General features: G+C 48.7%; 5 protein-coding genes across 17 annotated transcripts in view; 2 read left to right on the top strand and 3 right to left on the bottom strand.

Moving 5' to 3' along the window:
- The window catches only part of HCFC1 (host cell factor C1), a 22,996-nt gene extending 17,231 nt beyond the window's left edge, over positions 1 to 5,765 (bottom strand). For all 9 annotated transcript variants that reach the window (XM_040265459.1, XM_040265456.1, XM_040265455.1 and 6 more), the window contains exon 1: positions 4,263 to 5,765. In XM_040265459.1, coding sequence (XP_040121393.1) covers positions 4,263 to 4,455 — 193 coding nt within the window. In that variant the 5' untranslated portion in view covers positions 4,456 to 5,765. The remainder of the gene's footprint in view (positions 1 to 4,262) is intronic.
- Positions 5,766 to 6,305: 540 nt separating this feature from the next.
- On the top strand, positions 6,306 to 11,015 carry TMEM187 (transmembrane protein 187). Of its 4 annotated transcripts, none has more exons than XM_040265553.1 (2): positions 6,306 to 6,504; positions 9,605 to 11,015. In XM_040265553.1, the coding sequence occupies exon 2, from the start codon at positions 9,864 to 9,866 to the stop codon at positions 10,686 to 10,688; it is 825 nt and encodes a 274-aa protein (XP_040121487.1). In that variant the 5' UTR covers positions 6,306 to 6,504; positions 9,605 to 9,863; the 3' UTR covers positions 10,689 to 11,015. The 4 variants fall into 4 exon arrangements, with proteins under 4 accessions (XP_040121487.1, XP_040121488.1, XP_040121489.1 ...); XM_040265554.1 differs by having other exon boundaries at positions 9,609 to 11,015; XM_040265555.1 differs by having other exon boundaries at positions 6,306 to 6,478.
- Positions 11,016 to 34,999: 23,984 nt separating this feature from the next.
- On the bottom strand, positions 35,000 to 43,013 carry IRAK1 (interleukin 1 receptor associated kinase 1). The gene is made up of 14 exons (XM_040265483.1): positions 42,814 to 43,013; positions 42,554 to 42,721; positions 42,300 to 42,431; positions 42,081 to 42,184; positions 41,737 to 41,925; positions 41,428 to 41,492; positions 41,107 to 41,221; positions 40,606 to 40,724; positions 39,937 to 40,144; positions 39,623 to 39,688; positions 38,243 to 38,479; positions 37,260 to 37,671; positions 36,700 to 36,843; positions 35,000 to 36,416 (listed from the first exon to the last, which is right to left on the bottom strand). The coding sequence occupies exons 1-14, from the start codon at positions 42,947 to 42,949 to the stop codon at positions 36,355 to 36,357; spliced, it is 2,157 nt and encodes a 718-aa protein (XP_040121417.1). The 5' UTR covers positions 42,950 to 43,013; the 3' UTR covers positions 35,000 to 36,354.
- A 2,139-nt stretch (positions 43,014 to 45,152) lies between these two features.
- On the bottom strand, positions 45,153 to 103,973 carry MECP2 (methyl-CpG binding protein 2). 2 transcript variants are annotated; one of them, XM_040265507.1, is made up of 4 exons: positions 103,804 to 103,958; positions 98,591 to 98,714; positions 55,894 to 56,244; positions 45,153 to 54,802 (listed from the first exon to the last, which is right to left on the bottom strand). In XM_040265507.1, exons 2-4 carry the CDS (start codon positions 98,614 to 98,616, stop codon positions 53,719 to 53,721), a joined length of 1,461 nt encoding a protein of 486 aa, XP_040121441.1. In that variant the 5' UTR covers positions 98,617 to 98,714; positions 103,804 to 103,958; the 3' UTR covers positions 45,153 to 53,718. The 2 variants fall into 2 exon arrangements, with proteins under 2 accessions (XP_040121441.1, XP_040121440.1); XM_040265506.1 differs by lacking the exon at positions 98,591 to 98,714 and having other exon boundaries at positions 103,804 to 103,973.
- Positions 103,974 to 139,917: 35,944 nt separating this feature from the next.
- The window catches only part of LOC120881595 (medium-wave-sensitive opsin 1), an 18,262-nt gene continuing 15,736 nt past the window's right edge, over positions 139,918 to 142,443 (top strand). Inside the window, exons 1-2 of the mRNA XM_040265306.1 lie at positions 139,918 to 139,989; positions 141,518 to 141,533. Coding sequence (XP_040121240.1) covers positions 139,918 to 139,989; positions 141,518 to 141,533 — 88 coding nt within the window. The remainder of the gene's footprint in view (positions 139,990 to 141,517; positions 141,534 to 142,443) is intronic.

A 142,443-nucleotide genomic window follows, 5' to 3' on the forward strand; every position in this document is an offset into this window, starting at 1 on the left:
ACCTAACTCCATGCCCCTCCATCAGTTTTGGTCAAACACGGGCGAGCAAATCAGGACTAAGGAGACGGTGGACAGCACAAGGATCTGAGCGCCAATGGAGCCCCTCCCAGGGCATGACAGGGACCGGTCCCTACCACCCTCTCCATGCTGGGTAACCGGACTCCCACGGCGTCACCCTCAAGGGGAGAGAGTGCTGCTCCCGCACCCCAAAGCACATTCCACCTCCCGGCATAAAGGCTCCCTGGCTGGCCACTTCCCAGGTAGACACATCCTTGGAACAGGCTGTGGGTCCCACCCTCGGTTCAGGGGAGTCACTAGGCCTCAGGGACGCCCAGCACTCCCCTCCGTCTCCCCTGCCTGCAACGTGCACCCTGGCCCCAGAGTCCGGAGGTCTGCCTTACCCTTTCTAGAGGCGCAAAAACAAACCGAGAAGAGCAGCAGCTTTCCAGGCTTGAGCCCTCAGCCCTACACAAACTGGGGGGAGATGGCTCATGCAGTGCCCGAAGGAGCTACATCCAAGTTCCCAGGATAAATGCTGACACAGATCTCTGAACCTCCCTCCATGGACACGGGAAAGAAAAGAAAGTGAAGTCGCTCAGTAGCGTCCGACTCTTTGTGACCCCATGGACTGTAGCCTACCAGGCTCCTCTATCCATGAGATTTTCCAGGCAAGGGTACTAGAGTAGGTTGCCATTTCCTTCTCCAGGGGAATCTTCCCAACCCAGGGATCGAACCCTGGTCTCTCGCATGGCAAGCAGATGCTTGACCATCTGAGCCACCAAACTTTTAAAAACTGGACACAGGAACAGAGGCTGAAAGGGGAAGTAACTGACCAGAGGTCACAGGGTCAAACAAACACATGAGACGAGAACCCTGTCCCTTTGTAAAAGGGACCGCCAGGTGCTTCCCTGAGGGCCGGGGGAGGCTACACGGGAAAGGGACAGGCCCACAGGTGTCGGGTCACCTGCCACCTGATTCAAGGACTGGGCAAGAGGGACTGGTGACATCCCAAGAGCTCATTCTGCAGCACCCAGGAGGGGCTGACCTCGATCTAGAACACTCCAGGCAGAAGGCTGTCAGGCAGCACAGTTTCTGGGCCGAAGCCTCGTTCTGCCCTGAGATGGCAGCTGTCCCCTAATCCTATCACCCCTCACTCACTTATCTAGGGGGGTGGGTGGTGCACGACCCCTGCGGGTCCCTCCTCCCCCCAGTTCTGGCTTGTCACCACTCTCGGATGGGAGGGGGGCTAGGAAGAGAGGCCTATACCCCGGAAGAGGTGGCCCAGCGCCCCCAACCCCCCCGCCCCGCTTCCTGCACAGTGGAGGCGGTGGCAGGTGCTAGGAGGCACAGAGTGGGGGAGAAGATTCTCAGAAGAGGTGACGCGGGACCCAGAGCCTTGAAGGCTGAAGAGGACTTCCCAACAAGTGAAACCGGTGGGGTCGGGCAGGAAGTGCCTGTGAGAATGCGAAAGGCCCAGAACAGAGGGTGAACAGGTTGGAGATAGCTCAACTTAGTAACCAATTAGCTCCAGGGAGAGCACGCCCGGGAGGTGTCCCCAAAGTGGGGGCCTGCGCCTGATAACCGAACCGAAGGCCGAGACAGCCAACAGGGTGACCCTGGACCCAGCACGTCCCGCCTGAGACCCCAGGGTCCATGTGTGCAAAAACAAGGAAGTTTCACTAGCCGCTTTCCAAGGCTCCTTCCGGCGTCATCAGCTGAGGACATTGGAGAACCACTGAGGCAGACCCGCCTTGACTGCTGCTTTGCCCAAGAGCCACAGCCTCCCCACACCAGGGCGCACCCCACCGTGTCAGGGCCAGGGCCCCTGGGTGATCCACTTTTGTGTTGCCAGCAATTTCCCTGAGGTCAGGATGGGTCTCCCAAAAGCCAGGGAAGTGTTCCACAGCCACTGGGGAGGAAGGACACACACTTCCTCATGCACCCCCTTCCAGTTCAGTGCACACCTGCCACCCCTAGCCCTGTCACCCCCGATCTCTGAGCTGCCTGAGATAGCAAAGCAGGCACGTGCCCCCTAGGGTCTTTTGTCTTAGCAACAGGGAACTCTCTCTGAACGATGAGTCTCTCTGAGCATTCCTCTTACAGAAGGAGAAGCTAGAGAATATGCTCTGACTTCATTTAAGACACAAGACACAAGGTAAGCAGGAGGCCAGCTGTCAAGGCAGCACTAAAGATGCCCTAAGAAGGATGCTGGGCATCTGTGCCTCGGCTGGTGGGAGATAGGCCACACCAAGCCCGGCTCTCTGAGAACAGCAGAAGCTCGAGGCTCCATCAAACAGGAAACACTAACACGCGGTGAGGACCGGGGAACCGCGTCCACTAGCAGTGAGAAGTCGCCAAAGGAGTTTCTGGGGCACTTTCCGAACTGGTACCCTGGAGGAATCCAGGGCTGTGGCCCTTTGGAAGGCTGGCTCCCACTACTACACAACGTACTCTTCCAGAAAGGGAACAAGTAAATGCCGAAATGGTCAACTCAGTTTAATACACACATGTTGACACGGAGGCCCCAGGAAGCAGTGGCCTTTGGAGCTGATGGTAATTAGGCCCCTGGCCTACTTTCTAAAATTGGCATTCCCTGCCAAGGAACCTGCTCCAGGCCTTACAAGAAGGAAGGTGGTCCAAGGGGTTGAGGAGGTTCTGCTGAGCGCACCGGCCTCTCTAAAAACAACCCTGCTCCTCAGCCTTCCCTTACTGGGCTAATTGCTGCCGCTGCAGCTGTCCAAGCTGGCACCGAGCTCCAGCAGCCAGCCCAGCCTCAGCAGCCAGCCCAGCCTCCCCAGAAGCAACAGGTGCTCCGACCCAGAATGTGAAGGGTCACCAGCAACCCACCAGTCTCGGAAAGTCAACTTTGTAGGGGATCAACCACTTATAAGACGCGAGCATATTGAACTCTGTGCCTCAGGGGAGGCGCGGGCCGGGAGCACTCAACTGAGAGAAAGCTCCGCTCCAACCCTCAGTGCACGGACCAACAGCCTAGCTCAGGGCAACCACGGAGCTGGGGGCAGTGGCGGGGGGGGGGTGGACACGGGGTGCCCAGACCCGAGGGCCTCGGCCCACCAGAACCCTGGGACAGGACAGCTTGGGGGTCAAAGGCATTTGGCAGATGAGCTGGCGTTGGGGGAAAGGGTTAGAAGCCAGCCCCTGGCCGCGGCTGACCCCAAAGCGACCTGGAACTGCAGAGAAGAGCTTCCTAAAAGCACACTATGAGCCGGGAGGGGGTTTGCAGCAGCTCCACCTCCGCCTCTCAGGCTCTGGAATGGAACGCGCCCAGGCCCATTGCACCCAGTGAGAACGCTCAGTCCCTCTCCCCAGGCCAGCCTCCATTCAACAGGCAGCTGGGGCCCACGAAGGCACCAGGTGTACCAACTGGCCACCATGGGGGAGGGGGCCACAGGAGGATGCAGCGAAGCTCTAGAGACTGAGCAGGGGTACCAGACAACAGGCCCAAGGCGACTGCACCTCACTCCTCCTGAAGAACCCAGCCTCGGGTTTAGGGGTGGCCTGGGACTGGGCAGAGTAACCTCCTCGGTCCCCTGTGGGATAACTGCAACTAATCCTTCTCTCTTCCAGCCAAAGGCCCCAGATCCAGACCACGGGCCATGGGAAGGGAAACACTGCAGAAGTCGACGCTGCAAGTGGGGAACAGCAGCGTCGTCGGATTTATGGGGCCCCAGGACGACAGTTTCCCAGCGTGGCACACCGCCCGCCCACCCCGTCCCTGGGGCAGGATTGAGGCCGCTCAACTCTGCCCCTTTTCTCAAGACGGCCAGCTCATCTGTCATCAAAAAGTTGTCACTGCTCCCCAGAGCGCACCAGAGATGAGGAAGAGCCTAGCAGGAATTGGGGGGGGGGGGGGACTCTGCGCCAAAGGGACGCATCCGCCCGCCTAGTTGGCGGGGGTAACGGTGTCTTATCTGAAGTCACCACCGCGGGCGCCGCCCCCGCTCCCTCACCAGCCGGCCTAGAGGGTTCCTCTCCAATACTGAAAGGCACCCCCTTCGGAGGCAGGAGAAGCAGGGGTGTCAGGATGGGGACAAGAGCAGGGCAGAACAGACAAGCCATGCAGAGCAAAGGGTCTCGGAGGGGAGTCCCGTGCGGCTGGAGGAAGGAATGGGAGGAGGGGGGAAGAAGGCAGCCGGGGAAGGGAGGAGAGGAAGGAGGGAGAGAAAGGGAGGAGGGAGAAGAGGGAAGGAGGGAGATGGAGGGAGGGAAAGATCCAAGGACCCAGCGGGCTTTGCACTCACCCGTGTTGTACACGTGCAGCTCGTCCACTATCCCCTCGTTGCCACCGCCAAACACCACGATGAGCTCCTTGATGGCCACGGCCCGGTGGCCGTGGCGGGGCCGGGGCACTGGACCCGACCAGCCCACCACTCGCTTCCAGCGGGGCTGTAAGAGCACTGCTGGCGAGTTGGCGGGTGACACGGCCGAAGCCATAGTTCCGGTAAAGGGCGCGGTGGAGAAAAGTCGCCAAGTGGGAAGGGAGCCCCCCAATTCCGCTCACACACACCCCTCTTCGTCTAAGGTGGCTCTCACTGAGAAACTGATCCTCACACAGCGGTGGACGGCTCCATGGAGGCCGCCATCTTAACTATTTTCTCCTTCCCTTCTCCTCTTCCCCTTCTTCTCGCTTACCGCGTCTTGTCGAGAGCCTCTTGAAACTGTCAGGCGCCTGGACCCGAGAAGCTGGAGGCCGTCGAGTCCCGCCGCCCTGACTACTTGCCTGGGAGCTCCCACTTACAAGCTCGAGCGGGAGGCCCTGGGAGCCGCCATCTTGAGCCGCCTCTCTCTCCTCCCTTCCTCAGTCGTAGCCCTCCCCTGCCGGAAATGGCGGAGCCCCGGCCCGGTTCCCACACCCCCCGAGTCCCCTGTACTGGCCGGCTTCCGGGGCGGGTGGAAAGGAGCCACAAGCACAGCGGTTGTCTCAGCCCCGCCGGCGCTCAGACCACAATTGTGGGAGCCGCCATCTTGAGACCGTCCCGCTTCCCCGCCCAGCGCTTAGTGTAGAGGCCGCTCCCTTAACAGCCTCGACACTCGTAAGGAATAGAGGCGCGCCAGAGGCCAGTGAAACGAGCTTGAGTTTTTGAGGGCTGCTCAGAGACTCGCCCCGTATGGCTCGTGAGGTCTCGAGCGTCTACCCTTAGTCCGCCTCTGCTGCTCAGGCTGCGCCTGCCACCCTGGGAGCCGCCATCTTGAGACTAGCTCCCCCTTCCCCCCTATTCTCTTCCTCCCGGGTCAGTTCTTCCACTGCAAACCAAACGCAAGGCAGCGTCCGATCCTCGCTTTCCTCTTTATGACTCCTTTCCACAGGAGCCGCTTCAAAAAGGCAGAGTTAGGCCCCGAAGTGGCAACTGTACGGCAGGAGGAGCGGTAACGGCAGGGCGCTCATGCCTCCTCCCTGGGAGCCGCCATCTTGTGTGAAGAAGTAACAACTAAACATGGCGGCAGCGGTGGTCGGGCGAGGGGGCGGAGTCGGACTACGTCACTGTTTTTCACCCCCCCCACCCCGCCCTCGCAGGATTCTCCTCCCGTCCGAGGCCCGTTAAAGGTACTCCGCGCTGCTTCGCGGTAAGAGACCGGGGCCGCTGCACGCTCGGCCTGAGGTCAGGCTGCGCTCGGGTCAGGCACCGGCGTGCCCAGCTCTGTTGCTGCCGAAGCGCGCCTCCACGCCTCCGTCCTGGGAGCCGCCATCTTGCCACTTCCCCCTCGCCCGGCCGTCCGCGGGCGTCAATAGCGACTTTCAGCACAAAACAAAGATGGCGGCTGCGGCATCTGGGGAATGCCCGGATGAGGAGGCCTCAGACGCGGTTGGCCCCGCCCTCTTTGGAACTGCCCCCCGGGTCGCTGACGGGACACTCGCCAGAGGAATCGTTTTAACCAGCAGTGGGGCAGGGCACAGGTTGCAGAGAGTGGCTGACAGGAGACACTAAAATCAGGCTTCGGATCAGGGAGCAGACACTTTCCCTCTCCCACACGCAGCTGGCTCCGGGGAAGCAGCCCGAAGCCCGCCACGGGGGAGCCGGGGGCGGGGGAGCCGGGGGCGGGGCGAGCGTGAGCGATAACGCGGCCTGGCGCGCGACGCCGGGGGCGGAGCCCTCCCAGGCTCCCAGGCCTCACGCCCCGCCCCCAGGTGGGGGCGCCGCCGAGACCCCGCCGGCGCCCCAGGGAAACTAGCCGGGCTGTCGCGCGCCGGGCCGGCCCCTGCCCCTTTGCCCGCCGGGCGAGCGGCCGGGCTGGCGGTGTTTGAGACGAGCGGGCGGGCGCGGGAAAGGTCCGTGTCGCCCCGCGTCACCTCGCGTCACCCCGCCCCGCCTGCTTCCCAGAGCCCTGGGCCCAGCCCCTCGCGCAGGCGCACAACCACCTTTAGGGTCCGCCCTTTTTCAAGATTTGAATTTCCCCCAGCAAAGAAAGACAGGCAAAATACCCGGATGGTGATCGCTGGCCTTTTCGCGCCAATACTGTAAGTTCTCACGACAATCTTGAGAGGTGGGTACATCATCCTGATGTTCCAAATCTTGCAGGAGTCTGTCTGGTCGCTGCTCCAAGCTCACGCCCAGACGATGCAGGCTGCAATGCGCTGCTGTCCAGGATCTTGGAATGGCAACAGACGGTTTTTCCAGTTTCTCTCATTTTTATTTGATCTTTACATTCATTAGCCTCTAGCCAAAATTTGGCCTTTCCCGCAACTAAAGTGTAGGTAACAAAGCACAGAGCGTTAACCTGGTGATTGTGTCACCAAGGGAAATGACATCATTTGAGATTATATAGCTTTTCTTTTAGATATCCTGAAAGTTAACTAAACTGCAAGTTACTACAGAATAACTCGTTTGAAATTACTGTAGTTATTCAACCTGCCCATAGATCCTGTAATTTAACATGTTAGTAAGGAAGCACACTTATTACTATATCATACATTATAAAAAATATTTTAATAACTATCTTTAAACATATTAAGTTTGTGTTTTAATTCTGTTTTAGTTTATGGACTTGGAAGCATTTGTTTGAGGAGAGGCCAAAGAGTCCTGTGACACAGTCAAGGGACAAGAACCCTCACCTGTGTTTCTGTGCCACCAGCTGCCCTAAGTGACCTTGGCCATTCATGTCACCTCTCTGGCCAAGTCCTTCCCCTCTCAAATAAGGAAACTGAGCTGCGGGTTCTCAGCAGCCTTGCCCACATGCAGGGATTCTGTTCTCAGAGTTCAAGAATTGCTGTGGTAGCTCCTTTGGTATCCAGGTGTCTTAGATTGAGCTCTCCTGCTAGTGTCCCATGGTACAGCCTTCAGACTGGCATCCCCTTAACTGCAGAAAGGGAACAATGGTGGTCAGGGTAGTCCTGGGCACAACAAGCAGTTGTTGTAAGGGATACAGGTTAAAGAAGCCACCACTGTGACAGGCGACAGTAGCTCTTGCATACAGACTGAGAAAGCAGAAGAGTTTAAGGAACACATCTTAACCCCTTAGCCTGGGGATTGTCGGGTTTTGCAGGACTTCCCCCCGCAGCGAGCCCAGAACCAGAGCAGGGGAAAGGGTGATGCTAGTGAGCCCTCGGACCTTCATGTGCCAAGCAGGGGAAACTGGGAAGAACTTTGAGAGTCACATCACAAGGGTCACAGCAGCTTAGGACTTAGGCCATAAGAGACCTGCCCTGGTCTTTCTAGTGGACTTGGGAAGTTAGTTAGGTAACATGTCGCTTTCAGCTTGCGCAAGGGCTCTAGCAACCTCTGCCCAGCGGCCAGAGAGGAGTCCCTTTCTACGCCCTTCCTGGACCTCCTCCTCTAGCAAGTGGACAGTGTCGGACTGCCTGTCCACAGCTCTTCTCCATGCTTGGCTGGTAGACAGGAGGGTCAGGCTAGCACTGGCGGCCTGGGGCCCCGGAAGCCTGGCTCTTCACACCAGGGCGTCAGACCCTGGGTGGGGTCAGGGAAGGACCTGGAGACACCAGGTGAGGCCTCAGCTGGTGTCCCCGCCAGACTCGGAGCTGAGTGGGGAAGTGCTGGTGCTGGAGAGGAAGTGATAGCTGATTTGAGAGCTTCAGCAGGCCAGGCAGAGGAGGGCAGGAAGACAGACTATGCCTGGGAACTCACAGGACTGCATGAGCATGGCACTTTGGTGTCTGGCCAAAAGGCTGGGGCATGATCATGTGTGAGCAGAGAACCAGCCACTGAAGGGTGTTAAACAGGGGCAGTCCTCGAGGGGGCTGCTGGGGGCTGCTGTGTGCAGACCACGTGAGCGGTGGCGAGCCTGAAAGTGGGAACCCTGGGGGAGGGACAGCCCCTAACTTAAAGACTCTTCCTTCACCAGAGGCTGCAATGGGGAGGTGCACGACAGTGGCACGGGCTGAGATGAGGGTCAGGACAAGGGCTTCAGTTCCTTCAGGGAAATGCTGCTCCCCTTAACAACAGGCTCCCTGGAGGCGGGAGGGGATTGAGAGGGTCACCATGAGGCCCAGCCAGCCATTTTCTGGATCTTACAGGTGGGCCCTAGGGCCAGTCAGAGCAATGAAATGGCAAACAGGATGACAACAGAGGAGAGATGCTAACTTTGTGCTTGAACCAAAATTAGCAGGTCTTTGCTAAGCATGGGGGGGAGGGGCCAGGATCAGACCGGGCCCTGCCCTTTCAGGGCCTAAACTGCAGCAGGGGACAAGGGGCCTCAAAAATAAACAGTGGTCTGCATACCTAAGAACTCATGTAGGTCACATAACAACTCTGCTAGGATGTACATCCCCATTCTACAGGTATGCAAACTGAGGCCTGGAAGGGTTAAGGCCCAAGATCACAGGGTTAGTAGGTGGGGGAGCTTGGATTTGACCACAGACAGTTCTTCTCATCCCCACGCCCGTGTGCTTGCCTGCCAGCTTGGCTTTGAGTCATCTTCAGGGCACCGAACCTCTTCTCTTGTTAATATTAATACATTTCTTGGCAATGAGGCCCACTCACACCACAGCTGGCCCCGGAACAGCTGACAATCCATGAAAAGTCCACATTGTTTTTAAATTATCTGTCTGCTTCTGTGACTTCAGGAAATGGAAGGTTTTCCTGTGAGCCAAGGACAGAAGGTGATTTTGGAAGGTGTGGCACTTCAGGGGAGGGCAGAGGAGGGGGTGACTCAGGTTGGCAGGCCTGGGGGGATGGCTCCCTCTGCTACCTGCCCTCACACCCACAAAGCAGCTGAGCCCTTCCTTCCTCTCTGCCCACCCCCAACCCACCCCACCATTCCCTTGCCTTAGATTCCAGAATCTGGACCACAGCTAATGTCTCTAATTTAACTGGGAATTTAGTTCAAAGGGCTTTGGGACTGGCTTGGAAAACTCCACATTTGTAGTACCATGGAGGTGAGAAAGCATATCCTGAGTTTTAACAACAGACCTAGGAAAGATTTAAGTCTCTAAATGCAGTGACTCTAGGGGAACGGAGACGAGGAGCAGGATTTTTTATAATACGCAGATGAAAGAAGAACAGCATAGGTGTCAGGAGAGAGGGTCATGATAAAAACTTTGGCAGAGCCTGAGGCTGAGAATCGGGAAGATGGAGGCGCTTTTTTGGATGGTTTTCTTTCTACCCACACTCTTTTTGTAACCACAAAGGAAGAAGGCAGAACGGGCCTCCACTGGTGCCAACCAATCAGCAGAACCGCTGCCTTCCTCAGAGCCGCTACCTCCACTGGGGCAAGGTCGCAGCATCTGCGTCGGAAATCACGGGGACTTCTTCCTGCTGGCTCAGCTGGGAGGCTGAGGAGTGTTTTGCAAAAAAGAAAAAAAAAAACGTTTATCCGAATTCTGAAATAATAGCCGAGGCGGCTGCTCTGTGGAGCTCCCCATCCTGGGGCCACACGTAAGGTTCCAGATGAAGCCTGAGTCGGGGCAGGCCCTCTTCCATGTGGCCCTGGCCAGCTGCTTCTGCGTGGCCACTGTCCACACTGGTATTTTCAAATGTGTCTCTGTCCAAGTGGGCTATGAGCACTATGCGGAAGCCCCGGTCACCAGCCTCCCTGCCTTTCTGGCCATGCCCTTCAACTCCCTTGTTAACATGGCCTACGTGTTTCTGGGGGTGTACTGGCTGCGGAGCCAGGCCCATGCCCCAGGAGGCCCTGCAGAGAAGTGGAGGGCTTGCTACCTGAAGGACGTCTTCGCAGGCATGGCCCTGGTCTATGGCCCAGTCCAGTGGCTGCGCATTGGGATGCAGACGCGGCCCACTGCCGTGCTGGACCAGTGGCTCACCTTACCCATCTTCGCGTGGCCAGTGGCCTGGTGCCTCTGCCTGGACAGGGGCTGGAAGCCCTGGCTCTTCCTGGCTGTCGAGGGCTTCTCCCTGTGCAGTTACAGCCTGGCCCTGCTGCACCCCCGTGGGTTTGAGCTGGCGCTGGGCCTGCACATTGCAGCTGCCGTGGGCCAGGCCCTGCGCACCCAGGTGCGCCACGGTAACGCTTCCTCGGGAATGTACTTGGCTCTGGGCGTGCTCTCCTGCCTGGGCTTTGTGGTCCTCAAGCTATGTGACCATGAGCTCGCACAGTGGCATCTCTTCCAGCAGCTCACGGGCCACTTCTGGTCCAAAGTCTGTGATGTTCTTCAGTTCCACTTTGCCTTCCTGTTCCTGACCAGCTTACATACCTGCCAAAGGTGCCCACCTGCAGAGAAGATGCGTTCAAATGTGGGAAGAAGGGGCTTATGACCACCAACCCTCTCCCCAGCATCTACATGCACTAACTGATGGCATTCTGTCATCAGTGCTCAGTGTCCTTGGTGTGATGACATAGGGTGATGACACGGAAGACTATCCCTGCCTTCAAAGTTATAGGCTTCAGTATTATGAACATGAGTATTCAATTTTGTGAAATGTTATGCTTTCTGCAACTTACTTTCAAAGGCTTAGAGCAAATATCTAGGGGCTGGGGATGTGGGGGTCATTGTACTAGTCTTGTAATTTTTCTGTGGTTTGAAACTATTCAAAATAAAGTGTTGGGGGGAAGTGATCCCCAAGAAATCCATCACACTCACAGTTGGCCGGAGAATGGTTGTCTGCTTTGGGATGTTGGCTCCAAGCATGGGTGGGCGACTGGGGGTAAGGGCAAGCTTCTGCCCAGTGTGCCGGGCAAGGCACTGGGGTTACCAGTGAGTGTCCTCAGAGGTAGCTGGCTTCAGGGAGACAGAGTCATTAAACACACACCTAGCAGACTGATGGGGAAATCCAAAGGCCAGAGCACTAATTCACCGTGACATCTGTGACTGCCAGGCTGACAGCAGGTCACATGGAAGCCACACCCCTTCAGATCCTCTGTGGAACAAGGCAGGGTGTGTCTAGATGATGAAACACCCACAAGAAACACAAAAGTTGAGTTCTCAACAGAATGTTGTTTGGTGGCTCTTCCCTCAGAGCCAGGGGATGGCTTAGATGTCCTTAGCAGCTAGGGTTACTGAAGTGTCAAGTGTCTGTCACCCATGGGTAAACCCGGGGCCTTTAGGAACCATGATTCCCTTGATGGCATCTCAGGTTCACGGACCCTGGAGTTGGCCTCTTTTATTACTTTGCCAACTAAGGTTTGTCTAGTCAATGCTATGGTTTTTCCTGTGGTCACGTATGGATGTGAGAGTTGGACTATGAAGAAGGCTGAGCGCCGAAGAATTGATGCTTTTAAACTGTGGTGTTGGAGAAGACTCTTGAGAGTCCCTTGGACTGCAAGGAGATCCAACCAGTCCATTCTGAAGGAGATCAGCCCTGGGATTTCTTTGCAAGGAATGATGCTAAAGCTGAAACTCCAGTACTTTGGCCACCTCATGCGAAGAGTTGACTCATTGGAAAAGACTCTGATGCTGGGAGGGATTGGGGGCAGGAGGAGAAGGGGACGACAGAGGATGAGATGGGTGGATGGCATCACTGACTTGATGGACGTGAGTCTGAGTGAACTCCGGGAGTTGGTGATGGACAGGGAGGCCTGGCGTGCTGCGATTCATGGGGTCTCAAAGAGTCGGACACAACTGAGCGACTGAACTGAACTGAACTGAACCCTGAAACATGCTTTTCGTGCAGATGATGATGTCTGAACCAGCGGGCCCACCCAGGGGTGGGCGACCCTGACAGATGCTGAGGACTCTGCTTTGGGCTTGCCCTGTGGAGACCAACTCTCTCTGCACTCTCTCCTGCTTGTTAACATGTTCCTTAGACACCAGTTTCATTCCCTTGTCACCTGAAAGGCATCTAGTCTTTAAAGACACTGGTGAAGGTGGAGAGGAGAGGACACCCTGTCCCTGCCAAATGGCTCCTTGGGATGGCCAGCCCACGTGCATCTGTTCAGTGTCCCCTGAGTGTCCCTAGAGCCTCAAGGGTTGGCCGGTGGACCGTTGCCATGACTACCGAGGTCCTTTTGAAACCAGATACCTGGTGCTGGATTTTCTGTCCCAGCTGGCACATCCCCAGTGGGTGGTGGGTCTCAACCAAGTCATTACCAGAAGGATCCAGCCAAGAACCATCACCTCTGCCCCTCTCCCCAGGAATGGGGCCCGAGGCGGGGCCTACTGAGCAGCATTTGCCTCAGGAAGCAACTTTGTTCTGCAACGATTATCTCGAAGGCTCTGTATGTCCTACAAGAGCACAGTGGCCAGGACATCTCCTTGAAGAGGCCAGAGGGGAACATGTGATTTCTCGGATGGCTTGGTTAGAGATGGAGGTGGGAGGGTGGAGGGCCGGGGTAGGACCAGGGTCTGATTGGGGTGGGGGAGGGCGCTCTGACTCCCCTCTGCTCTGCTATCTCTCTCAGAGTTGCCGTTTCCTTCCTTGACAGTGTGAGTCCCCTGAGAACGGGGCTTTGCATAGCCTCATTCATTCCATACCTTTGAGCTGCAAGTACCCATAACGTATTTAGTTGTTTTTTTATTTTTATTCTTTTTTTTTAACCAATTCCCATTTAATAAATAACCTGAGAACCTTCTGGGTGTCGTTCCACTCCTGTGTCAAGCTGGGTCCCCACAGGAAACAGGTGGCACACTGAGACCAGGAGAACTACACACGCCACTGTGTGTGGGTGGGGAGAATAAGTGGGGAGACCTTGGGCAGGGTGCACTCCGCCCAAAGCAGAGACTCGTGTGGAAGGGACACTTCAGGGGGCCCAAAACCCTCAGAAGCCCAAAGCCACTGCCTTCTGGCAGGCCTCTCACCTAACACGGTCCAATGAAATACAGGATGACAAATGATATTTCAGGACCACTGTGTCTCCGGTGTCGCACAACACGTGCTTATACTAAGAAAATGTTCATTGCTTATCTCAGATTCAGGTTTAATAGGGTGTTCTGACTTCATTTGCCCAATCAGATGACCCCGCATTGAGCCAATCCAACCAAAGCCAGAGGCCTGGAACCTTCCTTCTCTGGCCTGTGTATTTGATCAGCGTTTCTCAAAGGGTGGCCAGCATCAGCCACGCAGCTTCCTGTATCCCCTCTAGCCCTGGTGAGTCCTGCCTTTTGGGGCTGGACCCAGCCCAGCCCCAGCCCCGTCTGAGATGCCAGAGGACAACAGAGAGGCCAGTGGTTGGCAGATGGGCCCACTCCCCACATCTGGCCTGATTTAGAGGTTCCCTAGCTGAGTGGGATCTCAGAAAGCATCTGTGCCAAACCTCCTCGTTCCGCAGAAACTGAAACTCTTAGATGTTCGACTGGGCTGCAAATTTCATCACTGAGCATCAGAAAGGCAGGTGGCCAGCCTCCAGGCCCAAAGCCTCGTCCACAGTGCGGCCTCACCTCTCCCAGGAGGCGGTGACCGTGGCATGGCCACCTGGCCCCTTCCTGCCCCTGCCAAAAGTAGTGGTAACGGTTTCACTCTGATCACGCAGGTATCCAGGCTCACAGCAGGGAAGACGAGGGTTGTAGTGGCCCTGACATCAGACTCACCACACCCCGCCCCCACACCTGTCTTTCCCAGTCGGTGCTGGGCATGGCTGCAGCCACATCTATGCGTGCTGCCCTCACCTGACCTCCTGCATTTGTGCCCTGGAGCTTGCCTTCCTCTGAGTCAGCCTCAGGGGGCGACTCAGAGGACACTCGCGTTACCTTTCCCACTGACACTTGTATTTCCCACAAAAATACTATGTCTTTAACGGTGGTCAGAGAGGCCTCCCAGGGTCCCCAGCCACAGGCAAGGTGTCGCAGGCTTTTTCATTTTGTGCCAATCTGATGGGGGCGAGGCAAGATCTTGCTGTGACTTTAACTCGTGCCCCTCTACACACACACACACACACACACACGCACACATGCACACACATGCACGCACACACATGCACGCACACACACACATACACACTTGTGCACAACTCGTGCTTATGCTTTCTATTGAAAATTAGGATTTGTTCTTCCATAAATTGTTTATATCCTTTTCTCAGTTTGGACTTTTTCTTCCAAAAGTTTGCAGAAGCTTGTTTTATATTAGTCATTCACCTGTCATATGGATGATACATGTTTTCTTATTCTCATTTGCCTTTTGCTTTTGTGGGCCTCTTAAAGGAAGGTGGTTGCAGGTTTTCCCTAATCATGGATTTCTATATGTCTGTCTTTTTCCTTGTAGCTTTTGGGGTTCTTGTGCACATATCAGATACCTTTGTCAAATCTTAACATCTCCAATAGCTACTTCAGATATTTTGCCTTATAAACATGTATTCTAAAAGTATTCAGAATAAAAATTAAAATAGTTGAAATGTACATTCAGAAACCAAGCAGTGCAGCTGTCATCACTGTTCACAGGAAGTTCACCGAACTGAACTTGACCAAAGCCATTCACAGTCACAATACATGGCTGAGAGGAAATGCCCAAACCTCGCGAAATGCATTTCATCAAAGGCTGGAGGACAAAGGAGGTTTTGTCTCTCGGCACTTAAAATTGGCCCCATCCCACAGGTAAGCATTTCCCTCTTGCCTGTGAAGGCCTCCATGAGGGGAAATCTTTGGGTAAATAGAAATGAGGCAATTCTAGTTCCTAAGCGAGCCCCCAGACAGCCACATAACTAGCCCCTTATCAGCAGGGCTTAGGTTCCTGGTGTTTGCAGATCCACGTGCCCCTCGAGCCGTGGATGCCTCTCTTCTAAATGACCTGGAGGCTGCCCGCTGCCGCCTGGGCTGAACGATGGGGCCCAGGGTCCTTCTAACCATTTTCATGCATTTCTAGTATTTTCTTCCATTTCCTACTTTTCACTTGGATCCTTGCCCTCCATTGTACTTCAGAACTGCTGACTTCTGGTTTTCCTTCTGCCTCATCTTTCTCGATCCTGCCCGCCTTCCACTTGGGGCATCTTCCATGGGGTTTGCACTGCCACTATCTCGGCCATCCCGTGCAGCCTCACAGATCACATTGGGGTCCTGACCCTACCCTACTCTCTCACCCCAGAGGCAGCCGCCCTCGGGAGTTCAGTGTAACCCACTCCCTGGCACATTCTGAGACCTTTCCTGGGGGTGGAGGGAGATGAGCAGCCATGCCCACTGCCCACTGTCACATGCTCTAAACTTCTCTAGATGCACCACGTGGTCCAGAGCCATCTCCCACCAGCTGCAGGACCCAATCTGTGGACGTTTGCCCCCAGGGCTCCTGGGTACCCAGCTGGGGAGTTCCTCCTTTGGTGCTGCTCTCTGGGACTCCCTGCCTACATGTGAGCACATCGCTAGAGGATCTGCCTGCATGCAGCATGCCTGCGCTCCAGCCACAGTGGTTGCTGAAATGACTGCCTGCCAGAGTCTCTGTGCGCCAAGCATCACCAGCACATGGTGCTGGGAGAAGGGTTGCTGTCTGCTATGTGGATGGCAGCCAACTAGAACTGCACGGCTTTCTTGCTTGCCTTTCCTGGCTTAAAATTGAAGTTGCCTGGAAAAATCAAACATACAACTACCATAGGATCCCGGAATCCTACTTGAAGGGGATCTCCCCACCAGAAGGGAAAGCAGGGCCTTGAAGCAATACTTGTCCCGCTGTGTTCACAGCAGCCTTATTCGCAATAACTGAAACATTTAAAACAACCCAAGTGTCCACCGATCCATGCCTGGATGAACAGAATATGGTCCAGCCCCATAAAGGAGTGTGATTCAGCCTTCAAAAGACAGCCGCTACAACACCACTGGACCAACAAGATGTGATGGTTAGTGAGAGAAGCCAGACACAAGGACAGACACAGTATGACTCCACTTGTATGAGGCGCCTAGAGTCATCAGACCCTAGACAGAGAGAGGAGGAAGGGGAGGGGGCAGAGGCTGGGGAGGGGGATTTAGAGTCTAATGAGGACAGAGTTTCCATTGGGGAAGATGGGCAGTTCTGGGGATGGACACACACCCACATGAACATACTTAGTGCCGCCAACCTGGACACTTAAAAATGGTCAAGATGCTACATTTGATGTTTGTTGTTGTTTACTTGCTAAGTCGTGTCCGAGTCTTTGCGACCCCATGGACTGTAGCTCATCAGACTCCTCTGTCCATAGGATTTCCCAGGCCAGAATACCAGAGTGGGTTGCCATTGCCTTTCTCCAGGGGATCTTCCAAACCCAGGGATCAAACCTGGGTCTCCTGTATTGGCAGATGGATTCCTTACCAGGGAAGGTACCAGGGAAGCCACCAGAGAAGCCCAAATTTGATGTTATCAGTACTTAATTAGTTTCAAAATCCACATTGATGTCTGCAGTTCAGGAGCTGGGACACCTTGCATACATTTGGTCAGCCTTCTGTGCCTCAGTTTCACCTCTCATATGAGCACTGGACAAGGTCACATAAAAGCAGGTCACAGGCTGCCCAGCAAGTCCAGTTGTTCAGAATCTGCCTAGCAATGCAGGGAACATGGGTTTCATCCCTGGTCAGGGAAGATCCCACATGCCACAGAGCAACTAAGCCTGTGAGCCGAAACTTCTGGAGCCTACACACTCTAGAGCTTATGACCCACAACGAGAGAAGCCACCACACTGCAATCAGAGAAAGCCTATGCAGCAACAAAGACCCAGTGCAGCCAAAAATAATAAATAAATCTTAAGAAAACCAACAAACCCAGCAGATCAGGAAAGTGTATGCACAGAACCGGGTGGTGTCCTGGCCACCCTTCCCGACCAGGGCTGCATCTCTCGGCGGCATTGTAGATGAGGAAACACATATCATTCCAGGGAGGATGGAGGCCTTACTGTCAAGAACAGTAAGTTTAGAGGAGGTGAATGACCTTCAGGTCCGAGGGGGTAGGAAGTGGCGAAGGTGAGGCTTGCCCTGCTCTCGGCTGCTACGTTGGTCTTTGTAACTGGAGCCCTTGCTACCATGGCTTGGGAGCCAAATTTCATTTGGAAAATACATTGAAAAATTCGGATCTGAATGACATACCATATAATTCATGTTCTTTCGTGTTACTTTTGATAACTTTTTTTTGGGCCATGTGACTTGTGGGATCCTAGTTCTGTGACCAGGGATCGAACCTGAGACCCCCCTGCTGCATTGGAAGTGTGGAGTCTTAACCCCTGGACCACCAGAGAATGCCCCAATTCACGCTGTTAATGTGTATGTTTCAGTGTTTTTAGTACATTCACAGGGCTGTGCTGGGACAGGGGCTGATTTTCTGTTGAATTGTTGGAGGACTGGACACACCATTCCTACCACAGTGCACAAGGTTTTCGATTTCTCAACATCCTCACCACCACTTGTTACTGATTTTTTTTTTAATGATTTTTGACTGTAAGCCTCCTAGTGGGCGTGATACAGGGTCTATTGTGGTTTGAACATACATGCTTAATTTCAAAGCCCTCTAATCAGTGCTCTACTGTGTCATGGGGCACCTCAGCTTTTCTGGAGAGCACTCTGACCTTGCCAGGCAGCCATCTGAAATGTTTATCATTTGCAACTCTTTGTCCTTGCCATTCAGATGGGCTTTCTTTCCAGATTGTTCTTCATAGTGTACAACCCAAACAGGTGGGAGAGTTGAGAGCGTGACATCCACAATGAGCTGAGCCAGCCCCACAGGGCTGAGGAGGGGGGGTTGCTTCTGTGGTGGCCGACACAACAAACAACAGATGTCAACTCTGAGAGGACTTCAGATAGCGGGACTGTCAGAGATTACAGACATTGTCACACTGCATCCAAACCACAACTTCCAGGCATATGCTGTTTACTAGACACTCACCTAAAACATATGTCTGTGGAAAGATCACATGTGAGGGAAGGAGAAAAACAAGATCTACTTGGCACCTAAGAACCAAGAGGGAGCTGGTGTAGTTATATTAATATCAGACAAACCTACAACATTTTATGAAGATGTTAAAACAGTTTCAAAATATATAAAGCACAAATGGACAGAACTCCATGGAGAAATAGACACATCTGGCACCTTACAGGGAGGTTTCCATGGGCTTTCCTTGAAGGTGTTGCAGGAAGGCAGACCCCTTCCAGGGCCCGAAACTGGGCTCTTGTCTAACACTCAGAAATGAATTGTCCGAGGAGACACATGTGCTGACAAAGCAAGAGATTTTATTGGGAAAGGGCACCCGGGTGGAGAGCAGTAGGATAAGGGAACCCAGAAGTGCTTTGCCACATGGCTTGCAGTCTCGGGTTTTATGGTGATGGGATTAGTTTCCGGGTGGTCTTTGGCCAATCATTCTAATTCATAGTCTTTCCTAGTGGTGCACGCACTGCTCAGCCAAGATGGATGCTAGCAAGAGGGATTCTGGGAAGTGGATGGACACGTGGTGTCTCCTTTCGACCTTTCCCAAACTCTTCCGGTTGGTGGTGGCTTATTAGTTCCCTATTCCTTATCAGAATCTCCTGTCATAAAACAACTCCTGCAAATGTTTACTATGGTGCCTGGCCAGGGTGGGCAGTTTCAATCAGTGTGCTTCCCCTAACAATTCCCCCCTGAGAGACTCCATACTCAAGGTACTTCTTGGGAATTGGGGCAGAGGTCTCTTTCTTCTGTAACTTCTTCCTGCTGTGCATGGGTGTAGGCCTGCCTAGCAGAGCAGAAGTCTCTCTCTACCAGATCTAAATCAAGGTATTTTTGGCCTGAAACCAGCATTCACCCTTGTAATAACAGCAATTTAGTTTGAAACTGTTGGCCCCTCTCAGAGATGAAATAGACAGGGGCCAAACAGGAGACATAATAGGATGGTCATCTATGGTCTCCGGAAACAGAAGGCAACATTTGGGGTGAGGGTTGCAGGGTTTGTGACCCTTTTTGATTGGTTGGTGGTGAGGCAATAGAGCTGTGCCCCCCACCCCGAATCTTTTCAGTCTGAAGTTACCATCCTCCACCTGGGTGGGGGCTCAAAGATATTGTTATGCATATTTCTTTGAGTAGGAACCAGGACTCTGTCTGGAGGCTGCCTGGTCCAGGAACTAAGATCCCCCAAGATGCCTGGTGCAGCCAAAAAGAAAAAGACTTAGAACTACAGTAATAGAAAGAAGGAAATAATAAAACTGGTGGCTAACAGTGAAAGTGGTATTTAAAATAAAATTTACAACTTTATGAGCTTACGTATCTACATTATTTTTATTGAGCCAAAACATACTAAGTGTAACCACTGGAACTTTCCATACACACAGCAGAGGCGCCATCAAACTCAGCTCCAAAGCAAACTCTCCAGATTCCTTTTGCAGTTCTAGACGTTGGTATGAAAGGAAGCTCGCAGTGACATCCATACCTGTATCAGCATGTCCATTCCTTTTTATCACTGAGCAGCAGTCTGTGATATGGAGGTCCTGCAGCTCTGTCGATGGGCACTTATTCAGTTTGTTTCCAGCTGGGGGATCATAGAATAGCTGCAGTGGACATGCAGTCACAAGTCTTTTATAGACTTGTGCATTCCTTGCTTTTTGCTACACACCTAGAAGGGGAATGGGCTTCCCTGGTAGCTCAGTTTGTAAAGAATCATCCTGCAATGCAGGAGACTCCGGTTTGATTCCTGGGTCAGGAAGATCAACTGGAGAGGGGATAGGCTACCCACTCCAGTATTCTTGGGCTTCCCCTGTGGGTCAGCAGGTAAAGAATCCGCCTGCAATGTGGGAGACCTGGGTTTGATCCCTGGACTGGGAAGACTCCCTGGAGAAGGGAATGGCTACCCACTCCAGTATTCTGGCCTGGAGAATTCCATGGACTATACAGTCCATGGGGTCTCAAAGACGACTGAGCGACTTGCACTGCACTTAGAAGGGGAATGGCTGGCTGAGGGGGGCTGGGTAGGTGAAGTTCAAGTTCGTAAGAAAAGTGGCTGGCCAAGGTTGCACGGCGGTTGGCTCCACTCCCTTGCCGACACTTGGTATGACCAGTCTTTTTAGTGTTAGTCATCTTGGTGTGTGTGCACAGCCATGTCCTTGAAGTCTTCTCAGGCGTTTCCCGGCGACCGACGAGGCTCAGCAGAAGGCGGGGGCGGGGCTGTGCAAGGAAGGGGTAGGGGTAGGGCGGAGGCGGGGAGGGGCCCGCAGGGAGGAGCGCCGGCCCGCTGACCCCAACCGCCGGACCCCGCCAGGCGGCGCGGGGTGTCTTCCGCTTCTGAGCGGTGGCCTCGCCCATCCTCTCTGCCAACTTGGCTGCGGACACCTCCGACACTGTCCCCAGAAGAAAGACAGCAAAAGGGGAGAGTTGTCAAATGCATCCTTTCTGGCTTTTCAGAAACGGGTCGTGCCACTGTATTCCAGAAAGTAAAGACAAGCTTCCAAGTGCGTCTAATGAAACCGAAAGAACCTTCTTGAGAGTGGCACACAGGCTGACTCCCTGTGGTTCTCCCTCCCGGGCTCAGTTCCAAGAGTCCAAGCGGGGCGGGGTGCTCCGTGGATACTTCTGGCCTGACTGACAGTCTGACCTGGTTTCCAGACTTGACAAAGAATCCCTACCCACCTCCCCAAAAAACAAACACACCACAAAGAAAACTGCAGATTCTTTGCACTGAAATATTGGTGCACAGTTCAAAAATTAAAAATTAGCTAAGACAATCCAAAAGCAGATTAAGAAATGAATATACCATAACCCGGGGCTTCCCTGGTGGTTCAGCAGTAAGGAATCTGCCTGCCAATGCAGGACACGTGGGTTCGATCCCTGGGTTGGGAAGATCCCCTGGAGAAGGAAATGGCAACCCACTCCAGTATTCTTGCCTGGAGAATCCCATAGACAGAGGAGCCTGGCGGGATACGGTCCATAGGGTCGCAAAGAGCTGGACACGACTCAGCGACTACTTGACTACACAATGCCATAACCAAGTGGAGTTCATTCCAAGAGTGCAGAGGTGATTCAACTACAAATGATGTTACTATAATTAGCAATATTAGTACATCCAAGGAGGAAAACATGACATCAGAAGATCTCAAAAGGGTATTTGAAACAATTCTACCCAAAAGAATTGAAAGTGGGGATTGGGACAGGTACTTATACATCAGTGTTCACAGATGAGTGGACAAAGTGTGGTAGAGACACACAGTGGAGTGTCCTTCAGCCTTAAAAAAGAAAGAAATTCTGATACATATTTCAACATGGACAAACCTTGAAAACATTATGCTAAGTGAAATAACCCAAGACACAACTGGACAAAGAGTGTATTATCGGTGGTATGGTGTCCCCAGAGCAGCCCAGCACACAGACACAGAAGGTAGGAGATTGGGTGCCAGGGCCTGGGCACAGAGATGGAAAGAGCTCTGGGGATGGATGGTGGTGATGGCTGCACAGGAGTATGAATGATCTGAACTTAAAATACCACTGACCTGGACAGTTCAAAGTGGTCAAAATGGTAATCATTAAAAAAAAAATCAGTTCCCTTAATAACACAGGAATTGGAATAGATGGCGTTCCAGTTCACTATCCACCCCAGAACAGTGGCTTAAATCAACACCAAAGGTCCATTTGGCTGGTGGGTCCAAATCATAGGCAGGGCTCATCTCTGTTCTATGTGGTGTCAGCTGGGGCCAGCCCACTGAGGGCTGGGCATCTTTGCCAAGATGCCACATGGGCAAGTGGGTGCTGGATGGTCCCTCTGCACACGTGCTCCTCTGGGTTACCTCCCTAACAGTGTGGGGCCTGTGAGGGTGAGCCTCTCAAGAGATGGATTTCGCCTTGGATGTTACTAATTTCTTCTGCCAGACTCCATCTAGTCAAGGCAGTCATAAAGGCCCGCCCAGGGCCAAGGGGACTCTACCTTCTGATGAGGGAGTGGAAATGTTCTGGAAAAGCAAATGGTGTGGGGGATATCACTCCAGCCATTGTTGGAAAGTGAAATCTGTGATAGACGCTAGCTTCAAAACCTGATATATGATATATATGTGTGCGTGCCAAGTCACTTCCATCATGTCTGACTCCGTGCGACTCTATGGGCTGTATAGCCAGCCAGGCTCCTCAGTCCATGGGATTCTCCAGGCAAGAACACTGGAGTGGGTTGCCATGCCCTCCTCATGATATATATATCTTAAGCCAAAAGGCTAGATGAGTTACTGTCTGGATCCTTCACTCTAGGGAATAATTTTGAGGATTAATCTGGGTTGTTTTGTTGTTCAAGTCGTGTCTGGCTCTTTGTGACCCCATGGACTGCAGCATGCCAGGCTCCTCTGTCCTCCACATCCATCCAGGAATCCATCCACCTTGCATTTGCCTTCTTTCTCACCTCTCAGCCCTGCTGACCCCACAGCCCTTGCTGCTGGGGGTCCCTCAGTAGGACATACTTTTGGGTAGAAGTCAGCAAGAAAGCCCACCTGACACCCACCATCTCGTAACTTTCAGTCCCAGGGGGATGCGGCTTCCCCCACACTGCAGCAGCTTTTGACCTGCTCAGGCAAGAACCACAACTACAGTCACCCAGCCTCTTAGCTCCCGGTGCCTCTGCTATGCCAGGAAATTCTTGTCTAGGATGTAGAAGTTGTATATAACTTTATTGCTGATTTCAGGAGCTTCCTCAAAATCCATTTATCCAAACATGACCTTCTTTAACCAGCCCTCATCAGGGTGACGGCCTCCAACTGAGCATAACAGCCCCGGCTTTGCAGAGGGCCCTTTGTTCTTGCAGTTACCTTCAAAGCCCTGGCTCAGCAGAGTCCACCAATCCTGAGTCAGGTTGGCTCCATCCCCATCAGATCCCATCAAAAAGTCCAGCCTTACAGCAGACTCAAAAAATCTAATTAAAAATATCTCACCCCTGACCTGGCCCTTCTAAGAAGTCTCTAAGGCTCTGACAAGGTCGTGGTCTCTCTTAGTGCAGGCCGAAGTAATTTGGGCCTGGCTTGACCAAGAATCATCATGGTGACCTCACAGGGGAGTGAGTGGGCACCAACAGGGGCCTAAGGGTCTTGTGAAATCTGACACCAGCATCCTTTCCTAGTCCTGTGTTACATCACACTGGGAACAAACAGACCATCCTGTCCCCAAGACAAACAATTCTGGGACTGGGCATCCTTTCCCACTGCGTTGTCAAACTGGGAACAGAGCAGAGTACATGAGCTTCTGGCTCCAGGACAAACTTAGTCCAGGAAGGTAAGACTGTAACCCAACCCTAGGTGAAGACCCAATCCTAGGCTGTGTCCACCAATCAATCCACAGTGACCATGTCATACCCTTGCTTGCCCCCAGATTCCCACCTGGATATCACTGTGCACTTTCCTGGCTCTGAGTCTTTTTTCTAGGTTCCTCAGTCGAGGTGGTGTCCTTCCTCATCGCCTTTGCACTGAGTCCAGTAAACTCAGCTTTGCCAGATCAAAAGGTTTTGCCTGTGGTCTTTGAGGAGTCTGCTGCCAACAGCTGCAATTGGGAAAAGGTGGGAAGGGGCTCCCATGGTCACCCCGAGTGGCTGCACACAGGTAGCAAGGGACCACACACACACACATGTATCCCCAACTTAGGTTGTGTTAGATTCCCAAGTTAATTAGGCAAAGAGGCAGAATTGTGTTTAAAGACAGATGGTGGCACCAGGTTGGGGGAGATGTGGCCCTAGCCCCCAGCAGGCCTCAGCCAGGCAGGGTCCCCCAAGTCTCATTCCTTCTTACACTCCCTGGGCTCACCCCACTGTGAGAATGCCTCTGTGAAAGGTAAGAACAGTTTGCTGAATACAAACTTTGCATATCATTCCATATCATGTGTGGTTCTTGTTGGATGCGGTTTTTCTACTTTTTGAGACTATTTTGACATATACCCAGGAATGGAATTGCTGGGTCCTGTGGTAGTTCTATTTTTACTTTTTAAAGGAACCTCCATACTGTTCTCCATAGTGGCTGTACCAACTTATCCATTTCACCAATGGCGTATGAGGGTTCCATTTTCTCCATGTCTTTGCCAACATTTGTTATTTATTTGTAGTCTTTTTGATGCTAGCCGTTCTGACAGGTGAAGATTTGTACAGTTTTGCATGGCAAGTACCAGGAACAAAGTTAAAAACGTGTCCCAAATGAGGATAGACTACCTGGAACACAGATCATCCTAGATATGGAAAGAACTCTCTGTTCCCAATAAGAAAAAGCTGTAACTAGGTCGCTCACATGGAAAGAAACTCCAAAGGGCCCATGAAGAACATCCAACACCACTCAAACTGAAAGAAATGCACATAAAAAGCAAGCTATGCTTTTTCACCAGTGAATTGGCAAAGGTGAAACTTTGGCCAATACCTGGTGTCTTGGAGGCCACGTAGGCTATGTCTACGAAAATGAGCTAGTGATCCAGCTCCTGAGGGTCTCGCCTAAAAAATATCATTGCCTCAGTGTGTAAAAATACACGTGCAAGGAAGCAGGATTGTTTGTAGTGGCAAAAGCACAAAGAGAAGAACTGGAAACAACCTAAGTGACTCCCCAACAGAGGACCACGTACATCACTTGACAGCGTATCCAGACAGTGTCTGCTCCACAGTTCCGCAGAGGACCAAAAGTGGGGGCCCACCTGCGAGCAGGCTTTGGGCACCCAGCTGGACGCGGGGAGGGCTGGGGGAGCACCATTTTGAGCAGTGGCTGGTGGACCATGGAGGCTGGCATGGTTGCTCTCTGCTCTTGGGGAGGAGATGATGCAGGAAGGGAAATTCAGAAGGGCTTTGTCTTCATATACTATACTCCTAGGCTGTTTGGGATTCTCCATGAGAAGCAGGTATTTTTAAAAGGCAAGGTTTGTTCTTTTGAAAAAAAAAAAAGGACTCTAAAAATGTTCCGGCTAGGAAAAAAACTGACCACATGGTGGCCAGGAATGGGACTACTGATCCCAAGTTGGCTTTGCTCCCAGCCTGCTCACTTGTTGCCTTAGAAACAGGCTAAGAGACGGGGAGCCAGTTATCTCGGGGAGCCATTAAGGCAATGACTCAGCAGAAAACCTAGCCCAGGAGGGAGGTCTCCATTCACTGTTTGTGCCTGCTGACTTTCATTCTCTTCTAGAAAAACAACAGTGAGGGAGGATTTCTGATGTCACATCTGCAATCTGGCAAGAGGATAAAAAAAATAAAGGTTTTAGGATGCGTCGACCCTCTCTTCTAAATTGTCACTAGCAGAGTGATGTCTCTTCTGTCCCTAGGAGACCATGGGTCCCCTGCCCTCTGCCAGCCGTTCCTTTGGCACTACTGAATCTGCAGCTTCTACTTGTGGCCCGGCATCCCAGAGCCTCCTGCTGATGGTGTAAAGCAAGCTTCCTTTTGCAACTGGTGGCTCCTAGAGCACAAGCAAGCCGAAAACACCACCCAGCATTAGCTGGAGAGCTTAGTGTGGTTCATCCCTTCAACAGAGAGAAAAGCAAAGGGACATAGCTTTGCTTGGATTTGGTTCTGGCTTGCTGGGGCACAGATCTGTCTTGACCAACCTTATAATGTCTGAGTTTTATGAAGAGACCCAAGTGGCAGGAAAGGAGGCAGAGGGGAGAGATATACAGTGTGGAAGAAGATAAGATGTGTTGGCTAGCTATGTTGGGAGTATGAGTGAGGGAATGGGAGGTGTCAAGAATAACTTGTGGTGACTTTTCATTCTGGTCACAATTGATAAGAGTATATCAGAATTAACTCTCCCTGGAAACACCTTGGGAAGTTGGTAAAAATGTATATTTTTCAAGAACAATTTGTAGTCACCAGAGTCACCAGAGAACAAGGCACACTCAAGCGGCTACAGAGGAAAGAGGACAGAAGCAATATTTGAAGAGATAGTGGCGAGGAACTTTCCAGAAGTGACAAAAAGACATCAGATCCTAGGTTCAAGGATGTTACAAACATTGACCAACATAGATACAAAGAAAATCACAGCTAGGCACCAGGTGCCTCATACAGTCAAACTGTTGAAAACCCAAGACAGAGAAGAACTATCAGAAGCAGCTAGGATGAAATGAAACATTCCCTGCAGAAGCATTATAATAAGACTGGTAGTGGGCTTTTGTGGAGAAGGAAATGGCAACCCACTCTAGTATTCTTGCCTGGAGAATCCCAGGGACGGGAGAGCCTGGTGGGCTGCCGTCTATGGGGTCGCACAGAATCAGACACAACTGAAGCGACTTAGCAGCAGCAGCAGCAGCAGTGGACTTTTCAACAGAAATAATGAAAGGTGATAGGATGATACCTGAAACAGTGCCAAAAAGGAAAAGTTGCCAACCTGGAGTTCTATACCCAGAAAAATAACCTTTAAAGATGAAAGTAAAATAAATACATTTCAGGCAAAGGTTGGGGAAACTCAATGCCAACCTACCTATCTTGTAAGAAATATTGCAGGTAGTTCTTCAGGCTGAAGGGAAATGCCCCTGACATGAAAAGGTGTTCGACACCATTAACCATTAAGGAAGTAGAAACCTGCAAACTACAATAAGCTGGCCCTTCACACCTACTAGAATGGTGCTCGTCAAAAGGACAGACAGTAACTTGGGGCCCTCACACATTGCTGGCAGGGCTGTAAAATGGTGCAGCCCTTGTGGAAATAGAACCTCAAAATGTTCTATGTAAGTTACCATACCACCTAGCAATTCCACTCCCAGAGAAATGAAACACAACCACAGGAAAGCATACACAAATGTTCATAGTGGCACTATTCACAGGCACCCCAAAGTGGAAACAACCCACATTTCCATCTATGGAAGAATGGATTAACAAAGTGTGTTCTCTCTGTATGATGGCATATTATCCAGCCATCAACAGGAATGGAGGTCTGACACAGGCTGCAATGTGGCTGAACCTGAAAGTCATGCTACTCAGGGAAAGAAGTCAGACACAACAGATCACATTTATGTGGAATGTCCAGAATAGCTAAAACCATAGAGAGAGCAAATAAGTTAATAATTGCCTTGGGTTGGGGCTTCCCAGGTGGAGCTAGTGGTAAAGAATCTGCCTGGCAATGCAGGAGACTCTGGTTTGATCCCTGGGTTGGGAAGATCCCCTGGAGGAGGACATGGCAACCCACTCCAGTATTCTTGCTGGGAAAATCCCATGGACATAGGAACCTGGAGGGCTACAGTCCATGGGACCGCAGTCGGACATTACTGAGTGACTAAGTGTAGCCTTGGGCTGGAAGGGGGACAGGGAAACACAGGCAGTGACTGCTGATGGGCATGCCATTTCCTTTTGCAGCTTGGAACAAGTGAACGCTATGGTATGTGAGTTATAGCCAAGAAAGACTGTCACAGACCCCAGCATAGTTACCCCAGCCCTCTTGATAAACACGTCAAGGAGCCCCACATTTCCCCTGCATGCAGAGGTCCATCCAGAGAATATTTGCTATTTAAAGTGTTATTCAAAAAACACTAACGTCTAGGTCATGGGGCCCATAGAGGGGATTTGGTGACGTTTGCAGGAGTCAAGAGCAGAGAACAGTAGAGGATGGTTCATACTCATTAATGGCTCTGGGGGTGATGTTATCCTCTCATTATTTTCTTGACCCTATTTTCAGCCAAGAGATGAAGTCATTTGAGAAATAAAGCAAGGGAGGGATGGAGGGATCCAGCGTGGAAGACCAGAGCAGCAGGAAGGCATGCAGAGCATTAGGAAGGGAATCTATGTGGTCACTGCAGCATAAGTGAAACCATGCAGACACTATGAAGCCAGGAGTGCTGGGGGAGGGCCACGTGCAGGGCTGCAGACCTGATCTGCAGGGTAACCCAAGAGGGACGACACTAGTGACATTGAAAGAATGTGAGAAAGGAAAAAGGAAGGAACACAGAGCAGATGGGACAATATGGGCATCTCAGGAGGGAGAATGGGGTGTCACTGGTTAGTGGGCACAGGGTTTATGTTGGTAATGATGAGAAAATTGGGGGGTTTCAATGGTGGTGATGGTTACACAACACTATGAATGTATCCAGGGCCACTGAATTGGATACAAATGGTTCACATGATAAATATTATGTCATGTATATTAACCACAATAAACACACACACAACCATATGGGCAATTACATTAAAATGTTAGTGGATAAACAATGATTGCCAGGCTGGATTAAATAGAAAAAAAACCCAACAATACGTTGCTTAAAAGAGTCACATTGTATTTTGAAAAAAAAAAAAAAAGCAATCTTGAGATAGAATTGACATAAAATCAACTGCACATAATCGAAAACCTAGACCTCTGAAAGTTCTATCTATGAAACCGTCACCTCCAAAAGTTTCCCCTCCCTCTTGGTGACTCCCGTCTCTCGCACCTCCATCCCCACCCATCCCTAGACCAGCCACCCACCTGCCTTTTGTCAGGAGAGATAAATTTGCATTTCCTAGAATTGTGTGCTTTTTTTGGTCTGGCTCCTTTCACTCAATAGTTACTCTGAGTCCAATAGTTCATTCCTTTTTATTGCTAAGTTTTCCTCTGTTGTATGAACATACAGTTTACGCAGTCACCTGATGGCTATTTGGATTGTTTCCACTGTCTGGCTGTTGTGATTAGAGCAGCTGTGAACACTCACGTACAAGTCTTGGTGTGGATGGATGAATTTGCTCCTCTCAGATGCTAGCCGGGGAAGAGTGTATCATCGTATAAGTGGATGATGACATTTTAAGACACTGCCAAATCATTTTCCAAAGTGGCTGACCCATTTGACATTCCCAGCAGCAGTGGAGGAGAGCTCCAACTGCTCTACGATTTATGTGGCAATGCGAAGAGCCTAGAAAAACTGGAAGATCAATCTGGAAGAAAAACCAGATGATCTAGAACAACAAACCTGAAGGCTCAATGCTCACAGAAATAGACACTTGCTCTAAGCTGATACGGTGCTGATAGAAGGCAGAAAGCCTGGTGTAATGGAACAGAGAACAGAGCTGGCCAGTAGGTAGATGACAAAGTCCCCACTGTGATCTACTGGGGAAGGATGGTCTTTTTACTTACTGGTGGAGGCTTCCCCATCAGCTCACAGTAAAGAATCTGCCTGCCAAGCAGGTGATGCAGGAGACGTGGGTCTGATTCCTGGGTCAGGAAGATCCCCTGGAGAAGGAAATCTCATGGACAGAGGAGCCTGGTGGGTGACAGTCCAAGGGGTCACAAAGAGTCAGACGTGACTGAGCGACTGAACATACATGGGAGAGATAGGATGTCCATGTGCGGACAAAAAGGACAGCTTGATGTCAACCTGCCACCAGAAACAAAAATCAACTTGAGGTATCGCATGGACCTAAATATGAAATGTAAAACAATGGAGTGTCTAGAAGTCAAAGGAGAATATCTTTATGACCCTGGAGGAAGCCAAAATCTCTTAAGCAGTGCACAGACCAACAGAAAAGATCTCTTAACCCAAATGGAAACGATCACTATGTTGGGCTTCATTAAAATTAAGAACTGTTCATCAAAAAATGTCATTCAGTGCGTGAAAAGATAAAGCCCAGAGTGGCAGAAGATGCTATGGGACACTTGTCATCCAAAACAAATCCTCTGAATGGACCCAGAAGCCCTGCATATCAACAAGGGCCTCATCAGGCAGTGTGCCTTTCCCAGGAGCAGAGCTGCAGACGGCCAACAAGCAGATGAATGGACGCTGACCATGAGTCATCAGGGAAATGCAAACCAAAACCACAATGAGATAGCCCTTCAGAGCCCTGTTGGAATGACTACAATGAAAACACGCAAGAACACCAAGTATCCGTGAGGATGTGGAGCAACTGGAATGCTCACGAACTGCTTAGGGAGAGGGGGTAAACTGGTGTAGCCACACTGGAAAACATCTGGCAGGACCCACTACAGCTGACCACATGCATCCCATGTATATATGTGCCTGGGTTGCTCTGGTACTGTGTCACCCAAGCTGAACCGAAATTTCTGAATTTCCCAGAATTCCCCTCCACATGTGATCCCAGGTCAAGGTTGGCCTAACGAGAAATTTGGGTGCGATCTGGCAGATGAGGAGGGGGTAGGAAGGCTGGTGGAGGGCGGAGTGCCTTTGTGGTTTGGAGTTGAGAACTGTGGAAAGTGTAGTTGCGGGTTGCTGCACGTGTGACCTTGTGCACTGGCTTGTCTGTGGGCTGTCTGCACCATGGGGATACGGTGAGACCAATGCAGGCTTCACTGGGGTTTGCTTTCCCACGAATGGCTGTCTCTCCTTTCCAGAAGCCAGGCTTGCTGACCTGAGGTCCAAGAGAGGCAGAAGCTACAGCCTCACACACCCCGGCAGGCCGAATCCTATCTGTAACCAATAGTGGTTCTGCCTCTAGGCTGAAACCCTAGTGCATAGAACATCCAAGAGAAATGCAGGCATCCATCACCAAGACACTGACAGAAATGTTCACGGCACCTTTATTTATACCAGCCCCCAACTGAAAGCAACCCAGACATCCATGAAGGGGAGAAGGGGTAAAATGTGGTTTGCATGTTCAATGGAATAGCATATAGGCATGAAGGCCTGTCTGCTGCTACCGCTTAGCTGCATCTCTGAACAACATGCTGAGTGAAAGAAGGTAGCCACAACAGGGCCCGTCTACGCGGTCCCATTTCTGGGAAGTTCAAGGACACAGCAGACCCTTTCCGTGTTTGAAGCCAGCAAAGTGGTCCTCTTTGTGTAAGGAAATGCCTGTGCTGGTTTTCAACACGTCCATGAATCCTCTGACACTCCTCACACCAAAAGCTGGACTGTAATCGCTTCCCCCTTGAGGATGCAGTGGAAACCAGACGGAAACTAGTGATATGGCCTCCAGCAGGCCATCTTGAGGGGCTCACTCTTAGAAGCCAGCCCCCATATTGGGAAGAAACCACGTGGCCACGAAGAAGCAGTATGTGCAGATAGGTGTCCCAGCCTTGGCAGGGTACTTGGCAAATCCCCAGTGCCAACCACCAGACATGTGCAGAAGCCTGAGTAGTCACAGCAACCAGCCTTCTGGCTACTCCAGCTGACACTGAGCTGTACCCATCAGAGGCCTGCCCATGTTGCGGGTTCGCAAAATAAATGTCATTGTTTCAGCCTGTTTTGAGGTGATTATTTGGGACAATAGATAACTGGTGCTGACTTAGATCTCAGTGGTGGCTCTCACCTGGCTGTCTACAGCCAAACCACATCAGTGAGCTGGGAATCCAATGTTCTGTTTTGTCATTTAGGTTTATGGCATCTGCGAGACATCAAAGAGGACGTGTCTGGTAGGCGTCTGGGTGAAAAGGAGTGAGTGGAGGTAGTGAAGGGGTGGCATACAGGATACAGCAGGCAACATCACAGAGGCGGCACCCAGAGGCCCGGAGGATGAAGTCAGAAGGGGGTCACGAGATTCAGTAACATGGTCAGTGGTGTCTTGGACATCACTTTGGTGGAGTGGTCAGGTCGAAGCCAGATTAGAAGGGTTTGAAAAGGAAATGGGAAAAAAGTAAGAAAAGAGAAAATTATTTTGAGAACTTTGTCCATAAAGAGGAATAGAAAATTGGGGTTATGATTTGGAGAGAGGTGCTAGGTCAAAGGAATGGTTCAAGCTACTAACCAACCTACTGTATAGCATGGGGAATTCTATTCGATACCTTGTGGTGACTGACCTATAACGGAAAACAATCTAAAAAAGAACAGATATATCTATAGTGTATAAGTGAAAAGGATAGATATATTTATAGTGTATAAGTGAAACACTGTTGTACACCTGAAACATTGTTAACCTACTGCATTTCAAGAAAAATTAAAATCAAATCACATGAGACTGGAAAAAAAAGAAAGATTGGAAGCTACTAGAACATATTTGATGAAAGTAGATCCAGGAGTAAGGAACAAATGGATCCTGCAGGAGAAAGATGGGGTCATCTTAGGACTGAAGAATTCCTCAGAAAAGAGGGGAATGTTGTGATTCCGGCCAGAATAGCCCTCTCATCGTGAACAACTAGAAAACTAGACAAAATATTTGAAACAACTATTTTTAGATATTGGACAATGGCAGTATCAGACTGTGATCAGAAGGAAAACAAATGTCGTGACCGCTACGAGCCTGGCATTTCTGCCTAGAGGTACTTTCCAGGATATGATGCAGCTTCTGAGTAGAACCAGTGGTCTCAGTTATTAGAGCTAACGAGCCAACAGGAGAGAAATAATAGAATATAAGAAACATGTGATTAATCAAAAGATATTAGGGACAGAGGAAAAGAGGAACAAAGGACAGATGTGACAAATAGACAGAAAATAAAAAGTAGCTGATAGACTGAAACCTCACCATCACATGTAAATGGACTAAACAGATCAATTAAAAAGGTAGAGATTATGAAACTGGTTAAAAAAGATAAACCAAAACAAAAAGTAGCACTGAACCATATGCATCTATAAGTGCACTTTAAATTCAAAGGCACAGAACTGAAAAAAAGGCTATACCAGGGAACAAATTAAGCACAAGGAAGTTGAGAGTAGCCACTTATATCCACACAAGACAAAGCAGACATCAAAAGAAAGATAAAGAGGGGCAGAGATAAAGAGGGGCATTTCATGACATTGAAAGAGCCAATTTATAAAGAACACTATCCTAAACGTGTATGTACCCAATGAGAATGTCAAAATACATGAAGCAAAATCTAAAAGAATTGAAAGGTGAAAGACGGAGTTACAGCTGGAGACTGCAATCCAGAGACTCAAACACTATCAACCATCTTGACCTGACATTTATAGAATACTCCACCCAACTGCCAAATATACACTCTTTCCAAATACACATGGAACATTCATCAAGCTAAACCATATGTTAAGTCATGAAGCAAGTCTCAATTATTTTCAAAGGAATGCAACTATACAGAGTAAATTCTCTGACCACAACAGAATTAAAAAAAACACAAAACATACAGGTATCTGTAAAATCCTCAAATATCTGGAAACTAAATACACCTCTAAGTAAGATATTAAAGAATAATCACAAGGAAAAGTAGAAAACATTATGAATTGAATGACAATGAAAACAACATATCTAAATCAGTAGGATGCAGCTAACAGTATTCTCAAAGGGAATTTATAGCCTTAAATGCTTATATTAGAAAAAGAAACTTTTAAAATCACTGATTTAGGATTATACTTTAAGAAGCTGGAAAAAAAGATGAGCAAATTAAACCCCAAATAAGATTTATTACTCCAAAACAAGTAAAAGAAAGGACATGATAGTGGAACTTAATAAAAGAGAGAAAATGGACTATAGAGAAAAAACAGTGAAACCAAACTTGCTTCTTTGAAATTATCAATAAAATCGATAAGCCTCTATTTAGGCTGATCCAAAAAAACAGAGACATGGGACTTCCCTGGTGGCCCAGTGGTTGGGAGTCCACCTGCCAAAGCAGGAGACATGACTTCAGTCCCTGTCCAGAAAGATCCCTCATGCCGCAGAGCAACTAAGCCCATGAGCCGTAACTACTGAAGCCTCTGTGCACCCCAACAAATAGCTTCCACTCGCCACAACTGGAGGAAGCCTGTGTGCAGCAGTGAAGACCCAGCACAGCCAAAAATAAAATAAATTCAGAAAAAGGAAACAAATTACCAGTATTGGGGATGAAAGAGGGGCTATTGCTATATATCCTACAGACATCAAAGGGTAAGGGGGCATTATTAAGTTTATGTCAACTTAGATGAAACAGGCAAATTCCTTGAAAGACACCAACTGCTAAAACTGATACATGAACAAAATCTGAAGGGCCTGGTATCTAATTAAAGAAATTGGATTTATAATGAAAAACCTTCCCTCAAAGAAAACTCAAAAAAAAAAAAAAAAAAGAAAAGAAAAGAAAGAAAGAAAACTCCAGATGCATAGGACTTCACTGGTGATTCCATCAAACATTTACAGGAGTAACACTTAAGCATATACGAGCCCTTTAACAACCTAGGAGGAGAAGGAAACACTTTCCAACTTACTTTATGAAAGCCTGCTGCTGCTGCTGCTGCTGCTAAGTTGCTTCAGTTGTGTCTGACTCTGTGTGACCCCATAGATGGCAGCCCACCAGGCTCCACCGTCCCTGGGATTTTCCAGGCAAGAACACTGGAGTGGGTTGCCATTTCCTTCTCCAATGCATGAAAGTGAAAAGTGAAAGCGAAGTCGCTCACTCGTGTCCGACTCTTTGCGACCCCATGGACTGCAGCCCACCAGGCTCCTCCGTCCATGGGATTTTCCAGGCAAGAGTACTGGAGTGGGGTGCCATCGCCTTCTCCATATGAAAGCCTATCTGATAGCAAAACCAGGTAAAGATATTATAAGATAACTACAGATCAGTATCCCTCATGAACAGATGCAAAAATTCTCTAAATGATATTAGCAAATGGAATTTAGCAATATATAAAAGGGTAACATGACCAAGTGCTGTTTTTATCTAAGGAATATAAAATTGGTTTAATATTAGAAAATCAACTTATGGGGTTTACCACATTGACAAAATACACCTATGACAATTCTATTGGTAGCATCATACTTCACAGTGAAATGTAACACTCTGCACCTAATACTGAGAACAAGGCAAGGCACTTCTATTCAATACCAGACCAGAAGCCCTAGCTAGTGTAACAAGGTAAGAAAAAGAACAAAGGGAATTCCCTGGTGGGTCGGTGTTTAGGATTCTGCACTTTCACTGCCATGGGCCTGGGTTTAATCCCTGGTCAGGGAACTAAGATCCCACAAGCTGCATGGTATAGCCAAACAAAAAAATAAAGAAATAAATGAAAAAAAAGAACAGCATACAGAATGGAAAGGAAAAGGTGAATCAGTCTTTATTTGCACATGAGATGGTTGTGTGCATAAACCATCCCACGGTATTTACCAAACTATTAGAGCTAATGTGTAAATTGAAGCAAGGTGACAGAAAGCAAAGCCAATGGACAGAACTCAATTGTGCTTCCATACAGGAGTAACAAGCAGTTAGAAAAGGAAATAAAGATGCCATTTACAATAAAAATGTGTAACATAGGGGAAAAGGTAACACCCTGTGAAAGTACTGCTGGGTAGTAGTGTTGTGTGACCTGTCACCAGCATGGTGGCTTACTGGGAGAGGAAGCAAGTACCTGCAGAGGATTTGGGGGTGGGGTGGGAGACTGGTGTCTGGGTTTGGACAGTCAAGAACCCTGAGAAGAAAGGCCCTGGACAAGCTCAGGGCTTTGCCACAAAGTCTATGAGTACAGCCAGAGATGGAAGGGTAAGCTTTTATTATCCCAGGACAACTTGGATTCCACCAATGCCTCGCTTACGTGGGGCCTGTAGTGTGACTCATGACTGCAGACACAGAAGCATCTGGAGCCTCTGCTACAGCCCTGGGCTGCTCTCAGAGACACTCAGTGACACAAACCCTGACTTGCTCCGAAAACTCAGAGTCCCCTTGTCTTTTTTCTTCCTGTCTGCCTGGCTCCCAACTTCCTGCCTTCTTGGGGCTTCTCACTGTCTGGGTGACACAAGGTGTGTGCCAAGCCAAACCTGGAGTGGGGGGGCGTGACCCCTCTGCCACAAGCTGTGCCCAGGGGTGGAGCCTGTGGTCTGGAGAGCCTAGCCTGGCTCCGTGACTGTCCACAGCACCGAGCGGTGGCCTGGGTAGTGGACCAGCTCCTGGTCCCCCAGGGCAGCCTGCAGGCACTGGCCTGGTGGGAGGCACTGTGGGACTCCCTGGGGCCTCTTGGAACCCCCACTTCCAGCTTGTGGACTGAACCACGGGCCAGCCAGACCTGTGTCTTTTCCCAGTTACAAGGCTGGGAGGGGCCCTGCCTCAATGGCTCTGTGCCCTGTAGTCCTGGGCTACAGATGCCCTGCCCAACTGGTAGTGCCCGCTCTAGCTCCTCCTTGGCCCCTCCAGGGCCAGCGGCCTTCTGCTTCCACAGATGCTGGACTGAGGGCAGGTCATGGAGATGTCCCTGCCCTACTCAGGGCAGGGGGCTCCAAGCCCGGCCCATGCCCACACCCCAAAAGTGCCAGGGCCACCAAACACCCTCCTCCAGGCGGATGGAGTCCCCCCACCCCCAATGCCTGTGGGCTGCCAAGGGGTTGAGGGCCGTGAGAACTTCCGACCATGAGAACTTGGACTTCCAGGTTTGGGGATCGGCCCAGGCGGGCGATTCAGCTCCGAAACTCGTCTCTCTCTTCGGGCCCCTGCCTGTCCCGCAGGTCCTGGCCCGAGTCTGCACAGTGGGTAGGAAATGCCAGTCGGTTAGCCGACAGTGGGGCTGCCCTACCCCCTCGCTCCCGGGGTGCTCTCTGGACTTAGTGGTTTCCATTCCTCAGCAGCATTTCTTTGAATGGAACCTGCCCAGCAGGGGCTTCATATGTTTTGGAAGTACGGGCATGGGCAATCCCGGACTACGGGGAGAGGGAGTATTGGCAGGACAGGGAGGTGGGACAGGACAGGACCGGGCTGTGCCCAGGGCACATGATTTCTCAAAGGCCACTGTTCTTGGAGGATACCTGGGAGAGAGCTGGACGAGAGCAGCTGCAGGCTGTCTAGGACCCCGTCCTCATACAACGCCAGCTTCTGAAGCATCTTCCGTCGCGCTGGATTGATCACGATCTGCGGGGGCTGCGAGGATGTGGAGCTGCCCAGGAGGGGTCCTGGGGTGGAGAGAGGACCCCCTGAGCCTCTGGGAACTCCCTGCTGACACTCACTGCTGGCCTCGCGAGCCTTCCCCATCCCCAGCCTAGTTCCCTCCCTGCCCTCCCAAAGGACAGAGGTCCTGAGCACTCTGTCTGTGGGCAAGGCCTGGAGCCCAGTCATGGACTAGGCCTGCCTCACTCCTGGCCTGTCCTCAGCCAGCCTGGGGCATGGCCCGGTGAGATGAGATGGCCCGGGACGGTCCTTCTTTGGACCTTCCTGGGGTCAGGCGAGCAGCCCAACCCAAGACGGCAGCCTACAACTTGCTAAGGACAGATGGAGCTTCATGGCGGGTCCTGGGTCTCTCCTCCCAGAAGGCTGGGGTGGGGAGGATGGGTTTGCCCGGAAAGGAGGCCTTTGGTTCCCCTGCTGGTACCTTCCACAGCTGTAGGCTGGAGACCCGGGCTGCTCCCCCAGCTCGACTCTCGGGCGGCACCCCCTTGGGTGCAGGCAGCCTGCCCGAGGGGTGCTGGCACCCAGCTGGGGACCCCTGGGCCCGCAGGGCAGCTGGGGCTCAGATGCCAGGAGTGCAGGGCAGCAGAGAGGTCAGACACGCTCTCGTCACTCTCCACGGGCTGGTTGGCACCTTTGTGCGGCCAGTCTGTAGCCTGGGCCTGGGCCCCCGAGGGCACTGCCAGGGGCTGCCAGGGGCTGGCACGGCTCAGGGCGCTCCCGCTGGTGGACACGTAGGAGTTCTCTTGTGGGGAAGGGGGGCTGCGGCTGGCAGCCTCTGGCTCCAGGCATGGCCCTGCCACCACCACCTGCAGCTCCTCCAGTGTCTGGTACACCTGCAGGGAGGGACCGGGGCTCTCAGGGTGAGTGGCCCTGTCCAGGTCCTCACAGAGGCTGGCGGAACTGCAGGGCAGCTCCAGGTCAGGGCCAGAGAAGAGAATCGTTGTCACTAAAGCTAAGGACCGAGAGCGGCTTCTCTTTGTCTTTGAGAAAGCAAACCTTGTTGCCTCGATGCCCTCAATGATGCTTCTTTCTTTTCTCAAGAGAGACAAATGAGGGATAGGGTGGGGAGGGACGTGGGAGGGGGGTTCAGGATGGGGAACACAAGTACACCCACGGCTAATTCATGTGAATGTATGGCAAAAACCACCACAATATTGTAAAGTAATTAGCCTCCAATTAAAATAAATAAATAAATAAAAGAGAGACAAAGAGGTGGAAGGGACACAAAAAAGGCAGATGCAGTGGCGTCAGGCACCCAGAAGGGGGCGCAGTAAAAAGCCGATCGCCTCCCTCTCTGTACCCGGCTGGGTTCAGTGGGGGTTCAAGCCGAACCAAAGGGCAGTTGAGCAACATGTGGAGACTGGCATCTCAAGCACTTCCCATACCCCCAGCTCACAGGACTACCTGGGTCATTGGGGGTCTCCTTTTGGCCCGGCGGTGCAGGCAGCAGCAAGCCAGCTGGCCCAGGGCCAGGCCCAGTTCTGGCGGGCATGGCCCTGGCCTGGGGTCCAGGTGCTTCTTGTAGATCTGGGCGGCGACTGGGGCGGCCCACGTGTCTGTGGCCAGCCCGCCTTGGACTGCGGTCTGGGTGCCCTTCAGGGTCACCCCGGCCTCCTCTGCCTCCTCTTCAACCAAGTCTTTCTGTGGGACATGCAACGTGAGTCTGGCCCCCATGGGCCATGCCTTGCGCTGCCATCCCCGGCCCTCATTTGCATATGCTCAGCGCTGACTTGGGCCCCCGGGATCCAGCCACGCGCCCAGCACCTGGGCTGGCTTTCACAGAGCTGACTTCCTGAGAGAGGAGGGACGTTGACATGCTTCGAAAACCAGGGGAAACCACAGCAGGGAGGCCTCCCCAGGGGTTTTGATGGGGGGGCCCAAGCAAGTGACACTCGGGCTCTGATCAAAAGACAGCAACTAGCCAGAGAGGGCGGGGCTCAGAGGGGAGAGCCCCACGGGGCTGGGGGGGAGGGGGGGGGCGCGGCCCCCCAGGACCAGACAGGAAGGACCAGGAGCAGACCCTGGGGTCGGGGGGCATGGCCTTTCAGGCAGAGGAACAGAGAGCCGCCAGGTCTGGAGGACAGACAGCAAGCTGGCAACCACATCAAGGGTCTGGGCCTTCATCCCAAGCATGGCGGGGGTAAAGGGGTTCCACTACCTCCTCACAGTTCTGAAAGAGCTTTTTGGTGGTTGCCCAGAGAAGCCGTGGCAGGGACCCTGTGGGGTCTGGCATGCTGCGCCACAGCGGTGCTGACGATGGGCCCGAGTGCAGATCTATTTGGTGCCTGGTTCTGGCAGAGATCCCTCCGAGACCCGGGAATGGATGGAAACAGCCCCGAGCCCAGGCAACACACCGGCTTATATAGTGTGAAGGATCCTGCTGACTAAGCAGAGAGGAGCTGCATTTTGGGCTCTGGGTCAGCCTGCAGAGGAATAGACCTGCCCCGCAAAACCCAGGGAAGGCGTCTGGGGTGAGGGGGGACATGGTCCGATTCTCAACCATTGCCTCTCTCAGGTCCCCTGATTCTGTTTTCCACTGTGATTGGGCTGCAACCCCCCACCCTGACCGCACCCCCCCAACCTCGCCAAACCCAGGTGGGGTCTGGAAGGGCCTGTGGCACTTGCCGGGGACATAGAAGTTTGTCCCCAGCCAGGCAGATGCAGCTGTCTGGGGCCCTGCCTACTCTCAACGATGAGTCAGCAGAGGCCGGGCTGGCGGCCCCACGTTCCGGATTGTTCCTCCCTCCCTCTCTCTCTCCCCACCTGCCTTGGGAGGAGGCTCACCAGATACTTGGGCTGGGCGCCATGCATCCTCACGGCCCTCTGGCCGACCAGGGTCTCCAGCACCACCTGCAGAGAGAGCAGGCTGCAGACTGGGGCCGCTGAGAAACTGCACGCGGGACTCAAGCTCAGGGGGTCTGGAGGGCCCACGTGGAGCAGAGGAATGGAAAACGACAGACATGAAGGTGCGGAGCTGCGCAGGGCGCCCGAGCTGGGGAAGACGGGTCCCGGGATCTGAAGCTGGTCAGGCCTGCTGGAGGATTCTCTGGGGGCTGCAGCCCTCCACCCCCAGGCCAGTCGAGGGCCCAGCAGCTCACCACGCCAAAGCTGAAGGTGTCGGTGTCCACGGCCAGCCTCCCAGTCTTCACGTACTCCTCAGGCAGGTAGGCCAGGGTGCCACGCACCGTCCGAGTCCGGGCCACACTACTGCTCTGGCCGGGGTTGGCCCCTGTAAACCGGCTGAGACGGGCCAGGCCGAAGTCCCCCAGTTTGGGCATCAGTCTCTCATCCAGAAGGACGTTGGAACTTGGGGACGGAAGGCGGTGGCGTCAGCCTGGCCTTAGCCCTCTCTGCGATTCATCACCCCTGCACCTACTGCCCCCTGCCTGGTCCTGAGACAACCAGACTGGAGCCACCGACGTGCACCTCAGTGGCGGATTGTGGCCCATGCTCATGGTGTTCTGGCCACTTGGGGCTCCGAGCAAGTGGCCCCCAGAGCCCTGTCCTGCAGTTGAGGCCCTGTTCACCAGTGGAACCCATCCTTGGCCTCCATGTCCACCCCTGGCCCACACTGGGTGCTCAGTGACTCTCAAACCTCAGCCCTGACGTCCCTGTTCTCAGGGGGATCACTCAGGGCCAGGCTCCTAGGGACCAGGCAGCAGGCACCCCTGGTCCCTGCTGGCGGGAGGTGTGGGAGCATCACCCCTTGCCATAGGGCTCCTGCCACCCTCAAAGGCCCCCAGGGGCTGGCCGTGTCCCCGCCTCACCTCTTGACATCTCCATGGATGAGGCTGGGGCTATCTTGATGTAAGAACTGAATTGCCCGGGCTGTGCCCAGAAGGATGTCCAGTCGCTGAGGCCAGGAGAGAGGGGGCCAGGCTTGTGTCTGGAGGGGCACAAGGAAGAAAGGGGAGACCGCGGAGCCACCATCTTTGATGCCCATCCATGCTTCCCCTGAGCGCTGAAATGTCAGGTCAGAGATGCTCCTGTCTTGGGCTTGGTCAGCCCTTGTGTCCTGCGGGTGCCTCTCTAGATGGGGCCCAGGGGCTATCCATTGCCTCTTGCCCTCTGGGCAATGCCGCCAAGATCCTTCCGCTACTCTGTTTGCCCAGGGGAGCAGATGGGGCCCCTTTCAGAGGCCCCATGAGCTTGGCTTCCAAGCATAGAGAGGTCCCGATCACTGAGGCCAAGGGCCCCAGCCCCATGTCCCGCTCAGACCAGGTGCCAAGCGTGACACAGTGTGCCAGGCCAGGCCAGGCACGGCTTACCTGGACGTGGAGGCGGTCTTCCAGGGAGCCATTGGGCAGGAAGCCATAGACAAGGCAGTAGCAGCCACTCTGAGCACAGTAGCCGGCAAAGTCCACGATGTTGGGGTGGCGAAACCTATTTCAAACAGTGGAGTCTCAGTGCTCTGCTCCCAGCATCCAGCACGCCTTCCATCTGGCCATTGCGGGGGAGTGGTGTGGGGTGCGGATGGTCCCTAACCAGGTTCCCCAGCTCGCCTGGGCCTGGCAGGCTGCAGACCAATGGGGAGCCAGGTCCCCGGACATGTGGTCCTGGCGGGGCCCTGCCCCTGCCTGCAGGCTCACCGCGACAGCTGCTGCACTTCGGTCTGGAAGCTCTGCTTCACTGTGGTCCACTCCAGGTCAGCCTCCTGCAGCCCTCGGGGAGAATGAGGCAGGGGGGACTGGCAGTGTGAGACTCCTGTGGCCCGAACTTCATGCCCCGCCCCCCCCAACCTGTTCTGGGCCCAGAAGGAGCACGGGCCTGGGGGCCCTGGACTGTGAAATCAGAGGGCTGAAGGAACCCTGTGGGGTTGCGAAGGGGGTGGGGGAGGACCACAAAAGCCCGAGTCTGGGAACAGCCCTTGAGGGCCCTGGCGAGGATGCTCCACACACCTCCTTGAGCCTCTTCACAGCATAGACGGTGTTCCTCATCACCGCCCGGTACACACAGCCAAAGCCGCCCTCCCCAATCTTCAGCTCCTCTGAGAAGTCGTGGGTGCCCTGGCAAATCTCATGGAGGGGCCAGCAGAACGAAGAGGAGGGGGCCCCCGGCAGGAGGGGCATGGGGCTCTCCGGGCTGGGCTGTGGGAAGAGACCCTGTATCAGGTGAGGTCCCATATCCTCCCCTCTGCCTCAGCCCACCCTTGCTGGGCTGCCTGGGGTGGCCCAGAGGACCAAAGGCAGCTGTCACTGCTTGGTGGCATCAAACCTCTGGGTGGGGGGCAGGACCCACCTACCTTGGTAGATGAGGGGGCTGGAGATGGCAATGGTGGCTGGTGGGCAGCTGGGTTTGGTCCAGGGCAGAGCTTGGGGTCAGAGTGAGTCTGGGAGCCTGGAAAAGCTTCGTAAAGACACCAGTGAAAGGCAGGCAAAGGCCACTGGCAGGATCTATCGGGGTGGCCAGGAGCAAGGGGGTCCTTTCCTGAGGTTCATCAGGCCAACCTGGGTTTTCTTACCTGGGGAGAGGAAGGTGGAGGCCAGAGATGGCAACTTCCGGTGGCCGGGAACCGCAGCCTCGGAGGGTGTGGAGATGCTGCTGGGTGTCGGGGAGGTGGTGCTGGCGGGCAGAAGCGGGGCGGGAGGGTGCCCTGGGAGGCCGGGGAGGAAAGGACGTTAGGCCCAGGCTGGAGGGAGGAGCTCCGAGGTAAGCCTTGGGCGGCCCCTGTCCCAGGGTGCTGGGGGTTCCGGGGGTCTCCCGGGCCGCGCTCACAAGCAGTGATGATGTCCCGCGCCCGCAGCAGCTGCAGGTGCGTGAGGATGCGCACGAGATCGGCCACGCGGGCGTTGCGGTTGATCCACGGCCACAGGACGCTGGCTGTGCGCTGTCCGGAGCGCTCGCACAGCCGCAGCTCGGTCTGGTCGCGGACAATCAGGGCGGCTGCGGGGCAGGGGGCGTCAGGCGCGGCGTCCGGGCCCCGCGCGGCTCCCCGGCCCGCCCCGGCCCGCCCCTGCCGGCCTGCGGCCACCCACCAAACTGGCACCAGTCGGCGGGCTCCAGGGCGTCCATCACTTTGTAGAAGCGACACATGACCCAGGGCGGCACCTCGTACAAGAAGTGCTGGGCGCCGGGGACCGCGGGGTCTCCCGGGCCCGGCCCCCCGGCCATGGCCACCGCCGCCGCCGCCGCCGCCGGGCCGGAGCCTCTCCGGGCCGCGGCGGGCGCGGGCCTCGGCCGGCCGGGTCCACGAACACTCACTCACAGCCCAGGCCACGCGGGGGCGCCGCGCGCCCGCCGGGCTCCCAGAGGCCTCACCCCGGGGCCTGGCGAGGCGGACGGGTGAGCTTCCCGGAGGAGGAGGGCTCCGAGGGCTGCAGGAGAGCGCTTCTCGGCCCCAGGGACGATGGACACAGCGAAGGCCTTCCAGAAAGGGCTAGAAGCGGGGCTTCGGAGAGCCCCTGGCTGGTCCTCTTTAGGTTTCTGTTTCGTGGGGAAAGTGGTGGAGAGGGGTCAAGACATCCAGGGTCAGATGTGGGTCACACCAGGGCTCCCGGCTGACTCTCTGCAGCTGGCTTGTAAGGCTGGGGGCAGGAAGAATGATCTGGAAGCTCGCAGCATCTCCACCCACCTCCTGGGCCCTGGATCCCATCTTTTCTTGGCCCTCCCGGAACCTGCTCCAGTGGTGGTTAGGTCTTTGCAGCAGCTGCCCTCTTTTCTTCCTCGCTGGCTCCTTCCGCTAGCACAGAAAACGTGTTTACTACTCTCTTAGAGACAGACCTTCGCTCCGGCTGCCCTCCTCCCTCTTGTCACGCTTGAGGATGGCGGGCTCTGGCAGGTCCCACCCTTTTCTCTGAAGCTCACGGAGCGCCATACTTGGCCTGTCTGGCGTCTCCCCACAGGCCTCCGGCATGCCTCCATCATTCGCAGTAGCAGTAGCAGCCACAGTAGCAGCCACTAGGAAACTGTTACCTCTCTGAACTTCTCTGGAGTTCCTCTCTTCCCCACGGGGCTCTGACCTAGATGAACCTAAACGAACATGCTTCCCTGCCTCCTCTCGGCTCAGGGGTCTTAGGCACAAAGCACTCCACACCAATTTTCCTGCTTAAGACCTTTCTGGGGTTCCTGAAGCCCTCTGAGGGATCGCAGCTTTTCAGCACGGCTTCTGACGTTGTCACCATGTGGCCCTTTCCTACCCACCTGTCTCGCTCTTGGCACTTGGCAGCGGCCTTAACCCAGCCACAACTCCTTGGGGTTCCGAGAACGTGCCAGGGCTCCCACCCCCACGGGTTTGCACTTGCAGCTCCGTCCAGCAGACACTCAGGTAGCTGGAAGCTGGCCTGGAGTCCCCTGGCACGTCCTTCTTCAGCCTCAGCACTCATCTGCTTCCCTGACACCCCTCCCCGCCTCCTGCCAAGCAGCCAGGGCGCCTTCCTCTTTTTTCCAGCTGGATGCCAGCTTGAAAGGCAGGTCTTCGCTAGCCACCCCCTTGTCCACTTGATCCTGACCCCTGAGGGCTGCCACCCTCCCCGCCCGCAGGCTATCCATCCAGAGACTTCAAGAGTGGTTTGCAGAAACCAGGTCGGCCTGAGATGCACCTCTGTGGCAGCCTCTTCCCAGAAGCTGCAGCCACTCCGCAAGAGGAGGCCAGCCATGCCCTGAGCCCCAGTGGCTTCCCATAGGGACAGCTCTTACCGAGACTCCCAAGCTGTGGAGGGAACTAGTGGGCACACACACACTAAGTGAACTGGGACTTGGTCCCACTTCCAATTCTGCTGGACTGCAGCTCCCGGGACAGCCCTGGCACCTCAGGGATGCTCAGGATACACACTCCATGAATGTCAACCCTCTGTTTTACCATTTAAGGCCAGGACGCTCGAGTGCACCTCCAAGTAGCTGTGTTCACATACATGTACCTGTGATGCTGAACTCTAAGCAGTTCTTTTCACCTCCAAGCCATTGGCAGCCTGATAAAGGACAGCTGTAGGGAAACCACGAGCTCCTGAGAGCAATCCACCTCATCAGAAGCCGGTGGGGGGAGGCAGCGTGTCCTCTGAGTTGGGAGCAGGTCAGCAGAGACCTTGGAAGGGTCTCAGGCAGGAGGCACCAGAAGAGTCAGAGCTGGGAGGTTTCCAAAAGCCCTGCAGCCCATCAGACACAGCCAGGATGCTGCCCTGCAGAAGGCCCTTCCCACCTGCCAGCTCAGAGCTCCCCTCTGGGCAGGCGGACCCCAAGGCAGGCCAGTGCGGGGTGCCGGCCAGTGCCCTGTCCTCCCCAGGGCGCCCAGAAAGCAGCTGGCTTCTGTGTGTTCCCAGGAAGTGCCCCACCTTGCTGTCCTGGGAGCTGTCTTGATAATGAAAGCCCAGACCTGGAGTCACTTTCACAGAGAGATTTATCGAGAATGCTAACAGCACAGGATACAGTACTTCCCAACAAAAGGTGCGAACGCGTCACTTAGAAAGGCATGCTGAGTATTCTTGGCTTTCACACGTATTAAAAAACTTACAAAAATAAAATAAAACTGCGTGCTGCCCATCTTTTCAAATAGTAAAAGAACCTTATGAAAAAATCACTTGGTTTTACAACAAAAGACACAAACGGACATTTTTATGTAAATTTATAAGGCAAACTCTTTATATAATAAATAGGTTACAGGGATTCAGTGGGGGGTGTTTTTGAAACGTATACAGGTACATTCAGACAGGTTTACTGAAATGGTACAAATTTCCTTAATAAATTGCCTTTTGTTTTTAAATATATCAGTGCTTTCAGTCATTTGGCTATACACAAAGAACCTTTTTTTGAACACTACAAAAAAGCAATCAATATTTTTTTTGTTTTTAAAACGATCTACTTAAGTTTTCTAAAGTAATTGTCCCAAAACACAAAAACTGAAGGTGAATGCGATAGAGGGCTTTTGGAGATCATCTCCAGCCAAGTCTGTCCTGGGTGACTCCCCTCACCCCATACACACTTTTCCAGCCCTTTTCCTCCTGGGCTGGAGCCTGCTCCCTCTGCACAGGGTGACCAGGGTCCCTGCGACTCAGGAGGGGGCGGTGACCCTGCTTGGTTCTTCTCATTCCTAAGCCCCATGCCCGAATGGTCAGCACTGTCCTCGAAGAGGGGGGGACCCCGGGCGCTAAGGGAGCACGTGGCCACCCTGTTTTGTCAGTCCTCAATAGTGTCTGGGAGGTAACGGCTACTCAAGAGGATCGGGTTTTGCCATGAAACGAGAAGGGGGGGTTTCTCATATCCAAATTTTGCTGGGGATCAGATGACAGCCAAGGGCGTGCACCACCCCCGCCACCCCATCATCATCTCCTCGTCCAGGAAAGTGGGGAATCCAGAGGTTACGTTAGTATCCTGCACTGTGGGGCGGGGTAGATTTGATGATGGTACCCCGAACAGTAATGTCCCCCCCAAATCATAATGCCCTGTCCACACACGCCTGACCTGTGGCCACAGTGAAGGTCTCCAGGGAGATGCCCACCCTCTGGCCGAGCCTTGCCCCGCAGGCCCACCCTGACCTTCTCCCACCGAGGTGTGGTTGGCTCCGCTCACACCCCTCCTGGCTCCCCTTGCAGGAATGTCAACCTTGTCTGTCCTTACAAAGATAATCCTGATGCTGTTAATCTGGGAGTGGACCAAAACCTGGTTTTGCTCTGACTTCACAAATGGCAGCACATCAGCTATTCACTTTATCAGCTCTAGGTGTCACTTCTTTGGGTGGCTTCTGGCTGATCTGGGCAGGGGGTCCTGTCTTTGGCTCTCCCCCTCCTGGGGCAAGAGGACAGCCCCTCTCCTGGTTACCATCCCCTCCCTCTGAATTCTTTTGTTGGTAAAGAAAAGGTGTCTAGAAGCATTTGTCTCTGGAACAATTACTTTAAACATGGTTACAATACAGACTTCAGTTCAAACACAGAAGAGATTTACTTCGCAAAATTCCCTTCACCCACCGAAAATTACACAAATAGAAGCCTCAACACCACAGTTAAGAGGACCAGTAGAGAGAAGCTCATGTTTGGAACACAAAAGGAGAACTCAAAACCAAACCAAACCCAAACAGAAACAACCCCAGAGAGACGAGGGGAGGGCGGAGGAGGGGAGGAGCGCAAACACAGCACACGGTACAGTGTCCGGGTACAGGAGCCCTGCGCGAGGAAAGGGCTCGGCACACCGAGTAACAGTCCTGGTGATATTTGGTCATATATTCATCAACTACTGACTCTGGAGCGGCTGTTATTGATTGAAGCAGTGACAACTCAAAGGGAAAAGGAGGGCTTGGGAGCAAGGGAAGGAGCAGGTTTTGAGTTCTGCAAGCCTTTGCCATGCTACCGTCCAGCAACCCAGGAACAGTACACTGGGTGGGCCCTGCTGCCTGGGGCAGGCCAGGTGAGAGGTCACCGGCTGAGGCTAACTCAGTGCTGTCTTCAGATCTCGGGCAGAACTGGACACATGCCAACACCCATCTGCAAGAGGCTGGACAGCAGTGGTCGCAGCAGCTTCCTCTGGCCCCCTGGCCCAGGCTGGGTAGAAGAGGCACGGACCCACCACTAATACTGAACTGAAGGTGGGGCCCAGCCCCCAGGCCCAGGTCCTCCCAGGGGCCTGAGGGGTGCCTGGCCACCTGAAGGGCCTCTAAGGGTTTCTTTTGGACGTAGGCCTCAGAAGTAATGATGCGGGGAGGGAAGCTTTTGGCCCTGGTGATTATAATGCTCTCTGCTTTGGAAGAACAAGTTTCTGGATATTATTCTTTTTTTTTTGGTGTTTTTACTTACTTAAAAAATGATCAAAAAGAACTTACGGCTAAACTCTCTAGCAGATATTGCTCAGTAAGAATTACAAAAGCAAATGCAATTACTCATAGGATGGTGGGGGGGGAGGAAGGAACGTTTCTGGAGTCTTCGCTACCTCCTGGAGGGGACCCGCTGGACCACGTGTGGTTCTGGGGTCCCTGATGTTCTACCTGGTACAGCTCACACTTTCTGAATTGAGACACAGCCTTCTGTCTCCCATGCAGCCCCCAGACTTGGCAGAGACAAGCCCTACCAGTAGAGAGGCTTGCTGCCTGTCTGCACACCATCACTCTGACTGGTCACTGGAGGGTGTTGGCGGGGGGGCAGGTCACCCCCATGAATGCCAGCTGCCCCACCCAGAGATCAAAGGGGACCAGGCAGTGCCAACTACATTCTGGGCTTCGCCAGAGCCAGGGAGCACGCTTGCATCCACCCACTGAAATGAACTGTCCTGCCTACATCAGCGCTCTGGGGCCCCACTCACAAGCTTGGGAAAAACAGTGCGAAACCCAGGAGCTGCCTCCTTCGCTCGGCACTGGGAAGCCCTTGAAAGAAGCGAGGAAAGACCACGGCTCTGCTTGGACACGAGTGACCAGCAGACGGATTTTTCATGTTTGTTGTTGTTGTTTTCTTCGTTTGTTTTTTCTTTTTTTTTTTTTTTTGGTTTTAAAAAATTTTCCCTTGTCCTATGCTATGGTTATCAGAAATATTGTAATTAAGCAACAGGTATAATTTTAACAGGTCTTTGTGTGTGTGTGTGTAGCCACAAGCAAAATGAGTTTATAACTGTGCAATATACAGATATATATATATAAAAATTCAACTGCTTTGTGTGTCTAGTCAGTGTATTTAAATAAAAGGGACAGGAGAGGGAAAAGCAAAACTAAAGAGCAAAACAAAAGCCCAGGAGAGAAAAGACCAAGCAGGTCTATTCGTATAGTCTAGAAGATACCGGATATAATCAGGGTCACCAGGAAGAATAGCTTTGTCACTTGACACAGAGACACCGTGGGGAGAGGGACTACCAGTGGGCAGGAGCCAAACCTCGTGGCCTTTTCCTCTCATCGCTGAGCAGGACTCGAGGAGACATGTGACCGAGGGGGCGGCCGGCAGAGCCAAGGCAAGTTTCCCCAATGTTTGGAAACCTCCAGCTGATGCCCCTTCCATGAGGGTCCTCTCCCCTGCCCTCCCTTGGCCCCAGGCCCCAAGGAGCACAGAGCCAGGGACTGTCCTCAGGGGCAGGCCACACCACAGGCAGACGCTGTGGAGGAGACATCACCTTCTCCTGCTTAGTGGCCTGGGCCCTAATTCGAACTAATTCTTCCTGACACCTCAGCAATTGGGGCAGGCTCACTGGAGATGACAGAGGAGGAAGGAACAGGTGAAGTCAGGTAGCGAGGAGGTTGCGTGCCTTCACAATTTCCTGCTGAGTGCCCCCCTTTCCCACCCGGAGCTGGGCTCCTGTAGCTTCGCAACAGGCAGGTCTCCCTGCAGGGACTGCTACCCGAGAGACAGAGGAAGAGACAGAGAGAGAGACTCTCCAGTGACCCAAGGGCCCCAAGGCGCAGACCCAGCAGTTTCAGGCTGGATTCCCCTTCACCTGCAACGCTGGCCACACAGCAGGCCAGGTTGCAAGTCCTCTTAGATCAGCCTTTTTTTGGCAAAAGCTTGCTCTTATTCACTCAGAAACATCAGGATGTAGTTTCTTGCTCAAGGTTTCCTAGGTCTTTTTTCTGCAATGTTGACAAGGGGCTTCATTGTTCTCTTTTTTCCCCCTTGAACATGGAACTTTAGACCCTGGGTGAGGCAGCTCCTAGCGAGCTCTAACAATTCAGCTATGTTTTCTAAAGATTGATACAGTTTCAAAAAGAGAAAGAAGCAAAAACAGACTCAACAAACCCCTCCAGTAGAGCAGAGCGCTGAGATGGGGCCCTTGCAGAGAGCAACTGAGAGCCGGAACACAATGTGGCGGGGCTGTCGGCTTGAGAGTGGGGAATCCACTACGAGCCTGGCAACACGCCTGTGCCCCTAGCCCTCCCCAGGCACTGGCCAGTACTCAGGGGGTCAGTAGGCTGATGCCCACAGGGCTCTAGAGAGAACTCACTTCCCCGAGGTCTGGATGGTTTGGGCCACCCACGCAGGCAACTCACATCAGAAAAACAATTTGGGGCCATGACCCTGCTAGAGATGGCTGTGCCGAGCTAGGGCTGATGCCTGTGACCTCCCCTGGCCTTGTTGGGCCTGGTAGGAACACTCTGGAGAGGGGGCACAGAGCTCAACTGCCAGGCTCCACGATATCCAGGCTACCATACCTGGTGGCTTCCCTTTACACCCTCTGTCCCCTCCTGGGCTCACGCTGCTTGTTAGAAGTTACTTCAGATCCAGAGGTCCTGTCAGCTAAGGAAACTGCTCTCCCACCAAAGATGGCAGCGTGCTTGTGGCTATTTAAGTACCCTCCTTCATGATGGCTGTCACGGCAATGACAGGCAGGGAGGCAGGTGACAACTTGGTGCTGTTCCATGTCCCACTGCCACTGCTCATGGCCTCTAGGCTGGCATGCCACCACTGAGCAGACTGCTGCTAGCAGCGGCATGGGGGCTCAGAGAGAAGTCAGGTGCTGACTGTGGCCAGCATGCCCAGGCCACCACTGCGGCTTCCACCGTCCAGGGAGCTGAAGGGAGTGGGGGGGGGGGCAGCGCACTTCTGGGGGTCTCCTGTGCCTTTCGATAGGGACTACGGTGCAGAAGGGACGTGTACTGGACCTTGCTGTGCCCCAGGGGCCCTGCCTCACTGTGGTGTCAATGCCAGCAACGACACGGGTTAGGACTGCCAAGTGACAGGCATGGGGCGGGGAGACCCAATGTGACGGACCTAGCCCCTTGGGTATCTGAAAGCTGTCTTATCAATTCCTGCCTTCTGGACACAGTCCCTAAGGGATGCCCCCTGAATCTTCGCGATGTTCAAGTACACACAGAATCAACATCACATTCCCCAACTGGGCCGAACACAGCTGGTGAGAATTCCAAGGCTAGGCCTGCCCTCCAACCTTCTGTCCACCTGTCTTCAGGACAGAAGTGGTATAGGACCTTCAGCACCCCTGCCCAAAGGTGACTCGCTCATAATGCCTGTATCTGGGGGAGAGGGGATGTGGATGAAAGGGGGAGAAAACTCTAAGGTGCCACCTGCAGCCTTGAAACTAGGGGCAAGAGCTGGGGAGCAAGGGGCCTGCAGGTCAGGCTGGGCAGAAAGGAAACGCCACTTGAGATACAGTGTTCTCAACCACCACCATCAGTCAGCCCCCAAATCAACTGTTACAGGTCAGAGGTGGGCATGGCAGGCCCAGCTCTCCTTGGCCCAGGACCAGATGGTGCCAAGCTGCTAGGGAGGTCAGCTTTGGAGACCAGTCCCAGGAGCCACGTTTTATGGATTTGGTGTAATTAATGCCTCAAAACCTGACCCAGCAAACCAGACGGCACCTCCCTGACAAATGGGCTGGAGAGCGGGCTCATGTGGACAGGGGTCCTCTGAGAGTGCCAGGAGCCTTTTGTCCTTGGAGGAAGAGGGACTCCAATGAACACGCCCCCTCTTCCAACTCCCATCCCTTCCTAGGGGAGGACTCAGAAGTGAAGCCCAGCAGGTGGACAGCAGAGTGGGTTTGGTTAGGGGACTTGCTTTTGTAGCATCAAGAAATGGATACAAAAATGCTAGAAAGGGCAGCTACAACTCCACAAACAGAACAGGGCAAATTCCCTTGCTTCTAACCATTCTGGGAGAGAGAGACACGGTTTCGTTTTTTTTCTGAAGCTACTGATTGGAACTGTCAACTAGGGGTCCTGATCACTAAAGGACTGGCAAGGAAGTGCTAGATGGTTTCTAAGATGTTTCACTCCTTCATGGTTACACTGCAGTGAGGAAAGCTGGGGGATAGTAACTGAAATACACGAGACAACACGCACTTGACAGTTCATGGCAGCAGCTCACGTGGGACGTGCTTGTGGGTGTTTCTGGAAGCATAAGACTGCTGTCTCGTTTGCTACTTTGATAAGGTACTTCTCAGTTGGACAGATTTAGATATAAGAGACATCTCTGTAAACACAGAAAAGGATATACCAATATGATGAAGATATGCAGCTAGATAAGGACTTCCTGAACAGAGGGTAAGAGCACGGGGTCTCAAATTGAAACTGACAAATGAACACCCCGCAACAAGCCCAAGCCTCGACGCCCCAACACCACAGCCCTGATGCTGATGGGGAAAAGCTTGAAGTACCAGCCACCCCCACTAGCCTCCAGCAAGCAAAGGCTGCATGGGGCCCAGCAAAGAACTCCTGCTCAGAGGAGTGGCAGGGGGTATCTGCACTCATTTTGCCTGCTGCCCGGCCTGACTACCCCGCCCTAGCTGGGTCCTGCACAGGCCAAGGTCAGGGCTTGGCCACTCCATGACACTGGCAGGCCACAGCGGGTCTCTGTGCTGCCCTTGGCTCTGCAATCCCAATCTGGGTCCACTTCTCCTACCCACTGCCGTTGAGTGGGAAGGCTGAGGAGACCTGGGATCCAGGGTCTGACTGAAGGAAGGGACTCCTGGGAGAGCAATATCCTGCCTCTCCCATGCCCCTCAGAGAGGCTGGGGTACTAGGGCTGGGTGGATTCAGCGGAGTCTGGGGCTTCCTCAGGGCTCAGAAATGGGTGGCAGGGGAGGCTGGGGTGGACGGCGGGAAGGCCAAGGGTGGGGGTAGTTCTCAGGGCCTGAGCTGACCAGTGTCGGCTCGAAGTACAGTTGGGCACTGAGGCTGCCTGGAACGGAAGGGAGCAGTGAGGACGAGGGAGGAAGGGGAGAAATAAAAAGGCTGAAATGAAAGGAGACAGAAACCAAAGGAGAGGAGAGAAACCAATCAGGAAGTCCTTATAAATTGCAGCAAACACTTAGAGTTTCGGAGCTTCGTGGGAACCCTATGTGCTGAGCCCACTTGAAAACAAGCGCAGGTATATACAGATCCAGGTAGTTGTCAACACTGTCACGTCTAGTGGCCTGAGGGACAAAGGGTCGCCAAGTCAAGCTCGCTAGCTTGCTCGCAAAGCAGGTTTGTTTTGAAGTGGGAACATGAAGACTCAATAGTGCAAATAGTTCTAAGCTGTCCCTAAAGGAGTTGAGAATTGGAAAAGTTTTGGAAGAACATTTCCCCTGCCTTCCCCCTGGCCCCCGGCCCTGTCTACTAAGGCTCGAACTAGCGGCCACAACTGCTCTGAGCAGCTAGGGATGCCTTCTACCTGGCCTGCAGCACTCCGCCAGCTGCAGCCTGGGCTAGCCTGCTGGGGCCCTGGCACGTGGCCTTGGTGGCCTCTGTCTAGCGCTACCCGCTGGAGGCCAGCCCTGAGCCAATGTCGCCTCCGGCGCAGGCCAGTCGACAACCAGGGGGGCTCAAAGGATGCCTCCCTCCTAGCTGGGCCAGAACCAGGGCCGACAGGTGCTACGTCCCCATCCTGTGAAATGTCCTGGTCGATTTGGGATTGGGGCTGGTGGGGAGCCGTCTGTGTACCCCCATGGGTGGGATCACACGGGCTGGAGCCACTGGCCGTCTCCACCGTCTCGAAAGGATCCAACTGTCTCTTTTGCCCCGGACCTCCTGGTCCCGATGTGGGTGGGCATAAGGGGGGCTGGAGGGTGGGGTGGTGGAGCTCGAGGCTGCGCAGGGTGTGGGGGGAGAGGAGAGCTGAGACTGGGGTAGCGATAGCCCCCAAACCAGGAGTGTCTTCTCAAGTGCTCTCTGTCCCTAGTGACCACGTAGGGGGTACTGGGTGGGAGGGAGGTGCAGGCACACCCTAAGAAGCCTGGGCAACAGCTTGTCTGGTCAGTAGTATCTGCAGCAAGCCTTGTTGAAGGAGCCTAGTTTAGAAAAGTGCAAAGCTACTTCTGGCCCTGGTTAGGTCTTCAACCTGACTGTGCTTGTCGATAAGAAAAAAACATCCCCAATGCTCCAACTACTCCCACCCTGAAGCCACGAAACTCTAAGTTTACTGAAAGAAAAAAAAATATTTTTTATTTCAGTTAATCGGGAAGCTTTGTCAGAGCCCTACCCATAAGGAGAAGAGACAACAGCTGCCTTTATTCTTGTTGGTTTGCTTTGCAATCCGCTCTGCGTAAAGTCAGCTAACTCTCTCGGTCACGGGCGTCCGGCTGTCCACAGGCTCCTCTCTGTTTGGCCTTGGCATGGAGGATGAGACAATGTCTTTGCGCTCTCCCTCCCCTCGGTGTTTGTACTTTTCTGTGGCCGGGGCCGTGGTGGCGAGCGCGGGCTGAGTCTTAGCAGGCTCCTTGGGGCAGCCATCGCTCTCCAGCGAGCCTGCTCTCGGCATCTTCTCCTCTTTGCAGACGCTGCTGCTCAAGTCCTGGGGCTCAGGGGGGCTGGCAGGGTCCTCGGAGCTCTGGGGCTCGGGCGGGGGTGGGGGCGGGGGCAGGAGCAGAGGCGTGGGGGCCTTTGGGGGCTCCACGTGATGGTGGTGGTGGTGGTGCTCCTTCTTGGGTGGCGAGGAGGCACTGCCGCTGCGCCCCTTGGGGCTGCTCTCCTTGCTTTTCCGCCCTGGGCTCTTGCAGGTCTTCAGTCCCTTCCCGCTCTTCTCGCCAAGCGTGGACACCAGCAGGGGCTTCACCACCTCCTTCACCTCAATGCTCACCGTCTCCCGGGTCTTGCGCTTCTTGATGGGGAGCACGGTCTCCTGCACGGACCGGATAGATGACTCCTTCACGGCTTTCTTTTTGGCCTCGGCGGCAGCGGCAGCAACCACACTGCCTGGCTTTCGGCCTCGTTTCTTGGGAATGGCCTGGGGGTCAGCCTCCGCTTTTCGCTTCCGGCCGGGGCGCTTGATGACCATGACCTGGGCTGAGGTGGTGGCCCCACCCCCTTCTGCCTTGCTGCCCGGCGCAGCTTGGAAAGGCATCTTGACGAGCAGCTTTCCAGGACTTTTCTCCAGAACCCTTTTCACCTGCACACCCTCTGATGCTGCTGCCTTGGGTCTCGTGGTGCCACTCCCTTTGGGGCGTCCCCGACCTCTGCCAGTTCCTGGAGCTTTGGGAGATTTGGGCTTCTTAGGTGGTTTCTGTTCTCGCCGGGAGGGGCTCCCTCTCCCGGTTACCGTGAAGTCAAAATCATTAGGGTCCAGGGAGGTGTCGCCTACCTTTTCGAAGTACGCAATCAACTCCACTTTAGAGCGAAAGGCTTTTCCCTGGGGACTGTGGGAACAAGCGAAGACACACAAAGAATGGTTAGAAGCTTCCAGAGCAATGCTGGAGGTGGGGCACAGGAGAAGGTGGATGGTGAACCCTCTGACAGGAGGTGTTCTGCAACTGACATGCCCAATGATACAGCTCATCAAGAGGGACATTTAAGAGAAGCTGAGATGAGCTAAAACTAGGGAGCTATGGTCCCACTTATACAGGAAGCAATCGGGTCGCCTGACGGTCTAGGTGCCCACGTGGCCTGCTGCTACCTGGATGCCCCGGGGAGTTGCACTCCTCAGCCCCCCAAAGGGGTCTGGCCCAGGGACCCTGTCTACCTGCCAGACTGAACTCTCCAGGAATCAGTTTCCTCATTCGCCAGTAGGATGATACTTTATCTGAGTTACTGGAATTAAATGAGACTGTACGAGTGAATTTTCAAAATGGCTAACCTGTCTGGAGTCATCTAAGGGGGAAATGAACGTAGTCACACTCGTCCTCTAAATATCTGGCTAGGAAGTGACTCTGTTTCAACAGGTAACACCCAACCACCAGCCCACAGCTGGACAAAGGCCAGAGGGACAGTGGGAAAGGCACTCCAAGCCCATCTGGGGCTCTCTCTAGGCTGTATCAGACACCCCCCTTTCCCAGCACGCCTCACACAATAGACTGAACCCTATGAATTCGTATTTCTCAGGGCTTATGAAGTATTGGCACCGAAGGACTCTCCCACAAAGAAGAGGTTCCCAGGTTCTGAGGACAGCCCCTGTGCTGGGAAATCATCAGCAGAGTATGCATGGCAGAACTCTGTGTCCCCAGTGCTATTTTTCCTCCAGACAAGGCCCTGATGGACATCTCCCTCAGGGCAGTGACCTCCCCAGGTGGTCATTCCAAGCATACCTGATCGTACCCACCAGCAGTGGTCACTACTGAAGACCCGACCAGAAGTGGGGTTATCACACACACTTTCTTGATCCATGAGCCGCAAGGAGCTAACACTCCAAGGGGTCCCCATCAGTTTCTTAGTGGTGGTCCCTGACTCCCCCCAACCCCACACCACCACTAGCCTTCCCTGCTCTGGAGAGACAGGAATCACCCTCACTTACTTGATCAAGTACACATCATACTTCCCAGCGGAGCGGCCAGATTTCCTTTGCTTAAGCTTTCGGGTCCAACCTTCGGGCAGAGTGGGGTCATCGTACATGGGGCCCCGATCACGAATGATGGAGCGCCGCTGCTTGGGGGACGCAGAAGCTTCTGGCACGGCTGGGGCCGAGCCTGACCCTTCTGAGGTCTCTGCTTTGCCGGCCTCTGCTGGCTCGGCAGAGTGGTGGGCTGCTGGCTGCAGGGGCTCATGCTTGCCCTCTTTGTCTTCTTTCTTATCCTTCTTCACCTTTTTGAACTTCAAAGGTTTGTCCTTCAGGCCCTGGAGATCCTGCTCTTCGGACTTTTCTTCCCTGAGTGTTAAACAAGGATGTCAGTATCACAGGGAACAAACTGGTGTGCAGAAAAAAGTGGGCGCCAGCAGGTCTGGGGTGCCCTGACATGGGCAGGGCCCCAGGAGAGGGGCTGTCCTGCTAGCGTCCCCCAGATTGAAATGCCCTTCCCCTTCACAGATGACTTGAGAGCCTGGGGCTGCTGACAGTGATGGCCCGCAGCACCCTACCGACACTGTGGTCACCCGAGGCCCATCCCTAGCAGGCTTGCCAAGATGGCTTCTCAGTGTTACGAGCTAGGGCCTCTGGGTTGGACGAATGATGAGAGGCTCTCTCACCTGCTGGAGAGGGACCTACTCACCAAAATTGAGGGGGTTCCTCTTCCCCAGGGAGTGTTACTTTAAGTTTTTGTGTTTTTAAGCATGAGTGTTACTTTAAGCTTTTGTGTTTGGGGTTTTCTCAAATGGGTATTCAATGAAAACCGCACAGTACACCCTGGTGATGGGAAGAGCCCAACACTGCCCCTGGGGAGGTGGTGCCAAGTGCAGTGCTGAGGAAAAACCTGCAGATTTGGAGTAAGCCACACCGAGCCCAAATCGTGATTTTTTTGCCATTTCCAAACATGGATCTGCACAAGTGACTTCAACATCCTGTGCCTCAGTCTCCTCCTATCTTGACAATGGGTACCAACACCCTAGACAGAGAAGAGTCACAAAGGCATTGTCTAAACAGTGGGATGGGGCAACCAGACACTACTGCCCAGGGTTCTCACGTGAGAAGAGGAGCAGTTCCCTGCTGGGGGAGTCTTTCTCACCAGACTCTCCTGACAACGTGGGGCTTTGGCACTGGGACGTGCCTGATTCCAGGGCGGGCCCCTCCCCATTCCTCCATGCTGACAGACCAGTTCCTCCCCTATGCGTGGGTCCCACCCCGTAGGGCCCCCTCCTATCTCCTTGGACAATGGTTACTGTGAGGCTCCAGACTCTGGGATTAGAGTCTGGCCATGCTGCTCTCGTGGCTGGGCCAACAGGGTGAGAGCATCACCTGGGCCAGGGAGGCCCGGAAACCAGAACTGTGGGCTCAGAGCCAGTCACCTGCAAAGCCCTCTCTTAGAAACTCACCCTGGAAAAGAGCCAGACTCATCTGTATTCCAGATCTCAGCCCCAGAGCCTCCTGGGGCCCGTGAGGCTCACAACAGCCCACCCCAAGTGACTTCCCTTGCTGGCCATGCCCTGGAGACCACCACCAAGGCACCAAGGCCTGCCTTGGCCACAAGACTCGGATGACATGGCTCAGTCCCCAAAAGTGAGTTTGCACCAGGAACTCACAGGTCGGGCCCGGGGAGACGGGGTGTGGAAAGGGCACACCTCGCCCTCCTACCTATCCTGGCTGTCTCCGCCAGAGCTCGAGGGTAAACCCAGGCTTAGCTCTGTGTCAGGAACCCAGACAGTCCTGGGCCACAGGAAAACGTGGCCCTGATGGCCAAGTCTGGCTTCTTCAGAGCCCTCATGTGCATTTGTGGATACTGTAACTACGGTGAGCTTTGGCATGAACCATGTGCCCCAGGAATGCCCCTTAGGTACCAACAAGGGTGTCAATGCCGTCTAGGGCCAGCCCTTCTAGAAATCTACCAAGAAGACATACCCACAGAAACACAAAACAACATTCTGCATTTGAGCACAATGCTATTGCTGATAGCATTCTTCTTACTGGCCCAAGACTGCAGCCAAGCCAGACAGCCACTGCCCCAGACCTACTGGGCCAACACTGACATGTGTGCACCACGGAGAGCCAGGTAGCCTGAACCCCAGGGTGGGAACCTCAGGGTGGGACCCCCAGGAAGGGGTCCACGGTAGGCCATCCTCCAGGGGAGAAACAGAGACTTTAGGAAGCAGAGGGCAGAAATGCACAGAACTAGTCCAATATGGGGTAGGCGGGACTGAGGTGAGGAATGGCACAGGGCCAGAACTCACCAGGTGCGTGGACCAGAATTTCATTTTCTGAATCATGTAAAAGTTGACATAACCAAAAAGAAAATCAAGACAGAAGGGAAGAGACTAGAACACGCCTAGCATCCATGGAGGGGAAACAGGCTGGCTCAGGTCCTAGGGCAGCCTGTGTTGGGGAAAGTGAAGGTCCAAAAACATGAACTGCTTAGATTTCAGAGAAGAAAAGAACCTGCTTGGCGATGTTGGGGGGAAAGGAGGGAAAGACAGAAAGTGAGGGAGGGTCTCAAGGGTCTTATGGGGAAGAAGGTTTTGGGTAGCAGGGAGGCCTCAAGGGGGCGTCATGGAGCTGTGTCGGGTTTGATTCTGGGTGTGATGGGATTCCTTCAGCTGCTATGTGGAGAGTGGCCTGCGGGAGACCCCAGAGGGCAGCAGGTGGCCTGGGGGACTCTGAAGCCTGCTGGACTCCGTGCCACAGCAGCCCTGCAGCAGTATCACCTTGATGATCTGGGGCAGGGGATGGCAATTCCTCAGGGGGCGATGCCCAGGGCAGGGTAGACCACTCCAGGGGCTCTTGAGGCACACTCCCAGGTGTAGGTAGTGGGGACTTGGGACGTGACCAGGAGGTGGAGCAACACAGCTGGCCAGTGTGGGGACAAGTGCCACCAACTGAGGATAGGGAAACCTGGGCCAGCAGCAGGACAGCCAGCCCTGCGAGGAGGCACTGCAGGAGCAGCTAACACCGCATTATAAGCAGTCTCCACCTCAACACAAAGGAACAACTAAAAAGAAGCTCAAAGAGGGGAGGAGAGAATTCTTTGGCTACCAAGTGAGGAGACCCCTGTGCCCAGACTGCAACTTGGCCTAAATGAATTGCGTGGGCTTTGAAAGATTTTTATTACAATCACACAGACATAACGTAAAACCTGCCCTTTCACCTAAATGATCGATAAATGAGTTTTTAATAGCACCAAAGATGGGAATAAGACAGCCTTTAACTATCTAAACTTTGATTTTCTGACTGCTACTGAAAACAAATAAAAGCCCACAAAGAAGCCTGGAAGCCATCCTGCTGGGTATGAAGTGGAGACAAAAAGGGTGCCAAACAGGTAATCCAAGTGAGTTGCCCCTGGCTCAGTTGCCTGCTCGGTGACAGGGTAACCTGAAGGAGGGAGGCCAGGCAAATACTCGAGGCCCCCCAGCAGAAGGGTTACGGGGTTTGTTAAAACACAGTTTCAAAGAAACCAAACAGCCCTCTCTTCATCCCCTCTTTCATCAGACTGTATCTCTGTGTGCATGCACGTGCACACACACACTGCCCCAGAGAGGACCGTGAGAACTGAGTACCTAGTTCTTAAGTTCATCCATTTGAGACTTGCGGGTATCCACCTGATCAACTCTTCAATGTTACAGGTCAAAAGAAAAGCAGAGATAAGCAGACAAGGTCACCTGTCTGAGGTCATATCTGAGATGACATGTGCTCGTCGACGGCCCTTGCCCGAAGCCAGCCTCAATTCTGGGTGGGGACACCAGGGTAGAACCAAACTCACTCTCTAGGCTTCAAGTGCTCCCCATTTGGGGGAGTGAATGAGGGGAGGCAGCCAAAGGTGACCCTGTCCTCTGTCCCAGGCACAGAGGAAGGCTAGACACAGCGGGTCTTCAGGGGTGATGATGAGTGCTCCAGGCAGGGCAGACCAGGTGGGCCTGGGTGACCCCAGCAACAGCTCTATCCTGCCACCACTGGGACGCCCCTCCCTGGAGGAATGAATGAGTCGGGGTAAGCCCCGTGTGTCACCCTGGCTCTTGACTTCTGAGAGGCCTTTCCTGCTCCCCACAGCACCCCAGAGAGCACACACGTCCTCTTTCCTATCATCCCCTCACTCAGGAACCGTGTGCCAAGGGAAGATGACACCCTCTGCCCATCAGCTTCAAGGAGGCAGCCAGGACATGCCGACTCTGGGTGCCTGGGCCCTGGGGTTGGCAGGAGAGGGTGCCGGAGCGGCCACTGAGGGCCCAGGAAAGCCGAGAGTGACGCCTACAGTGACAGAGAGTGTGTGGCCACAGAGGACAGTCATGCTGGGGGTGCAGGTCCACGGATCAGCTTCCCGCAGTGAGGCAGAGACCTGCAGAGACTCCTCTGGCTGAAACTACCAAAATTGCCGGACTGAACGACTTCCAGAAGATGCTATAGAAGACAGTGCTTATAAAGGTTGACCAATATTCACAAACTGGCCAGAGACTAAGGAATACACAGGCTAAAGAGGCCGGGAAGGGAGGGAGGGAGTCCTATTTGGCGAGGACTCCAGCAGGTGCCCCACGGCCGACCAGTAGAAGAGCCAGGGACAGGGAAAAGCGGGGACAGGGATAAGCGGTGATGCCCCTGGAAATAGGGGCATCCCATGTAGCGGCAGGCATGGACTCTTCAGAATGGGTTGCAGCTTGCGCAGAAAAAGGGCTGGTGACTGAAGACATGGGCCACCCAGGAGCGCCATGTCAGCCTGGACTGGCTCACTGAAGGCAGCCGGGGAGGTGATGCTGAAGTCCTTGAGGGCTCCAACTGCCCCAAATGCATGCCCAGAGCAGAGTCAGCCTTCAGGCCTCAGGAGGGTGATGGCGTGCCTGCTTGGGGCACAGGGGCAGCATGTCTGCAGAGGCAGAGGTGATGGCAACATGACTGGAAACTGTGCTACCCGACACCAAGATTTCAAAGCTGTTTCACCCAAGCTGTCTCACAATTAAAGAGGATGCCTTCACTTCACGTGGATATATTAAGAGAAAAGGCTGGAAACCTTGCAGAAGTGCCTTCTTTTAGTGGCTCAAAGCACTGCAACGTTTTCAATAGCATTATGCTCTAGATAGTACAGCTATGAGTGTGAAAGAAAGTGTTGACATGTTTCCCTGTGTTTTTAAAAAAAAAATCACTGCCAAAGGCAGCTTTGCCCAGGACCCAGCTTTTAATATCAACAGAAAAACTAACCTGTGCAATGCAGGGAAGGAAGCACCAATCTGGGGGTCATGGAAAAAACCAGTCAGCTGATGTTGATGCCACTTGCAAATGCCAACAGAGCCTTCAGTGAGCCCTGGTGCTTCTTTAACCACAATGGTTACTGGTTTTGTGAGCTCTGATTACCAAATCACACAGGTTTCTCATGGTCTACTCCGATCCAGTTTTTCCCATAACAACTTCTGTTTTTCAATGTGTGATTAGCAAAACACATGCTTTGGGGAGGAAATGACATATCACATTGAAGCAGAAGAGCTACACAAATCTTAAACATCTACAAAGACTAAGAGAAGGCTCTTGTGTAAATAAAATCATTTGCTAATTATGCTCGTGAAACAAAAAACATTAGATCAAATCCTTGCTTTGACCTAGCAAAGGAAAAAGAGTTGCAGGAATCTTGACTTCAGTCCAAATCACTGTATCCCAAGGGGTCTGATGGCAAGAACTGACTGTATTTTCCTAATGAAAGGAACCTCCAGTAATCATGCGGGAGGCAGCCTTGGGATGCCGTACCAGGCAGTCTTTGGATCCAAGGCTCCTGTGAATTCCACGGGTGTGATCGCTGACATCTGGCACTTGCACTGATCAGACCATGGACACTCAGGTGGGATTACTCAACCCCCAAGGATTTCATATTAAAGACAGACAGACCACAAAACCAGGTGAAGGCTGTAGCTGAAAAGGTATTCTTCCCTTGAAGTGGAATCAGGCTCCCCCAGAGTGAGCTCTAGGACACTTCCAGAGCCCCAGTGATATCCTGACGTTTCCTAATTTCAGTCATGCTTGCATCAGGCCCATGTTGGGAGATGCGTTGTCTCAGCACCTTTCATTTCCAGTCAGCCACCCCGTGGAGTCCGGTCAGGAGCCCAAGCATCACTACGAAGCCACGAACTGGAAGGATGAGGGGGTGGCTACTTCCCCACGTCAATAGTCTGGGACCCAAGGCGAGAACAGGCCTCCCGGCAGAGGCTGCTTCTGTCCCGAAGAGTCACTCGTTGGGGCTTCCAATTCTTTCTCCCTCCAGTATGAGCTGCAGCATCTCAGAATCCAGGAGGTTTCTCTGCATGAATCATCAAGGCAGCAGCACTGTGAGTCTCCAGCTTTGGCCCTTTTAAAGATCTGAGAGCAATCAAACTGGCACTGCAAGATGGTCTCAGAGGTCTCTGCAGAGGAGGAAGAGGGACGGGGTTCTGCTTGAAGGCTTCAACAGTGGAACCTAAAGTTCAGTGGCCCTGTTCTGAACTCAGTGTATTATTTAATAGCCCAGTTTTTAGAAGATGCAAGAAACTATGCTTTGAAAAGCTGTACAAAACACAGTTCATGCCGCCCAAAGATAGAACCCTCCCCAAATGAAGGCAGTCAGTGCTATACGGTAAGTCTCCTCGTCACAGCACGAAACCACCACATGTGGGAAAGATAAGCAAGTTTGAAAACACACTGCCACTGTGGAGAATAGTCAGGCAGTTAGTTCCTCAAAAAGGTAAACGTGGAGTTCCCACGTGACCCAGTGATTCCACTCCAAGGTATGGACCCTGGAGAGTTGAGAACAGAGACTCAAACAAGAGCCCATGGATGACGATGTTCCTAACAGCACACATCACAGCAGCCAGAAGGTCCCAAGAAGGACTTGGCACTCTGACTGCCAAGAGCCAGAGTTCAATCCCTGGTCAGGAAACAAAGATTCCACAAGCCCCATGGTGGCCAAAAGGAAAAAAAAAAAGAAGGAAACTGACACCTGGTACAGCATGGATGGATCATGAACTGAAGATGTTAATGCTAAGTGAAGTAAGCCAGACACAAAAGGACAAATATTATGAGATTTCATGTATATGAAATATCCAAAAATAGGAAAACCCAGAGACTGCAAGTAGGATATTCACTGCCAGGGGCCAGAGGTAGTAAGTAATAGAGAATGACTCATAATGGACACAGGGATTTTTTTTTTTGGGGGGGGGGGGATACAAATATTCTGGAACTAGATAGAAGCAATGGTTGTACATTTGTTACTGTTGTTCAGTCTCCAAGTCGTGCCTGACTCTTTGTGACCCCATGGACTACAGCACACCAGGCTCCTCTGTCCTCCACTATCTCCTGGAGTTTGCTCAAACTCATGTTCATTGAGTAGGTGATGCTAACCATCTCATCCTCTGCTACCCCCTTTTCCTTCTGCCTGCAATCTTTCCCATTAGAATGCACATTACAAATGTACTAAATGCCACTAAACCCTTTAAATGGGTGAATGTCATGATATATGAATTCGATCTTAAATTTTGTGAGAACCCACTAAAATGATAGCCGACTTTACCAATTACCCTAAATCATTACGGTAGGTTTTCCGATGCTCTGCCAAGTAGCTCTGCTGTCTCATTCAAGAGAAAGAGGTGAGCGTGGGGACCTATGGGGACACATGGTAGACTGGACCACGCTGACCCAAATGAAATCTCCGAAGCCCAGAACATGGTAACCATGACAGTCAGAAAGGAATTTAGTCCAAGAAGTTTAATGACTAGGCATGTAGCCAAGTTGAAGGTTGTTGGCTAAATATTCTGAGAGCGTTTGATCAATCTTTTTTTTTAATTGTGGTAAAACCCATGATACAAAATTTATCATTAGCAGCACTTAGTACATTCACAATGCTGTGCAAGCATCACCACTATTTAGTTTCAGAACATTTTGTCACCCCCCCCCCCGGAGGAAACCTCACACCTACTAAGCAGGTACTTCCCCAGCGCCCCTTACTCCCAAGCCCCTGGCAACCACTAATCTCCTTTATGTCTCTATGGATCTGCTTGGACCTTTCATATAAATGGAATCATACAATATATGGCTTTCTGTGACAGGCTCCTTTCACTCAGCATGTGTTCAAGGTTCTTCCATGTTGTGGCATGTACTAGAACTTCTTCCCTTTTTATGCTGAATAACATTCCACTGTATAGACATACCACGCTGTGTTCATCCATTCATCTGTTGACAGACATCTGAGTTGCTTCTACCTTTTAGCTGCTGTGGATATTTGTGTACAAGTTTTTGCACAGGTGTATATTTTACATTCTCTTGGGTCTATACCTAAAGTGGAATTTCTGGGTCACACATGCATTCCACGTGTAACCTTCTGAGGAAACGTCAGGCTGTCTTCCACGTGGCTTCCTCTAGGAGTGATGAAAATGTTCTAGAACTCCATAGGAATAAAGCAGGGTGGCAGAAATGGCTTCTACTCTGGAATGCCCAGCACGGAGGGGCAAACTTTGAACACAGTTGTCACAACCAGGACACTGGGAGTGGGGAGAAGTGTTTCTTGTCACCCCCTCATTCACTCCACAGTGACGCTCCGGCAACAAGATATGCGTTCTACCTGCATCTGTTTCTCTTTCTTCCAGTACAAACAATCTTATAAAGCAAAGAGTCAATAATGAAATCACAGTGCTTTTGATGAGTGTTGTCAGAGAGGAGATACCAGGAGCCAGGGGAGAGCTCTGGAAGGTGGTGTGGCTTGCTTGGGGTGGGAAGGATTGGGTCCCATGTAGGTCACTGCAGGGGGGGCTGGATAAATGTGCTAAGAATGAGAGGAAACCCAGAACTCAAGTCTTATGACTGACATTTTTGTTACTTCATCTCTTCCTAGCCTCCATATCTAGCTACTTCTCTCCCACCATGTTTCTGGGCCCCTGTGCACGTCTGTGCTGCAGACTACTCATGTCAAACCCTCCCACAAACAGACGGACTCTCATCAGGGGAAAGCTGGCCCCTGGGGCCCCCTCGCCATATATCCAGCTTCAGGTCCCCATGGCCTGTGTGCACAGACACTCCGGTCGCACCTGCCTCTCTGGTTCCCAGCAACAGACTCCCACAGCTATTGCCTGCTGCAGTTTTTCTCTTAATACCGTTTGTTTTCCTCTCACTAGTGGAGGTCACCCTGCAGCTGCAGGTCTGACAGCCTTGCTTCCTGATGACAACACAGGAGCCGCTGAAGAAAAGGAACAAAAGACAAAAAGAAGGGGTGACACCCATAGCTGAGGCACCATGAGTGACCTGCCGGAGGGGCAGTCTGGGACAGGACACCCCCGCCCCCACTAGCAGAGCCCAAGGAAATCTTCAAGGTCACAACAGGGGGACCTGGAGCCAGGCTGGCTGAAAAGCATGGTCTGCCCGTGGCAGATAGAAGGGCCGAGAAGCCTGTAGGGCAAGGGTACCAGCAGGCTGCGGGGTTTCTGTGGGTCACTGGCAGAGACTGAATCTCGCTCCCTGAAACAACTCTGGGGACTGGAGAAAAAGTGAGAAGACACACATCAGTAAGTCAGCGGTGGCCCTGTGTACAAGCACTAATGGGGTAGAAAATACAATGGAAGACTGACTTCCAGCCCGCCAGTGGAGAGTCGCCTGGAATCCACACCTGGGAAGAGCTGAAGACAACAGAGGGTGGCGGGGCTGGGATGTGCTTCCGGGGACCCGTGTCAGCAGCCACACGACATGATCAAGTCACCACAGATGAGAGCATCTGGTCCAAACGGCAGCTTCCAACCTCCCACGTACCTGCTCTCTCCCGATCCCAGAGAAGATGGGGAAACACACAGACAGCGAGGAGTGGGAAGGGCAGATTTCATTCTGCAAAGGCAAGGGATGTAACACTGCATGCAGCACATGCCACAACCTGGCAGCTGAGGAAAGGGCTCCAGAGAACAAAGCAGCCGCAGGGCTGCTCCACCCCTGGAAGCCATGTCAGGGAGCTCACGAGAGCCCTAAGACCTCTCCTCCACTAAGCTGGAATGGAGGAACTGGGGAAGCATCTCTCACTCTTGAAAACTCCTTTTGAATTGGAATAGAATTGCTTTATAGGGGTGTGCTGGTCTCTGCAGGGTGACAGTTTGAACCAGACCCATGCACACACATGTCCCAGGTCTAGAGGCCAGCACTGCAGGAGGTGCCTGTGCTTGGGGCTACCCAGCTCAGGGAACCAGCAGGAGCCTGGGTGCCCCTTTCCAGGAACGGCATGCATGTCCTTCAAGGGGCTAGAGCGAGCCGTGGCGTAAAGCGCTGAACACTGTTCCTAAGCCAGAGACTCCAGATGTGGCCAAAGAGTCCCCCTGCCTGCAGTTCCCCTGGTTGTGCAACTTGGTTCTGACCACAAGAGCCAAGCTCACGACAGCCTAGAGGGGAAAGCACCGAGACAGGCCAGTGGACCAGGAGGAGACAGCCAAAACTCCCCTCTGCAGCAAAGCCGACAAACAGAACTGGATGGAGCCTCGAAGCCTGAGCCAAGTTGACAAAAAAACACATGCTACTTCTAGAAACATTTTATGGCCAAAAGTTTAAAAAAAAAAAAAAAGGGAGAAGAGAGACAGGGAGGGAGATATGGCTCAGGAAAGTCAAACTTTCACCAAGGAGCGAATACACAAAAGGAAGAGAAGGAAATTCCTTACAATTTTATAAGAACATGTTCTCAATAAGAGTTCAAAGATAAGAAGATAAAACACAGTAAGATGAAAGGGCAAATTCCCAACCTAGGGAAACAAACTGCAGACCAAGATGCGCCATTACGGAACTAATAAGTACATTTAAAAACAGCCAGAAACAGAATATGCATAGCTGAAAATCCAATCAGACAAACACTGTATGCAGATGAAAGAGATAAAAGCAAAAGCAATTAGAGTGACGCTAACAGCATTGGAAGAGAGACAAAGATAATCCAACATAAGGATAATTCGTGTCCCTGCAGTAGGGAACCCCAAATGGCACATAGACGCCATCAAAGATATATAAGAGAACTAATTTGAGACAAAGGTGAGCTGCATCTGCAGGCTGAAAGAACACACCATGCTTCCAAAAAAAAGTGATTAAAAAAAAAAAAAAAACACCTCATCAGTGGGAGGGATGGTGGTCAATGTCCTGAACATAAAGGGTAAAGAATTCTTCAGGTGCCTCAAGGGATCATGTAAAGAGGGGTCCAGGCTTAAGGACTAGGAAGAGCCAAGGCCCCAACTCCAAGAACAATCTGGCAGGTTCCAGGAAACGCAAGAATGATGGGCTGGAGCCAAGTGAGCATCTGGTCTGAGGCAGGCCTGGCTACCTCGTTTGTAGGACGCATTATCAAATGAGAATGCAGGACTTCTTCAAAAATGGAGACTTTGGAGCTGGTTGCAGTGGAGCATTAAACCAAGCATGGCTCTTCTAAGCCCTGGGTATGATATAGGCTGCATGTCTAGGAGGAGATGAGATTTTATTCTGTGAGGGATGAGAAGCCCTCAGAGGGTTTTTCTCACAGGAGCAAACATGATCAGATGAACAGTCTGAAGAGGGTCACTGTTCATGGAAGACAGAGTGTGAGGGAGGATGAGCGGGCAGGGAGACACGAGGTGCTGCAGGTGCACTCACAGTGTGGGGTGCACACAGTGTGCACTCACATGTTTCTTAGGGACTGACACCCATGCATGGAAGGAAGAGCAAGCAGACCAGGGCAGGGGAAGAAGTTGAAGTGCAATGCAGGCTCCAGAGCTTTCTGGAGCCTTGGGCAGTGATGGTAGGGCAGGGGTTTGGTACCCACTCCCTCCTTCACCCACCCACAGCCCTGGGATCAGCCTGACCGGGTGAGGAAGCTCTCACAGCTGAGACCAGGGCCAAGGCCAAGCCCAAAGGGGCTGGCACATGGGGGTGGCCTGCAGACTGCACTCCTTCTGCGGATCTGCATGGTCATCCCCTTGACTGCCGTGGGGGTACTGCAGAGTCTAAGCAGGGGACACTGTGGTTGGCCTAGGTGCCATCAGGGGAGGGCATGTGTGTGCTGGTGGACCGCTGGAGATTCAGGATTCTGACTTCCGTATTTTTTTCCATGTTGAGGCATTTCACCTTTGAGGGTTCAAGGCTAGAGACAGAGATCTGGTAGTCCTCTCAGCACGGATGTCTGAAGAGGCCAGCAAGCAAGTGAGGGTCCCTTAGATATGAGTGTGGACAATTTCCCTCCCATTATCTGGCCCTGTGATGAGGAGAAAGAGTCAGCAGAGGAGACAAAGAGGAGCAAGGCAGGAGAAGAAAGACAATCAGGTGATCTGTCCAGATTATTGGTAGTAAGCAACAGAGACCAACTCTAGCTGATTTATGCAGAACAGGACTGGATTAAACAGCTCCTGGAAGATGGAAGGTGGTAATGTTTGTACAATATGAATATACCTAATACCATGGAATTGTACACTTAAATGGGGGTTTCCATGGTGGCTCAGATGGTAAAGCATCTGCCTGGAATGCAGGAGACCCGGGTTTGATCCCTGGGTCAGGAAGATCCCCTGGAGAAGGAAATGGTCAGCCACTCCAGTATTCTTGCCTGAAAAATTCCATGGACAGAGGAGCCTGGTGGGCTATAGACCATGGGGTCGCAAAGAGTTGGGCATGACTGAGCAACTTTTCTTTCTTTCTTTACACTTCAATGGTAATTTTTTTTCAAGTGTATTTTACCCCAGTAACAAAAACTGGGGGGAATGAAAGCCTATTAGGTGGGCCAGAGGGCTGGAGAAACAGGTTTGAATCTAGTTAGCCGGGAACAATATTCCAAATTCTGCTGCCAAGGTGGCTCAGGGCACCTAGCACTGTGTCTGCCACTGTGGCCAGGGAGCTGGCCCTGCTCCCTTGGGGAGGGGGAGGGTCTGATGAGCCAGCCAGCAACACATGGCCATACCTCTGTGCAGGGCTTAGGGCATTTTTGTCTGCCAAGGGCCACATAGGAAGCATTTTCTGCTTTACAGGAAGCACTCAACTTGCCAGTGAAGTGGGAGAGTAGCCTCAGACAATGCATACGGGAAGGAGGAGGGCAGAGTTGCAAGAAAATTTTCTTTACAAAAAAAGGCAGTGGGCCAGATTTGACCTTCAGATGTAGTATACCCCCCGCAGTTCAAGCTGAAAGGGCAACTATGAAAAAGAAGCATAGAGCATTTTCAGTGACTCTAGTCAGAGTCTCTCATCAAATTCCTAAGATGAGGTGGCTCAGATGTGAAGTAAGAAAACCAAACGAAGCCAGTGACTCTGCACCAGGAGAGGGTGCAGGTGGGACCCCTGAAGAGAAGCAGGAAGGGGATTCCAGGAAAGAACAAGCCTGTTGGGAGAAATCTCCACTGGCTCAGGTAGGCAAACATCCACTAGGGGCAGAGGAAAACTGGGAGGTGGGAAAGGGGAATATTCAGTAGACAAGTCGTGAAAAGCTTAGGCAAAGAGGGAACAGTGAACTGGGCAGGAGCTAAGGCGGGAGTGCTCAGTGAAGCTGGGAAACTGGAAAACACGTTTGTACAGTGATGGGCAGGATTCATAAAAGGAGGGAAAACTGACAGATTCCAGGAAGTCTTTGTCACCAGGGGAGCTGTGTGCTAGTGCTCCAAGGGTGGGGCAGTCTCCAGGGACAGGACGAAATACAGGCTGTGACCTTGGTAGTGGGTAGCTGAGGTCACTGGAGGCGAGATGATCAAAAGTTGAGAGCCAAGCACCAGGAGGGCCCTCTGTTACTGTCAGTCAGTCGTGTCCAACTCTTTGCGGCCCTGTGGACTATAGCCCGCCAGGCTCCTCTGTCCATGGAATTCTCCAGGCCAGAATACTGGAGTGGGTTGCCATGCCCTCCTCTAGGGGATCTTCCCAACCCAGGGATCGAACCCAGTTCTCCTGCACTGCAGGCAGCTTCTTTCCTGTCTGAGCCATCAGGGAAGCCCACTATGTGCCTGCTTAAGTTACCTGTGGGATGAGATGGTCGGGAACAGCCAGACAAAGCCTGTGAGCCTGGCACCAAGTTCTCAATAGAGGGGGGTGTCTGGGAGGTGAGCAGGCTCGCCATGGGGACTTGAGGAGTTTGAGCATCACAGCCCATGTTCCTCATAGACTGGCTCATGACCGTAGGGGACACACTTCTGCTCCTCCTCCTGCCAGGGGTGTGCGGGGGTGGGACAGTCAACACTGTCCTCTGGTGGGGAGGGAGCTGCAGGAAGCTGCAGCTCGAGAGGAGAGATCTGACCCCAAGGGGGCAGGCAGAGGAGGGCAGCATGGGAGCTCTTCACGGCTGGTAGGGGCAGGAGTCAGCTGAGGGGCCGTGACGCCCGTGGAGGACGGCACCCCACCTGGGTGGAGCAGAGCATTTTCAGTGTGTAAGGCTCACAGGGTGTGTGTGTGGGGGGTGTGTGTGTGTATGTGTGTGTGTGTACGGCTCACAGGTGGTGTGTTTGTGTAAGCTTCACAGGGTGTCTGTGTATGTGTATAAGGCTCACAGGGTGTATGTGTGTGTTTATAAGGGGTCCCACCGGCACCCTCTCCTGGTGCAGAGTCACTGGCTTCGTTTGGTTTTCTTACTTCACATCTGAGCCACCTCATCTTAGGAATTTGATGAGAGACTCTGACTGGCGTCACTGAAAATGCTCCAGCAGTGGAGTGAGGTCTGACACTAGACCCCACGGGGCTGGGAGAGACGCAAGGGAGAGTTGGAAGGCTTGAACCAGGCGGGGGTGGCTGGGAGGCAAGGGCAGAGAGGTGGGAAAGAGAAAGGGCGGAGCAGAGCTGGCGAGGGAGGCCTGTTCCCAGAAGGCGGACCGGGGCTGCCTTTCACCACAACAGAGACCAGATGACCTGGGTCTCACCTGTCCGTCTTCCGTTGACCCACCTTCTTTCTGGGGTGGGGGCTGGGAGGGTGGGCATTGGGCTGAGGAGAAGGGAAGGAAGAAAAAAAGGGCCAGGTCCCTAAGTGCCTTGCGCAGTCAAATCTGCTGAACGCATACACACACACCCTGTGAACCTTACACACACACATGCACCTTGTGAGCCTTACACACACACCCACCCTGTGAGCCTTATACACACACACATACACACCCTGTGAGCCTTACACACATACGCGCACCCTGTGAGCCTTATACACACACACACGCACCGTGAGCCTTATACACAGACACACACCCCCTGTGAGCCTTATACACACACACACCCCGTGAGCCTTATACACACACACACCCCGTGAGCCTTACACACACAAACATACCATCTGTGAGCCTTACACACACACACACACACCCTATCAGCCTTACACACACATTCTGTGAGACACACACACACACCCTGTGAGCCTTACACACATACACACCCTGTGAGCCTTACACACACACACACACCATGTCAGCCTCTTTTACACACACACACCCACACACCTTGTGAGCCTTTCTCTCTCTCTCTCTCTCACACACACACCCTGTAAGCCTTTCTCTCTCTCACACACATATACTGTGAGCCTTTCTCTCTCTCTTACACACACACACCCTGTAAGCCTTTCTCTCTCACACACACATATACTGTGAGCCTCTCTCTCTCTTACACACACATGGTAAAATCTGATGGACACACACACACCCACACACACCCTGTGAGGCTTTCTCTCTCTCTCTCACACACACACACCCTGTGAGCCTTTCTCTCCTTCTCTCACATACACACACCCTGTGAGCCTTTCTCTCTCTCTCACACACACACACTGTGAGCCTTTCTCTCTCTCTCACACACACACACTGTGAGCCTCTCTCTCTTCTCTCACACACCCCCCCCAACCCTGTGAACCTTTCTCTCACACAAGGAAAAACAAGTTCAATTCCGTTCATACTCATTTTCAGTGCTCTCTCTCGCCACCTAATGGGATGTTAGCTGAAACCCCAAGGTTCACCTGTGGACTGAGCTGCAGGTGACCTGAGGCTCCTAAGATGACTGCCACTGAGGCAGGAAGGGATGGAACAGCACTCAGGTACCGGAGAACTTGCTCAGCCAACTTCAGATCTCTGAAAATGCCTCTAGGGTTCGTGGGACCCCCTTCTGATAGATGAGAGCTTCCTGGAGCTAAGAGACAGGTGTGTGCTGATAACACCCAATTCCACTTCAGATCCTTTCCCAGAGATGCGCTCAGACCTGGCTACACTCACAGAGACTATTCTGCTCGAATACACAGTTCCCCACGACCAAGTTAGTGTGGCTGAGAGAAACACACTGCTGAAATGGGTCTTTGGTGGGACAAGAACTCCGGGGCACTTGAGCCTACCCAAGCTGTTTCCGGTTCCAGTGTTTCACGTGCACCTGAAGGCTGAGGTAGACTGACTCTGTACATATGGGAATGCAGAAAAATCTTCTATTGAAATGTCTCAGCTCGAGGGGTAAAACAAAGAGCTATATCCCTTGCTGCTAACTGCCTTCTTCCCAGAGCTCTGACGACCTACAAAGGTCACTCACAGACAAGAGGAATGCTTACCACTCCAAGGACACCAGGGGAGGCTATGCTTGGTGAGCCCACCCTCAGTGGCTTCACCTGATAGGAGACACGCACAGCAACAGACAACTGAATCATCACCTAGGATACTGGCAGAAAAGGCCGCACAGCCCAGGGAAGCAGGAGGGGATGGAGAGACAAGAGCCGAAGGGCACGACCTGGTTAAACCCCGCTTTCTGCCAGCGAAGAGCTGCCAGAAGGAAATTCAAATTTTCACAGGCCATAGAGAAGCTACTAAGATACATGCTGAGCCTGGTATGTTCTCACCTGCAGAGCACAGGTTAAGGACCAGCCCAGTGTGGGCTGCGGCAGATTCCAGGAGTGGATCCTGGTCAGGCAGGCGGACAGTAGCTGGTCTGGAACCACCCCACCCCCCACCCCCAGTTTGTGTGGGGGGGGGCGGGGGAGTGAAAGGACTGAGTACAGATGTGATCCCAGGAGCTGACCAAGGGGGATGAGAAGCTTACAAACAGAAACTACTCTTGTGGAAAGTTTCACACGGAGAAGCAGCAAATCGTCCAGAGGTAAGGGGCAGGGAGCCAAGGAAGAAGATTCGCTACATTTGTGATGGAATCTAAGTGAGCTTGCAAGGGATGTTCCCTGTTTTTCTTAACAAGAGTGTCTCAGCTCAGGCTGCCATTTGAAATACCATAGTGAGTGGCTTGAACATGAGTGGCTTGAACAACAGAAATTTATTGCTCACAGTTCTGGATGCAGAAGTCCAAGATCGAGGTTCTGGGAGATTCCTTGCTGAGGGCCCTTTTCCTGGCTTGCAGATGGCTGCTTTCTCACTGTGTCCACCTCATGGCAAATGGCAGAGTGGGCTCTGTGGTGTCTTGTCTTATAAAGGCACTGATCCCAGTGAGTCCCAGCCTCACGATCTCATCTAATCCTAGTCACCTCCCAAGGGCCCACTCCAAACATCCTCCCATTGAGGGTTAGGGCATCAATCTACGAATTTGGGGGGGACACACACACTTTAGTTCATAACAATGGAGATGCTTATGTTCTATTGTTAAATGGTAAATGAAAAAGCAGAGTATGGCACTATGTACACTGCATGACACCAATTAATACTCATTCCAAGAGATGGTGGTACAGAGGTTTAAAAATGGGTAAGATGGTAAATTTTATGTTATGTGTATTTTAAGATGATTTTAAAAACCAACTTAATCCAGTGGAAGGCAAGAAAGGAGGAAAAAAGACAGGAAATGTGGGAAAAACAGAATGCACAAAATAAAATGGTATAGACAAATCTAAATGCATTAGTAATTAAACATGTTAATGGATGTAACAGAATGAATTTTTTAAATCCAGCTATTTGCCATTTTCATGAGCTACATCTAATCCATAAAGACACAGAAAGGAGGAAAATTTAAAGTGGCTGTGCTGACCGAAAACACAGGTGGCATAGCACCAATACTATCAGATGAAGCAACAGTTCAGTTCAGTTCAGTCGCTCAGTCGTGTCCGACTCTTTGCAACCCCATGAATCGCAGCACGCCAGGCCTCCCTGTCCATCACCATCTCCTGGAGTTCACCCAGACTCATGTCCATTGAGTCCGTGATGCCATCCAGCCATCCTATCCTCGGTCGTCCCCTTCTCCTCCTGCCCCCAATCTCTCCCAGCATCAGAGTCTTTTCCAATGAGTCAACTCTTCGCATGAGGTGGCCAAAGTACTAGAGTTTCAGCTTCAGCATAATTCCCTCCAAAGAAATCGCAGGGTTGATCTCCTTCAGAATGGACTGGTTGATGGCAAAAGCACTACTGATTACCAAGAGGTTCACTTCGTAATACCAAACAGCTCGATTTACCAGGAAGTCAAAACAGTTTCTGAAACTGAAAATTTGGTCTTAAATAATAAAGGTAAAATAAGCAAACTGGACTGACACACACTCCCCAGTAGTAAATGGAAGCAGAACAACAGTAAGAAGAGAGGACACTTTCATAATGGACGAGATGAAGGAGACAAGCTTCCTCTGGTTTCTGTTCCCCACCAACAGTCCATGCTCATCTGGTCCTGCACTTCTCCACAAGCCATGAGGTGGACACCCCAGAGATCAGAGTCTTGGAGCATAGTGCCATTTAGCTGGAACTGGATTTTTAAAAATAGCAACTAGGAAAAAACCCACAAAACCATGTACTTGTAAATTAAAAAAAAAACACACACACATTTCTAAATGATTTTTGGGTCAAAGAGAAATCCTAAAAGGAAATTTTTGAAAAAACCCTTCAAGCTGACTTTCAGTGGAGATGCCATACACTGAAACTGGCTCAATGCAGCTGAAATTGTTTGAGGATCAGTTTTAAATGCTTATGTTCAAAAAGCTGAAAACCAATGAGCTAAGTTTAGACTTAAGAAGGGAGAGAAAGAAAACCAGAGACTGTACTGCAAGAAAGTAGAAGATATAATAAAGTTTTACACCACTCAACGGACTGGAAAGCAGATATACAAGTCCAACAGGACAACAAAGCCCATGAGTTCACTTCTTCAAAGACCAGTAAAAACCACAGAAGGTTACTAAGGAAAAAGAGAAGGAACAAAACAACAACAGTAGAAGGGAAAAGGAGACAAATATGGATGTTGCAGAGGTTGATGAAAAGCTACGTACAGCTTCTTGCTAGTGAACTTAGGAATGTAGACAAAATGGGCAAAACTACACCTTAGCTACAATGACCCGAGCAGGTGCACGGAAATCAACGTAGGTTTAAAAGTACGTGTCTGTGTACAGAACACCTCAAAGGACACAAAGAAGCCCCTGGAGACAGCCATTCCCTGCAGAGGGGCCCAGGCGATGGCATAGACACTGAGAGACCAAGCACCATCAGAGAGCTCCTACTTCCTGAGTTGTGAACCATGTGCGTAGGCTGCCTGCTCGATAGTGCATCCAAATATGTCCAGAGGCAAGGTGTGCACCTGACTGCATGTGCAGGCCAACCCAGGCTGACAGCAACAGAGCGGGGCCGAGCCTAACATTCGCTGGCACTAGGTCTTTTCTTTCTACCCAGCCTTTGAATCTTTACGAATCTGCTAAGTAAAAATGGCAGCGTGCTTGTTTCCATGCGTGTCTCTGATTATCGCCAAGGCAGAACTCTTTTCCTATCTTCATTGGCCACCTGTCTCTCTTCTGTAAAAGTTTCCTGGTCATAGTTTTTGCTCATGAGTGGACTGGTACTAAGTTAGCAATAAGAACCGTCGCACTCAAGTCTAGAATGAGAAGAAAATTTAAGAGTTGGTCCCAGGGCACTCACGATGATCACTGCTCCCACTGCCCAGTGGGAGGCATTAACCCTAGGATGATTCATTGGAGGGTGAGCCGTGGCTTAACTGTTTTCTTCAAAGACTTTCGACTCACCAGGATCCCAAGAAATTGTACTCATCCCTCCGTTCAGAAAACAGCCTCTGGTTGTCAAGTACCACTGTGCTTTGCCAGAGGTCAGGATCTGCCAAGAGCCCTGCTAACACCTCCACAGGGCTTCCAGACCTTTCTTACTCCCTTCCCAGAGGGGCCCGTTCATAGTACAATTCGCAGAGCTATTCATAGTACTCCTGGGTTGTTAACCCAGTGCCCAAATGATACATAGTCCATCAAAAAGCTCAGGCCAGGATACTTTCCCAGTCACTGCTTTACATCCAATATCACTGAAAGCTCAGCTGTCGTCACAAAAGCAGCATTTAAATAAAGGTAATGCTGAGGCTCAAGGAGGAAAATGGGACCTGAAAGCTAGTAGGTGAATGAGCCGGGATCTAAAGTGACATGGCTCCAAAAGCCCGTTTATTCAGCCTACTCAAGATAAAACTGTGAAAGCATCAAGGTCTCAGTTGCAAGCAACAGAAACCACCTCTAGCTAGCTCCAGTCTCAAATGAGTTGTGCAGCAGAAGCTGGAAATACAGAGAAGACTAGAAAACTCAGCCACCCATAGCAGCTGCCTGACCGAAAACACAGCCCAGGTGTTATTGTGGGGACCACCTGGTCTGGACCTCCACCCTGGGCAGCACCACGACTCCATCATCAGACATCACTCACTGACTTCTTGCTGCATGGGCCGTTACCATGACTTCTTTCTCACTGTCTTTCGAGAGTCCGAGTCTCTTCGAAGACAAGAGGCCACGTTGAGGTCCTTGGTGGTCCATGGCGTAGGACTCCAGGCTTTCACTGCTGAATGCCCAGGTTCAATCCCTGGTCAGGGAACTAAGATTCAAAAGTCAGAGTCCTAGAGGGCAGAATGGGTTTGGCCAAGGCTGGGTCTCAGGGCCACCCCTGAGCTTCGGAAGACCAAGGGAAAGGAATTATCTGTCCCCCACGGCAGGCACTGCCAGCTAGCCCCCAACACCCAGGTCCTCTGTCTGACCTCCTCACAGGAACCTGTGCTCTGCTGCTGCTGCTGCTGCTGCTGCTAAGTCGCTTCAGTCATGTCTGACTCTGTGCGACCCCATAGATGGCAGCCCACCAGGCTCTGCCGTCCCTGGGATTCTCCAGGCAAGAACACTAGAGTGGGTTGCCATTTCCTTCTCCAATGCAGGAAAGTGAAAGTGAAGTCGCTCAGTCGTGCCCGACTCTTAGCGACCCCATGGACTGCAGCCCACCAGGCTCCTCAGTCCATGGGATTTTCCAGGCAAGAGTACTGGAGTGGGTTGCCACTGCCTTCTCTGTGTGCTCTGCTAAGGAAAGCTATCTCCCCACTTCTTGTAGAGCTGGGACGGCGTCCTGGTAGAGAAGAGAACATAGCAGAACATGCTGTCTGTTTGAATCTCCTGCTCTCGCCCAGTGGACTGTGAGCAGAGCACGCCTCCCTGCCAACAGGCTCTGCATATGCTCACACGCACCTGGCTTCACTGACAGGACTCAGGAGGCAGAGACTTCATTTTTCTTTGTTCAGTTCAGTTCAGTCGCTCAGTCATGTCTGAATCTTTGCGACCCCATGAATCGTATCACGCCAGGCCTCCCTGTCCATCATCAACTCCCAGAGTTCATTCAAACTCACGTCCATTGAGCCAGTGATGCCATCCAGCCATCTCATCCTGTCGTCCCCTTCTCTTCCTGCCCCCAAACCCTCCCAGCATCAGAGTCTTTTCCAATGAGTCAACTCTTCACATGAGGTGGCCAAAGTACTGGAGTTTCAGCTTTAGCATCATTCCTTCCAAAGAAATCCCAGGGCTGATCTCCTTTAGAATGGACTGCTTGGATCTCCTTGCAGTCCAAGGGACTCTCAAGAGTCTTCTCCAACACCACACTTCAAAAGCATCAATTCTTCGGCACTCAGCTTTCTTCACAGTCCAACTCTCACATCCATACATGACCACTGGAAAAACCATAGCCTTGACTAGATGGACCCTTGATGGCAAAGTAATGTCTCTGCTTTGAATATGCTATCTAGGTTGGTCATAACTTTCCTTCCAAGGAGTAAGCATCTTTTAATTTCATGGATGCAGTCACCATCTGCAGTGATTTTGGAGCCCAGAAAAATAAAGTCTGACACTGTTTCCAATGTTTCCCCACCTATTTCCCATGAAGTGATGGGACCAGATGCCATGATCTTCGTTTTCTGAATGCTGAGCTTTAAGCCAACTTTTTCACTCTCCTCTTTCACTTTCATCAAGAGGCTTTTGAGTTCCTCTTCACTTTCTGCCATAAGGGTGGTGTCATCTGCATATTTGAGGTGATTGATATTTCTCCTGGCAATCTTAACTCCAGCTTGTGCTTCTTCCAGGCCAGCGTTTCTCATGATGTACTCTGCATATAAGTTAAATAAGTAAGGTGACAATATACAGCCTTGACGTACTCCTTTTCCTATCTGGAACCAGTCTGTTGTTCCATGTCCAGTTCTAACTGTTGCTTCCTGACCTGCATATAGGTTTCTCAAGAGGCAGGTCAGGTGGTCTGGTATTCCCATCTCTTTCAGAATTTCCCACAGTTTATTGTGATCCACACAGTCAAAGGCTTTGACATAGTCAATAAAGCAGAAACAGATGTTTGTTACTTGGAGGCAAATCACAAGGTTGTGTTGGTTTCCGCCATATGACAACCAGCCGTGATACTACACATCCTGGTCTCCTCTTGAGCCTCCTTCCTCTCCACCCGTCCCACCTATCCCTCAAGGTCATCTCAGAGCGTCAGGTGGGGCGCCCTGTGTCATACAGTAACTTCTCACCAGCTATCTATTTTACACATGGTAGTGCATATATGGTGATGCTTTTACCATTCGTCCCACTCTCTCCTTCTTCTACTGTGTTCACAAGTCTGTTCTCTGTGTCTGCGTCTCCATTCCTCCCCTGCAGATACTTCATTAGCACCATTTTCCTAGACTCCATATATATGTGTTAATATACAAACTCTTTCTCTTTCTGACATACTTCAGGCTCTAGGTTCATTGACTTTATTGGATGGAACTGACGCAAATGCATTATTTTTCATGGCTGAGTAATATTCCACTGTATATATGTACCACAGCTTCTTTATCCACTCATCTGTTGATGGACATCTAGGTTGCTTCCATGTCTTGGCTATTGTAAATAGTGCTGTGACGAACACTGGGGTCCATGTGTCTTTTTCAATTATGGTTTTCTTGGGGTATATGCCCAGTGGTTGGATTGCTGGGTCATATGGTAGATTTATTCCTAGTTTTTTTTTTTTAAAGGACTCTCCGTACTGTTCTCCATAGTGGCTCTATCGATTTACATCCCCACCAAAAGAGCAAGAGGGTTCCCATTTCTCCACTTCCTCTTCAGCATTTATTGTTCGTACACATTTCTGGATGATGGCCATTCTGACTGGTAGTTTCAATCTGCATTTCTCTATTAGTGATGTTGACCATCTTTTCATGTGTTTACTGGCCATCTGTTATGTCTTCTTTGGATAAATGTCTGTTTAGGTCTTCTAGCCATTAAACAAAATTTATTTATTTGTCTGCACTGGGTCTTAGTTGTGGCATATGGGTTCTATTTCACTGAATTTGCCTACAATGCAGGAGACCTGGGTTCAATTCCTGGGTTGGGAAGAGCCCCTGGAGAAGGAAATGGGAACCCACTCCATAATTCTTGCCTGGAGAATCCCATAGACAGAGCAGTCTGGTGGGTTCTAGTCCATGGGGTCACAAGGAGTCAGACACAACTGAATGACTAACACGTTCACACTTTTTCCTAACCAGGTATTGAACCCAGACACCCTGCACTGGAGCATGGAGTCTTAGCCACTGGGCCACAAGGGAAGTCCTCCTTCTGCCCATATTTTGATTGACTTGTTTTTCTGATACTGAGCTGTATTAACTGATTATATATTTTGGACATTAATGCTTTGTCAGCTGTTTCATTTGCTATTATTTTCTCACATTCTGAGGGTTGTCTTTTTACCCTGCTTACAGTTTTGTTGTGCAAGAGGTTTTAAGTTTAATTAGGTCCCATTTGTTTATTTTTGTTTTTATTTCCATTCTCTAGGAGGTGGGTCAAAGAGGATCTTGCTGTATTTCTGTCAATGAGTGTACTGCCTATGTTTTCCTCTAAGAGCTTTATAGTTTCTGCCCTTGCGGTTAAGTTTTTAATCCATCTTGAGTTTATTTTTGTGAAACTTTAAAGCAGAGATATTACTTTGGCAACAAAGGTCCATTTAGTCAAGGCTATGGTTTTTCCAGTGCAAGGAATGATGCTAAAGCTGAAGCTCCAGTACTTTGGCCACCTCATGTGAAGAGTTGACTCACTGGAAAAGACTCTGATGCTGGGAGGGATTGGGGGCAGGAGGAGAAGGGGACGACAGAGGATGAGATGGCTGGATGGCATCACTGACTCGATGGATGTGAGTTTGAATGAACTCTGGGAGTTGGTGATGGACAGGGAGGCCTGGCGTGATGCAATTCATGGGGTCGCAAACAGTCGGACACGACTGAGCAACTGAACTGAACTGAACTGATTAGGAAGTTGGTTCCAGTTTCATTCTTTTACATGTGGCTGTCCAATTTTCCCAGCACCACTTACTGAAGAGACTGTCTTTTCTCCACTGTATATTCTTACCTCCTTTGTCAAAGATAAGGTGTTCATAGGTGTGTGGGTGTATCTCTGGGCTTTCTATCTTGTTCCACTGGGTCTATATTTCTCTTTTTGTGCCAGTACCATACTGTCTCCGTGACTGTAGCCTTGTAGTATAGTATAAAGTTAGGAAGGTTGATTCCTCTAGCTCCATTCTTTCTCAAGATTGCTTTGGCTATTTGGGATATTTTGTGTTTCATATGAATTTTGATTTTTTTTTTATTCTAGCTCTGTGAAAAATACCATTGGTAGTTTGCTGGGATTGCATTAAATTTGTAGACTGCTTTCGGTAGTACAGTCATTTTGATTAGGAAGAGACTTTAAAAGGCCTTTGTGTGTCAATTCACTCCTGGGCTCCTGACATTGGCTTAAGAAGAGACCATCCCTGGCAGTTGCTTCTCCCTCTTGGGCTGTGGAACAACAGGCTTGATAACAGATCTGGATCCCACCCAAACCCATGAGTGAGAAAGAAACGACTGCTACTTATTCTTCCTCAGGAAAAAAAAAGAGGGACACAGAGATGGAAATGGAAACTACTGAATGGGGCTGGAGGGTGTGCCAGCAAGTTCCCTTTCCCTTTCCCCCATGCCTTCCTCCTCCTTCCCTGGAAAGCAAGATGCAATGGCTAGAGCTGCAACTGCCATCTTGTGACCACAGGCAAACTTGAGGGTGGAAGTCACCTGCACAGGGTGATGGAAGAAAAAGACTGAGGGGCCCTGGATCCCAGATACTTATGGAGCCACAACAGTAGCCATTGACAGCCTCCCTCTAGACTTCAGGGCACACAAGAGAACACCACAAGCCTCCAACTCAACCTTTAGGCTTTTTTAAGTAGAAGCTAGGATTCACCTGCTTCAAACCCAAGATCCAAAGAGTAGGAGATTCTTTTAACACAAAAAAGGCATCGAGTACTTAGAAGTAAACAAACAAACAAAAAGTATTCATGATAAATCATATGTGAAGTTTACTTGCTACACAGCCTTTTCACCAAGTTATCACAATCAATGTAACTCAAGCTACTGAAAAACGCAATTAATTCTGAGCTTATTTCTTCCTATTTTTGTAGGCTAAAAAGGCAGCCTTTGAATTGTGTGTAAGTGAATTCAAGAGACAAAAATAAATCCAGATAATTCAGAACGTACCAAAGATAACACATATGCCTTCTATGTGATAAGCTCTCGGAATTATTTATTCAAAGAACTCACTGCAAAATAATAATTTAAAAAAGCTTAAAAATCAAACAATTAATGATACCACATTAATGATACCAATTAATGATACCACATACCACCTCCTACAATACCAGATTCCTTTTCTTTTCTTCATAGTAGTGGGTGTCGTAATCAATCCAAAACAAAAACAAAACAGAAGTTTGAATTGCTGAGACTCAGAAAGATCAATTAGCCAGAGCATCCTGCCCTCCCAAACCAGAGCCACTGGGGAGGTAAAGGAACAGCCCAAGCCCGCAGAGTGAGCTGAGACACCAGGTCCAGGGAGCAGACATACACACACGTGTGCCCCAAAGCTGCCTGGTGAGCCAGAAAGCCTGTCCTTTACGGCTCTGAGGAGACCCAAGGAGGGTGCCACTGGTCACTCATGCTGGGCGTTGGACTCTGCAGGGGACAGCCCCGAGGAGTCACGTGGGCTTCCCTGCTCCAGAAGTTCATGACCCGCTGGGAAAAGCAACATGCCAGACACAGTTGTCCCTTCTGGCTACAGGGCCTGCACCAGATGTCTGTAGGGGTCGCTTGGGGCCCAAGGGAGGGGCAGTCAGGCCCCCAGGCCCAGCAGCTGGGGGGAGCAGGATCTGCCTCTTCAAAGGCCATCCTCCTGAGTACTTTAAGCTGCACATCTGTTGGCAAAACACAAATATTGTTACCCAAATATGAAGCCACAGATGGCAAAGGCACCTGACAGCCTTTAAAATTCCTTTCTCCTGTTTTGCAAAGCTGCCCTGGGAAATCGTGCTGTTAAATTATACACTCGTAAAGGATGTACAGACATACCTCAGGGAAACTTCAAGTTTAGTTCCAAACCACCACAAAAAACCAAGTATTACAATCAAGTGAATCACATAAGTTTTTGTCATTTCCCAGTGCATATAAAAGTTATGTTTACACTAGACTGCAGTCTATCAAATTGTACGAGAGCATTATGTCCAAAAAATGTGCAGATTTTACTTAAAAACTTTATTACTAAAAAATGTTCATAGTCATCTGAGCCATGTAATAGTAACATCAAAGATGACTGATCAGAAGTCAGCATAACAGATACAGTAATAATGAAAAAGCCTGAAATGCTGTGAGAATTACCACAATATAACACAGAGACACAAAGTCAGCAAATGCTGCTGGGAAAAGAATGGTTGTGCAAGTCTTCAGTTTGTAAAAAACATACGAACTGTGAAACACTACTAATAAAGTAAAGCACAATGAAACAAGTCATGCCTTTCTGTTCAAAAAATGGAGGACTTGGGAATTCCCTGGCAATCTGGACTCCACACCTTCACTGCCATAGGCCCAGGTTCACTCCGAGGTCAGTGAACTGAGACCCTGGAAGTCATGTGCCATGGCCCAAATAACAACAACAACAAAAAAAAGTGGGGGATTAGTGTGGGTGCCATTTAGATTTTCACCAATGTATACTGTGTTTTAGGCTAATTGCAAATCCTCCAAAAGTGTCTTAAACTCTAACTCCAAGGACTTCTCTGGTGGGCCAGTGGCTAAGAATCCGCCTTGGAAGGCAGGGGATGATGCAGGTTTGATCCCTGGTCGCTGACCTAAGATCCCACAGGCCTTGGGGCAACTAAGCCCATACGCTGCAAGTACTGAGCTCGCACGCCCCAACTAGAAAGTCCATGTGCTGCAGCGAGAGATCCTGGATGCTGCAACTAAGACCCAAGGTAGCCAAATCGGTTTAAAAAAAGACCCCCCCCTAAAAAAAAACCTTCAACTCCACATATCTGCCCTCTGTGTGCACTTTCTGCTCCAGATTGCAGATTTGATTAAACCATAAAGAATATTGGTGCACTTGGACACAGAGAAAGCTACTGAGTCAGCAGCAGAGCAGGTTGTATTCTAGGCTGCCCTTCTGAGTATAAGACAAAATCTTAGGGCAAGGTCCCACTACAGACTTCATCCACCCATCCACCCAGTATGTGTGCATGATTCCAGGCCTTGGAGATACCCCAGGGGAGAGGCAGGGAGAAACCAAGTCAAACAGCATATAGGAGATGGTGAGAAGGAAAGGGTGAGGCAGGGGAAAAGTGGCTGGGTGGAAGCAGGCATCCAGCTTCAGGGAGGGCAGCACTGGGAAGGAGCCCACTGAGCCAACCTGAAGGAGACCAGAAAGGGAGCCGTGGAATTCCTGGTGGAAGAATGTTCCTGACAGAGGGAGGAGCTGGGCTGAGACCCTCCAGCAGGGTGGGACCTGGAGGGGCCAGGGGGGCTGCAGTAGACGGGAGGCCGGAGGAGGATGACAGGAGCAGAGCTGGGGAGCGAGCAGCTCAGGGCTCTAGTGCTGGCTTTCTGAGCTGACCACCAAGAAGACGGAGTTGCTATTTACTGGAAAGTGGAGGCCAGGCAAAGGCCAAGCCTGAGGGACCAGGAGCTCAGGAGCTCAGGCTTGAACAGGTTCAGCTAGAGAAGCCTGCTGGAAGCCGAGCAGAGATGGCAAGTCAGTGCTGGATGCGCAAGTCTGGGGTTCAGGGGCCACAGTGAGCCTGGAGATGTGGAGGAGACAGCCAGTGGCTCGTAGCCGGGGTGAGGGTGGAGAGACGTCTGAGCCCCAGGCCCCCAACAGCACGCAGGGAGACCCGGCGCACACTCAGCCAGGACCTCTCAGGACCCAGGGACACCACATATTCCCTGGTAGCTCAGTTGGTCAAGAAACCACCTGCAATGCAGGAGACCCTGGTTCGATTCCAGGGGTTGGGAAGATCTGCTGGAGAAGGGATAGGCTACCCATTCCAGCATTCTTGGGCTTCTCTGGTGGCTCGGACGGTAAAGAATCCGCCTGCAACGCAGGAGACCCCAGTTCAATTCCTGGGTTGGGAAGATCCCCTGTAGAAGGGATAGTCTAACTATTCCAGTATTCTTGGGCTTCTCTGGTGGCTCAGACGGTAAAGAATCCGCCTGCAATGTGGGAGGCTTGGGTTCGATCCCTGGTTCAGGAAGATGTGCTGGAGAAGGGAACAGCTACCCCCTCCAGTATTCTGGCCTGGAGAATTCCAAGGACTGGATAGTCCATGGGGTCACAAAGAGTCAGACACGACTGAGCAACTTTGGGCTTCCCAGGTGGCGCTAGTGGTAAAGAACACACCTGGCAATGCAGGAGATGTTGGTTATATCCCTGGGTTGGGAAGATCCCCTGGAGAAGGAAATGGTGACCCACTCCAGTATTCTTGCCTGGAGGATCTCATGGACAGAGGAGCCTGGCGAGTTGGACATGACTGAAGCAACTTAGCACACACATAAAGAATCATTATGACACTCATAACTCTGTTATTCCACAATCATAACTGAAGAAATTTGCTAAAGGAGCAATTCCCCAATTAAATTAGGCTTGACTGTATTCTACAAATAAAGAGAAAAAGCAAACCACAACACTGAAAACAAATAAAGCTAACTACATCAAATCAGTAACATAACCACACAGAAAAGAATTATTCCAAGTGACTTTTCCCCAACACATTATGAAGAAAAATTTGAAACAGAAAAATTGAACAAACTGTACAAAGAACACCCATATATCTATCACCCAGATTCTACCATTATTGACATGATTCATCCACACATCAATCCACCTTATTTTTGATGCATTTCAAAGTTCACCAGTATGCTTCATCTCCAAACAAGTTAGCATGTATACCATTAACTAGAGATGAAAACTCATTCTTAGGAAAAATTTACATCCAGTGAAATGACAAATTTTAAGTGTACCATCTGATGAGTTCTGTCAAGTGTATGCACCTGTATAAGCCAAACCCTATCAAAATAAAAGATGTTACCATGGTCACAGAAAGTTTCCCTGGCACCAGTTTCCAGTCAGCCCCACCCCATATCCTCAGCAACATTTGGTGTTGTCAGTTTTCAGTTTTGGCCCTTCCAGTGGGTGTGTAGTGGTATTTTATTGTGGCTTTAATTTGCATTTCTCTGATGACTAATGTTAGTACTTTTTCACATGAAAACTGGTCATCACTCAAATGCCTTCCTTTATGAAGTACTTACTAAAATCTTTTCCTGTTTCAAAAATAGACTGTCTTTTTTATTATTGGATTGTAAGAGTTTTATTCTGGATATAAGTCATTTGTCAGATATACGACTTTCCTATTTACAACTTGTGTCAACTATTTCTCAATGACTTCTGTCTTTTCATTTTCTTAATCTTACCTTTGGAAAACAAAGTTTTAAGTTTTAATGAAGTCCAATGTATCCATTTTCCCCTTTAATAATTACTGCTTTCTGTATGCTAAGAATAAAAGTTTTGTATTTAGATCCATAATTAATCTTGAATTAAATTTCATGTATAGCATGTTCAGTTCAGTTGCTAAGTTGTGTCCAACTCTTTGCAACCCCATGGACTGCAGCATGCCAGGCTTCCCTGTCCATCACAAACTCGCGAAGCTTGCTAAAACTCATGTCCATTGAGTTGGTGATACCATCCAACCATCTCATCCTCTGCTGTCACCTTCTCCTGCCTTCAATCTTTCCCAGCATCAGGGTCTTTTCCAATGACTCAGTTCTTCGCATCAGGTGGCCAAAGTATTGGAACTTCAGCTACAGCGTCAGTCCTTCCAATGAATTTTCAGGACTGACTTCCATTAGGATTGACTGGTTTGACCTCCCTGCAGTCCAAGGGGACTCTCAACAGTCTTCTCCAACACCACAGTTCAAAAGCATCAATTCTTCGGTGCTCAGCTTTCTTTATGGTCCAACTCTCACATCTATACATGACTGGGATGTGAGAGTCATGATCATTCCCAGAGTCATACTGGGAAAACCATAGCTTTGACTAGATGGGCCTTTGTCGGCAAAGTAATATCTCTGCTTTTTAATATGCTGTCTAGGTTGACCATAGCTTTTCCTCCAAGGTGCAAGCATCTTTTAACTTCATGGCTGCAGTCACCATTTGCAGTGATTTTGGAGCCCAAGAAAATAAAGTCCGTCACTGTTTCCATTGTTTCCCCATCTATTTGCCATGAAATGATGGGACTGGATGCCATGATCTCTGCTTTTTTAATGTTCAGTTTTAAGCCAGCTTTTTCACTCTCCTCTTTGACTTTCATCAAGAGGCTCTTTAGTTCCTCTTCACTTTCTGTCGTAAGGGTGGTGTCATCTGCATATCTCAAGTTATTGATATTTCTCCTGGCAATCTTGATTCCAGTTTGTGTTTCATCCAGCCTGGCATTTCTCATGATATACTCTGCATATAAGTTAAATAAGCAGGGTGACAATATACAGCCTCTTTTCCCAATTTGGAACCAGTCCATTGTTCCATGTCCAGTTCTAATTGTTGCTTCTTGACCTGCATACAGATTTCTCAGGAGGCAGGTCAGGCGGTCTGGTATTCCCATTTCTTTAAGAATTTTCCACAGTCTGTTGTGATCTATACAGTGAAAAGCTTTAGTGCAATCAATGAAACAGAAGTACATGTTCTTCTCGAATTCTCTTGCTTTTTCTATGATCCAATGGATGTTCACAATTTGTTCTTTGGCTCCTCTGCCTTTTCTAAATCCAGCTTGAACATCTGGAAGTTCTCAGTTCACATACTGTTGAAGCCTAGCTTGGAGAATTTTGAGCATTACTTTGCTAGCGTGTGAGATGAGTTCAACTGTGCAGTAGTTTGAACATTCTTTGGCACTGCCTTTCTTTGGGATTGGAATGAAAACTGACCTTTCCCAGCCCCAAGGCTACTAATGAGTGTTCCAAATTTGCTGGCATATTGAGTGCAGCACTTTCACAGCATCATCTTTTAGGATTTGAAATACCTCAGCTGGAATTCCATCACCTCCACCAGCTTTGTTCTTATTGATGCTTCCTAAGGCCCACTTGACTTCAGACTCCAGGATGTCTGGCTCTAGGTGAGTGATCACACCATTGTGGTTATCTGGGTCATGAAGATCTTTTTTGTGTAGTTCTTCTGTGTATTCTTGCCACCTCTTCTTTCTTCTTAATATCTTCTGCTTCTGTTCAGTCCATACCGTTTCTTTTATTGTGCCCATCTTTGCATGAAATGTTCCCTTGGTAGCTCTAATTTTCTTGAAGAGATCTTCAGTCTTCCTTGTGGTGAGCAGCAGTTGAACTCTCTATTCATTCCTTCTGTAGCTGGAGTTTAGTATAGAGTTTCTATGAAGAATTTGCCTACCTTCCCCACTGCCTGTGGCTAATCTGATTTCCAGAATTTCTGCCTTCATTCCTCTTATTCCTTAACCCTCGAGTCTAGGTCTCTATCAAAGTCTCTGTTTCCCTGCAGCAGCACTGAGGAGGACTGCCCATGGGTAAATAGCTGTTTTTCATCTAATGCAGTTTCCTTCTTCCAAGTATCGACTTCCCTCTAGTTTCTGCCTGTTTTCAATCTCTCTCTAGTGTCTTAAAACAAGTGGTTTTTTATTTTTGTCTTGAGTTGTTAGCTGTTATCTGCAAGGAGGTGGGAGGTAGTCCAAAATGAGCTACCTCACTACTACTAGAAAATTCTCCAGGTGGTTTTTGAACACAATAATCTTGATTTTACGATCCTGGTGAGATATATCCTAAGGACAAGAAGAAATCTGAAATGTCACTCATAATTTTTATTTTTGTAGTACTAATGATATAATTTGATAATTATTTTATGTGTATTACAAGATAAAGTAAGTAACCTTTAATGTTAATTAGGAATGAACTTTTTTGTGTAAGAAAAAGATTTATAAGGGTAAAATAAAGTTGAAGACAAACCCGCTAATGTTAATTTAATGACAAACCCTCTAATGTTAATTTCCATTGTAGACATCGTTATGTATTTGTGAGGTAAGAAAGCTTTTCAGTATGTTTTCTAGCTTTGTCCACTGAAAGATAATAGATACAATGGCACCCCAGTAAGAGTGTGCACATCTAACACCAAAATCTTGGATTCTAAATACCATTTCCCACTAAAAGGATCCAGAACTCTTGGAACCACTCTGGGTTAGGAAAGCACACATTGGGATGGAATGTCTTATCCCAGAAAGCAAAGAATTACTCAAAGACTAATTAATAAGAGTATGCCAAGACGACACAGGTGCCAGCATAAAGGGAATCTCATTGGCTACATTTGGAATAATTTGATCAAGAAAGAATAGTGACTTTGGCTGCATAGTAAAACATTTAATAAGTAAAAGTCCATGAGTCTATATTGACATCAAAAAGAATAGAAAATACAACAGCAAATATTTTGCCACCATTTCAGGTGATCATTATACCATCTCCTTACTCTGGAATTTAGTTATCAAATGCAAACATTTAGCATTTATACTGATCCAGGGTTATTATATCCCCTTCCATAAAGGGGAAGTGTTTTATGGACTAATGGTGATGGAAAAGGAACCACTGTTGTGAATATGAATGCCAACAAGGGAGGTGATGTAAGCTGTCTTCTTTCGTAACTCCCCAACATTGTCAAATCAAGAAAGATGCATAAATATACAATTTAGTTTTGACAGTAACCAAAGAAACTCAAAGGAGACACCATGTAAAGCTGGCATCGCATTTCTGGATGATGGAATAGGAGAGGAGAGGGCTAGACTGTTGTTTTCACCATAACCTCGAGGTTATGCTGTTATCAAGTGGCTATAATACTTTGATTATAAAATCAAAATCCAAACAGCCTAACCCTTCGATAGCTTCCTACTATTATGACATTAACATCAAAAATCCTGCACCCACCTTGTCAGCCTCTCAGCCTGCATCTCAGCCCCCAACTCCTGCTCTGCCACAGCCTGTTTAAGTATCTCAGTTGATGAAGCTCCAGCCAGACTCGGGGCTTTCACAGGTACTCTTCTCCACCTGGAAAGCCCTCCTCCACTCTGGGCTTTGCCCCCTTGGTCCCTCACTTCAGCACTGCCTCCTTAGGGTGGGCCTCCGTATCCCTCCCAAGGCTGGGCTATTCCTCCATTACACATGATCACAGTGAACCCTCTTCCAACTCCTCCTTTAGAACACTGAACCCACTGTAATTACATAATCACTTGGAAATTATTTAAAGTCTGTCTCTCCAGTCACACTTGAGCTCCATGCAAAATAGATGCCACTCTGTGTCGGTCACCCTACAGCCTGCCTACCACACTGCCCCAGGTACCACAGACACCTAACTCCATCATGGGATGAATGGATGACAGCCTGATGAACTGCAGATCCTTCAACACAGAGCAGCAAGGAACCCAGTACTTGTATGTGGAAAAATTTAATCAGTTAGAATTAAGTATCACTGTAAAAAAAAAAATAGGCCTATGAAGGACGTAGCTGTTTCCAAGTGTAGATGAGAACGCTGTTCAATATGTGACCTGAAGTCTTACAGCATCCGTCTGAGAAGTGACTTGTGGTGGGGACTGAGGTCTTAGTGGAGGTGGTGAGAAGTGGTTGGTTGTGAGGTACATTTTGAATGTGGAGGGCCATAGTACTTGCTGGTGGATTAGAGGAAGGTAAAAACCTAGGACATCTCCTAGAATTTTAGACTGGTAACTGGGTGGATGCTGATGATATTTAATGAAACAGAAACTAGGACAAGAAGCAGATCCATTGTTGTTGGTGTTCAGTCGCTCAGTCATGTCCAAAGCAGAATTGAAGGAGGGAAAAAAACAAGAGTTCTGTTTGGGACTTGTTAAGTTTGAGACGGCTAGGAGCAACTCCAGGGGAAAGACTGAAGAGGCCATCCAATGTGAGGCTCAAGAGGTTAGAGATGCCCAAAACCATCACAATATTGTAAAGTAATTATCTTCCAATTAAAATAAAGTAATTAATTAAGAAAAGAAAAGCAAAAAAAAAAAGAGGTTACAGATGCAAGCTAGAGACACAGGCACAGAGGAGAATGGTCAGCACACAGCCACACAGAAATAAAAGCACAGAAATAAAGGAAACAGCCCTAATTAAATCAAGGTAGAGGCATCAATAAAATGTCAGGTGATCATTAAAAATGATGGCATAAAAACATTATCTATGTGTAGATGGCAGTTTTATGGACAATCCTTCCGTTTCCTCTTCCCATATTTTCTAAAAAACATTTTTTCCCCACAAAACAGTTATTACTTTTATAATCAGAAAACACAAGTTATTTTCATTTTAGAGAAAAGTGATGATACGTATTTTTACCGACATGGAAAGATATCTACGACATTATCAATGTGGAAAGAAGGCAAGTTACAACAGTACATACTATATGATCCCATTTATCTCAATCAACATGTAGGAATTTCTCTGGTGGTCCAGTGGCTAAGACTCATGCTCCCAATGCAAGGGGCCCGAGTTCGATCCTTGGTCAGGGTACTAGATATTGTATGCTACAACTAAAAGATCCTGCATGCTACTACGAGGACTGAACATCCCATGTGCCGCAACTGAACATCCCATGTGCCCCAACTGAAACCCAGTGCAGCCAAAAAACAAATAAATATTCAATAAGTAAAACATAGACACATATACACAGGTGTGTAAAGAAGACTCTAGAAGGATATTTAAAATGCCAATAGCAAAGGTAACCTTTAGGTTATTATTTGCCAGTTGTAGTTGCAGTACACTTTGCACAGGATCTGGAAAATATTAATGTGTTCATAAAAATATTTGATATAGTAATTTAAATTCACTTTTCATGTCATTCTGTCTCTCTTTAATGCACCTGTGTTTTAGGGCTTTCCTGATCTCTTACCCTGGCACAGCGACCACTCAAATGTTGGCTGTTCTTATATCTGGAGTTGCATGGCATAATGGACTTTGGCCCTCTGAACCACTCCTCAGAAGGATGTTTTCAAATGCATAAAATAAAATACATAGAAACTGATTAACAACTTACTTTGAGAATTGGTATTAAGAGTAATATGTGCCTCTTTAGTAAGCCACTAAATAAATAGCCAGATCTGGAAGTGAGTCTGACAACTAAGTTTGAGTTGTGATAAACACGAGCAATATTTAAAAATCTCTGTAAGTGCACGGAATACGATATGAAAGCATCTTTGCTCTCTATTGGTGACAAAAGCACAGGTACTCCTAACACTACCATGGTCTGCTGCCTGTATCTGTTATTAAATTTTTACTGAGAGGTTAGTAAAACTAAAGGCCAAGTGTACATCCAAGGTTACAGAACCCCTGACTTCTCAAACTTGAGCCAGAACCCTCAGTCTAGAAAGATACACACCAAACCATAACAGCAGTTTTCTCTGCATGCTGGAATTTCCAGAGTAATTTCCACATGCATTTTCTAAATTTCCTAGAATGATGCTTTACTTATGAAATTAAAAATAAAGAGCATAATGAACAGTAGTTTTGTTTGGTTGTTCATCTTCTGTCTTAAACAATCTGGAAGAGTGGTTAAGAAATTTTACACAGTTGCTCACAGGCTGTATTAACAGTTTCTTACAGGGTCATACCACTGAAAAAAAACTTTCAATTTTGCCTAACTACTTATTACAATGACTCGAATCATTCCTGTGTTCTTACAAGCCTAGAAAAAAATTCACTAGAATTATTTATTCTGGAGTTAAAAGGAACAAAAAGACAAACTGTCACAACTGCAGACATTTGTCTCTTTTTTTTTGCCAAGTGTAATTCAAAAAACAGCTGAAAATATTAGAGCAAATTAGTACTTAATATGGACTAATACCTTCTGCTGTTTACAAAAACAGAAAACCCAGAAACACAGAAATCTGTATTTTAAAAACAAATTACTAAAAACGTATATACAGATTTAAAACACTTTTCAAAGAAATGTCAAAACTTAAGTACCAGTAGAAACCCCAGAAAAACCCAAGTGCTTACATTTTTCACAAATAATCTACATGGAGATAGCCAGCTCATGCTGAAAAGTGCTCAAGTTGGTGTCTTAGCAGCAAAACATAAAAGGAGATGGAAATGAGGGAAAATGTGCCTATCTCAGAAGCCTGCTTTGATTTCTTTCAAAACTAAAAATAAAACCTTCAGACTGCTCTATTAATAAGTCTAGAAAATGGATGCCTTTTTTTTGTGGAAAGTTTTCACAAACACCGAAATAAAAATATCTTCTCAGTTAATAGAGCCGAGGGATGTAAACATAAACCAGATGTCAATCCTTGTTTCTCGACAACTCCATTCTCCCTCAGGGCTCTGGTGGGACTTCAGTTGTAAAGATGTTTCCACAGCACAAGGAGACAAGTTAAATGAATGAAGGGCTGCACACAGCAACACGGCCCAGGCTCAAAAGCCAAGGAGCGCGTAAAAAGTACAAGCTGCAGAATGTCACCTGCGGTAGGGCATCGTCCTGGGAATTCGCAAAGTACTTTCGAAGGTTATAAACTGGCCTGTGGAACATGGCACAGAGCCTGGCTGGGGAGTAGCCTCATCACCTTCAGGGGATGGACAACCTCTCGGTCTCCAAGATCAGGGAGGAAAGGAAGGTTTGAGGAGGAGACATGGAACAGGAGCCCCTGGGGTCTGATGGCCTCCAGAACCTGGGGGTTAGGGGGACAGGCCAGGTGGCTGGAGCGCCTGCCACCACCTCCTGGGGCTCGGGACCCTCTCAGAGTGAGGCTGCTGCAAGGAAGACCGAGCCTATTTGGCACAGCCGGGCCAGCTGGGTCTGCTCTGCCACCAGCATCCCTGCCAGCGCAACTTCTCTGAGACCCCCGCCGCCCCATCCTCCCACCCTGAACTCTCCAAGTTCTCTCCCGTCTGAGCCTCCAGACACGCGACCCTCTCCTCTGCATGTGCCTCCTCCTGGAATCTAACGGTGCCTTATCATTCAGGTCCTGGGTAGGGGGGGGTCGCTTTTCAAAGAAGTCTCTCCCCTGACGCTACCCAGGAGTCCAGGTGGGATCTGTCTAATGTTTCCGTGCACTCTAAGTGGCCACTGTCACCTTTAGCCCCTTGTAAAATAAAGGTGTATTGGCCTGTTGTCTTTTAGACCAGAAAATCACTGAGTGTATGAACAGTCCCTAGCATCTAGGGCAGGAACTGACAAATAACAGATGCTCAATTAGTCCAGGGTAAGTGAAAAAAGGACTGCAAGAGAAAGAGTACCACAGTCACCGAGAAACAAGGCGACAGCAATATGGTCCTGAATACTTTCAGGGTATTCCTTATGATGTCACAACACAAAGAGAGAGAACGTTCAGCAGCTGTGGGCGCTCTTCAACCCTGAGTCCCAAGGAGCCGCTGCAAGTTAGAACGGTACCAAAATAAAAACACTCCATTTTCTTCAAGATCCACAAATGAGAACAGGATGATGTTCTTGCCAAATAAAGGGTCCTGTCTCAGCTCCTCTGTTCACATTAGGTCGTTAAATGGAAGCTTCTGAAGTTTTGCTTTCTGATGCTAATTGCTGAAAATGATTTCTTCCTACCCGAATAAACAGCTCTCTAATCTCTACAAATTTCTGCTTATCTACGCAAATGTAGTTTTTTTCCCTCTAAAACCACGCAATTGGAAGGCCATCCTTGATTTAGCAATACCTATCAAAGTTTAAAATGCATATATCCTTTGACCGAGCAAGTTCCAGCTCTACGAATTTCTCCTACAGATAAACTTAGCTGTGAGAAATGGTATAATATAAAAGACTATTCACTAGAACAATGAAATAAAAAACACTGGAAACATAAATATCCATCAAGAGAAAATAAGTTAAGAAATTATGGTGTATCCATAATGGACTACTACCTCAACCCTTAAAATGAGTGACATGTTGGTACAGAAATTGGTACCACACAAGCATCAAAATATATTAACTAAAAAGAGCAAACGGTGCAAATGCGTACAGTGTTTTACTATTTGGTAAAAAACTACACACATAAGATATATACATAAACACATATAAAATATATATGTTTTTATATATATAAACACATAAAAATATATGAGGTATCTAGAATAGTCCATTTCATAGGAGACAAAGTAGATGAGCAATTGCCAGGGGCTGAGGGAGTGGGAAGAGTGGGGAGTTCTCATTTAATGGTTATCATTTTAGTTTTGCAAGATAAAAGGGCTCTGGAGATACACGGTGGTGATGGCTGCACAGCAAAGAGAATGCACTCAGTGTCACTAAACTGCACATTGAATAGTTAAAACAGAAAATTTTCTGTTATGAACATTTCACAATTTCAAAATTACACATGCACACTCACAGATTTATAAGAAACTGATAATGATGGTTGCCTTCAGGGAGAAATGGTTGTCTGAGGACAGGGTGGCAAGGAGATCTTATACCATGTAACCTTTTATACCACCTTTTTAATGCTGTACTGTTATATACGTATTTAGAGTAATCATTGAAAAACCTCAGCCTTACACAAGAAGCCTTTTCCTTAATCACATGTCACTTATGTCATTTCTTTAAGTCAAAAAGAAATTAGGATTCCACTTCAGTTTTGAGGGTACTTATTAGATTTCAATGATGCCAGCCACAAAAAATTACACTTGTTCCCCAAAGATCACATTCACCAAAACCCTGTCTTTATTTTTATCAGCTATTAGAGAAAGCTTCAAAATCATCACAGAAGAAAATTACCATTTTTATCAGTGCACAACTTTTATTCCATCACAACCAAGGCAGTTGAATATAAAACTATTTTAACAGCAAAAAGCCCTCATCATAAATCAAGACACAAATCAGCCCGCAATTATCCAAGTTAGAAAACAAACTATGCTTATGTTGCAGTCTACCCTATGGCTCCGACATCCGTGTCAGAATTTAAAACACACACATGCACATATACACCCTCTGGAGTCCTCCTAGTTTATCTAAAACCTACTTTTGTGAAGATCCGCTATTTTCTCGAGTCTTCTGGAATGGGCACTGGAGTCATGCAGCTGGTATCATGACCTCTGTCGCCTTCCCCAGTACCCCACGGCCAGTGAAGAAGGCAGCACGTGCAGGGCCCAGCACCACCCCTGGCTCAAAGCAGGAGCAAAAATATTTGTTGGATGAATGCATAAACCATTATCTGCTGATGGGCTTGCCCTCAAGAGCCTCACAAAGACAAAATTTCAGAAAGAAAGAAGTAAAAGATGCTCTGTTCACTTGAAGTCGGCATAAGATAAAGGTGAAGACCAGATGGCTATGACATACTGGCTAGCTGGACTCAAGACCTTATCCCATCCCAAAGTTAAATACAAAAACAAGTATTCCAAATACCGTACAAAAAACATAAGACAACGAAACTTTATGAATCTTTTGCATGTATCAAATATGTATGTATGAATATAGCACATCATCAAGTTTTTTAGGAAAAAAGAAAATCTAGATGAGTATCGTCATATCATGTAACAAAGAAAAATCTCTGCACGATGACAGAGAATTAATATCCTTAATATATTAAGAGTTCTTATAAACTGACTTGAAATATCCTGATGGAAGAATAAATGCAAGACACCAACAGACAATTCACAAAAACCAAATACAAATGGCCAGTGACCACTGACGTTCAGCCCTAGTAATAACCCAAGAAACACACATTTAAAAAGGACATCCAATTCTGGGAGGATATGGGAAATACGGGAAGTAGCACTTGCTAAGATTGTCATGGGAAATGGGATAGACATTTTGGAAGGCGACGTGGTAAGTACCCACCAGCAACTTCAAGTCTAGGCAGCCATTCTTCAAAAGGACTGGCACCTGAGGACATTCAATCCAATACCATCTTTAATAGTGAACCATCAAGAAAATCAAAAGGGGAACACTGCATGACAGTAGATTAGCACCAAACCACTCTTCTATTTAACAGAAACGAGGCAGAGAAACGTATCACATGGGTAGATGTCGAATACGTACCATGCAATCCTTGTTTTGTCAAAAATACAAATGGAACATATCTGCAGAGCCTGAGAAGAATCAGAAGGATCTACAGTACGCTATTAATGGCAGTTACTTTTGGTAGTGTGTGTGGAGAGTACTGGGAGCATTTGCTTTTTTACTGATATACTTTAAAATAGTTTGACTTTTCTTTAAAAAAAAAAAGCATGTATTATTTTTTATAATTTATTAAAAAGGAAAAGAAAAGTAGTAAGAGATCAAGTACTTATCTATTAAAGACAGGTTCTGTCCTTTGAGAATTCCCTTCAAAGCTCCCTGATAGCTCAGTTGGTAAAGAATCTGCCTGCAATGCAGGAGACCTGGTTCGATTCCTGGGTTGGGAAGATCCGCAGAAGGGATAGGCTACCCACTCCAGCATTCTGGCCTGGAGAATTCCATGGACTGTATGCTCCATGGGGTCACAAAGAGTCAGACACAACTGAGCACCTTTCACACTCATGCTCACTTCAAAGTCCCTTGAAGCTCAAATGGCTGTGTCTCTCCAATTCACAATAAGAGATATTTTTAAAAACATCTCTTCCTTTCTACATTGTTTAGAAGAAACTGTACAGAGTCGCCACCGTCTGTTTTATGAAATCCATTTGCAATCAGAGAAAAAGACTATTAAAAACATCAATCACCCCTTCAGGCCTAATATCTATCAGAAGAAACCCATTCACTGCCTATATTACATTTCATCCACACAGTTTCTGAGACAATGCACAAAGCAGCAGCCACACGACTCCCACCAGCATAAATACGTGGCATACAAAGAACGTCCTGTCAGCAGGGCCCAGAGCACACCCCGCAGTGGTAAATGGGAATGACAATTAAGTCATAGGATCAGAAGTAGAACCAAATTTGTGACTTGGAGGCAGCATGATGCTCTTCACTTCCGTCTACACCGTTTCTGCTCCTCCACCCAAACTCTCTGCCCCTCACTCAGCCCCGAAATGGGCCAAGATGGATGTCCACACAGCTTCAAACTGAAGCATCAGAAGCCGCTAGAGAGATACAACTAAGTGCACAATTTGAGGGGGTCAGCTGGAATCCCAAGGACTGCGTATGTGTAAAGTCACGTGTTTTTCTTTGGAAAAGAAATGGAGAAATCAAATTAGAGTGTTCAGTCTTACCACACGGGATGTTTGCAATCCGGATGTCAAAACATCAAATGTGGATGTGGCCTCCAAAAAAGCTTAAGATATTGAGCCTGCCAGTTTAGAAATGAAGGAACCGTTCGATCTGACCAAATTCAAAGGCCAGGTGGTGGTGCCCAAGCACCCGATGTGTGGGTGACAGGACCCCTGCACGGCAGACTCAGAGGGCCTAGCTCCCCAGCTTCTCAAAGGCCTTCCTCCTGCTCTAGAGTCTCAAGAGCCCAAAGGGCCTCAGGGTGCTCTCTGCTGCCCCTGTGGGAGGTGTGTGGCATGCACACGCTCGATTCCCTGGTGGCTCAGACAGTAAAGTGTCTGCCTGCAATGCGGGAGACCTGGGTTCGATCCCTGGGCCGGGAAGATCCCCTGGAGAAGGCAATGGCCACCCACTCCAGTCCTCTTGCCTAGAAAATTCCATGGATGGAGGAGCCTGGTGGGCTACAGTCCATGGGGTCACAAAGAGTCAGACACAACTGATTGACTTCACTTTTTTTTCTTTCTTTCTGCTGTCTGGCCACAGCTTGCAGAAGGTCGTCCTTCTAGGGGACCACACGTGGGTTCCCGTGTCTGCAAATGCACCACCACCACTCGCTAATGTTGACCAGGAAGTCATTTACCCGAGACCAGAACAAACAGAGCACTACGCTGAAGGCTGCTAGGTGAGAGCCAGAGCAGCCGGTGAAGAGCTCCACTTAGCTGACCTGCTTGAAGGTGAACTGAAGGGGCAGGTCACCAGTTCCAGCTCTAATCTGACACCCGCCCCCAGATCATACCGTGGCTACCAAGGAGCCTTAACCCAACTGACCTTTCAGGGCTCAGGGAAGTGACTTTTTTTTATTATATGGCACAGTTTGGCACCGTATGTCTTTAGTCTTTGGGGTACTTTGATAATGGTTCAAGAGTAGTAGATCTTGTTTGATTCCTTTTTTTTTTTTTTTTAAAAACAGATGGCCAAACCAGGACATATACTAAAAAAAAAAAAAGGAAGGTTACTTACCTGAGCCCTAACATTCCAGCTACCATGGAATCTTGTTGGAGCTGGTCTACAGAAGCAAGATGTATTCTGGGGAGTCACATGTCACATCAAAGCAGGAACTGGTGAGTCTGTATTTTTATGGAGCCTAAAACAAAGAAAATCGTAAGTTGAAAGCCCCCATTGTGCTGCACGACCTTTTTCCCAGGGCTATTTGGGACATTTTGAAGATACAGACAAAGTACCATGCTATTTCCCAGCTTACCTAGCTAGAAACAAAGGATACACTGAAATTTACTGCCAGATAACACAGTGCTAAAGGAAAGATTCATGAGTGTTAGAACTGACACTATCATAGGTCTTGTCACCTCTGAGGGACATTTTGTCACTAAAACATACAGTTAGGAAGCGATCTCCAGTAAGTATTTCAGGCAACATGTCATACAGAAATATCCAGAGACAGAAGATATATTCCAGAGAACATGCAACATCAAAATGTCATCCCAAGAACACATAAAATGCAGAGGCAAAGTATCCTGTCATTTGCAAGCAGCTGAAGTTGCAACAAGCTGCTGTGACATCATGTAAAAAGGCTCTAGCCAGGAGAGGAAAAAAAACAGGCAGAACCAACAGAAACCAAGTACCCTGGGAGATCCTAAGCCATCCTCAGACATACACAAGACTGTTTTTGAGCACTCACTTTTAGGCCTCTGATCAGTAAAATGTTCAATAAACTGAGTTAACAGTGTGATACTTTCTCTTTTGCCTTTGAACACATGTTCAAAGAAGGTCTTCTGCCACTATACTTTTCATCAAGACAACCATCACTTCCTTGTTAAAACCTCAACTGCCTCATATTAGCTAATTGCTGATATCTTGCCGGCCCAAGAGTTGCACTTTTATCTTTAGACTAAAAAAAGCCTAGTGTGTACAACTTAAGACACTATTCACACAAGAGACTATTCACACAATTACTCATGTAATCAAACTCAGAAGTGCAGCACCAACCAAGTCTTTTACTGCTGGTCTGGAACTACCAGGATGGTATCTGGAATTATCCATTGAGGTGCAGTGAGGCCTCAGAATTCCCATAAACAGTCGAGTCATAGAACGCTCTAAAATCTCAGAAGTCAAAGTCACAGTATTACTCAGGTTTGCTGGGCTTAGTTGCTCTGTCGTGTCCGACTCTTTGCAACCCCATGGACTGTAGCCTCCTGGGCTCTTCTGTCCATGGAGATTCTCCAGTAAAGAACACTGGAGTGGGTTGCCATGCCCTCCTTCAGGGGATCTTCCCAACCCAGGGATCAAACCCAGGTGTCCCACATTGCAGGCTGATTCTTTACCATCTGAGCCACCAGGGAAGCCCATGAATACCGGAGTGGGTAGCCTATCCCTTCTCCAGGGGATCTTCCTGACCGAGGGATCAAACCAGGGTCTCCCACACCGCAGGTGGATTCTTTACCAGCTGAGCTATTACTCAGTTAGCTATATAATAAAAATCAAACCGGCATCCTGGCTGGGAGGCCCTAGAAGAGCCACAACTTTTCACAGTTGCCTTTTTTTTTTTTTTTGGTAAATTGCATTTTTATTTGTAAACTGAGGGACCTAAACTAAGGTTCCTTCGAGCTCTGAATTTAAGATCTCTGATAACTCAAGATTTCATGGAGAGAAAAAAAAGAGCCAGCAAATGAGAGCACTTAGGTGAAAACCCAATAAAGCAGTGAATTGCAGGTCTGTATATATGTATATAGAGTGCCCCCAGGTCTTATGCACAGAAGCCTTTCTAAGGCTTGATCCCAAGAGTCCAGACTTCTGTAGTATAACAAAACAGCTATGCTCAAGACATTCATACACCAGCATAACCAACGTTAACTGTGCCTTGAAGAAGTGAAAAAGGCCAAGGCTTTACTCTAACAGAATGGTCACAACTCCTCTTAAATATGGCAGTGGCCATGCCCTGCTCTCACTCTGTTCCCCCCCACACCATACCTACCATCAAAGAGGTAGAACCAAATATTTAAGCAAAGGCATACAAAGCAAGCTTTCAACAGGAAGGGGCTCCATGCCAAAGAAAGGCAGAAGAGATCAGGTAAATGCAGAAGAGCACAACCTTTGTGTCAGTGAGTTCAAGGAAAAGAGACTTTACATCCATCCTACCCAAATTGAGGTAAAGGCACAGTGGTGACAATGAGTGTGACTGGAAGGCACTGGTACAGAAGCACTGAGAACAAGGTCCTCCAACTGGAGCAGTAATAATGCTCTACCCAAGAAAAAAAGGTTGTCTGCCAGCCACACAAGGCTGGTCTGCGTGCGCATCACCAACAAAGGGTGGGGAAAACAAACAGGTGTCTGCCACGCTCCCTGGAACCACCAGTCTAGGACTATATTTTACCCCCTCTGTGCTTGAAACACTAGTTACTGCAAAAGTCAAACCCTTTCTATAATATTCTTCTCATAGATAACTCGGGCAAGCTGGCCACAAACTGCTCTTAGCCAGTTAAAAGATTTTCACTGATATTCACCTTTACAAAAGATCATGGGTTCCAGGAGACATCATTTATCATGTAAATAATCCTGGGCAGGTGTATTAACAGTGGAAACCGCCCTCCAGGAAGGAACTAACACTTTTCCATCGGCTCTTCTTTATTCTAGGTTCAAGAAGAAAGGTTCTCATTCCGTCTCCACAAGGGGGAAGGGGTATTCAGGAGGAGGGCATCATCATATTGGACTCCTCTAGCCAATTCTTCTGTCAAATTTCACAGTGTGCCTCCCCATCCCACTAGATTCAGCCACAAAGAGGCAGGGCCAGCCGGGAAATAAGGGCTGTGGCTGGAAATTGCAAATAAAATGCAAAACAGTACTCGAACCCTCTTGCAACATAAGCAGCGCAAAAGTTGGAGTATGGTTGGACTGCATCGTGCTCTGTCAGGTGAAACAAAGACCTGGGATTCTAGGTTGCAAGCATTCCAGGCAAATTTGTAACAACAAAAATGAGTATGGTGTGTACTGGCAAGAAAGCCATAGAGAGTTTCCTCAAGCTGTTAGGACACCATGACTTCAGATGCCACCAGGTACTTTGCAGACAAACTATATTCAGGAGGCTGTGGGATAGGGGTACGATGGAACGGCTCACTGGAGGGGCACCCGAGGCGACTAACGCACTGCCAATGATGGGAAACAAAATAGAGCCCTTGCCGGTCACATCTGAGGCTCAGATATACAAACCTTGGAATCTTCGTTAAGTGAGGCTTGTGTATCTGTGTCTGCCGACAGGAATGCACCTCAGTGATCAGCCCCCTCGCTGACAGGCCACAAATGGGTGTTCTGTGGCAACTTATTCAATCAGCTCTACACCTCTGAGACTGATTGTGCCCTTTAAGGTTCTGATACGTCCGGGTAAAAAATGAAAGCAAATTTTTTCCTAGGTTCCAGGACTAGGATTTAGAAGTCCTTCAAAGCCCATAAATAAATCTATTTCCCTAAATCCGTAGTGGAAATTCCCAAAAGACCTAAAACTAAAAACCAGATTTAAAAAAAACATAAAGATTCAGCATATTTCAAAGGACCCAAGAGGTTAATGGCATTCTTAGTTGAAATCGTTCAGATGCAGATGAAAATTCTGACGGTGGAACCCAAATTTCTCCTGGATAGCAACTGCCTGTTAATAATGATTTTTGCTACCAAGGCTCGAATATGCTTCATTTTAGTAATGTAACAAAATGCCTAAAATTTGCCAGAGTCCTCAAGTCTTAAGCCACTCAGCCTCACAGGCCAGTAGGTTCGGTTCTGTGATCACCAACCACCCACAGAATTCTATGCTACCATCTCACAATTTGGGGCACTGATCGGCACAACAGAGACACAACTCTGAATGGCTTTGCAGCCCGTTCCTGTTCCTGAAAAACGAGAAGCACACATCTGCCTGACCATGAGTCAGGAATATCAATTTTGTGGTGGAGCCCATTTCGGCTGTGACCAATCCACACCAAACACACTCACAGTAGAAGCGACGGCCACAGAGGTGTATTCCACAGCCAGCCTTACCCGCCTTTGGAATCCACACTCAGCAAGGCCATGAACGGTCTCTGTGAAAGCAATCTTTTAAACTCTTCACCATGACCTTAAGTTTTCAGTGCAAAACCACAAAAAACATTGCCACACCACTAATCAGTCACCTGAGTTTCAGTATGGGTGACTCAGAAGCAAACTAGAAAGAAAATAAACTTTCAGGGACCAAGCGATGGGCACCCCGGCGATGCGGTGAACTTGCCCCATCTGGTACTGGTGATCTTGAGCCCGGCGCGCTCCGGGACTATGGAAGCCAGTCACAGACTGAGTCCCACTCCACTTATGTAACTGGAAGATCGCCGGCGAAGCGGGGCGGGCGGGGGGGAAGGATGGGAGGGCGCTCGTATTCTGAGGCCATGCCCCCCCACCAACGCCCTGGGAGCGCGCTCCCATCGAAGCGCTACGGGTGCTGCCGGACACCCCGTCCCCTCCCCACGGCTCCTGATGGCAACTATCACCGCCTCTTTCTGATGAGCTCTGGGGCCAAGAACACAATGTCTAGTGCCTTTTGTGGGTGGACAATAATTCCCACCTACTTGTTCTTGCTAGATGCGAAAGGAACTCGCTCGCGGCGGGGACCGGGTGGGGGGGCAGAAAGTCATGGAATGGGCGAGAAGGAGGGGAAGGCAAAGCCTGGAGATGGGGGCGACTGCCCAAGAGCCCTTGTGGCGCACTCTCCCGACGGGAGGCGAACTGCGCACGCGCGCCAGTGGGGGGGGCCGAGTAACGGGAGAGGGGCGCGCGAGGGAGGGAGACGGAAAAGCGCGAGCCAGGGAGAGGCCGGGGGCGCGGGCGCGCGACGGCGCCGCGGGCCCGAAGCCCCGCGAAGGGCACGACGCGCGCGCAGCCCCGACAGGCGAAGCCCCGGCGACAGGGGCGCCCGCGGGGCCGGGGGGCCGGGATGCGCGCCGAAGGCGGGAGGGTTGGGGGGAAGCAGGCAAAGGCAGCCTGAGGAGGCCGCGGTGAAGACGGTCACCCGCAAGTGCGGGTAACGGGCCGCCGCGGGGGGGGGGGGTGCCGTCACCAGCGGGAGGGGGAGGGTAGAGAGGAGGGACGCCATCCGCCAGCCGTGTCGCCCGACCCCGCGGGCCCCTCCCGCGCCACGTCCCGCCCCTACCCCCCGCCCCCCAGCAAGGGTCCCCGCCCGCGGCCGCGGCGGTCCCACTCACAGTCTCTCCTCCTCGCCTCCTCCTCCTCCTCCGCTCGGCGCGGCAGCGGCGGCGGCGGCCATTTTCCGGACGGCTTTTACCACAGCCCTCTCTCTGAGAGGAGGGAGCGCGCGCGCCGCCGACGCCGAGACCCCGCACGGCCGACGTCGCGCCCCGCCCTCCCGGCCGGCTTGCGCACAGCTGCACCTGCGCGCCTGCGCCCCGCCCCTGATGCCTGAGCGAGCTGGCGCACCATTGGATGTGGTGGCCGGGGTGGGGCGGGGCCTCGGTGGCGACGCCCCCAATTGGCGGGACTTGGTGTCCGTTCCGGCGAGGGAAAAGGGGGCGGACGCCCCGTCTAGCTGCCGATTGGCTGCCAACGGCCGTCATTTGGGGAAAAGAGGCGGCTTGGGCGCCGAGGGGATGGTTTAGTGGGCGGAATTTGAATATTAAGGATTAATAGGCCTTTGCGGATGCTGGGGCAAGGGAAGGCCTCGGTTCCGGACCCCTGTTTGCGCGACCATCCCGGGCCCTTGACCTGCTGTCCGCAAACACACAAAGTACATTGCTATAAGCCTCCCGCAACAGCCGCATTTTCTCAGTATCACCACCTTCAGTAGAAGCAGCAAAGTTGCCTGACATTGTTCCAGACAAGGGACCTTGGTTTACGAGGCCTACCGAAGGCATTCTTTCATTTGAGCCTACCGTATGCCACACTCTCAGAGGGGCAGGGAAATAACTGAACAACGAATTGTAGCCTTCACCTTCTTGCAGCTCTGGTGGGGCAAGAGGGTGCATGCCAAGGCTTGCACGAAACCTGTTATGGTTGGATGAGATGGTTTGGGGTGAGTGGGAAGAGGGGCCAGTGGGAACACAAAGAAATAAGTGCTCGGCCCGGAAGAGGTCATTTGGGACTTAAGATCCAATAATGCTGGTATAGAAAAATATTTAAGAGTATGGAAAAAGTTTTAGCTAGTGAGGGCTTCCCTTGTGGCTCAACTGGTTAATATCCACCTGCAATGCAGGAGACCTGGGTTCCATCCTGGGGTTGAAAAGATCCCCTGGAGAAGGGAAAGGCTACCCCACTCCAAATATTCTGGCCTGGATGGGGTCTCAAAGAGTCAGACACGACTGAGCAACTTTCACTTCACTTCACTTTAGCTAATGGAGTGTTCAGGATAGTACTGTCTGTCAAGGCGACTTTACTCTGATTCCAGCTATCATCCAATCCATCCGATGCTCTTTTTGCTACTTCTCCAGTTAAGAAGGAACCATCTGATTCTGATGTGACTCCCTACCCCACCCCCATTCATTTATTAAATCCCTGTTATGTACCAGGCACTGTTCCAGGCTCTGGATGCAGAGTACTGAATAAGACACCGAATTAACATTCTTGTAGGGGAAGATTCAGAGTGAACATACAAAAAGTATAAAAATGTCACATAGTGATAAGAATTTGAGGTAGATAAAGCAACGGTGAAAGGGGTGCTATTTAGATGTCCACCGGCTTTTGCTCTCATTTTATTCCCCCATAGGGTTATCTATGACCAATGTCTTCTCCTGGCAAAACTCAGTTAGCCTTTGCCCTGCTTCATTTTGTACTCAAAGGTGAAAATTGCCTGTTACTCCATGTATCTCTTGACCTACTTTTACATCCCAATCCCCTATGATGAAAAGGACATCTTTCTCTGATATTAGTTTTAGAAGGTCTTGTAGATCATAGAACCAATTGACTTCAGCTTCTTCAGCATTAGTGGTTGGGGAACAGACTTGGATTACTGTGATGTTGAGTGGTTTGCCTTGGAAACAAACAGAGATCATTATGTTGTTTTTGAGATTGCATTTCTAACTCTTTTGTTGACTATGAGGGCTGCTCCATTCCCTTTAAGGGATTCTTGCCCACAGTAGTAGAATTAAATTCACCCATTCTGGTCCATTTCAGTTCACTGATTCCTAAAATGTTGATATTCACACTTGCCATCTCCTGTTTGACCACACCCAATTTACTTTGATAAATGGACCTAACACTCCAGGTTCTTATGCAATATTCTTCACAGCATTGGATTTTACTTTCACTGAAATCAGATTGATTATATTCTTCACAGCCAAAGATGGAGAACCTCGATACAGTCAGCAAAAACAAGACCTGGAGCTGACCGTGGCTCAGATCATGAGCTCCTTATTGCAAAATTCAGATTTACCTTGAAAAAAGTAGGGAAAAACAATAGGCCATTCAGGTATGATCTAAATTAAATCCCTTATGATTATACAGTGGAAGTGACAAATAGATTCAAGGGATTAGATCTGATAGACAGAGTGCCTGAAAAACTATGGATGGAGGTTTATAACATTGTATGGAGGCAGTGACCAAAATCATCCCTCCCAAAAAAATACAAGAAGGCAAAATGGTTGTCTGAGGAGGTCTTACAGACAGCTAAGAAAGGAAGAGAAGCGAAAAGCAAAGGAGAAAGGGAAAGATATACCCAACTGAATGCAGAGTTCCAAAGAACAGCAAGGAGAGATAAGAAAGCCTTCTTAAGTGAATACTGCAACGAAATAGAGGAAAACAATAGGACGAGAAAGACTAGAAATTTCTTCAAGAAAATTGGAGATACAAAAGGACTATTTCATGCAAAGATGGGCACAATAAAGAACAGAAATGGTAACGACTTAACAGGAGCAGAAGAGATTAAGAACAAGCGGCAAGAATACACAGAAGAACTGTACAGAAAAGGTCTGAATGACTCAGATAACCACGATGGTGTGGTCACTCACCTAGAGTCAGACATACTGGAATGTAAAGTCAAGTGGGCCTTAGGAAGCATTACTACAAACAAAGCTAGTGGAGGTGCTGGAACTCCAGCTGAGCTATTTCAAATCCTAAAAGATGATGCTGTGAAAGTGCTGTACTCAAATTTGGAACACTCAGCAGTGGCCACAGGACTGGAAAAGGTCAGTTTTCATTCCAATCCCAAAGAAAGGCCATCCCAAAGAATGTTCAAACTACCGCAAAATTGCACTCATTTCACATGCTAGCAAGGTAGTGCTCAAAATCCTTCAAGCTGGGCTTGAACAGTACATGAACTGAGAACTTTGAGATGTTCAAGCTGGATTTAGAAAAGGCAGAGGAACCAGAGATCGAATTGCCAACATCCGTTGGATCATGGAAAAAGCAAGAGAATTCCAGAAAAACATCTGCTTCATTGATTACGACAAAGCCTTTGACTGTGTGGATCACAACAAACTGGAAAATTCTTTAAGAGACGGGGATACCAGACTATCTTACCTGCCTCCTGAGAAACCTGTATCCAGGTCAAGGAGCAACAGTTAGAACTGGACATATAACAGTGGACTGGTTCTAAATTGGGAAAGGAGTACGTCAAGGCTGTATATTGTCACCCTGCTTATTTAACTTATATGCAGAGTACATCATGCAAAATGCCATGCTGGATGAGTCACAAGCTGTAATCAAGATTTCGGGGAGAAAGATCAACAACCTCAGATACGCAGATGATACCATCCTAATGGCAGAAAGTCAAGAGGAACTAAAGAACTTCTTGATGAGGATGAAAAAGGAGAGTGAAAAGGCTTGCTTAAAACTCAACATTCAAAAACTAACATCTTGTCATCCAGTCCCATCACTTCATGGCAAATAGATCCGGAAAAAGTGGAAGCAGTAACAGATTTTATTTTCTTGGGCTCCTAAATCACTGTGGATGGTGACTGCAGCCATGAAATAAAAAGATGCTTGCTCTTGGAAAGAAGGCTATGACAAACCTGTGCTTGCTAAGTTGCTTCAGTTGTGTCCAACTTTTTGCAAACCTATGGACTGTAGCCCACCAGGCTCCTTTTTCCATGGGATTCTCCAGGCAAGAATACTGGAGCAGGTTGCCATGCCTCTCTACCCAGGGATCGAACCCATGTCTCTCATGTCTCCTGCATTGGCAGGCGGTTTCTTAATTCCCAGCACCACCTGGGAAGCCCTATGACAAATCTAGACAGCGTATTAAAAAGCAGAGACATCACTTTGCCAACAAAGGTGTAGAGTCAAAGTTATAGTTTTTTCAGTAGGCATGTATGGATGTGACAGTTGGACCCTAAAAAAGGCTGAGCACCAAATAATTGATGCTTTGGAACTGTGGTGCCGGAGAATAGTCTTGGGAGTCCCTTGAACTGCAAGGAAATCAAACCAGTCAATCCTAAAGAAATCAACCCTGAATATTCATTGGAAGGACTGCTGCTGAAGCTGAAGCTCCAATACTTTGGCCACCTGATGCAAAGAACTGACTCATTGGAAAAGACCCTGATGCTGGGAAAGAATCAAGGCAAAAGGAGAAGAAGGTGGCAAAGGATGAGATGGTTAGATAACATCACTGACTCAATGGACAAGTGTTTAGCAAACTCTGGGAAATAGTGAAGGACAGGGGAGCCTGACATGCTGCAGTCCATGGGGTTGCAAAGGCTCAGACATGACTTAGTAACTGAACAACAACAATTCCAATCATAAACAGAAAAGAAAGAAGTTTGTTCAAACTTATTTTATGAGACTAATATAATTACTATAACAAACCAATGAAAGGATGACACAAAATATGGAAATGGATGTAAAAATTCTAGACAAACCGAATCCAGCAGTATATACTGGTATATCCTAATCAAGCTGAGTTTTATTCTAAGATTGCAAGGATGGTTTAAAATTAGAAAATCAGACTTAACAAATTTAAGGGAAGCAAATTATATGACCATGTCAATATATGCAGAAAAAGCCTTTGATAAAATTCAATACCTACTTATGATAAAAAGAAAATTAACAACAACTTAGAGAACTATGAATAGGAGGGAATTTTCTTAATCTGATCAAAATCATCTACTAAAAAACCTGAGCAAACATCATGTTTAATGGTGTTAATGGGAACAAAGCAAGAAACAGATCTTTGGTGCAACATCATTCGTGTAAAATAAAACACACATCCTTCACCGTCCATTCTCTTTTAAACCTTATCCTTGGAGTTTCACTCTGAAGAGAAACACCCATTAACCCCAAATGGATTCCCTTGCTGTTAGGGATGCAGGCATACAGATCCAGCCAGTAACAAGCTGGAAAAGAAATGGGAAAAAAACATTCAACTTAGGCCACAAAAATTATAAAACAGTTTGTAATAAACAATAAAACATGCCAAAAAACTATATTAAAAAGTATAAAACTTTACTGAAAAAAAAGAAGACTTGAAAAAATAGAAACTACCACAGTTCTGGAAAGGAAGAGCTGACATAATAAAGATGTCAATTCTTCATAAATTAATCTGGAAATTGTTTCCCTGAGTCAAAATCTAGGCGTTTTTATGGACTTTTAACAAGTTAATTCTAGATCAAGAAGAGGAAGTGTTTAAGACATTTTTGAAACAGAAAACCAATGGTGAGGGTCTTGCCAAATTCCTTAGTTTGAATAAATGGAACTTAAATGATACAATTTCACTCTTGCCACTGAAAAGTAGAAAAATAAACTAGAGTCTAAAGTATTTACTAGTAGAATTTAAAATGGGCCACTAAAAAAAAAGGGACAACTATAAAATTTTTAAATGCATCCCCTTGAAAATGGGACTATATAAGATAAAAAACAAGAACAATATAGTATAGATAGCAATTGACAGACAAGCCACAACCTGGAGGATTTTACTGATATGGCAAACAGATTTATTTCTAAAAATCCCTGAACTGATAGAAAGCATATATATTTTTAGAGCAAATCCAAAACGACCACAGAAAATAAGAAAGGTAAAACAGTTCAAAATTTTAGAACTAACATCCCAGATGATACCACAAAACATAAAACCACAAATATATCTCAAACACTATGGAACATTTCATAAAGTTGCTTATGAATTAAAGTTTTAAACTCAGTAAATTCCAAAACGTAGAAATCATGCAGTTCAGTCTCTGGCAACAATACAATAAAATTAAAACTTAAGAACAAAAGAATGGGCAAAAGTAAAACTAAACAAAAATGAACTCTCCACTTGGAAGTTTTAAAATAGGCTTCAAAATAACTCTTTGGTTAAAGACGAAACATAGAGTAAAATTATAAACTCTTTAGAAATGACCAACAATGAGAGCCTTACATATTAAAACCTATGCTGTGTGGCCAAACTGGTCATCTAGAAAAATTAATTACTGTAACTATATTTATTAGAAAAGAGGAAAATATAGAGGATGGATGGAGTTGGAGTTTGCAATTCACAGATGCAAATTATTATATATGGGATGGCTAAACAACCAGGTCCCACTGTATAGCACAGGGAACTATATTCAATATCCTGTGATAAAGCATCATGGAAAATAATTTTTTTTAAAAAAAGAATGTCTATATGTGTATAACTAAGTCATCTTGCTGTACAGCAGACATTAACACAACATTGTAAATCAACTATACTTCAATATAAAAAGACAAAGAAACATTTGACTTACTAAAAAGAGGAAAATAGATAAGAAATGAATTGATTCTGGCACACCATGCTCACATTTCTGTGTGCACACCCACATGTACACACACAGGGGATCTCCTTTCTTTATCGTGAGATGCTTACTACGAGAAGAGTATCCAAGAACAAAAAGGTATAAATTCATCAGAGTGAAGGGAATGTGGTGAGGATGGGAGGTTATCCTCAACTGACAGATTTCAACAATTTTTTGGAGATCAAGATGGGAATTAGTTGATGAGTAAAACAGGCAGGAAACATTCAGCCTAGAATATTAGACAGAAGGACTATGGAGTAGGTGGGAGTCAGTTGGCCAGATATAACACCAGAGAGTAGGCTCACAATCAGCAGGCATGTGGAGGAAGGCAATAGAATTACATGGGTCTGAACACCTGGGGATTCATTGCAGGCCCCAGTACAGAATGGTTGCATCATTTGAAACCTCCTCTCCTCTACCAGACAGCTGAGTTAGCAGCTGGAGCAGGCCTGCAGGGAAAATACCAGACGATTCTCTAAAGCAACTGAATGAAACGTCTGTTGAAAACTGGGGCTTCCAGCAGGCATGTAGGCAACTCTGTTCCTCAACTCCTTGCTTTCCACTGAGGAGTCAAAGCAGGAAAATGGACCTATCCCCCTTAAACCTGATTAAATCTCCAAAGCTATCCAGCCCTTCTTTGCTGAATATAAACCAATCAAAAAGCATCATCAGAAATTTGAAGAAAGCCTTCAACATGAAATAGGTGAAAAATGAACTTGGAAGAATCCCAGAAAATGTGGAGGAAAATATGAGAAATTTTAAAATTTTAGTTAGCATATCAGAGAACTAAGAAAATATTTTATCCAAAGAACAAGAACAGAATATTATGTAAAAGGAGTTGAGGATAAGAAATAATTATTGGAAATTAAATGTGATTATTAAAGTTCAAATTTCAATTGAAATATTTAAAGATAGAACTGAAGAAGTCTCCTAGAAAATAGAACAAAGCGACACAGACAAAAAATATGAGAGAAAACATAAGGATTTTGGTGAGTGATCTAGGAAGTCCAGCCAGCAGCCAACAATAGTTTTTGTCAAATAAAAGCAAGAAAAAGGAATAGGAATCAGACCTCATAATAATACTGGAGGATAAAAGATAATAGGACAATAATTTTAAAAAGATAATAAGGCAATGCTTTCCATCTTCCAAGAGAAAATGATTTTCAATTTAGAATTCTACACCAGCCAAAATATCCATCAAGTGTGACAGTGAAATAAAAATATTTAATAATATGTAAAACCTAAGAAAATTTACCTCTCAAATATATTTTCTTAGGAAGCTACTTGGACTTCCATGATAGCTCCATTGGTAAAGAATCCGCCTGCAATGCTGGAGACCCTGGTTCGATTCCTGGGTCAGGAAGATCTGCTGGAGAAGGGATAGGCTACCCACTCCAGTATTCTTGGGCTTCCCTTGTGGCTCAGCTGGTAAGAATCCGCCTATATTGTGGGAGACCTAGGTTCCCTCCCTGGGTTGGGAAGATCCCCTGGAGAATGGAAAGGCTAACCCCTCCAGTATTCTGGCCTGGAGAATTCCATGGACTGTATAGTCCATGGGGTCGCAAAGAGTCAGATACGACTGAGTGACTTTCACTAGGAAGCTACTTAAGGATGTTCTCCAGTAAAACAAGAGCATAAGCCAAGAAAAAGGAAAACGTAGTATCCATAAGACAGTGGATCGAATCCAGGAAAGCTGTGACAGGAAATACCAAGGTTGCCAACTGGGCAGAAGGCCTGATTGGCAATCAGTCCAGATTGGAAGACAAGAATGGCAGGCTCTGGGAGAGAGGAAAAGTAAAAAAAAAAAAAAAAAAAAAAAAAAAAACTTAAAAAAACTTTTTAAAGTGTATGTATGTGAACTCAACGTATTAGATAGTGTGATTGGGAGTTTGAAGAAAATTGAATTTGATGATGGTAATTAGTTCAAGAAAATAAGGAAAGCAGTTAGAAACAGCAGGGGGGAAAAGAACTGCACTGGAAGCTATCATCAAAATAAGAAGCAAAGTAAAATATAATTCTACCAGTTGATAATGTTTAATAAAAGAGAATCTGTTAGCCCTTGACGCTAAGAAACTTCTCTTTTCAAATGGCCCAGGGGTCATCAAATTTGATTTATAAGAAGGAAATGTAATTCTTTTTTTTTTGACTGGGCTTTTTTAAAATATTTACAGAAACATCCTAATGTGAATTTTTGCCTTTGATTTTTCAACTTTTAGAGTCAACCTATGCACAAAACATGGAGAGAGAGGTTTTTTTATAGGGTGGGACACAGCTCTCTTCCCCCCAGGGGTAGTAAAGGGTTAACTCATCAGCCTTGGGTGTTTCTGAGGGTGGTCTTGCTGACCCCTGATGTACGACATTTGATATTCACAGTTATCTTTAGTTCTTTGTAAGTTTGAATAATACACTCAGATCTCTTGTTATTAACTTTCTATAGCCATGCATTTTTGACCAGTTGGTATCAGCTATACTTACTTGTATATTGTCAGAGTTAGCATTTATATACCATCCTGATAAAGATGAAAAGATAATCACTAAGGGGGAGGTAGGAGACTGGAGGAAATTCAGGGAACAAAAGCATATTGGGGTTTGAAGGTGCTCAAAAATAACAGAAGAAGCTGAAACTGATTAGTTCTATGAAGACCCAGAAGACCTCCTAGAACTAACACCAAAAAAAGATGTTCTATTCTTCATAGGGGATTGTAATGCAAAAGTAGGAAATTAAGAGATACCTAGAGTAACAGGCAACTTTGGCCTTGGAGTACAGAATGAAGCAGGGCAAAGGCTAAAAGAATTCTTCCAAGAGAACATACTGGTCATAGCAAACACCTTTTTTCAACAACACAAGAGATGACTTTACACATGGACATCACCAGATGGTCTATACTGAAATCAGATTGATTACATTCTTTGTAGCTGAAGATGGAGACGCTGTTTACACTCAGCAAAAACAAGACCTGGAGCCGACTATGGCTCAGATCATAGTAAAATTCAGGCTTAAACTAAAGAAAGCGGGGGAAACCATGAGGCCAGTCAGGTATGACTTAAATCAAGTCCCCTATGAATATACGGGAGAAGGCAATGGCATCCCAGTCCAGTACTCTTGCCTGGAACATCCCATGGGCGGAGGAGCCTGGTAGGCTGCAGTCCATGGGGTCGCTAAGAGTTGAACACAACTGAGCGACTTCACTTTCACTTTTCACTTTTGTGCGTTGGAGAAGGAAATGGCAACCCACTCCAGTGTTCTTGCCTGGAGAATCCCAGGGACGGGGGAGCCTGGTGGGCTGCTGTCTATGGGGTTGCACAGAGTTGGACATGACTGAAGCAACTTAGCAGCAGCAGCAGCATGAATATACAGTGGAGGTGACAAATAGATTCAAGGGATTAGATCTAGTAAACAGAACGCCTGAAGAACTCTAGACAGAGGTCCATAATACTGTACAGGAGCCAGCAAACAAAACCATCCCAAAGAAAAAGAAATGCAAGGAAGCAAAGTGGTTGTCTGAGGAGGCTTTACACATAGGTGAGGTAAGAAGAAAAGCGAAAAGCAAGGAAGAAAGGGAAAGGTACACCCAACTAAATGCAGAGTTCCAGAGAATAGCAAGGAGAGACAAGAAGGCCAATGCAAAGAAATAGAGGAAAACAGCAGAAAGGTTAAGACTAGAGACCTCTTCAAGAAAATTGGATATATCAAAGGAACATTTCACCCAAAGGTGGGCACAATAAAGAACAGAAATGGTAAAGAACTAGTAGAAGCAGGAGAGATCAAGAAGAGATGGCAAAAATACACAGAAGAACTGTAAAAAAAGATCTTAATGACCCAGATAACCACCATGATGTAGTCTCTCACTCAGAGCCAGACATTCTGGAGTGTGATGTCAAGTGGGCCTTAGGAAGCACTGCTGTCAATAAAGCTAGCAGAGGTGATGGAATTCCAGCAGAGCTATTTCAAGTCCTGAAAGATGATGCTGTGAAAGTGCTGCACTTAATATGTCAGTGAGTCTGGAAAACCCAGCAGTGGACACAGGCTCGAAAAGGTCAATCCTCATCCCACTTCTCAAGACAGGCAGTACTAAAGAATGTTCAAACAACTGGACAGTTGCACTCGTCTCCCATCCTAGTAAGGTTATGCTCAAAATCCTCCAAGCTAGGCTTCAGCATTTCGTGAACTGAGAACTTCCAGATGTTCAAGCTGGGTTTAGAAACCACAGAGCAACTAGAGACCAAATTGCCAACATTTGCTGGATCATAGAGAAAGCAAGGGAATTCTAGAAAAACATCTACCTCTGTTTCATTGACTACAACCCCACTCTGCCTCAGGTCCCCATCTGTCCCCCTTCCTCACTCCTGTCTGCACTTTGACCCCAGTCATCATGCAAGGGATGCATGAGCTCTGCCAGCCTGAGTGAGTCTTTCAGAATCCAAGAGAAGACAAGGGCCTTATGGAGGCACAGTTCATGTGGGATGAGGAGGAGAAGGAAGAGGTGGAGGAGAAGAAGGAGGAGGTGGAGGAGAAGGAGGAGGTGGTGGAGGAGGAGGAAGAGGAGGTGGAGGTGGCAGAGGAAGAGATGGAGGAGGAGGAGATGGAGGAGGATGAGATGGAGGAGGAGGTCATAGCTTTTCTTCCAAGGAGCAAGTGTCTTTTAACTTCATGGCTGAAGTCACCATCTGCAGACTACACTAAAGCCTGTGACTGTGTGGATCATAACAAACTGTGGAAAGCTCTTAAAGAGATAGGAATACCAGACCATCTTACCGTCTCCTGAGAAACCTGTATGCGGATCAAGAAGCAACAGTTAGAACCCTGTATGAAACAACTGACTGGTTCAGGATTGAGAAAGGAATATGACAAGAATGTTTACTGTCAACCTGTTTGTTTAACTTATATGCAGAGCACATCATGCGAAATGCCTGTCTGAATGAGTTACCAGCTGGAATCAAGATTTCCGGGAGGAATATCTACAACCTCAGATATGTGGATACCACTATAATGGCAGAAAGTGAAGGGGAACTGAAGAGCCTCTTGATGAGGGTGAAGGAGGAGAATGAAAAACCTGGCTTAAAATTCAATATTAAAAAAAAAAAAAAACTAAGATCACAGCATCCAACTCCATCACTTGATCACAAATAGAAGGGGAAAAGGTGGAACCAGTGACAGATTTCCTCTTCTTGGGCTCTAAAATCACTGCAGATGGTGACTACAGCCAAGAAATTAGAAGATGATTGCTTCTTGGCAGGAAAGCTTTGACAAACCTACTTCAATTCAGTTCAGTTCAGTCGCTCAGTCATGTCCGACTCTTTGTGACCCCATGGACTGCAGTGCACCAGGCTTCCCCGTCCATCACCAACTCCTGGAACTTGCTCAAACTAATGTCCACCAAGTTGGTGATGACATCCAACCATCTCATCCTCTGTCGTCCCCTTCTCCTCCCACCTTCAATCTTTCCAAGCATCAGGGTCTTTTCCAAGGAGTCAGTTCTTTGCATCAAGTGGCCAAACTATTGGTGTTTCAGCTTCAGCATCAGTCCTTCCAATGAATATTCAGGACTGATTTAGGATTGACTGGTTTGATCTCCTTGCAGTCCAAGGGACTCTCAAGAGCCTTCTCTAACACCACAGTTCAAAAGCATAAATTCTTCGGCACTCAGCTTCCTTTATGGTCCAATTCTTACATCCATACATGACTACTGGAAAAACCATAGCTTTGACTAGATGGAGTTTTGCTAGCCAAGTAATGTCTCTGCTTTTTAATGTGCTGTCTAGGTTGGTCATAGCTTTTCTTCCAAGGAGCAAGCGTCTTTTAATTTCACGGCTGAAGTCACCATCCAAAGTGATTTTGGAGCCCAAGAAAAGAAAATCTGTCACTGTTTCCATTTTTTCCCCATCTGTTTGCCATGAAGTGATGGGACCGGATGGCATGATCTTTGTTTTTTGAATGCTGAGTTTTAAGCCAGCTTTTTCAGTCTCCTATTTCAAACCTAGATAGGGTGTTAAACCTAGACAGTTGGCAAAGACATCACTTTGCCAACAAACATCCATACAGTCAAGGCTATGGTCTTTCCAGTAGTCATGTATGGATGTGAGAACTGGACAATAAAGAAGGCAGAGCACCAAAGAATTAATGCTTTCAGACTGTGGTGCTGGAGAAGACTCTTGAGAGTCCCCTGAACTGCAAGGAGATCAAACCAGTCAATCCTACAGGAAACACTGAATATTCATTGACACTGAATATTCATTGGAAGGGCTGATGCTGAAGCTAAAGCTCCTATACTTTGGCCACCTGATGTGAACAGCCAACTCATTGGAAAAGACTGTGATGCTGGGAAAGATTGAAGGCAGAAAGAGAAGGGGGCGACAGAGGATGAGATGGTTGAATGGCATCATCAAGTCAATGGACATGAACTTGGGCAAACTTCAGGAGATGGTGAGGGACAGGGAAGCCTGGCGTGCTGCAGTCCATGAGGGTCTTGAAGAGTCACACACAGCTTGGCAACTGAACAACAACAAAGAAATCCTATCCATTTTTTTCCTACCTGAGAGTCATGGAACATGACAATATGATTCTAAGATTCATCAGAATAAAGGCACAAAATGAGTAAAGAAAATATTGACTCAAGGGAAGACTTGCCATACCGGCTACCCAAACACACATGGAAATGACAGGAAAATAATGCAGCTTTCGTGCTGAAAGAGACAAAATATCAACAGGACTGAGAAGACCCAGACACAGTCAGGGCAGATCCTCTTTCTGCTTTGTCAGCCGAACTCTGCTTAGATTCTGAATTCCACTCTTGTGTGATTCACGAAGAAATCCTGCTGCAAGGAATTGCGGTGACCCGTGACCTAGTTCCACTCGAAGGAAACTTCAGGCTGATCCTTCAGGGGCTTCTGGGAGGCCTCAGCCTCTCTAATCTGCTTGGACCAGCTGAAGGTGACATCTGAAATGGTGGGAGTAGCTCAGTCAAGCCCTGGGAGTCTCTTTAGAACTTTCTCTGTGGTTAAGGGTTCCCCTGATATAACTACTTTGTCCATTGCCTCAATCACAAGGTGCTTGTGGCCCTTGGGTGGCTTATAGCCACTTCTGTGAGGCCTTGGGAGATTAGAGAGTTCATCAGTATGAGTTGTTATTTCCTAGTTTAGGTTTTATTTTTTTTTAAGTCTGTGCTGAATTTGTTACAATATTTCTTCTGTCTTATGATTTTGTTTTTTTTGGCCACAAGGCATGCGGATCTTAGGTCCCCAACCAGGGATCGTACCTGCACCTCCTGCATTGGAAGGTGAAGTCTTAACCACTGGCTAGTTTAAGTTTTTACCTTTGTTTTTTCCCTTTCTTAGGTTGGCTACTGTTCTATCTTTTGGTCTCATTTTTGGGTTCTCAGAAAATCAGTTTAGGGATTCGTCTATTAGTTCTCTGATTTCTCTGTGTTCCAACTCAGTACTTTCTGTTCTCATCATCCCTGTTTTCTACAATTTTCTACAATTTCTACTACATACAAATAGTCTACAAGTTTTCCTTTGAATTTTTTTTAACCAAAGATGTTATTTAAAGCAAGTCCTAAATTCTAAAGGTAGGCTTTTTCTTTCTTTTCTTTTCCATTTTTGTTATTAATGTTCTATGCCAAGCATGTGTTTTGGATTACTTTCTTTTCTGTTTTATTGGAGTTTCTTTCAGCTTCATATTTGGTCACTGTTTTGTCTGTCACTCTGCTCGACCATGACGCCCAGCAGGGCTGTTCCTTACTGTGGTTTCCTATCTATTGGCTAGTGGCCAGTCTATCCACTGGGGTCTTCTCAGAAACCACTCTGGTTGAGGGCATTGAATGCCAGGAAAGGGGCACCTAGGACCACTGGGAAGTAGACGGGGAGAAGTGAGGCATGAAGTCACTGGAGGAACACAAGAGAGGATCTGGAATCCGGGAGGGCCTTTGTAGGAGCTGCAGCAGGTGCCCTGGGGGCAGAGAGGGAGACAGGCAGTACCCCTCTACTCAGTCCCTCCCACCCTCTAGGCTCTGCTCAGGCCTCCTGCCGTCCATCCTAGCTGGAAGCCCACTGAGCCCACAGCATGGAAGAGGGAGGCAGTGAGGCCTGCCCCAGAAGGGCAAGGGAGAGATGAGGCATGATGTGTGGCCAAACAGGCCTGGGGCAGTCCCGTAGCTGTTTAACATGCTGTCTAGGTTGGTCATAGCTTTTCTTCCAAGGAGCAAGCGTCTGTTAATTTCATGGCTGAAGTCACCATCTGCAATGATTTTGGAGCCTAAGAAAAGAAAGTCTGTCACTGTTTCCATTGTTTCCCCATCTATTTGCCATGAAGTGATGGGACTGGATGCCATGATCATCGTTTTCTGAATGTTGAGTTTTAAGCAAGCGTTTTCACTCTCCTCTTTCACTTTCATTAAGAGGCTTTTTTGTTCCTCTTCACTTTCTGCCATAAGGATGGTGTCATCTGTGTATCTGAGGTTATTGATATTTCTCCCGGCAATCTTGATTCCAGCCTGTGCTTCTTCCAGTCCAGAGTTTCTCATGATGTACAATGCATATAAGTTAAATAAGCAGGGTGACAATATACAGCCTTGACGTACTCCTTTCCCAATTTGGAACCAGTCCGTTGTTCCATGTCCAGTTCTAACTGTTGCTTCCTGACCTGCATATAGGTTTCTCAAGACGCAGGTCAGGCAGTCTGGTATTCCCATCTCTTTAAGAATTTTCCACAGTTTATTGTGATCCACACAGTCAAAGAAGTCAATGAAGTAGTCAATAAAGCAGAAATAGATGTTTTTCTGGAATTCTCTTGCTTTTTCTGTGATCCGACAGATGTTGGCAGTTCTATCTCTGGTTCCTCTGCCTTTTCTAAAACCAGCTTGAACATCTGGAGTTTCACAGTTTCCATACTGTTGAAGCCTAGCTTGGAGAATTTAGATCGTTACTTTGCTAATGTGTGAGATGTGTGCAATTGTACAGTAGTTTGAACATTCTTTGGCATCACCTTTCTTTGGGACTGGAGTGAAAACTGACCTTTCTCAGCCCCAAATCCACTGCTGAATGTTCCAAATTTGCTAGCATATTGAGTGCAGCACTTTCACAGCATCATCTTTTAGGATTTGAAATAGCTCAGCTAGAATTCCATCACCTCCACTAGCTTTGTTCGTAATGATGCCTCTGAAGGCCCACTTGACTCCAGGATGTCTGGCTCTAGATTAGTGGTCACACCATCATGGTTATCTGGGTCATTAAGATCTTTTTGTATAGTTCTTCTGTGTATTCTTGCCAACTCTTCTTAACCTCTTCTGCTTCTGTTAGGTCCATACTATTTCTGTCCTTTGTTGCACCCATATTTGCAAGAAATGTTCCCTTGGTATCTCTAATTTTCTTGAAGAGATCTCTAGTCTTTCCCATTCTATTGTTTTCCTCTATTCCTTTGCACTGATCACTTAGGAAGCCTTTCTTATCTCTCCTTGCTGTTCTTTGGAACTCTGTATTCAGATGGATATATCTTTCCTTTTCTCCTTTGCCTTTCACTTTTCTTTTCTTAGCTTTTTGTAAGGCCTCCTCAGACAACCATTGTGCCTTTTTGCATTTCTTTTTCTTGGGGATGATCTTGATGACTGCCTCCTGTACAATGTCACAAACCTCCACCCATAGTTCTTCAGGCACTCTGTCTATCAGATCTAATGCATTGAATCTGTTTGTCACTTCCACTGTATAATCATAAGGGATTTGATTTAGGTCATACCTGAATGGTCTAGTGGTTTTCCCTACTTTCTTCAATTTAAGTCTGAATTTGGCAATAAGGAGTTCATGATCTGAGCCATAGTCAGCTCCAGTCTTTTTTTGCTGACTATATAGAGCTTCTCCATCTTCAGCTGCAAGGAGTATAATCAACCTGCCTTTGGTATTGACCATCTGGTGACGTCCATGTGTAGAGTCATCTCTCGTGTTGTTGGAAGAGGGTGTTTGCTATGACAAGTGTGTTCTCTTGGCAAAACTCTGTTAGCCTTTGCCTGCTTCATTCTGTACTCCAAGGCCAAAGTTGCCTGTTACTCCAGGTATCTCTTGACTTCCTATTTTTGCATTCCAGTCCCCCATGATGAAAAGGACATCTTTTTGGGATGTTAGTTCTTGAACATCTTGTAGGTCTTCACAGAACCATTGAATTTCAGCTTTTTTTGGCATTAGTGGTTGGGGCATTGACTTGGATTACTGTGATATTGAGTAGTTTGGCTTGGAAATGAACAGAGATCATTCTGTTGCTTTTGAGATTGCACCTAAGTACTGCATTTCAGACTCTTGTTGACTATGGGGGCTACTCCATTTATTCTAAGGGATTCTTGCCCTTAGATTCACCCATCCTGGTCCATTTTAGTTCACTGATTCCTAAAATGTCAGTGTTTTTTTTTTCACTCTGGCTCTGTCTCTTCATTCTTTCACTTTGGCTCTGTCTCTTCATTCTTTCTGGAGTTATTTCTTCACTGATCTCCAGTAATATATTGGGCACCTACCAACCTGGGAAGTTCATCTTTCAGTGTCTTATCTTTTTCCCTTTTCATACTGTTCATGCTCAAGGCAAGAATACTGGCGTGGTTTGCCATTCCCTTCTCCAGTGGACCATGTTTTGTCAGAACTCTCCACCATGAACCGTCTTGAGTGGCCCTACACGGCATGGCTCATAGTTTCAATGAGTTAGACAAGGCTGTGATCTATGTGATCAGCTTGGTTAGTTTTCTGTGATTGTGATTTTCATCTGTCTGCCATCTGAGGGAGGATAAGAGGCTTTTGGAAGCTTCCTGATGGGAGGGACTGACTGTGGGGGAATCTGGGTCTTCAATAATAAGAATTACATAATTATCATTAAACAATATCATCAAATAATAATTAAACAATATAGTCAACCTTTACTACTTGGTTGAACAACATTGGGCTATAGCTCTTCTTGAACGATAAGGAAGTCAGCCCACTGGAAATTTCTCCCTCCTCTTCTCCCTCTAACCCAGATTTCTTTTTCTGAATTAGTATTTCTGTAAAGACACCCTTCCAGACACCTTCCAGACATAAATGTTGCATTTGGTGCAACAGCTCCTGATCTTCGTGGACTTCATACTCACCGTCCTTCTACAGAGTGTTTCCTTTCAGATAATTGCTCATTTCCAGAATGGGCTGATTAAACCTGAAGCAGTTACAAAGATGCCCCTGGTCCCCCTCCACCCTGTGGGCTCACCACTCCCAGCCAGTTTGCCCCTTAGATGTACCAGTTCATTTAAACAGCATGTGCCTTGGCTGTACTCTTCAGAGAAGTGTGCACTCTCAGCTTCCTCCTTTCATAAATTAATAGAAAAAGCAACATTAGTGTCTGACAAAGGAGAATTCAAAGAATATGAAGTGGGACCCCAAAAGTATCATTTTATGTCAGTGAGGAGAGTACTTTGCCATCAAGAAGTCACTGTGAAGAATCTTTATGAGCAGCCCTTCACTGAAGCAGTTTCCCTGGTGGCTGGTGATTCCCTGAGATTCCCTGGTGGCTCAGCTGGTAAAGCATCTGCCCACAATGAGAGACCCGGGTTCGATCCCTGGGTCAGGAAGATCCCCTGGAGAAGGAAATAGCAACCCTCTCCAGTACTCTTGCCTGGAAAATCCCATGGATGGAGGAGCCTGGAAGGCTGCAGTCCATGGGGTCGCTGAGGGTCAGACACGACTGAGCGACTTCACTTTCCCTTTTCACTTTCCTGCATTGGAGAAGGAAATGGCAACCCACTCCAGTGTTCTTGCCTGGAGAATCCCAGGGACGGGGGAGCCTGGTGGGCTGCCGTCTATGGGGTCGCACAGAGTCAGACACGACTGAAGCAACTTAGCAGCAGCAGCAGCCAATACTCTTGCCTTGAAAATTCCATGGATGGAGGAGCCATGGGCTCCACTTGAGCTACAGTCCATGGGGTCCAAAGAGCTGGACACAACTGAGTGACTTCACTTTCTTTCTTTTCACTGAAGCAGAGAAAGCACAATTTACTGGAAATGCTCGAAGAAGAAATGGACAGGAATATAACAGCATTTTTCTTGGGGCGAGACAGAGAAAGGGCTTTGAGTTGGTGTTTCATATTCTTTTAAAGGTTGATACAGCAGGTCCAGGCAGCAACAGGGGACAGGGCCCCAGGAAAATAAAGTGCCTTTCCTTCTCGGGTCCTAGAGACAGGATACTTGACCTGTGGGGCCACATGGGGAAGCCCCGGGGTGGTCAGAAGTCAGGAGAAGCTGTAGGTTAAGGCTGTTATTGGGGTCTCTGAGGGCAAGGCAGGACAGGATGAATAGCTGTGAACAGGGTGAAGATGAATGGCTGATTTGGCTAGTCTCAGCGAGCTTTGGGCTGGGGGTGGGGGTCTCTAGTCACCTGGCAGCTGGCTTTGGGATGATGAGGGTGGAGGAATATTGCCTCCCAGGCTGTCGAAACAGATGCATGAGGCCTGGCACTAAATTGGTTTGCACATCTAAGACATACACCTGTCTGGGCCCTTTGCTATCTCAGGGAATTGGATGGCCCAGGGAAGGGCCATGTTTCCCCACCCAGAATGTCAAAACCCCATAATTTATAGAAACGTTATAAATATTTACAATAGCACACAGTCGGCTAAAACTCTCCTCCATGACATAGGTATAGACCTAACGGTATACTACCGGAAGACATGTTTTCCTGGTTCCCAGGAGAAATTGACAAAAAGAGATCCCAGAGTATGCTTCAAAGGAAATTGGAAGCAATTGCTCGAGTGTCCTGGGCTTGGAGAAGCGCCCCCACCCACAGCTCCTACAACTGCCGCTGCTGTGCTGTACCATCCCGCTCCACACCTGGGCTTTGCACTTACTCCAGGTGCCACCTCACCCCAACGTTACAGGATCGAGAGAGACATGCCGAGTTTCATCCCCCCACCCAAAGGTAAGTGCCACGGGGGCAAAGCTGCACCTTGTTCTGCACCCACCCTTGGCATTCAAACGTCAGTTGTCCCAACAGAGAAACTCCCAAGACACACCTGCTTGTCTATTGCCTTTGTCATCCAGGGCAGGAAGGAAATAGCATCTTTGTCATATCATCATGGTAGGGTCCAGGCTCCCCAGAGATGGGAAGCTGGACAGAGCTGTGGTCTGGCCTCTACTTCTCAGGGAGCTCCCTTTCGAAGATGCCAGTAGGCATGGTCACAAGCAACTACTGGGAAACAGGGCTCCCCGGTTGGGCATCTGGCAGGGCTGGGGTGGAGACCCAGGACCGCACGTGTCTTTTACATTTTTTTTCCCATCCAGGCTGGTGGCCTCCAGCCCTGGACCTGGGGTTAGGCCTGACCTCTGGGGGCTCCTCCCCCATCGGCACTTTGTTTCCCTGTAGCTCTTGCCTTCCTCTGTTGGGTTGACCTTCAGGTCCCTGAGATGAGTAGGCAGGAGGGACATTTACGAGAACTCACTGTGTCTGATGCCGTCTCTATCCTGCCTATTGGGCTACTTACACAGTATGAGGTTGGAAATGATTCTACTCCTGCATCTAGAGGAATTTGTGCCTTAGCTCTGGTTTCAAGGGTCGCCCTTCTGAATCCTGAGTCTTTCTCGTGACTTCTGGCCCCTCTCTCTGTAAGTGTGTTGACTCTTCCCTTTGTCCTCAGTGCTCTGAATAAAGCATCGGGGGTGTTGCTTTGGCTAGTTTTCACGAGGCCTTCTCAATTTGGCAGTTCTTGTCCTGCAATTCTGGGAGAGTGATTGGAAGGTCAGTCCCATCTGGATTCCCCAGAGAAGACACTTGTAAACCCTGCCTAGGGGCCCCAATCTGGGTACAGAAAGAAAAGACCCTTGCCCTGTCCAGGTAGAATTTCACAACCCATTGACCCTTTGCTTGATCCTCTGACTTTGTTATTGGCTAAGTCAGTTTCCACTCACCCACTTTTTTTTTCTTTCTTTTTCATTGATTCATTTATTTTAATTGGAGGCTAATTACTTTACAATATTGTAGTGCTTTTTGCCATTCATTCACATGAATAAGCCACAGGTGTACATGTGTTCCCCATCCTGACCCTCCCTCCCACCTCCCTCCCCATCCCATCTCTCAGAGTCATCCCAGTGCACCAGCCCTGAGTGCCCTGTCTCATGCATCAAACCTGGACTGGCGATCTATTTCACATATGGTAATATACATGTTTCAGTGCTATTTTGTCAAATCATCCCACCCTCGCCTTCTCCCACTGAGTCCAAAAGTCTGTTCTTTACATATGTGTTTCTTTTGCTGTCTTGCATATAGGGTCATCATTACCATCTTTCTAAATTCCATATATATACGTTAATATACTGTATTGTCACTCACGTGTTTTCTCAGTTCACAAAATGTTGTTGCTGGGGCCTCAGCCTCTGCCCTCCAGTTTCGTAGAGATTCATGTTTTTTTGTTTTTTGTTTTTTCTCTCAAAAGTCTCTGGACTGTAGTTTACTGAAGGGCAGAATTAGATACAGACGTGCAGTCTGCTCTCTCAACCTGAAATTAAACTCTGTGCATTTTTATGTTCAGTTCAGTCAGTTCAGTTGCTCAGTTGTGTCCGACTCTTTGTGACCCCATGAATCACAGCACGCCAGGCCTCCCTGTTCATTACCATCTCCCGGAGTTCACTCAGACTCACGTCCATCGAGTCCGTGATGCCATCCAGCCATCTCATCCTCGATCGTCCCCTTCTCCTCCTGCCCCCCATCCCTCCCAGCATCAGAGTTTTTTCCAATGAGTCAACTCTTCTCATGAGGTGGCCAAAGTATTGGAGTTTCAGCTTTAGCATCATTCCTTCCAAAGAAATCCCAGGGTTGATCTCTTTCAGAATGGACTGGTTGGATCTCCTTGCAGTCCAAGGGACTCGCAAGAGTCTTCTCCAACACCACAGTTCCAAAGCATCAATTCTTCGGCGCTCAGCCTTATTCACAGTCCAACTCTCACATCCATACATGACCACAGGAAAAACCACAGCCTTGACTAGATGGACCTTAGTCAGCAAAGTAATGTCTCTGCTTTTGAATATGCTATCTGGGTTGGTCATAACTTTTCTTCCAAGGAGTAAGCGTCTTTTAATTTCTTGGCTGCAGTCACCATCTGCAGTGATTCTGGAGCCCAAAAGAATAAAGTCTGACACTGTTTCCACTGTTTCCCCATCTATTTCCCATGAAGTGTTCAGAGCGGCCTTATTTTAACAGTTCCAACTGGAAACATCTCAAACGTCCTTCAGAGTATGAATGAGAAGCCGACTGTGGTCTGTCACACAAGGGAATCCTGCTCAACAACAAAGAGGAAGGAAATACTGAAAGATGCAGCCACCTGGGTGAACCTCCAAGTAATCGTGCTGAGTGAAAGAAGCCAAGAGAAAAAAAAAAAAGAGTCTATATTGTGAGTCCATTGACATGTTAATAAAACTCTAGAAAATGCAGAGAACAAACATATAGTGATAGAAAGCAATGGGGGATTGCCCAGGGATTGGAGTGCTGCAGGGAGGGGATTTAGAGGGGGTGCAAGGAACTTTCGAAATGGTGGCTACACTCATCTTGATTGTGGTGCTTTCCCGGGTGTACATATGTGCCAAAATGTGCCATGTTGTCACTTTAAACAATATGCTTTTCATATGTAAGTTATACTTCAATAAAGCTACTTGAAATAAAGCACGGGAAATATGTTTTACACTGTAAACAGCAATTCTGCAGTGAACACCTGGGTCAGTACTTGGCAGCTCAGTCAGCCCTCTTTCCACATCTTGTCTTCATTTTTGCAATCATCACGTCCTCATTCTTCTTTAGACTGTTGCCTGCTAAAGAAGCTTCCCGAACAAAAGTTTCCCTTGGCCTATTTTGGGACTTTATGTGGATGGAATAACGCAGTATAGGTTAGTTTGTGTGTCTCTTCTTTCACTCACCGTAATGTTTATGCAATTCACCCGTGTTATTCAACCCAACTATACTTAAATAATTGTCATTCCAATATGATCTTTCAATGTCTGAATACAGCACAGTTGATTTCTCTGTTTTACTGCTGATGGGCACTTATGTGCTTTCCAGTTTTTGCTCAGGCAAAAGAGGCAAACGTTCTGTGAAAGTTCATCTTGGAGCCTGTGCCCAGTATGTCTCTCCGTTGGGCACAGTCACCCAGGGGAGACACCTGCACCAACTTACGGTCCCAGCAGCAGAGTGCTCCTGATACTTGGTGTCCCTTGCCCACTTGGCACTACTGTCAGAGCTGGGATTGTTCATTCTCACCTACCTGGTGCGTAAATCATGGTATCTTCTTGTGGGTTTTCTGTCTTTCTTCCCCTCTGAAGAAGCAGAGGAACCTTAGGAAAGGACACTAGAGCAGGAGGGTGGGAGAAGCTTTGGGGGCCAGTGTGAGGCTGGAACCTTCACACGGGAGGTCCCCTTCGCCTGTCAACTCACACCCAGGAGTGCCTGAGCTCCTCCTATGCATCCAATCAAGACCCCTATCTGGGACACAGTTGCAGTAGGGGGGACTCTTGTCCTCATCAGGGTCCTCCTGGACAGTCTCCAGCCCACCAGAGAGTTCAAGAAGATACTTCTCCTGGGTTAGGACGAGGCTTTCTCTTCCATATGCATACCAGTGGGAAGAGTTTCCTGTGAAAGCTACCCGCTTCCAGAGGAAATGAACAAGCAAAGACACCGAGGTTCTCAAAACCCCAGAGAACCCCTGTTCTGGTTGGTCTCAAAGAATCTCAGGACACAAACCTTTGGAAGTGGAAGCTTCCACACCCACAAGGCTATAAAAGTCCTGCTCCCTCGAGGTGAGGACACAGAAGAAACCGTGGGCTGGCTCGGAGCGCTGGCAGGGTCCAGGCCACCTGCACACTCACAGCTCACCCCCAAGGGCTGGGCCTCTGAGCAAAAACCTCAGAGAAAGCTCCTGAGGTGGCTTTCCCAACAAGGACCAACAAAACGGAAAGAGACTGTTCTAAATCATCTACAGTCCAGCATTGCCATCAAGCAGGCTGGCAAGAAGACAGCTTTACTTATCATTCTATTCCCTCAAAAGAAAATCATGTTTTCACAATTACTGTCCTATAAAGACGCGATCAATGTGCAGCCAAAAAGAAGTGAGAAAAAGATAACATCGTCCGCTCAAGTTGAAGTGATCATACAACAACAACAGAATTTTGCAGGCTTTTGTTGTTTTGTGGTAGTAGCCAACTGTTTAAAATTTGTAATTTGTTGGCATTTCTGGTTGGTAAACCTATTCAATTAAGTGAATTCAAGAAGTTGATCTTGTGGGGACCACACCACATCATGTTTTTTTTCTGTGCACAAAGACAATTTCTAAATGCTCCAAAAGGAAAAGAGAAACATTAATCAGTAAGATCATAGAATTTGAGGTTATTATATTCTAATACGTTTTCAAAATCTATACCTAACCATATAAAACCAACTAGGCTCTTATAGTAAAAGTCTAAGTAGTAGGGTTTCCTCAATATGTGCCTTCTCTTTCTAAAAAGTTTTTGGAGGAGAGAAAATGGAAAACTGGATTTTTTTTTTCTGTAATTGTTGAAATATCCTGGTTGCTAAGTTACAGGATAAGGGAAAGGAAACACATATTGCTATCAGGCCAAATGTTAACAGAGACCAAGAAGCTTCAGAAACCCCTTCTGTATTAAACACACTTACCAATATGTCAAGGGCTTTAACAACATAAGAGAGATAAACAGGGCAGTGACCTTTGAGCCAAATTGGAATGGGAAAGCCAAGAGGTTTGCCTGCTCCACACACCTCCAGGGGCAATGACCAGGCTCCAACACTTGGGAGTCTTCTCAAGTTCCCACCAGTCATGGGATTCTAAGGCCATTTAACTGGGCGGCCTCAGGTTGCAAAGACCCCAGTCACTGCATTCATCTCCAAATGACACAACCCTGTTTTAATCTTGTGATTAAAATGTTTGGACCCACGTATCAAGTCGTGGCCTTACTTGTACTCCACCTGATTAAAATAAAGCCAAGGGAATAATCTCAAACTCCTAGTTCCTTCAATATTTCTATGCTAAGTAAATCCTTGAATAAATTGTTTTGTTAATTTTCATTTAAAAGATAGCTCTGTCTTCTCCCTAATTTTATCATAATATAAAATACCATGAAAACACTACATTTGGGTTTTTGCAAGATTTGAGATGTATTTATTAATTTTTTACAAGAAACTATTAAATGTAACTTCCTAAACTCCTGAGAGTTATCCTATAGATCAGATATGTCAGGACTTCTTAGACTAAATAGCTACGGTTCTGTAAATGTAAACACATGATTTGAACTTAATTGAGTTAAAATAATGTGTTTTTTAACAATTGACCCTTTTAAATTTCCAACAATAGCAGTAATTATGTAACCCTACAAAGCTACTCCATTTTGTACAGCGAGTGACTCATTCATGAACTGTGATCGTAGTTTTCTTCTATCTTGACCCACTATAATTTCTAAGATTCCTTAATCCATTGACTTTGAGACCTTGGGTGAATAATAAATTGAGGTAATCAGCAAGTAATCTTTACCTGGACAATCTCCAAAGGAATTAAAATTCATAGAGACAGAGAATACAGAAGGACATGATCACTTTTTGCTGATACATTCTTGTCTGTGTATAAACAAAACTGCCCTTCATGACACTCAAATTCAGAAAATTACTGTAGTATAAACATTGTTTTGTGCTCGGCACGGTGGTTTTCATTATACTCAAAACCTTAAAATCTTAATGGTTTAAAGACATTGCCACTGGAACATCTTTCACTGTCACTGTTTGTGTCAATTTGCATAATACATATAAAGTGTAATAAGTCAGTAAATGTTTTAAAAGCTTATGTATAATACAGTAGGCAGGCCTGAGCACGCAGAAGAGAAAGGGTCTTTAAGTAATCAATATCTTTTCAGCACAGGTATTCTACCGAGAGAGTGGAGTTTTTTTGCATCACCATACTAGGCACTGAGAGCTCAAAATTCTGCTAGCAGAGGTGCTGTGCTGCTGCCCCTGGGTATGGTTATTTCAGAACTGAGGCCAATTATAAGAAAATAAACAAGCAAACAGAACAAGTAGCAAAGGACCGTCCTTCACAGAGGAGCTAAAATTCTTACTGGTTATCGTGTTACTTTCTCCTGTGTGTTGTTATCAAATATTGTGACTCTGGTTACACTGTCAAGGCCATGGGCATTTCTGGTTCCAGGGCGCTTGCTGTGCTCTTATCCAGCAGTTGACCAGTCTCCTCTGACAGGGCTCAAAGAACAGCAAGGTTTGCCCCTTTGTCTGGCTTGAGTGACCCACCATACAGCACGTGTGAATAACGTGGGAGGGGGTGAGGGGTCCAGGAGAAATGAAGCCTGATCAGAATGCACCATATGTATATTCCTATGGGCATTTTGTTAATTGCTTTGGATTTGTTTTTGTAGGTCTTTTTTGCCTCTTCTTTTGTTCTCTTGTGATTTGATGTCTATCTTTAGTGATATGTTTGGATTCATCTTTATTGTCTGTATATCTGTTATAGATTTTTGTTTTGCAGTTACCATGAGGTTTTTGTACAACAATCTATATATATCTATATGTTATAGTTCTATCACATACATATAAAGTGAAAGTCACTCAGTCGTGTCCAACTCTTTGCAACCCCATGGACTATACAGAATCTTGTGAGATTCTCCAGGCCAAAATACTGGAGTGGGTAGCTCTTCCCTTCTCCAGGGGCTCTTCCCAACCCAGGGATCAAACCCAGGTCTCCTGCACCGCAGGCAGATTCTTTACTAGCTGAGCCATCAGGGAAGCCCCTAAGTTGCTGATCTCTTAATTTCAAATGCATTTTAAAGACCCTGCATTTGTACTCACCTCCCCTCATGAGTACTGGTTTTGATGTCATATTTTATGTCTGATTGTTTTGTGTATCCCTTAACGGTCGCTAAGAGTTGGACATGACTGAGGGACTTCACTTTCACTTTTCACTTTCATGCATTGGAGAAGGAAATGGCAACCCACTCCAGTGTTCTTGCCTGGAGAATCCCAGGGATGGCGGAGCCTGATGGGCTGCCACCTATGGGGTCGCACAGAGTCAGACATCACTGAAGCAACTTAGCAGTAACTGCTTAAGACTTCCCTGGTGGCTCAGATGGTAAAGCATCTGCCTATAATGCGGGAGACCCGGGTTCAATCCCTGGGTCGGGAAGATCTCTTGGAGAAGGAAATGGCAACCCACTCCAGTATTCTTGCCTGGAAAATCCCATGGATGGAGGAGCCTGGTAGGCTACAGTCCATGGTGTCGCAGAGTCAGACACTACTGAGCGACTTCACTTTCTTTAACTGCTTATTATGGATACGGACGATTTTAATACTATTGTCTTCTAACCTCCCTACTAACTTTGTGTGTAGATGATTTCCTGCCTTTCTGGTGTGTTTGCTTCTACCAGTGAGATTTTCCATTTTGTCATCTTCTTGTTTCTGGTTGTGGCCTTTTCTTTTTCACCTAAAGGAGTTCCTTTAACATCTGCCATAAAGCTGGTTGGTTGATGCTGAATCCTTTTAGCTTTTGATTTCTCCATCAAACCTGAACAAGAGCCTTGCTGGGTAGAGTATTCCTGGTTATAGGTTTTCCCCTTTGATCACTTTAAATATATCGTGCCACTCCCTTTCTGGCCTTCAGAGTTCCTGCTGAAAAATCAGCTGATAGCCTTTTGGGAGTTCCCTTGTATAGTATTTATTTTCCCTTGCTGCTTTTCATATTCTGGCTTTAATTTTTGTCATTTTGATTATAGTGTCTCTTGGTGTGTTTCTCCTTGGGTTTATCCTGCCTGGGACTCTCTGTGCTTCCTGGACTTGAGGACCTAATTCCTTTCCTAGGTTAGGGAAGTTTTTAGCTATTATCTCTTTAAATTTTTTCTCAGTCCCTTTCTCTCTCTCCTTCTTCTGCAGTCCCCACAATGTGAATAGTAGTGTGCTTGATTTTCTCCCAGAGGTCTCTTAAACTGTCCTTATTTCTTTTCATTCTCTTTTCTGTTTGCTGGCAGTGATTTCCACTACATTACCTTAAATGTAAATGGACTAAATGCTCCAACCAAAACACACAGACTAACTGAATGGATAGAAGAACAGGACCATATATATGCTATCTACAACAAACTCACTTTAAATCTAAAGATACATACAGAGTGAAAATAAAGGGATGGGAAAAGGTATTCTATGCAAATGGAAATCAAAAGAAAGCCAGAGTAGCAATACTTACATCAGACAAAGTAGGCTTGAAAATAAAGACTGTCATGAGAGATAAAGAAGGACACTACATAGTGATCAAAAGATCAATCCAAGTGGAAAGACATAATGACTGTAAGTATATATGCAGCCAACACAGAAGTACCATAACACAAGGCAAACATTAACAGACATAAAAAGGGAAATTGATATACCATAATACCACAATAATAGTGGAGGATTTTATATTTTTGAAAATATCTAAATTATTGTATACATAAATTATGTCTTTGATAAAAAGACATGGGTTTGATCCCTGGGTTGGGAAGATCCCCTGGAGAAGGGAAAAGCTACCCACTCCAGTATTCTGGCCTGGAGAATTCCATAACTGTATAGTCCATGGGGTTGCAAAGAGTCGGACACGACTGAGTGATTTTCACTTCACTTCAAAAAGGAATAAAATACTGCTTCATGCTACATTTTGGATGAATCTCAAAAGCATGATGCTCAGCGAAAGAAGCCAGACACAAAAGGCCACATATTGCATGATTCCAGTTAAATGGAATGTCCAGAACAGGCAAATCCATAGAGATGGAAAGTAAAATGGGAGGTTGCCAAGGGTTGAGGGGAGCAGGAAATGGCGAGTGACTGTTAACAGGCACTAGATTTCTGTTTGGGATGATGAAAGTGTTCTGGAATTAGACAGCAGTGATAGTTGTACAGCACTGTGAAGGTACTAAATGCCACTGAATTGTACACTTTCAGATGGTTAATTTTATGTTATATAAATTGCTCTTCAATAAAAACACTTAAAATATGTTTTGGCAATTGCCTAACTTCTTAGGGTAAATTTTTTTAAGATAATTTTTTAAATGCTCCTATTTTCATGTAAGAGCTGAGATGAGCAGTCAGCACAATGACTTTTATACCTGCTGAGAGATCATGCTCTGCTAAGTTGCTTAGTCGTGTCCCACTCTTTTGGGACTCCTATGAGCTGTAGCCCACCAGGCTCCTCTGTCCGTGGGATTTTCCAGGCAAGAATACTGGAGTGGGTAGCCATTCCCTTCTCCAGCGTATCTTCCTGACCCAGGGATCAAACCCGTGTCTCTTATATCTCCTGCATATTCTTTACCATTAGTGCCGCCTGGGAAGCCCATGGAGCATATTCCAAGGTTTAAAATCCCTTTGCTTATTAACAGTCTTAGGGGTACACAAAATAGATTGTCAGGCCCAAGGTGGCTGGAAACACATGGCCCCACAAGACAGTATCATGTTGGGTATCCTGGCCAACTTTGAACAGTGTCTTCCTGGGTCTTGGGTTTTCTCTTAGATGTGAGCGCAGGCAGCACTTCTCAGTGGATGGGCAGAGATGACCCCTGCAGTGGCTGCTATTCTGCACATCCTCCTGCAATACACCTGAACCACTCCACCTCCCAACAAGAGGCAGAGTCTCTTTCCCCTTCTCCTGACCAGGTCTGGCCCTGCTACTTTCTTTGACTAAAAGACTGTGGCAGAAGTCATACAGGGTGGCTTCCAGGCCTAAGCAGAAGAGACTTTTCAGTTTCTGTACTTACCCTCTTGGAATCCAGTCCCATGGGAAAAAAAGCCTGGGCTATTTTGCTTGAGAGGCCCCACAGAGAGAAAAACTCTGGAGGATGAGACGCCACGTGGAAGAGAATAATAAAACCCAGCTCAGCCAGCACCAACTGCCAGACATGGGACTGAGGCCATCTAGAGTGCTTGGGCCTCCTTGGCTATGCACCCAGCTGAATCAAGTCACAAGAGGGATCCCAACCAATAACATGTGAATGAAAGAACACCCCTCAGACCTCAGCCAATACATCAACTCAGAAATAACAAATCACTGTGATTTCAGGGTAGCTCGGTAAGCACTAGAGAGCAGATAACACCTGAGATCCAACCCAAATCATCCAATGTATGTAAACTCCTGAGAACAACCAGAAACCATGTGAAGAATCCATGTCAAGCAAGAGGGGACAGAAGCTCAAGATTGCTAGGATCAACCCTGACCAGAAGCAAATGACTTCCTGAGGTGGGCTGCTGGTCAAAGACCCATGAGCAAGATGTAATTATCAGAAACGATCAGGGAACAAGTGAAATTGATGAGGAAGAACCAGTTGTCACGATCTGTCCTGGCATTTGGGGGGATTATCCTTGGTGTCCCTATTGCTAATAGTCACACACTGAAACCTTTTCTTCTCGCTCTTTTCTCTCGTTCTCAATTTAAGAGGTTATGCCTGTGCAGATTGTACTTCACAGCCCACTGACATCAGGATCACGTTAGATTTCCCTGATGTCACCATGTGAACAGGAAGTATTACCATGGAGAAAATGTTCCAGAAAACCCAAAGATGATGACTACAGAGCCAAGTGCAGATTCACTGGAGCCCATGTGGATTCAAAAGCCCACAACTGTCTTTTGATAGAGGAATTGGTCTTTTGATAGTGTATTAACCTTGACTTTTATTCATTTATATCTCTTTTACCTTTCTGACCCTGGATCCCTGCCTAAAGACATATCCTTCTCATATGCAAAATATTATTTATTTCATCCTGACAGCTCCCAAAGTCTTAACTGGTCCCAGCACTGACTCAAAAGTCTAGAGTTCAAAAGTGAAGTGAAGTGAAAGTCGCTCAGTCATGTCCAACTCTTTGCGACCCCATGGACTGTAGTCCATGGAATTCTCCAGGCCTGAATACTGCCTTTCCCTTCTCCAGGGGATCTTCCAAAACCAGGGATCGAACCCAGGTCTCCTGCATTGTGGGCAGATTCTTTACCAGGTGAGCCACAAGGGAAGCCCAAGAATACTGGAGTGGGTAGCCTTTCCCTTCTCCAGAGGATCTTCCTGACCCAGGAATTGAACCAGGGTCTCCTGCATTGCAGGCGGATTCTGTACCAATTGAGCTACCAAAGCCACATGTAAATAGCATCTAAATGAGCTGTGTGTCAGACACAATATCCAATTCATCCCGAGGCAAATTCCTCTCCAGCTGGAAACCCCTGAAGGAAGCAAGTTCTGTGCTTCCAAAATACAACCACAGGACAAGTAGAGGCTGGACACTGCCATTTCAAAAGGGAGACATCAGAAGGAAAGAGCCAACAGGTCAAGAAGGTCTGGCAAAACATCAAACGCAAAGGCTTGAGTATCAGCTTCTTGACCCCAGTGCTCTGCCCACCAGATCGAGCCGAGTGGGAGCCCAGCCTTCCAGACTTGCTACAGGGTCCCTGTCCCCAGGGCTTAGCTGGGCACAGTCCACGCAGCAGCTCTAATTGACCAGGGTTGGGTGCCCGCAGCCCCAGTCACGTGCCCGTGGCTTGGCCAGTTTGAGGGCTCTGGGGATGGCCCCAGCTCCACAGCTGCATTGGGTATATTCCCCAGGCGGAGGCCCTCTGCCTTGGTCTCTGGCCTGCCCCACCAGTTGGATGGAGATCATCTGGCCTGACAAAACCCAGACAATTACCCCCCCACCGCCTTGGATTGGAGCAGGTAGTGCTGACGATCTCCGAGTAGCCTTTGGGGTACACCCTGGGTCTTAAGAATCGTCACACTGTCCCATCTCATAAACTCTGAGAAGTCCCACGTCCTCCCTTCACTCCTTCCTGTCTCCGTCCCCTTCAGTTCCAGCTGGAGTGGCCACAATCAAGCCAGTATGCTCATCAAATGCTCGCTCAGCCACGCCTTTAGTACTCTCTGCAGAACACGTGTTCCCATTTTTTTGTGCTATGGGAAGGCTGATAATTTTCCCAAATGTTAAGTTCTGCTTCCCTTTGGATGAGTCATTCCATCTTTAAGTCATTTCTCCGTTTTCAGATTGGACAGTGAGCTTTCAAAGGGAGGCAAGCTGCACCTTCACCAAACATCCAATTTCATGCTCACACGTTCGACCTTCTACAAAACATTAGAAGAACATGAACCTGGGGTAGCCAAGTTCTTTGCCATTTCCCAACAAAGAGGGCCTGTCTTCCTCACTTCTGTTCTGCAACCTCATCAGAATGACCTTTACCATCCACACCTTTACTAACATTCTGCTCACGACCCCTTAGGCCTTCCCTGGGAAGACCGAGGTTCTCCTCTTTAACTTCTGGGTCCTTGTCACACTCACCTCCAAACTCTTCCAGCCTCTACTCCCAACAGGGTTCCAAAGCTGCTTCCACATTTTTAAGCATTTGTTACAGCAGCACCCCAACTATTCGTTAGCAATTTCCTGTCTTAGTCTGTTCAGGCCCCTGTGACAAAATACCATAGGCTGGAAGAGCTTATGAACCACAAACAGTGATTTTGCTCACTGATTTCCAGCACTGGGGGCTGGAAGTCAGAGATGAGGATATGAGCATGGTCAAGTTGGGGCCCTCTTTGGAATTTCAGACTTCTGTCTTTCTTCAGAAGGCAAAAGTATCTTCACATGGCAAAAGTCTCTCTCAGACTTTTTTTATGAAGGCATAGTCTCATTCACAAGGGTTCTGCCCTTATGATCTAATCAGTGTCCAAAGGCATCACCTCCTAATACCAGTACATGAGCCAAAGTCAGTGAAGAACTTGACCAAAGGCAGTTGCCAAGGGTGTGCTGGGCCTCTTCCCAAGGGCCACCAGGCTTCAGAGGAAAGCAGTCATTTGCATCGGTCCATCCAAGGTGAGCCTCTGGATAAACTGAATTCATAATCACAATCTCATCAGAAATGTCACTTATAAGGTAAAGGGCAACTGATCAGATTCAGACATCCAGACTTAGAGAAGAAAGCTCAAGTGGACTGGGCAGAAAATGGCCTGGGGCATCCCCTAAGGTGTGGAAGTTCACAGCCTCACAGAGGAGCAAACAGGTCACTTCCCCAGAGAAATAGCGGCACCTTCCATTTGGCTCCCTGAATCAAAGACAGTAAAAACCTTTTCAGAACAATGAAAACAAAGCAGCATATCTCTCATTGAAGTGTGAATAAAAGGCAGAACAGACAAAAGGAACACACACAGTAACAGATAACATGAATACACACAATAAAACCACAGAGACCTGAGCTACAGCAAACAGTACTGTTAAAACGGCTTCTCCCTAGGCTTCTGTTTGGAATTTCAGCCGTAACCAGGGTGGACAGCTAAAGGGAGTCATATTGCATATGCACATCTTGTTGATAATTTAATTGCATAAATAAATATTGGGTAAGCTTTTGTCTGATTTCCACTGTTTCTGATAGTGAAAATGTTTTAAAATTTTAACTGGGCTGCAAATGAGATTCGTGATCTCAATACCAAAAGAACAAGGAAGACTGTGCTAAGGTACTAATGCCACTGAAGTGTACACGGAGAAATGGTTATGATGGTAAATTCTGTCATGTGTGTTTTACCACAATTTTAAAACTAATTTTTTAAAATGAGAAAAAAAAGACAATGAGATTTCTGGGTGCAGGGAGGAGTAGGGAGCAGCAAAACACCCGAACTCCTCCACTTTTAAAAGCGCAGAAACCCCCGCCACCCCCCAGTTCCCACTCGTGGAACCAGGAGGCACAGACAATGGGCAAATGGAAGAATCTGTCGGACCAGAAGCCACGAGGGCGTGGCAGGGCAGCAGGGCGGCAGGAAGGGTCCCAGGCGTCCCCGGGGCGCACCGACCGGGATCCAGCCCCTCCGGAGCCGGCCCGATGCTGCGCGGGGAGCGCGGTGCGCGGACCCGAGGGGGCGCAGGACCGAACCCGAGCGCGGGTTGGAGGTGCAGAGGGCGGAAGCGACCCAGGCGGCCGCGCGCCAAGGCCTAGCCGGAGGGAGTGGCACACCGGCGCCAGGAGAGGGCGCCCGAGAGCCGGCGCCGGGCCCAGAGCAGATCCCTTCCAGGACCCGCCCCCGCCCCGCCCCGGAGACCCCGCCCCTCGCCCCCGTAGGGTCCCCGCACCAAGAGATAGGGGTTAGAAAAGCCAAGTCGATCCCACCCAGCAAAGTATTTTTGCACGCCAGTGTGGACTCGGAGGCTGGCACACATGCCACGGCTGTCAGCGGTTCTGTTCGATGCTCAAAGTGTCAGCGGCGTGGCCGCGGGCAGCCCCTCCCACGCCTTCCCGCCGGTTCCCCCACGCTCAGCGCCCCATCGCCGCACGAGCTGGTGCGTGGGTTCCCCCTCCCACGGGACGTTCCTGCGAGATCAGACGCTTCCCCTGGGCCTCAGGTGGGCAGGGGCGGCTCCCATAAACCCCAGGCTCTGGCCCAACGCAGCTTCGAGCTCATCCAGATGCCTGGTTGGCCTCTTTCGAGTGGTCGCAACCCGGACACCAACACTTTCGAAGGGACAGCACCGCCTGCTGTCACAGACCCACAGAGACCTCAGTGCCAGCCATGTAATGACTTCTTCATGTTCTTTTTAGTCGCAGGGCAGTGGCTGAGCCCTTCTCCCTTGATGGGGTACGCGTTGCCAAAAGTCACAACAGGGGTGTGATGTCATTGATGGCGTCATGAAGAATATATATATATTTTTCATTTGTATTTGCATCACACACTTAAGCTCATCATTTCTAAATGTACAGTTCAGTAGTGTTACATTTGGTGCAACCAGGGGCCATGAAACACTAACTCTACATCTGCCCTCCCCCAGCCCCTAGCACCCCACCCTCCTACATTCTATCCCTATGACTTTGACTACTCTAGAAATCTCATTAAAAAATGGAATCATGTCCTTTTGTAACTGGCTTTAGAGAATATGTCTTTTTCAGGGCTCTTTATATTCCAAACTAAATAGTTTAATTACAGTGGAAATTGCAGTTTAAGGCTTGCCTGTGAACTGGATTATAACTATAGATCAGATTGGAAATAAAACACTTTTCTCTCTAAGTAAAAAGGAGAAAAATAAAAATTCAAATACAAGGAAGAAGAAACAAACAAAGAAAAAGCAACAAAATCCCAACAGGTTTTTTGGAGTTAAATTCTGTAACATTGGAAATGAACAAAGCTGTGTGTTTCTCCTCAGTGGCGGTCACAGCGAGCAGAATTGGGGGACAGAGGCATGGCAACTTTTAATCCATTCAAATTTCAGATATTTGCACCCAAACTTTTTAGGTATCCCTTGTCAATTCTGTTGTTGGGGTGGGAATAAAGACCTATGGATGAGCTGCAAAGGTGTGGGAATTACTGATGACGGTGATACCAAAAAAGTCCTCATCCAGCCAAAAATCAACTGAAGCCTTGTAGGGATGAGGAACAGAACAGAGGCAGTCCTAGTGGGGAGCTTTGAAGTTAGGTCTTCAGTGTCTTTATAGATACAGAGCTCTTCAGATTCCCTGTTTCCTCTCAGGCTCATTTGGTTAATTTGTGTTTCTCCAGGAGTCTGTCCATTTCATCTATATTTTCACATCCGTTGGGATCAAATTGTCAGCATGTCCGTCCTCTTTGGGTAACATCTGTGGGTTGAGATGGTGGCTTCTTGTCATTGCTCAGTTGGATTCCTGCCACTCAGACCTTGCCTCCACCAGCCACACCCCCATTGCCCTGACTTCTGGACTGCGGACCACTCCATCTTAGGCTTACTAAGTTCGCAAGCCTTGGAGCTGGCTTTGACTCCTTTCCTTCACTGGCTTCCACCGCAACTACCCAGAGACTCGGCAAGCCCTGCTTGCTGGTTGTCTTGACACTCTATCACCTGGATGCCCGCAGGGCCTGTTACACAATACCCCTGCTACCTCCCTGGCCCCTAACACTCTCAGAACATCGACCAGAGGGAGTGTGCCATCATCTAAATCACTTTAGATGAAAGTGTTCACTTTCACTCCAAAAATCATAACATGCTCTGTATTTCATTCATAGTGAAAGCTAGCATGCTGAAAATGGCCTCCGGGACACACAGACACTGGCCCTCATCCCCTCTGTGATCTTCCGTTTCCTAGGCCCCACTAGTTCACTCTGCTCCAGCTGCCCTGGTCTCTTACTGTGCCTCTACCATACCAGGCACACTCCTGCCCCAGGGCCTTTGCACTACTTCTGGGCTCTCTCCTGGGATGCCCTCCTCAGATCTCCACATGGCCCCCTCCCTCCTTTGAGACTTTGCTCACATGTCCCTTTCCCAGAGAGTCCCACCATGATGCCCTATGAAAAAGGACATCCGTTCTCTTCCCACCCTCTACATTCCATTTGTTCTCTTTTTTATTTTAATTTTTTTCCATTTGTTCTCTTGTTCCCATCCTCCATTCTGCTCGACACAGCTTATTTCTTGCGTCTAATGTTCATGTTGCATTGTTCCTGCCCTCAATGAGTAGGGCAGCTGCAAGAGGACTCTGTTTGTTCACCCAGAGCCAAGAATAGGGCCTGGCCACAAGACGCGCTTGCTGGGTAGCTGTGGAATGAATGGCTAGAACTTTTCAAGAGGATGACCTCATTCAAGCATTACAGCAAGTAAATGTTCTCCCTATGTTTCCAATGAGGACACGCACTCTAGAGATGGTGGATGACTTGCTCAAGGTCCTGGAGGGTAGCCGCAGAAGACAGATGCATTACAAGTGTGGGCCTGAGGTAAGTGTTTGTAGACTAGACTAACGAACTTTTAGCAGGTTTGGGGTATCAGCCACCTGGATGGGTGAGGAAAATCTGATGGTTATCAGTTCTGAGATCTGCTGGAGAAGGGATAGGCTACCCACTGCAGTGTTCTTGGGCTTCCCTGGTGGCTCAACTGGTAAAGAATCCACCTGCAATGTGGGAGACCTCGGTTCGATCCCTGGGTTAGGAAGGTCCCCTGGAGAAGGGAAAGGCTACCCACTCCAGTATTCTGGCCTGGAGAATTCCATGGACTGTATAGTCCATGGGGTCGCAAAGAATCAGATATGACCGAGTGACTTTGACTTCACTATCAGGTGTGAGTGGAGCCATCGGGACTTGGTGGAATGGTCACAGAAATGGGGAAACAGCCTGCCCTTGTCTTTAGACTTCATATCCAAGGTCCCTGTTTACAGATATCTAAAGAGCTTAAGTTGGGAGAACTTTTCAATAGAAACAAAAATGGAAATGGAATTATATTTCATCACAGAAAAATCAAAATTCAATGTATATAAATCTTTGCCAAACACAAAGGCAATGGATGATCCTTGAAAATACCGTGCTAAGTGAGAGAAGGCAGACACAAGGACAGACCCCATATGACTCCACTTGTTTGAGGTGCCTAGAGTCGTCAGACCCTAGACAGACAGAGGAGGACGGGGGAGGGGGTGTTGGTGTCTAATGGGGACAGAGTTTCCACTGGGGAAGATGGACAGTTCTGGGAATGGCCAGTGGGGATGGCCACACACCCACATGAACGTACTTAATGCTGCCAAACTGGACACTTAGAAATGGTCAAGATGCTAAATTTGATGTCATGTATATTTTATCACAGTTTTTTTTTTTTTTAAAAAGGCCAAAGGCAAACGGCCAAAGGATTCCTTGCCATGTTGTGGTGGTAGCCACGGACTCTTCATGACTAAGCCCCTGGTCTACTGGCCAGAGCCAAGAGAGGAATCAAGGTGACAGCTCTCGGGGCTGCTAATCAGCACCCTGGATCGAGTCACTTCTCCATAGTCGGATTAGAGACAAGTCTGGCATCTCCTCTTCTAGCCTGGCCAGGGGGGCCCCAAGTGGGGCAAGGGCGGGAGGCCCAGGGCCCCGTGGAAGGCCTCACCTTGGCCCAGGAGCCCCAACTTCCCCAAGCACTCAAGCCTCCCGCCTTGACCCCTTCTCCTTCCTCCCCAACCTCCTTCTCCAGCTGCTGCTCATTCACATTTTGGCCCCACCCTCCTGGTCTCCAGCTCCCTCCCAAGAACCCCGCCCCTTCTCTCCACCTTGGGTCTCATGCAGGACCCCAGTGAGCTTTCGCCGGGCCTCGGGGAGCACACGTGTGCACCCAAGTGCTAGGGGACTTTCCAGGGCAGTAATCTGCTTTTGGCTAAAACGGGACTTGATCTTCTGTTAGCCCTAATCATCAATTAGCACCCCCACTCTGCAGACGGTCGGTGGGGGGGTTGTACAGGACTCACTGCTATCACCTCTGCTCCCTCTCCCCCTTCCCCAGGGTCTCGGGGCAGCAGGTGGGATGGATCAGCTCTGAGGCTCTGGCTGGAGGCTCCCCCGGCATGTCTGGATGTCCAGCTGAGATGGCACTGCACATTCACAAAGGGCTTCCCAATGGGACAGCATCCCTGGGAGCACCTTCTCCCCTATCCAACTGGCAACACCCTGAGCGGGTGGGGTGGTTGGGGGCAGGCAGGATGGGTCTTCTTCCTTTAGACAGAAGGTGAACCTGGCCTGAGATGGCGGGATCATCCCACCCAAGACCACCCAGCCGGTCCATGGCCTTGCTAGCAACAGGCGGTCCTGCAGCCAGCACTCAGAGGGAGCACAGCTCTCACATTCTCTGATGTGCTGATTCTTTGACTCGGGTGGGGACAGGCAGATTGAGCCCCCTGCAATCTAGGTCCAAGAGAAAAGCATGGCCTTGGAAGTTGGAAGAACCTGGGGTGGCGTTCTTGGGATCTGACCTCGTTATATCAAGTGCCGTCAAACACACTCTGTTCATGCTGTGAACAAAAGCCCTGTCAGTTCTTTTGGGCATGTACTCAGAAGGACAATTGCTGAGTCACATGGTAATTCTATTTTTCAGTCTTTGGAATTGCCCAACTGTTTTCCACAGTCGCTGTACCATCACCATCTGATTTTACAATTATTTCATCACCGCCCATCTCTTTCTCTATGGAATCCCTCTCCAGGCCCTTCCTCCCAGCCCCTGGCACCCACCAATCTACTGTTTCTGTGGGCTTGTCTATTCTGGGCCTTCCACCATCTGAGATCGTTTGTGTCTGCTCCTTTCAGTTAACATCATCTTTTTGAGGTTCCTTCATGTTGTAACATGCATCACAATTTCATCCCTTGTTATGACTTTATAATATTCCATACATGGATATACCACATTTGGTTGGGTGTCCATTCACCTGTTGATTT

Source organism: Oryx dammah, unplaced genomic scaffold (assembly GCF_014754425.2).
Source record: "Oryx dammah isolate SB20612 unplaced genomic scaffold, SCBI_Odam_1.1 HiC_scaffold_23, whole genome shotgun sequence".
Lineage (NCBI taxonomy): Eukaryota > Metazoa > Chordata > Mammalia > Artiodactyla > Bovidae > Oryx > Oryx dammah.

Excerpts from the sequence above, each read along its gene's own strand:
- MECP2 (XM_040265506.1), bottom strand. The coding sequence starts at position 103,865 with ATGGCCGCCGCCGCCGCTGCCGCGCCGAGCGGAGGAGGAGGAGGAGGC. Across the intron at positions 56,245-103,803 it reads GGAGGCGAGGAGGAGAGACT|GGAAGAAAAGTCCGAAGAGC; the intron begins GTGAGTGGGACC and ends TTTAACACTCAG. Across the intron at positions 54,803-55,893 it reads TATGATGTGTACTTGATCAA|TCCCCAGGGAAAAGCCTTTC; the intron begins GTAAGTGAGGGT and ends TTGTTCCCACAG.
- TMEM187 (XM_040265553.1), top strand. The coding sequence starts at position 9,864 with ATGAAGCCTGAGTCGGGGCAGGCCCTCTTCCATGTGGCCCTGGCCAGC.
- IRAK1 (XM_040265483.1), bottom strand. The coding sequence starts at position 42,949 with ATGGCCGGGGGGCCGGGCCCGGGAGACCCCGCGGTCCCCGGCGCCCAG. Across the intron at positions 42,185-42,299 it reads CTCCACCTTCCTCTCCCCAG|CTTTTCCAGGCTCCCAGACT; the intron begins GTAAGAAAACCC and ends GTCTTTACGAAG. Across the intron at positions 40,145-40,605 it reads ATCCATGGAGATGTCAAGAG|TTCCAACGTCCTTCTGGATG; the intron begins GTGAGGCGGGGA and ends TCCGTCCCCAAG.